The 144,179-nt window shown below is 43.4% G+C and overlaps 2 protein-coding genes across 2 annotated transcripts; both read right to left on the bottom strand.

Annotated features, from left to right (window-relative positions):
* Window positions 1-8,264: 8,264 nt before the first annotated feature.
* Window positions 8,265-38,585, bottom strand: LOC124596435 (C-type mannose receptor 2-like). The gene is made up of 4 exons (XM_047135570.1): window positions 38,561-38,585; window positions 26,733-26,984; window positions 22,643-23,032; window positions 8,265-8,572 (listed from the first exon to the last, which is right to left on the bottom strand). The coding sequence occupies exons 1-4, from the start codon at window positions 38,577-38,579 to the stop codon at window positions 8,406-8,408; spliced, it is 828 nt and encodes a 275-aa protein (XP_046991526.1). The 5' UTR covers window positions 38,580-38,585; the 3' UTR covers window positions 8,265-8,405.
* A 31,118-nt stretch (window positions 38,586-69,703) lies between these two features.
* Window positions 69,704-134,942, bottom strand: LOC124594090. The gene is made up of 7 exons (XM_047132441.1): window positions 134,832-134,942; window positions 119,463-119,591; window positions 116,562-116,598; window positions 98,767-99,042; window positions 92,917-93,123; window positions 74,920-75,123; window positions 69,704-70,250 (listed from the first exon to the last, which is right to left on the bottom strand). The coding sequence occupies exons 1-7, from the start codon at window positions 134,835-134,837 to the stop codon at window positions 70,093-70,095; spliced, it is 1,017 nt and encodes a 338-aa protein (XP_046988397.1). The 5' UTR covers window positions 134,838-134,942; the 3' UTR covers window positions 69,704-70,092.
* Window positions 134,943-144,179: the final 9,237 nt, after the last annotated feature.

Raw genomic sequence — 144,179 nt, 5'->3', positions numbered from 1 at the left:
AACTTTCCCGGAAGAGAAACATTGATTTTTCGGATGAACCTTGAGTTCACGTAATCTGACACTTAGTAAATGCTGGCATGGCGAAAAGTATTATGGTCGTTACCACAAATGCCAACTCGTTAAACATACTCCCGCTTGTTTATTCAGGCACAAGGAGCGGATTTATCATTAGAGCAAGACTTTTTTGCAGCCTGAGAAGCCTGTTGATATTTTCACAGCTATTTGAATACTACCAGTTTTGAGAAGTGGGTCCTGGAGAATTCGCTCCCCAATCCAACCAAAGTAAGTATAACAATTGGTGACTGTAGTGGAGTGCAAGAAAACAAAGCAGACTCACTATATGTTGTCAAAATCTATACTATTTATCTGCTGCAAATTAACTGATGTGTCAGCACAGTATGAAATTCAGCTTTAACACAATGACAGAAGCTCAGCACAATAGGCTGTGATGTTGTAGGACTGGACCATGTGACACATCAAGCAATCACCATCGACAGTTGCACTGAACATTTATTTGGCACATTTAAACAAGACAATAACAAATAAGACTATCAACGTATTTTTAAAATTACCATTTAGGCGAGAGAAAGTTACTTCAGAATTTAAACATTCATAAACCATGGCACTTATGGCCTCTTACACATTTAGTGAAATGAATTAAAATTTATTTACTCAAAAAGTATGCTCAACCTCAAGAACAATTTAGTAAAATTTAACGAGGATTAGTTTCAAACTATTTAAACACGCAACAACAACTGGCCTGATAGTGACTTCTAAGAATTTATGAAACTACTCGTTTAAGATTAGACACGTGTCTCTGACACACTATCACTTCATATAGAAACATAACAGTAATGTTATTGCAATTCGCAGGAAAATATATCCAGGAAAATTTTATCCATGTATATCTATAGCAATTGGCCAGTTTAACTCCGTTGTGTGATATAAATACGATAACCAGCGGCATTTAGACAAGGACCAGCCAAACTGTTATCAATGACGGTTAACTCTCATAGTATTAATCTACAAACAAAAGGTATCAGCAGTCCAGGCCCTAGTAAATATTAATCATCACATCACATACAGCTCCCCTTTTAGATGTGCTCTTCCTGCTGCCTCGCACGGCGCATGTAATGTCCACCAGACTTGGCAAACGACATTACAGCTAGGCGTCCCAAAGCAAAATCCTCGCTACTTGCTAGAACTTCCCCTTCGCTCCCTGATCGGCCTGGTAGGTGAAGCCACCGTGTGCTCTGCACACACCACTGGACCGATGACCCATACTGGCGACAGGAATATCGCTGTTCGAGCCACACGGCTCAGTAACAATTTAGCAATAAGAAAAAATTCTAACTATTTGAGTTGAGTCAAATGTTCACAGGCTTGGAAAGGTGTATCGCCACTGTAGCGGCACCACCGTTTAAGATAGGGAAGTTAGATTTGATGCAATATTTCTGACAAGAGAACCTCCCCATCGCACCCCCCTCAGATTTAGTTATAAGTTGGCACAGTGGATAGGCCTTGAAAAACTGAACTCAGATCAATCGAGAAAACAGGAAGAAGTTGTGTGAAACTATGAAAAAATAAGCAAAGTATATAAACTGAGTTGTCCATGTGCAACATAAGGAACATCCAGGAGATTATGAGATAAGGAGCGTCGTGGTCCCGTGGTTAGAATGAGCAGATGCGGAAGGAGAGGTCCTTGGTTCAAGTCTTCCCTCGAGTGAAAATTTTAACTTTTTATTTTAGTAAAGTTATGATCTGTCCGTTCGTTCATTGACGTCTCTGTTGACTGTAATAAGTTTAGTGTCTGTGTTTTGCGACCGCACCACAAAACCGTGCGATTAGTAAACGAAAGGACGTGCCTCTCCAATGGGAACCGAAAACATTTTATCGCAAGGTCATAGGTCAACCGATTCCTCCACGGGAAAACACGTCTGATATATTCTATACGACACTGGTGACGGCATGTGCGTCACATGAGAGGAATATGTTGTCGACCCACCTAACTTGTACACTTGACGAATGGGTAAAAAGAATCTTTTACCTTGGCCGATTTAGATTTTCTTGTAGATGTGATAATCACTCCCAAAAAAGTGATGAAAACATAATAGTTTGTCACATAAACTGCAACAATTGAATGCAACAGTTTCACAGTCGCACAGTTTTCCCTGTGCTCTGTCATAACATATGTTTTTAACGTTTTCAAATTTTTCCGTGTGTAGACCGTCAAATCCTGCTTATGTCCAAGCAAATCTGAACATGTCCTGGAATTTTGGAGAGCGAAGTTGATTATGTGTGAGTGCCTGAACTTTGATAATTGTCTGAAAATAAAAAATTAAAATTTTCACTCGAGGGAGGACTTGAACGGACCTCACATTCCACAGTTGCTCACGCTAACCACGGAACCACGGCGCTTCAAAGCTTAGACTCTCCTCGATGTTGCATATCTTGCCCATGGACTACTCAGTTTGTGTATTTTGCTTATTTTTTTCATAGTTCCAAACAACTTCTTACTGTTTTCTCGATTGATCTGAGTTCAGTTTTTCAAGGCCTATCCACTGTGCCAACTTATAACTAAATCTGAGGGGGATGCGATGGGGAGGTTCCCTTGTGAGAGCACAAGTTACTCAGGCGCGGACCTGTTGACAGTAAGTTCCACTTACCAGCGGTTGCGAAGTAGAAGGAGGCCACAGGGCCATAGAACCTTCTGAAAAGAGTAAACGCAGAGGTTTGCATGGCGCAAGTTACAGGCAGAAGGGCCAACTCACCCAACCTAGGTGTTATGGGTACATGAATCGGAATGGCACGTTAGCAAAACAGAGGCGCACAACTGCATATAAATAGGTGCCAGTTTTCTAACGGGGGTGGATTCAAGTGTGGCAGCTCTCCTGGACGGCGGGGCGTGTCACACCACGGGCTACAAGCAACAGCAGATGGGGCGCCAGCGTGCCAGTCCACGGTGGGTCGCTGGTTCGACCCTCAGAGGCGCTTGTTGTTGCCTACGATCTTAACCACAATGTTGAAGAAGCACGCAGCGAGCTACCCTGGGGTTCCCAGCAGAGCGGCGCTGGGGCAATGGGGATGAAGGCCACTAAGTCGGCTACCGGCGCATCCTGACATCGTCAAAACATCGTGGCTGTACACGGCCAGCATGCCACAGTACGTTGCATGGATTGCTGAGGTAGCCTTCCGTGCCAAGCTGTTTTGCAGACAGTGAAGTGGCATCCTCGGCATCGTGGGACCCTGTGACACATGCAGGGGGAATGCCGCACTGTAGCTGGGAATAATAAAATACTTGAAGATCACAGCCGAGTTTTAATACGGTGCATCCTGACACTTTCCATCCACGTCCAACATTCCTCCACCGCACGCCAACCTCTACATTTGGCAGTGACAGCTATATTTGGTGTCAGAATGGCGGGCATCGTCTGTACAGTACAACATTCGAGCCCACCGCCATCATTACAGCAACAAAAATGTGGTGAGTGTTGACCAATTTTTCTTTTCGAGTGTTGGACGTTTCCTTTCTTTGCGTTGGCAGAGTAAGTGTTAGTGTGTTTGGAGCAGTAAGATTTTTTTCGTCGCATTTAATTACTTCTGTATTGAGTTGAGTATAACGTTTTATTTATCTCATCCTATTACATCATCGCATAAATCATAAGATGAGATACTGAGCTGTAGGAAGTCAGTTTATTTTTGCAGTTAAATATTTTGTTTCTGTGGGATTTTATAGGCTGAAATGGGACTAACTGGAAATGGAAGTAATACAATGGCAGAGTGAGGGACGTAAGGTGTGTCGGAACAAGAAGCAGTATGGATTTTGATGGAAAAGGCAGCACAATGGACAGTGGACAATACACAGTTGAGAAGTGAATTAACATCCATGAGTGAACAGGTAACCGCATCTGATCTGCGTTGTTGCGTAGGGTGCCGCAGCAGGAGATTGATCTAACTGCTGCAAGTTTGATTACTCAGTTTTCTGGCAAGGAATCTGAGGATGTGCGTTCATTTGTGGAGGACTTGGAAATTTCAGCTGTGATGGTTGTTCTGATGAACAGTTGGTACACGTAGCCAAGATTAGAATAACGGTTGAGGCGATGACGTACGTAAGGTGTTCTCAGGCCTTACGGAAGGAAGGACAGTTTAAGCAATTGAAGGAGGGTCTTTTACAAGAAACAGAATAGCGCTCGGTACTTCAGGGAGAGGTTGAGTACAATGACCAAGAGACAGGGGGAAACGGTAGAGAAATTTGCTGACAGAATAAGAGAAATTAACGAATATACTTACGAGTTAGGCCAGAGCGATGACGCGAATGGTGTTCTATTGCAGGAGGCCGAGCAAAGGGCACTTGATGTATTTTTGAGGGGGTTACCGGCGCACATGGCGAGGAAAGTGTGTGAAGGGACTCCGAAAGATTTGTATTGCGCCATTCAGCTAGCAATCCAATGTGAGGAAATAGATGTGGCAATGGTGCTTTGTAGACAAATAGTGTTTATAGCGGGTATAAAATGTTATAATTGTGGCCGTACGTGACATGTGTAGAGGCAATGTACCCAGTCACCGAGGAATAGAGGAAGGGGTGGAAATCAGCAGCATGGAAGATGGAGAAGTGGAGTTAGTAGAGGTGGACAATCTTAAACGGTGGAGGGGGCCAAAGACCCATCTAAGGGAGATCGCATTTAATTTCAGTGCTACAAATACATATGCAGAGGGGTAATGTTGAGTGGTAGGATCCATAGGAACTAAAAAGTCTAAGATTTTGTCTAAGTCGGAGAGGCGACTATGTAGAGAAGTATCTGGAAAGTGTACCTAACTCTTGCAAATAAAATGTTTCTGTTTTTCACTGTGGTTTCCATTTAGCGACCGATCGTAACGTACTTTATGGACAACCCTCGTATAACAGACAACGTTCGGTTTAAGTAGCTTATATTACTGTATTGCTGTCGTATCCTGAATATATTCGTCCTTTTTTCTTTCGTCGATCAAGTATTTCTTCTAATATCCAGTGTTTCTTTGCTGCTATCTTCCTTGAATCTATATTTGTCCAACTTCGGTGACTGCCCGTTTTGGATATGTCAGCTGAACTACCTATTATGATATTCGCTACCGTAATATCTACAGCCATACAGAACGTTAGGTCATCACATCATTCTTTAGTACTTCATTGTCTCATTTCTTTCGGAACTGATTCTTCTGTACTGTTCTCTTAAACTTCACTCTATTCTTCACCACTACTAAATTCTTCTATAGGCTTGTATACCAGAACTGTTGCTGTTGAGGCTGGTTTTCTGTCCATTCTGATGAAAATAATCCGCTCACTGAAATGCTGACAGTGACTCACTGTCTTCCAAACTTCCTACTCATGTCGAATCCTGTTGCCGTTACTCCATTTGCTGCTACTGTTTTTTATTACCCCATACTCGTCTGATCAGAAATCTCTTCTATCTTCCCACCATTTCACTTCACTGGTTCGATAAAAACGGAATCCTTACCGGATCGCTCTGTTGCCCGCCCTCTGTCTGTCTGTCAGTCTGTATGTCCGACTCTTCGAAACCCTCATGCTCAGGAACGGTTTGATGTATCAAGCTCAAATTTATCTCACATATTAAAGTCCATGTTCCGTTTTTGATGTAAAAAGATCTAGCTTCTAACTCAGTGCAATCTATACGGCCATTTACGTAACATACACTACTGGCCATTAAAATTGCTACACCAAGAAGGTGACATGCTACACACGCGAAATTTAACCGACAGAAAGAAAATCCTGTGATATGCAAATGATAAGCGTTTCAGAGCATTCACAAAAAGTTGACGCCGGTGGCAACACCTACCACGTGCTGACATGAGGAAAGTTTCCAAGCGATTTCTCATACACAAACAGCAGTCGACCGGCGTTGCCTGGTAAAACGTTGTGATGCCTCGTGTAACGAGGAGAAATGAGTACCATCACGTTTCCGACTTTGATGAACAACGCATTGTAGCCTATCGCGATTGCGGTTTATCGTATCGCGACATTACTGCTCGCGTTGGTCGAGATCCAATAACTGTTAGCAGAATATGGAATCGGTGGGTTCAGGAGAGTAATACGGCACGTCATGCTGGATCCCAACAGCCTCGTATCACTAGCAATAGCGATGACAGGCATCTTATCCGCATGGCTGCAATGGATCGTGCAGCCACGTCTCGATCCCTGAGTCAACAGATGGGGACGTTTGCAAGACAACAACCATCTGCACGAACAGTTCGACGACGTTTGCAGCAGCATGGACTATCAGCTCGGAGACCATGTCTGCAGTTACCCTTGACGCTGCTTCACAGACAGGAGCGCCTGCGATGGTGTACTCAACGTTGAACTTGGGAGCACGAATGGCAAAACGTCATTTTTACAGATGAATCCAGGTTCTGTTTACAGCATCATGATGGTCGAATCCGTGTTTGGCGACATCGCGGTGAACACACACTGGAAGAGCGTATCGTCATCGCCATACTGGCGTATAACCCGGCGTGATGCTATGGGGTGCCATTGGTTACACGTCTCGGTCACCTCTTGTTCGCATTGACGGCACTCTGAACAGTGGAAGCTACATTCAGATGTGTTACGACCCCTGGCTCTACCCTTCATTCGATCCCTGTGAAACCCTACATTTCAGCAGGATAATGCACGACCGCATGTTGCAGGTCCTGTACGAGCCTTTCTGGATATGTTCGACTGCTGCCCTGGCGAGCACATTCTCCAGATCTCTCACCAATTGAAAACGTCTGGTCAATGGTGGCCGGGTAACTGGCTCGTCACAATACGCAGGTCACTACTCTTGATGAACTGTGGTATAGCGTTGAAGCTGCATGGGCAGCTGTACCTGTACACGCCATCCAAGCTCTGTTTGGCTCAATGTCCAGGCGTATCGAGGCCGTTATTACGGCCAGAGGTGGTTGTTCTGGGAACTGATTACTCAGGATCTATGCACCCAAATTGCGTGAAAATGTAATCACACGTCAGTTCTAGCATAATATATTTGTCCAGTGAATACCCGCTTATCATCTGCAATTCTTCTTCTTGTAGCAATTTTAATGGCCAGTAGCGGATTTTGTCATTCCCCAACTCAGACTTCAAAACGTGCTGGCCATTGTGGCCGAACAGTTCTAGGCGCTTCAGTCTGGAACCGCGCGACCGCTCCGCTCGTAGGCTTGAATCCTGCATCGGGCGTGGATGTGACGTCCTTAGGTTAGTTAAGTGTAAGTAGTTCTAGGTGACTGATGACCTCATATGTTAAGTCCCATAGTGCTCAGAGCCATTTGAACCATCAAAACGTGCAGGTTAATACCCGTTGACATAGAGTCATGAAATTTTCCAAGAAGCATAGTTTCACAATATAACCAAAAGGGAAAAATCCGAACTTGGCTAATTTGTAACTATATCATACGAAAAAAATTGTTTTCATTTGTTACCAGAGTGTCTTTCTGTCCCACTGTGTGTTAAGACACCATTTTTCAGGGATGGCAGACACATATCAAGTTGAAAGCTATGTCACATACTAAGGTTCACAGCCCTTGGGGGTATGACAAACGTTAGCGTGTAAGTCAGTGCAGTGGAAAGACACGGCCGTTTATGTCACATATGCTGATACTCGCAAACTCTCTCATTAAAGCCTTAGGGTCTTTCCCTTGATGTCGTATCATGAAATTTGGCAACAGTTAAATTCAAATACTGGGACTGATATCTTGCCAGTACCATTGTCTACAAAAGGCACAAATCGTCGAGATCCTCGATTCTCAGGATGGATGAACTGTCCATATACAAAATTAAGAGTGTATGGAACCCCGAGTGGGCGAGTGCTACTCGCACCTGATCAATTTTTATTTCAGTTACAGGCCCCGCGGTTTGTGGATACTCCAGATTTTTATTTAATGCAGTGGTTTCCGGTGTCTTTTCCATCCTTATGCGGTTGATCATCGCTGATTCTTCCGACAGTTTCCCTCAATTAACCGGCACCAAAGAAACGATTACCTCCCAGCCTCGAATACACACAGTCCACGCAGAGCTACTAGCGACTGCGGCAGAGCTGTTAGTGACGGGAGCAGCGCATAATGACTGTATAGTGTGTATGAGCTTCCAATGGAACGATTACGTTGCTCACCACAGTACCAAAGCACACTACGAGAGGAGCTAAAACTAAATGATACAACGACTTCGTAAAGTAGTTAAGAATAAACTGAGAGTTGCTACGCCCTACTGAGAAACATTTATTCACATTACGGCTGTACAAAAGTGTTCAGTCTTCCATTCGGCTTCATTGGTATACTGAGATCTAGGGCAGTCCATACTTTCCATTGCCTTATTTTTGATATGCGGTAAGGGTAGAGAGCTGCCCCCTCAGACACCGTTTTCCGGGAACCACAACTGATTACATGGGCGCTATCTCGCAGATGAAAGGCAGTTCCAGGTCGCAGCGCACGTCCTTGTAGAAGCCCCTGCCGGACACAGCCAGGCAGTTTTCGGGGTTCCCACCGTCGTAGTTGTTTGGCTCGCCAGGATTCCACACTCGGTACTCCATGTCTCTTAGGTGCCTGCCTGTCAAAAGAAAACGGGTGACTGAGGCAAGGAATGTGTTCGGTTACTACACAAACGTAACTGTATTATAAGTACCCTGCGAATGATGTAGAGATCATCTGACATATCATGAATATTTAATATTTTCTCTGTTAGTTGTCACACCCAGGCTACACACACATACAAACGCACGCGCAAACACACACACACACACACAAAAAAAAGCACGCAGGCACAAACACAAACACACACACACACACACACACACACACACACACACACACACAATAAGGGAAGAAGAGAGAGAGGCATCAGCAGACAAAACTTGTAGCAGAGAAGGTTGAGAAAATTATTTAACGTATTAGAATGAAAGTACGTGAAACATCAGAGAGGTCATAATAGTAAAAGAAGTATGGAAAAATAGTTTTTAGTAGTTACAAGGAATTTAACAGTTCTGAGTAGCAAACAGTACACCGATTTACAATAGCTTTAGCTGAAGTATGGGTAGCATCGGCACGCATTAGGGTTCCGTGCCTCAATCTGTGAAAACGGGACCCGTACACGATCACTTTGTTGCCCATCTGTGTGCCTGCTTGTCTGCCTGTCCTATTGTTAAGAGCCTTTTGTCTCAGGAACGGGTGGATGTATCAACTTCAAATTTGTCACATATTAAGATATGGCAATGCAATAAAAAATACAGCCATTTATGTCAGATACTTTGATACTCTAAAATTTACTCATGAAAACCTGTAGGGGGATTTCCGTTGACCTAGAATTATCAAATTTGGCAAGAAGTAGGATATCGCAGTGCAGATTAAGGAAAAATTCCAAAAATTGTTAGCTTCCAATTATACAACACGAAAAAATATTTTTTGTCATTTTTCATCCATCTGTCTCTTTGTCCGTTCGCCTATTATGGCCCGTTTTTCTCTTGAACAGACTGGCGTATCAAGTTCAAAGTTGTGTCACTTACCGAAGTCTTTGATAGCTTAGTGGTGTAAAACGTTTAATTATCAAAGTCGGTTCAGTCAAAATATTCGGCCATTTATGTCACATATATCGAAACTCGCAAACCTAATCCACAAAATCTATACGATACGTCCCGTTGACCTGGAATCACAAAATTTAGCAAGAAGTAGTGTTTCACAGTATAGATAAAGGAAAAAATTCCGACAGTTTTTGATTTGTAATTGTATATTGTGTTGTCATTTTTTATCTCTCTGTATGCTGGTCTGTCCGTCTGCTAAGACCCCTTTTTCTCGTAAAGAGTTTGGCGTATGAAATTCAAATTTATTTCGCTTACTAAGGTATATGTTCCCTTGGCGGTGTAAAATATTTACGATTCTAAGTCATCGCAATCAGAAGATTCAGCCACTTATGTCACATATTTTGATACTCGCTAACTTACTCAACAAAACCTATTGGCACTTCCCGTTGACGAAGACTCATTAAGTTTGGCAGAAAGCAAGGGTTCACATTACAACTAACGTAAAAAAACTGAAAATTATTAAATTCAAATTATATCACATAAGAAACAACTTTTTGCCATTAGAACATACGCGTGCATTCATCAACCGTCAAAAGCATAACAGACGCACTTACTGCATACAAACACGTTTTAGCAAGTAAGTAGAACACACTTTTTAATATATATATATAAAGTCATATGAAAACTGAAACAACTGTATACACAGCTATTTAGCTCATACATTTACTTGTGCCTTGTGCCACTCACAACAGAGCGCATCATTGGCACTAGCGGCGCCGTGACTCCATTGATGTGCTCTGGTGTGAATGGCATAAGACAAATGTATGTGGTGAATAACTGTGTAAAGTTTTTTTGAGCATGGCTGCTTGGTTCAGTGACCGTTTATAAATTAAAATTGAGACAAATGAGCCCTTGGTCACAATTTTTTAATCTTATTAACCAGGTTTTAAGACTTCTAAGAGTGCCTTCATCAGAATTTAGACATTTAAAGTGGTCAATGACATAATTACAAATTTATGGGCAAAAAAATTTCTTATATATAAAAAGTGGAAATACTGACCAACAATACAAGACAGAGAAAGTCATTTCCCCATAAATTTGTAATTATGTTACAGACCACTTTAAATGTCTAAATTCTGATGAAGGCACTCTTAGAAGTGTTGAAACCTGGTTAATAAGACAAAAAATTGTGACCAAAGGTTCATGTGTTTCACTTTTAACTGTGTAAAAAGTTGTTTTAGTTTTAACATTCCGATGCATCACTTGGTTGCTTGATTTGTGTGTGTGTGTGTGTGTGTGTGTGTGTGTGTGTGTGTGTGTGTGTGTGTGTCGGGGAGAGGGGGGGGGGGGGACCAAACAACGAAATCATCGGAATCGGACCCATGCGTCAATTCTTTACGCATCAGTTCTCGAATCTGTTACATACCTTCCAATTCATGAAAAAGTATACTTTTACTACTACTTCAAGATCTGAAGATGGTAACACTGATTGCCGAAACCGGTTAACGAGAAGAACGGTTATTATTAGCGATCTCGGCAAAGAAGTTCAGCTTCTCTAATCCTAGTTGTTTACTTGAATCGACTGAAGTGGTATATCTGTGGGCTACTGGCCGACTATCTGTGTACTTGTATATGGCCAGTTTGAGGGTGATCTACAATGTATGCGAAATGAAGGAAACTCCCCAAGCCATGATCTCTCACAAGGCATTTTATTGGGTGACCGGTTTCGACAAAGCTATGCTATCATCATCTGATCTTAGGCTATAAATTTTTTACAACATGTTCTCCATCAGCGTTTCAAGTAGCTTCACACTGAGTATACACTTCCCACGACCATGAAGATCACTGTACATCGGCATGTCAAATGTAAAATTAGTATGTGTCATCGTAACGTAACTATACTGCGCCGATTACAAGTGTTCATGCCCACCATCAATTGGCAACTTATACAGACATACACACTCACTCATAAAGAGTGAGTTAGGAGGAAATGTACAGTCTTTGAGATGTGATATTATTAGTGATTCTGAACAACAAACTTGATATGGACATCTGCTCTACTGCGAATGGTTTCCGAGATAGAACACGTTTAATAGCTCTTTTGTACGTTTTTCTTTAATAACTCGATAACCACACACTCCAACGAAAACGTGTCTCAGTACATAATTAAACTAAATTAAATTTGCTACAAGGAAGGTCCTGTTTGTTTTTGTCTAGGACTAACAGCTTGCGCGGAGAGATCACGAGAATATTGAAAATCTCGTGCGACGCTCGTGCGCAGTAGCTTAGGTACTTTTTGATGGGCAGTTTGAGATAGTTTCCCGACTTGATAGACAACAAGTGTACTGCATCAAAATGTGCGTCTCAACTTCATCAGTATTACTGTGGTACATTGTAAACAATGACAATAAATAACCCAGAAAATAAATAGAAATGTACATTAAAAGTGTTCTATCTCGGAAACCATTCGGAATACCAAGTGGTCATTTGTTTCACTTTTATTATACTGCACCGATTACAAGTGAATCCCAATCATTGTGGAAGCTGATTCACAGGCTGTCATGCTTTCGTATGAATCAGTTGCACATGACTGGGATTCACGATATCCAGTTTTATGGAGCTATACAATAAGCTTGTTGATTCGAAAAAAGCGTATGGTGCTTGAAGATGGCAAAACGAATTGCCGAAACTGGTTGCTTTCGAAATAAAATACAAGATCTAAAAGTGTACGGCTGTTGGTAATGTTTATTGGATTGAAAAATATTACAACTTATTTCAAACTTTTCAGTAATGCCCCTAACTTTTTCATGGATTCTGAATGGGGACATCTCACTTTCTGGTTCTTTGCACCCTGTAGCTTTCCCCATACATTTTATGACACGGGCAACTTTCTTTTCACCTATAATACGTTCGACGAGCCTGAGATGAGAAGCAACGTGGTAAACATTTGAGATGGTTCTCAATTCCTTCTGCGTTCAGAGTCGCACATTTTGCCATACGAATTTCCTGATACGTGAATAGACAAAGGCCACAAACATTAAAACCATCATCTACACAGTCTTTCAAATCGTTTTTCAAAGTCTTTCGCAATTGCAAAATTTTATTTACGAATGGCAGTAACGTTCATTTCCCGTTTATAACTGTCAACTGCCTTCCTTCAAGCCATTTTATGTAAGTGAGTGGCAGAAACATCTATTGGCTTTGTAATATGTGCTGAGCTCACTAGACGGCACACTCCACTATTGAGAAACTTTCAAAGTGAGATGAGAGACATGTCCATAAAAAATTGGTAGGAGGACCTGTTTATATGTTAGCCATGGTATCAACAGGTTTGCAGTGAATTCATTCAGACCAAGATTTACCTGCTCACCATTCGTTCAGTAGAAGATTTATTGAGTTATTTGGCAGTCTGTAATATTTAAAAATGATCAAAGGGTGAAGGATCTGCCTGTAACATTGACCGTCATTATTTTCACACAGTCCCAATTTTATAGACATCTCTTTCCGAGAAAGATGCAACCTTAGAAGAAAGCAAAAATGAATTTTCACCTGCGTTAAATATTCGTTGTGAATTAGAAAATAAAAACTCTTTTCAAATTACTGTCTTTCAAAAATTTCTCTATTTCTTTAAACTTTAAAACAGTTATTCCTTCAGTAACATTGAATTTTGATGGAGCGATTGTCTCTGAAATGTCTCTGGAATGGAAACAATGGGTTTGTTTGTGAAAAAAAAAACCTTTGTGCTGGAAGTAACGATTTACTTTTATGTATACACTGATGGTTAAAAGTCGCAACACCAAAAAATTATTAATGTAGTGCAATGAAATTTCGGTGTTACATTTTTTCAGGTAACATATTTTAATGGTTAATGTTACAAGATCAGAGGTTAATGTAAGCGCGAGATGGGCCATTGCAAATGTGAAATGCTGATAACATTAATAACCGGTGTTACCACCAGAAAGCTGAATGCAAGCATGCAAACGCGCATGCATTGTATTGTACAGACGACGGATGTCAGTTTGCGACTGGAGCTCCATGCCTGTGGCACTTAGTCGGTCAGTACAGGGATGGTTATTGTTGTTTGTGAATGACGCTGGATTTGCCGTTCGATGATGTCCCATATGTGCTTGACTGGGGATGTATCTGGTGTCAAGTAGACCACGATAACAAGTCGACCGGTTGTAGAGCGTGTTGGGTTACAACAGTTGTATCTGGACGAGCGTTATCCTATTGGAAAACATCCCCAGGAACTCTGTTCGTGAAGGGCAACACAACAGGTCAGATACAATTTTGTAGTCAAGTGGGTGCGATAACCACAAGATTGCTTCTGCATTGCTTCTGCTGTCGTACAAAACCACATCCCAGATATTAATTCCAAGTGTAAGTCCACTGTGTTTTGCACACAGTGTATTGTTTGCAGACCCTAAACTGGCCTGTTTTTGTAATCAATACACGAGCATCACTGGCACCGAGACAGAACCAGCTTTCTTCAGAAAACATAACAGACCTCCACCCTGGCCTCCAGTGTGCTCTCCTTTGACACCACTCAAGTCGCAAACGGCGATGGTTTGGCGTCCGTGGAATGCAGGTTACAGGGTGTCTGTCTTTGGGCTATCTTCGAAGTAACCGATTTGTAACATAGCTTTGAGTCACTATGCTGCCAACTGCTGCTCAAACTGCTGCTGCAGATGCAGTACGATGCACCAGATCCATACGCCCAACATGATGGTATTCCCTCTCGGTAGTGCAGTTGGCCGTCCTGAGCCCGGTCTTCTTGCGACCGTATGTTTATGTAAAAAGCGATGTCAGCAGACATGTACAGTGGTAGGAATGTAACAACGTTGCTGCCAAGTCTTTTTGCAATATCGCAGAAGGAACATACAGCTCCTCGTATTCCTATGACATGACCTCGTTCAAACTCAGTGGGGTGTTGATAAGGGCTTCTTTGTCGCTCCAAAGGCATTTTGGGTAACATCAACTCAGCACGTCCAATCTCGTAGGTAAGTAACACTCACAACTGTTAAGGCGTGTACTTAAAGGGTACCCGATTTGCTTCCTCACAGTGGTGTGAATACAGCCACTTTGAAAAGACTGGCAGAAAATTTGAGATGTAAATACACTCCTACCAACTTTGTCTCATAACTCATTCTTGGTGCTGCCACTTTTCTTCCGTCAGTGTATTTTATCACGGTCTGATGTCAACAACTGGTCTACAGAGTGCATTAGAGACCACACACACAACAGACGAAAGTCCGCAATAGCGACACACATGCACAAAACACAACACCATTTGAAAAAGTAGACCAAAATATCAGATTACTCCATTGACTAAATAAAGAGCATAATTTGGAGTTTTGGAGCGGACGAGGTTCTCTCTCGATACGGGTGGTTAGTTGAAATGGTAAAGTCTTGCATGCGAGACGAAGGCGGAGCTCACCATCCGTAGCATCGTCGACAGGACAGACTGTAAGCGTTTGCAGCTCTGGTTACTTTGCAAAAGAACAATGGTAGTTTTCAGCTACAGTACTGATTGTTGCTAGGCCTATCTTCCTGTGTCTGCCCTGCACTCTTTTAAACTGACGCCCTTTCTGTAGTTTCCCGAGAACCTCCAACCTAAGAAACTGCCCAAGACTCCCCCGCACGGCCGCCGCTACACATGTAGCCGAATCCTGTGTGTAGTGGCCGCCCGACCGAAGGGAAACTCTAAAGCCCACCTCGTTATGGCGCAAGTCAAAGAATGTGCAGCCTACACGGTCGCAGAACCGTCTGAGCCCATGGTTCATATCCTCCACTCGGAACGCTACATGATTACTAAAAGGAAAAAAAAAAGGTTCCAATATGTGAATTCCTAAGGGACCAAACTGCTGAGGTCATCAGTCCATAGTCTTAAACGCTACTTAAACTAACTTACGCCAGGAACAACACACACGCATGCCCTAGGGAGGACTCGAACCTCCGGCGGGAGGGGGCGCGCAGTCCGCGACATTGCGGCCTACTTAAAGGAATCCACAAAATTTTCGTTACAGAATAATCTCACAGATCTAAAGACTGAAAATTCGAGAAAATACTCAGGCATTACACTTACGAAAACGTTAGATTGGTGTGATCTCATACATAGTGTTATGGGGAAAGCAAACAAAATATTGGCATTTATTTGCAGAACACTTCGAAAATGCAACAGGTCTACTAACGATACTGCTTACGCTACGGTTGTCGCCCTCTTCTGGAGTACTGCTGTGCGTTGTGCAAACTGCATAAGATGGGATTGACGGAGCACATCGAGAAAGGTCAAAGAGCGGCTGCTCGTTCCATATTATAACGAAATAAAAAGAGAGTGTCGAGGATATCATACACGAATTGGGGCGACAATCACTAAAACAGCGTCTTTCATTGCGGCTGGATCTTCTCATGAAGTTTCAGTCACTTTTTTTCCCCTCGAGGTGTGAAAATATATTTTTGGCGCCTACCTTCATAGGGAGAAATGATCATCATAATAAAATTACAGAAATCAGAGCTCGCATGGAAAGGTTTGTGCGTTAGTTTGTCCCATGCGCTGTTTGACAGTGGAACGGTAGAGAAAAAGCTTGATGGTGGTTCGAGGAACCCAATGTGAGGCACTTAACTGTGTATTGCTGAGTAATCATTGACACTAGATGTATGTAGATTATAAATAAATACATACTGTACAAAAGTGTATCATACTCTGTAGAAGACCTATGGCATTATCTCTGTTGACTACATCTAAAGAATATCAGTGTAACTGTTTGTTTACGTAAGTTTGCTGTTTCGATGTACATTGTGCACAGATAATTGTGTGTGGTGTTTAATATGTGTCAATCTCTGCACAAATGGACCCAAGAAAGCTGTAAGTAAAAGCGCTTCAAGATTTCACGGTAACTAAATATAAAGATTGACAATCAGCTACAATCTGCGAGTTTTTATTCATTACAGTAAAGACAACAGAATGATGAGGATCATAACTCTTCAAAAAATTCCGGAAAATGGCATTGTACACAGACGAAACACAACTGTAAATTATTTCCTGAAATGCTTCCTGTAAAGTATTAATACTCAAGTGCCGCCGTGATTAAAGCATACCGCGCATGGAAAAATGGCGCTGTCGAAAACCAGCGCTTGGGAAATCGTGGAGCACCACGTCCCATAGACGACAGGGATGTCTAGGGGCGAATAGACACCCAACTCTTGAGCAACTGACCGCCCACACGAACCAAGGGGCTATGTCTGTTGTTCATCGCCGACGAAGGCTCGAATTTGCACGCTAACACTGCCACTGAACGTCCACTAAGTGGCGACAGGTGGCCTTTTCAGATGAATCACGTTTTATGCTCCATCGGACACATGGCCGCTGGCGAGTACGGTGTGGCGTGTTTTCGTGGCATTTCCTGGTTACCTCGGTATTCCAGAAAGCACCATGGATCAACACAAGTATGCACCCATTCTTGGGGACCATGTCCACAACTAAAAGCAGTTTACTTTTCCTCGGCACAATATTTATCAGCAGCAGAATTGCAGCGTATCATGCGTCACAGTATGTTGTGCTCCCCTGGCATCAAACTCCACGGATTTAAACCTAATCGAGAAGCTGTGGGACCACATCGATCGCGCTGTACGTGCCATGAATCCTCAGCCGAGAAACTTAGCGCTGTTGTGCGCGTCACGTGAGTGGGCATGGTTCCACATTCCTGCCAGCACCTCATGGAATATCTTCCTGCACATATCGCAGAGGCCCCCTCTACAAAACGTGGTTAATCAGACTTCTCACAGGTTGCAACATTAATGTGACTGGGCAGTGTATAAAAGAAACGCAAATCCCATTGAAACATTCAGATGACACGTTGAGTTACCCACAGAAAATGTTACCAGGTTCTACAGGATTCTCAGACTTTGGATTTAAACTACATAATCAAAAGTATCTGGACCCTTGATAGTGAACCTTAATCTGAGGTGTGTCTATCATTCGCCTTTATGGCGGGTTCGACTCTGCTGGAGACAGTTTTAATGTTGTGTCTGAACGTCTCGGAAGGAGTGGCAGGCCATTACTCGTCAAAAGCCAAAACAAGAGTAGGTAGTCATGTTCGATGCCGGAGGCTGCAACGTCGTCGACCTTCCTACACATCCGACAGGCGTTCCATTGTTGTTGGGTCTCTGGCCAGAGCAGTCCAATTCAACAGTGTTATTGTCCTCACATACGCATTCTCATTCTGACAAAAAAACCATAGTCACCGATTTGTTCCTATACTGTACACAATACAGTAAAATGTCTTTATATCTTCCCACATTTAACGCTTTCTTAAGCGCTGTAAACATCCACATACCGCCGCCTCCTCTGTAGTTCTGTAATGTCACTATACACGATGGCGGGTGAAGTTATCCAGGTATTTGTCAATTCCAAACCTTCCGTCGGAGTGCCAAAAGGTACAGCGTGTTTCATCGCTCCAAATCATTTCTTTCCAGTCTCCATTTTCCAGTGGCGTCACTTCAAGCGTCTCGTACCACTGTCTACAGGAATGGATGGCTTAAGGAGATGCTCGACCGCTGTACCACATTCCCTTTAACTCCCTGCGCACTGCTGCTGGCATTTTGAAACTCGCGAGTGATTTCACGTGATTTTTTGCAGCCATTCACTTTAATTGCTCTGTGGTCCTTACCAGTCACTACATGAGGTCTTCCTGGTATTGGTTTAGCTTTGGTTGTTCGTTCGCGTTTCCGCTGTACAGTTGCATCAACAACGGTCGACTTGGGCAGCTTCAGAGGGGCTGAAATGGCACTGATGAGACTGTTACTCAGGTGTAATCTACTGTCTAGTTCACGTTCGAAGTCAATGAGCTGTCTTGAGCTACCTGTTACTGCTTCTCTACTGCCAAGATAGTACTCCCGCCTCCTTTTATACTGGCGGTTGCGCCTCTCGTGATTTATAGTAGTCAGTTCCGCTTTACATCACATGGTGTACCCTCATACACACGTGGCGTGCTCAAGTTCCCACGGCTTCTGGAAATCGACAGACTGCTTTGATCATTTGCCAGCTCCTTGTTTCTAACTGGCCCCGTTAGACTCTGAGAGATTCCACAGTTAAGTACCTACTGATAACTTTGGTTAATGGTCCATCCCACGTTGTCCACTCTGCAGTTACGTGCCAAAACATACCGGGTGATCAAAAAGTAAGTATAAATTTGAAATCTTAATAAACCACGGAATAATGTAGATAGAGAGGTAAAAATTGACGCACGTGCTTGGAATGACATGGGGTTTTATTAGAACAAAAAAAAAGGTTATAAAATGTCCGACACATGGCGCTGGACAGCAAAACGTCAGTGACTGCGCATGACAATCGTGTGTAAAAGGAGCTGTAATGAGAGAGACAATGAGACGCGCCAGCTGTCGCAGCATTTTGACGTTACCTGAAAAGGCGCTTTTAGTGAAGCTGTATTATCACAATGGGGAATGTGCTAGTTCAGCGTTACGATCCTATCGCCATAGGAAGGGGATTCGAAGGGGTAAAGGTCCGTTGACAAATGCAGCTATGGCGAGAATGATTTCGAAGTTCGAAGCCACGGGTTGTTTAGACGATAGACCCCGTAGTGGCCGACCGAGCACAAGGCGTAGTGCTGCTGAGACAGTTCAGGAAGAAATGGAGACTGTAGCGGGTTCGTCTATGCACGGGAAAGTCAGCGCTCGTGCAGTCGCACGTCGCACCGGCATTCCATACACTACGGTTTGGTTGGCACTTAGGCGTACCCTCCGATGCTATCCGTACAAAATCCATCAGCATCATGAACTGTTACCTGGCGATTTAGTGGCGCGGAGGGCATTTGCGGTGTGGGAGTTTCAAAAGATGATAGAAGATGACGATTGGTTGAGTAACGTTTTGTGGACCGACGAAGCTCATTTCACGCTCCGAGGGTCTGTCAACGCCCACAACTGCAGAATTTGGGCTACCGAAAATCCTAGAACTGTCGTGGAAACTCCACTGCGCGACAAGAAAGTCACAGTATGGGTTGGATTTACCACATATACCGTTATCGGGCCTTTTTTCTTCAAGGAATTGCGTGATTCTGGTTTTGCAACTGCTACCGTGACGGGTGAGAGGTACGCCGATATGTTACAGAAATGCATCATTCCCAGCCTGGCTGATAAACACCTGCTGGATCGTACGATGTTTATACAGGATGGCGCTCCAGCCCATATTGCTAGACACATGAAAGATCTCTTGGGCGCGTCGTTTGGTGATGATCGTGTACTCAGCCGCCACTTTCGTCATGCTTGGCGTCCCAGGTCCCCAGACCTCAGTCCGTGCCATTATTGGCTTTGGGGTTACCTGAAGTCGCAAGTGTATCGTGATCGATCGACATCTCTAGGGATGCTGAAAGACAACATCCGACGCCAATGCCTCACCATAACTCCGGACATGCTTTACAGTGCTGTTCACAACATTGTTCCTCGACTACAGCTGTTGTTGAGGAATGATGCTGGACATATTGAGCATTTCCTGTAAAGAATGTCATCTTTGCTTTGTCTTACTTTGTTACGCTAATTATTGCTATTCGGATCAGGCGAAGCGCCATCTGTTGGACAATTTTTGAACTTTTGTCTTTTTTTGGTTCTCATAAAATCCCATGTCATTCCAAGCATGTGTGTCAATTTGTACCGCTCTATCTACATTATTCAGTGATTTATTCAGTTTTCAAATTTATACTGAGTTTTTGATCACCCGGTTGATTCGGAGGCACCTTGCTTAGTTTGATTCTCACGGCGGGACTGCTATAGATAGCTAAGAATCTCAACTACTACTGCTATGCTGATACAGGAAAAAGGAAAGAGGGAAAATCGTGTTTTTAATTCCATAAAATTGGAGCTATTTCTCGAAACTGATTGAGCTACTTCGCTTTTATTGTGTGTGGGAGCTTAATTTGCAGTGCGTTTTGGAACATGTTGTCAAGTTAACAGCCGATACTTTTCAGTACAGAAGATTGAGGCTACCACTGTACTCTGATCCACGAAATATTTCGATTCGCGCATGTCACGAGGCACGGACGTGGATTGCATTGTTGCCGATTCCAAGCGATAGTTGCGTACGCGCAAGTCGGTGCTTTGAACTTGAAGAGAGCGTGTTTCCAGCAAATTATGTCTCTCGCTATCTTACATATGAAATAGAAATTCACTAAGCAACTCGCTACGAACACGTTTAATATTAGCCTTAGCTACGGCATTCACTGCAGAGCGCTCACAACAATACTGAGTGCTCATTGGCTGTCGGAGAATGCGTGACGTAGGGCACAGAACAAGCCTAAACTCGACCGCCATCATTCGTGAGTCCAATTGTAATGATTGTTCCTCTCGCCTCGTTGTTACAGTTAAGAACTAATGTTAAACTTGAGTGGCTTCATGGAATACATGAATTTCCATTAATTTAGCCACCAACCATGTTAGTACTGTAAAATGTCCGCAGCTCGTGGTCTAGCGGCTAGCATTGCTGCCTCTGGATCACGGGGTCACAGGTTAGATTCCTGGCCGGGTCGTGGATTTTCTCCATCGGGGTCTGGGTATTTGTGCTCTCCGCATCATTCCATCATCATTCGTGAAAGTGACGAGTGTAGACTGTGTAAAGATTTGGGTTTTGTACGGGCGCTGATAGCCGCGCATTTGAGCGCCCTGCAAACCAAACATCACCAGTATTCTGGCATGACAATAATCAGTGATATGCTTAGTCCAAAAGTCCAAAAGTTCTGTAAAATCTTGCATTGTGGGCTATGCAATGATCTGTAGTCACAAGTTTTGTTTTTTCTTTTTAACTATAGAACAGATTCCTTCCATTTAAGTTGAGTCTATAGGGTATTGTTATTAAATATCTGACTGATGCATAAGAGTACAGTAAAACGTTGTTCTGAGCTAAATGAAGTCCTAGTTATTTTTCATTCCATAGCCATCTTCCGCAGCTGCTGTTAAAAACAATTGTTACTGGTGTCTCTGTCTTACGCTTACAGCAATTAAATAAACGCGTTTCACTTTTATTTGCAAAAAAGCACCTTCTGTGGTCATTCTGAAACTATGGATACATATGTTCGCAAATTTTTTGGTTTAGGTTAAAAACCGTATTTTTTTTATAGAGAGCACGTGCAATTTTCTTTCAGTGTTTCTGCCTCTTGTTCACATACTCTATAAATCAGTGTTTCATTACACATATATACAAAGTTTCTTCCGAGGTCAACCTCCGGTAACAAAGAAGGAAGATACAGTGGTTTGAAGAATATGTGTAAGTAAACTGCACGCCAGGTTTATAAATGAAATACTGTTTTTAATCTAAAACAACTGAATATGTTCAAATATGTTCCATATTTGCAGTATGACCACAGAAGATGCTTTGTAAATATAACTGAAAAGCGTCTGTGTAAAATTCTCTTTAAGTAAGTGCAGTAATCTAAAGGTGGAGAACCCAATAATAATTTAAGAACTTTTTATTTATTATGTAATCCTTGAATCTCAGAGAATATAGTTCCAGCACTAGAAATAATAACAAACTTTACTGGTTTTCTGTGCTGCATTTTGGAGTGTAGACGTCAAGGATCAATCAGAACACGTTATATGTGGGGTGTAATGGATATAAGTGCAGATATTTCTTTGATGACTAAGGAACGTGTACTGAACAACTTTACATCAGTATTTACGTCATTTACAGATTAATAATTATAACGAATAAAAGTATTTTCTTTAGGTTAGTAAGTACCTCTAAGTACAAGAGCAAACCATGAACACTTATTTTCCCTTGGGCAGCATATCGGGTGTTGAAGTGTGGATGCGTGGACGCAAAACGGTTTGTCTATACCGACAGGTATTGCCCACTTAGTAGTGGATTATGACTGTGTAGAAAACATTGTACAGGAAACCTCCGGTCCTAAAAGATTGTATTTGAAGACTGTTCGACATAGAGAACACAGTGCTAAGCGTACATATTAAGGTACTACATATAACAATATCCACGCTTACACCTCCGATATAGCTCCGATACAGCTGCAGTACTACGCTACTTTGGATGAGATGTTTCGAGTAGCCGATGGAATCACTCAGGAAGTACATAATATACGAACCTGTTTCAGTAACGAAGTCACCTTCAACAGCCTCATCCGTGAAGCCAGTTAGGTAGAACTCATATTTCGGCTCGAGGAGGCTCAGTAGAGCCTCACCACGGCGCCACGTGTCAATGACAGCGAGCGTAGCGTTCTCGGAACGGCACACCTTGGCTGCCTCTGCGTACACTCTTTTCTCCGTGTGCACCTTGTAGAAGCGGCTTGCGTCGTCCAGCCAGACATAGGTAGGTGGTACGCCCACCGAAAGCCTGCGCTCGCAGAAGAATGGCGCTGGATTCTCGCAATTCACGTCGTTCGATAAACCGACAATATTGAAGTCGACACAGTCCTCCTTATCTCCATAATTGTCGGGCTGATTAGGCTGCCATGGAAGATACGACACAGGTCGACCTGGAGTAGTACAGGAGTTTCGTTAAGAAACAGCTTTAGGTTAGCCATCGTAAACATAGGTCGCAGTAGAAGTCGTGCGGCAGCTATTACAAAAGAACAAGACAAATGATCTTGGGCGCAGTGGAGCAGCAAAATAACATTAGGAAAGCTGACGTATGCTAAAGTAGATCTGCACTTTACTTGTGTTTTTCTTGAGATTGTTTGGAGTGGAAATAAAACTACTATAATAAAAATGCTATACATTTATCAGCGGTCTCACTGAATTTGAAAAGCAGCTGTAGAAGAACTACAAATCCTGACAGTTGTAGCGGCCTGGAGTAGTGATCGCTAAGGTTGGTGGACAGGCTGGCTGTGATAAGATTTCTGCAGTTCGCCACCTTGGGCGTGGCTGCAGCAGTTTGGCCGCAGTTGACAGGCGCTGGGCCGGTTATAGGTGCCCAAGGCGGCAGCCTCCAGACCAATCACAGGCAGCGAGCGGCCTGCTGCTAATGAAGCGGCTTGCGGCTGTACAAGACTGCTGACTCACCTCGACACATGGACTGGCGTGAACTTCCTTTCGTCGCTAGCACTTGGCGATTACAGTTAACAGGTATCTGTTCCCACGTAGTATGAAATAGATTTTTAAATACGTGGCGCGCATCACCAATGATGCAACACATCTAAAAAGGCCATAGGCCGAAATTGGCCAGTAATGTCACTATACATTACTCACCAATTTCGGCCTGTGGCTATATATATATATATATATATATATATATATATATAAATGGTGTTACAAAAAGGTACGGCCAAACTTTCAGGAAACATTCCTCACACACAAAGAAAGAAAATAAGTTATATGGACATGTGTCCGGAAACGCTTACTTTCCATGTTAGAGCTCATTTTATTACTTCTCTTCAAATAACATTAATCATGGAATGGAAACACACAGCAACGGAACGCGCCACCGTGACTTCAAACACTTTCTTACAGGAAATGTTCAAAATGTCCTCCGTTAGCGAGGATACATGCATCCACCCCCCCGTCGCATGGAATCCCTGATGCGCTGATGCAGCCCTGGAGAATGGCGTATTGTATCACAGCCGTCCACAATACGAGCACGAAGAGTCTCTACATTTGGTACCGGGATTGCGTAGAGAAGAGCTTTCAAATGCCCCCATAACTGAAAGTCAAGAGGGTTGAGGTCAGGAGAGCGTGGAGGCCATGGAATTGGTCCGCCTCTACCAATCCATCGATCACCGAATCTGTTGTTGAGAAGCGTACGAACACTTCGACTGAAATGTGCAGGAGCTCCATCGTGCATGAACCACATGTTGTGTCGTACTTGTAAAGGCACATGTTCTAGCAGCACAGGTAGAGTATCCCGTATGAAATCATGATAACGTGCTCCATTGAGCGTAGGTGGAAGAACATGGGGTCCAGTCAAGAGATCTCCAACAATGCCTGCCCAAACGGTTACAGAAAATCTGTGTTGATGATTTGATTGCACAATTGCGTGCGGATTCTCGTCAGCCCACCTATGTTGATTGTGAAAATTTACAATTTGATCACGTTGGAATGAAACTAAAATGAGCTCTAACATGGAAATTAAGCGTCTCCTGACACATGTCCACATAACATCTTTTCTTTATTTGTGTGTGAGGAATGTTTCCTGCAAGTTTCTGGATCTACAAGAACAGAAGAAATCTTGACCTGTGTTAGTCCTTGGATGTGTGTCACACCAAACACATTTAACGTATTTTGTCATGTCCAATATTTATTATTTCTTAATAAAATGATGTGTGAGCAAAGTTCAATACAGATAGAGCAAACGCTCGAATGTCGGTCATTTCCTTGACGAAAAGTTCTTGGTTTTCCAAAATGGTGGCAGTAACCACGACGTTCTCATGGGCGTCATGTTTATTACACCTGCACAGTTTCTATTGCTGTACAAATAACGCGGACAGTTGGAAAATTGTAGTATGTGCCATGTTATTGTGATGTCATACAACGCAGGCCATCCTGGGAGCACCGAAAGAGAAGTCCACGTTAAAAATGGTTCAAATGGCTCTTAGCACTGTGAGACTCAAGTTCTGAGGTCATCAGTCCCCTAGAACTTAGAACTACTTAAACCTAACTAACCTAAGGACATCACACACATCCATGCCCGAGGCAGGATTCGAACATGCGACCGTAGCGGTCGCGTGGGTCCAGACTGAAGCGCCTAGAACCGCTCGGCCACTCCAGCCGGTAAGTCGACGTTAAAAGCCAGCGCAGCGTCGGCGAGAGAACTGTAGCAGAGCATAGTATGATGTGGAACGTCAGGCTCTTCGAGAGTGGTCTGTTTTAAACACACCCTGACATCAACAGCCGTGTCCATGTGACCGTTTACTGGTGCCTCCTGTCGCCCGTTACTGAAGTTCTCAGCATCGATGGCCGTACGTTATGAACCTCACTATCTCCCAGCAAAGTGTTGAGATGGTACATTTACTATCACATTTATAGTAGTTGGGTTGCTGCCCCTTTGACCAGGCTAAGGAACAACAGGGTTTTGTGTGATTAGCACGTGTGGGAGTTTGTGCTCCATTCTCTGTATGGCCGTGCCTCGCATGCTGTTCTCTCGGCGTGTAAATGTAACGTGGAATTCCATACCGAACTTAGTTGCTAACCTTCGTCCCCAGTGACAAGTTTCGCATGGATCCTTATTTTCTACATTCCTTTATTATCCTTTTCCAATAGGCGCTGGTTGAGCACATCAATTTAGTGTTCTCAAAATCTAACGTATGTGCTGAACTTAGTTTGTGCTCGGCCGCTGCTGATTTCTTTGTGTGTCCCAAGCCCTCACACTTATGACGCGGCTCGTAAACTTTCGGGATATAACCCCGAATTTGTCCGTTGCAACAGTGGCCAAGTTGAAAGGGGTTGCCTATATTTGACTGGTACGTAAAGGTTCAGTATATCCTTGGCCGAGAAAAAATACTTCTGCCTTCACTAGTGATCAGAAGATGGCTTTCACGTTGCATTTTCCAAGTATCTTCATGGTACTGACTGAGCGTAGTATCACTTAGAATGCTGTTTATTAGACTCAGAATCCGGAAGACCCTACCACATACAGCAAGATGGAGATAGTGCCTCCCCTAAGCACATAAATATAAAAGCATTCGCAAAATCTCAACACTAGACCACATGTTGGTGAGTATCAAACACATCGAAACGTCACGGTGAAAACTAAATCTCGGTGGTCGTACGAAGGTTTTAACAGCACTCCTCGCGATTATAAGTCCAGTGTCGCAACCACTGCACGATTTCGTCTGTTCTCAGTTATGTGGGAATTATTATTTCAGTAGTATAAGTAAAAGCTGACTCTACGAATATTTGATAGGTTTCCCATTAGCAACGAAATATGTTACATATACGAGTGAAAAAGTATACGGCAATCTGATGGGATCTTCAAGCATCCTATAGACATTTCTCCAGGTATTCCATGGAATATAGCACATTTTATGCATCGTTTTATGTTACCTGAATTTGAAGAAATCTTATTGTAAGAAAATGTATCTCCTCTCAATCAAAGTAAAACAACAGCAAACTTAAACCCAGTCAAGGAAAGATAAGCATACACAAAGGTAAACAATGACTGTGACCTACAGGATTTTAAACAGCATGCCTAATTAATGAACTGGAACATTGCAGAAGCCAAAACACTGTAGGCGACTTTACCATGTATATCCAGGAATACACCCTCGCTGACTTGATCTGTGACTCCAATGTTGGCGTACCATATCCCCTGCACAGTGGAGAAGATGCGCCTCAGCCCATTGAAGGCATTCTGGTCTGGCGGTACTGCCAGCTGTGCTCCCTCGTCCTCGCAGGTCTTCTTGGCCGCCGGCCACGTCATGAATATGCGGGACAGCCTGATGAGTGCGTAGCCTGGTACGTAGCGGTAGCCCCGCGGAGTGTCCAGCACCTCAGCTGAAACAGCACAGTTCAATATCGATGCATTTCACCCTAGGTCCGATACGCATCATTGTGGTGTAAGACACCGGTAAATGATAGTCGCACTGCACAGCTCACATCATTAACGAGTATTGGTACTTGAAGACGCCACGATATTATAGGAGAAGAAGGCGTACCCGCCTTACAGTTTATAAAACAGTAGACAATATTGCTATTAACATCAGTGTTGTGTGGTGGAGTTCTGAACTTTACTACTAGCAACAGTGATACCTTGCAGCTTGGTAACGGCTGGGTAACCGTAGCACTCGTCCGTGGACCTAAAGTTGACAGTTCCAGGGCTAGAAAGTTTTAACAGCCTGGACGTCATCGCTTATCGGACATTTCACATCGCAGATGTCTACAATAGAGATATGGGTAAATCATATTACCTGCCGTCCATGGCTTTCGTTCTGAGGACCAACAATCATCGTAAAATAAGGGAATCTGAAGTTCTCATAGTTCGCTTTCGTGTCCTCACCGCCCAGCAGCGAAGTATTACAGTAAGTATCCCAGGATGTATCTAGTATCAACCATGTGTTTAAGAATGCAAGTGAATTCACTGCAGAGATAAAAGAGGGCCATATCCCTGACAATCTTAGGCTCTGCTACTTAGATGAAACTATCTGTACATAAATGTTACTGTTCTGGAACGCATCGAGAAACTAAAGGAAGTCCTTTTACACCATTGAGAACTAAGGATGCTAGAGGTCACTCAACTGAATGAAATACTGTCATTTATGTTTTCTCAAAATTACTTCACATGCAACACTTCATTTGGCAAACAATATGGAACACTCAAATTGCGTCAAGAATCAATACATCGGTTCCAGCCGACTTGTCTCCAAGGGTCTATTGCTGCCTCGAACACCTATGGTCGTTCTCCTGTGAGTCTAGATTTTCGAATCCGACGCAAAATGATAGTTAATTGTAACGTTCAGGGCCTTGTAATGACGATGGAACACTCAAATTGCGTCGAGATTCAATACATCTTCCTCCAGCCGACTTGTCTCCAAGGGGATATTGCTGTCTCGGGCACCATGTGATCCTTCTCCTGTGAGTCTGGATTTTCGAATCCGACGCAAAAATGATAGTTAATTGTAACATTCAGGGCCTCCTAATGACGATGGAACACTCAAATAGCGTCGCGATCCAATACATCGTCCTCCAGCCGACTTGTCTCCAAGGGTCCTATTGCTGCCTCGGGCACCTTATGGTCGTTCTCCTGTGAGTCTAGATTTTCGAATATTACGCAAAATTGATAGTTAATTGTAACGTTCGGGGGCTTCTAATGACGATGGAACACTCAATTTGGGTGTCGAGATTCAATACATCGGCCTCCAGCCGACTTGTCTCCAAGGAGGAATGGTAGAAACGATGGGTTCGATGACGGTTTGGATGTACCGTGCACTATTCAGTGTCCCCTCGACGATCACCAGTGGTGTACGGCCAGTGTAGGAGATCGCTCCCCACACCATGATGCCGGGTGTTGGCCCTGTGTGCCTCGGTCGTATGCAGTCCTGATTGTGGCGCTCACCTGCACGGCGCCAAACACGAATATGACCATCATTGGCACCAAGGCAGAAGCGACTCTCATCGCTGAAGACGACACGTCTCCATTCGTCCCTCCATTCACGCCTGTCGCGACAGCACTGGAGGCGGGCTGCACGATGTTGGGGCGTGAGCGGAAGACGGCCTAACGGTGTGCGGGACCGTAGCCCAGCTTCATGGAGACGGTTGCGAATGGTCCTCGCCGATACCCCAGGAGCAACAGTGTCCCTAATTTGCTGGGAAGTGGCGGTGCTGTCCCCTACGGCACTGCGTAGGATCCTACGGTCTTGGCGTGCATCCGTGCGTCGCTGCGGTCCGGTCCCAGGTCGACGGGCACGTGCACCTTCCGCCGACCACTGGCGACAACATCGATGTACTGTGGAGACCTCACGCCCCACGTGTTGAGCAATTCGGCGGTACGTCCACCCGGCCTCCCACATGCCCACTATACGCCCTCGCTCAAAGTCCGTCAACTGCACATACGGTTCACGTCCACGCTGTCGCGGCATGCTACCAGTGTTAAAGACTGCGATGGAGCTCCGTATGCCACGGCAAACTGGCTGACACTGACGGCGGCGGTGCACAAATGCTGCGCAGCTACCGCCATTCGACGGCCAACACCGCGGTTCCTGGTGTGTCCGCTGTGCCGTGCGTGTGATCATTGCTTGTACAGCCCTCTCGCAGTGTCCGGAGCAAGTATGGTGGGTCTGACACACCGGTGTCAATGTGTTCTTTTTTCCATTTCCAGGAGTGTATATATGCATATGATTCAATTTTGATCGACGCTACACATTTGACGGAAATCGAGAAGAGGTTTAAGCATTGCGCCGCATGTTAAATAAACAGTATCCCTACGTGAAATTTACTATTGAAAATGATGAAGAAGGGTGGACATCCATATCAGGTTGTAATTATTATTTGCATATTTTCTGGGAGCCAACAACAACAGACGTAATCAAATATTATAAATCTTGTCTTTCAGAGAAATACTAATTTGTATGCTTCCAGTCAGTGATTCACAGACTACTTGGACCATCGAAGTCATCTGAAGACATCACAATGAACCGAAAATCCTGAGACATATTGTTCATAATTATCGGTATGGCCCTAAGTCAGAAAACAAGTGAGCACTAAGATAATTATAGTCATAGAAAATACTTGTAAGCACGAAAACACTCTCTGTTTTATTACTGTAAAGAAGAGATCCAAATATACTACCATCCGATGTCAGCTCAGAACATCAAATAGATTGAACCACCTTCTTTTAAAACAAGTAATTTTTCAATTGAATTCAAATCTTACAGTCCCCTGGGTAAGAATTTACAGTATACTATTTAAAAATAAAACAATATATGACCTACAAGATGTATACGAGATTACTTTTGCCAATTTTTTAACACTTCTGCATACAAGGAATGGACATAAATGTGGAAACATCAGTAACACAATACATTACCATGCCTAATACGGTGTAGGAAAAGAGTTGACATTCAAAAGAGGTTCCATTTGTCTGCAAATGGATAAATGCAGATCCTGCATCATTTTCAAGGGAATATTAGGATGGTCGGACAAATGAAAACCGAACAGCCGCCACAACGGGACCACAGAATGGGTCCATTCAAAAGTAGTCATACACTCTTTATGACATTTAGCCCACTGGGAGACGAGACGATCAATTCTGGTTTCGTAGGAAGCGGGATGCTCCTGATGGATCACAACTGCGCACACAGTTACACTTCCGTATCCGGCTGAAACCAACATCTACAAATATCTTTCTTCAAGTCGGCTAAGATGCGAAAATCACTCGCCGAAACATCCGTACTCTACGGGAGATGTTGCAGTGTTCCCTAACGAATTCGCAGGAGCGTAGCCTTCAACCGATCTGCTATGTTGGAGTGGATGTTATCGTGCAACAGGATGATCCATCCGGCAGCATTCCGACAGCAGGAGAGCAAACGGTAAAGCAAAAAATGGAAACATCCCATTGTCCCCTGCCAAAGAAATCCATAGCTGTTCACAGAAGTAACGGAAAAGTCATGACAACTTCTTTCTTTGACTGTAGGAGCCTTCTGCTCGTCGAGTTCCTCGAACTTGGAACATCAATAAATGCGCAGCGTTATGAATTTGCAGAAACTGCGACGCACCACAAACTCAAAACGCCCGCCCCCACAGTGCCAATCGGCTAGGCTTCAGCGATTTCGCTAGAAAACACTGCAACATCCTGTGTGCAGTCCTTAACCTTCACCTCCATATCTTTGGCGACCTGAAGAAAGACATGCAAGGACATCGGTTTCAGACGGATGCGGAAATGCAAGGGTAGGTGCGGTTGTGGATTCGTCAGCGGGCGACCGCGTTCTACGAAACAGGAACTGATCGTCTCTTCTTCCAGTGGGATAAATGTCTTTACACGTGGGGTAATTACTTCTGAATGGAAACAGTCCGTGGTCCTGTTGTGGTGGGTGTGCAGTTTTCATTTTCCTGCCCCGTTTATACCTTTCTTCCTGCAAAATAGCGCCAAGTTTAGGTAACGGTGATATAACTGGATAGCGATCACACATCCTTCTCTCCGAAGGTTCAATAATAATGAGATCTGGTGTGGTAGCGGTCCGGGGAAATGTGAAATTCATCTTCATGCTCAGAAATCCAATTTTGGACTATGCGAGCTGTGTGGACGGGGGACCTGTCGTCTGGGAACACAGTATCACTATTGGGGAACAAAGATTGTAGCATGGGATGGGCCTGATCAAGCAAAATGCGACATTACAAAGCAACGATGTCGGGGCCCAGGGAACAACTCTGTTAGAAGGTGGAAATCTTGTGAAACAAGACCTATACAGCCAAATGTCATTTCTCTGTTGCTCCATCGTCCAGGTCTTATGGCCTCGGCATTAAGTTTTCTTGTCACGGGTGTTTGAATCACTGATGAGTGGTTCTGGAATTCCAGCTTGCTCTGCAGTTCCCTGTGTTGGATCTCCCTTCGCGTTGTTTTGGCGCTGACAGAATTTTGGAGGGCGACATTCAGTTCTGCAATCACTTTTACAGCTGTCGTCCTACTTTGCGTCACAAGCTTCTTTAATTATCTTAGTGGACGGTGATTATCCGCTTTTTCTATGTGTGGTATAAATCTTCGATGCTGTACCTCTTGAAACACTGAACGTTTCGGTTACCTTGGTTATGGAAGCACCCACCATTCGAGCAACAGTAGTTTCATCACGTTAGAATTCAGTTATCTGAGACGTAATACACTCAAAACTTCACACAACACCGCTCTGACCACGAATGACACTAGCAACGGGTGCCGTTCGCGCTCAAAACAGCAGTGCAAACTACAACGGTGGCTGCCATCTGCAGTTATGTTCAAGCATGCATTTCTTGCAGTTTTACCATATTTTGTACAACTCCTGTAGTCCACGCAAGAATAAAATTGAGAACTAACTTCTAAAAGCACAGGAACCGAAATAAGACAATTGCAGTCTGGGTACATTATAAAAAATTCGGCATATTGTTGAAAATATTAATTATCATATGACTATATATCATAATGTTAACGAAGTAAAGAACGTCTGTCTCTATGAGAAATTAGAAATATTTTCTTGCCTCAAGAACCACCCTGATAAGGTCCAGAATGTGCAGGAGGACATAAAAAACACACTTTCTTAACTTTTTTCTGATTCCATTTGGAATTAATTTTATTTTTATGTCGATTGTTGTCCACTTCAGGTGAGTAACACCATGCAAGTAGAATACAAGGCATAATGCCTTGGCGTTATGTCTATCTAGTATATGATAAACAGTCTACATGACATGTGTTAGGCAGACAATGTAAGTCAGCGATGTTGAGATGTATACAGCCCACACTGCAGCACTCGGAAAATTGTCAGTGTACTTATGAGCACCCGGTATATATATATATATATATATATATATATATATATATATACTCCTGGAAATGGAAAAAAGAACACATTGACACCGGTGTGTCAGACCCACCATACTTGCTCCGGACACTGCGAGAGGGCTGTACAAGCAATGATCACACGCACGGCACAGCGGACACACCAGGAACCGCGGTGTTGGCCGTCGAATGGCGGTAGCTGCGCAGCATTTGTGCACCGCCGCCGTCAGTGTCAGCCAGTTTGCCGTGGCATACGGAGCTCCATCGCAGTCTTTAACACTGGTAGCATGCCGCGACAGCGTGGACGTGAACCGTATGTGCAATTGATGGACTTTGAGCGAGGGCGTATAGTGGGCATGCGGGAGGCCGGGTGGACGTACCGCCGAATTGCTCAACACGTGGGGCGTGAGGTCTCCACAGTACATCGATGTTGTCGCCAGTGGTCGGCGGAAGGTGCACGTGCCCGTCGACCTGGGACCGGACCGCAGCGACGCACGGATGCACGCCAAGACCGTAGGATCCTACGCAGTGCCGTAGGGGGCCGCACCGCCACTTCCCAGCAAATTAGGGACACTGTTGCTCCTGGGGTATCGGCGAGGACCATTCGCAACCGTCTCCATGAAGCTGGGCTACGGTCCCGCACACCGTTAGGCCGTCTTCCGCTCACGCCCCAACATCGTGCAGCCCACCTCCAGTGGTGTCGCGACAGGCGTGAATGGAGGGACGAATGGAGACGTGTCGTCTTCAGCGATGAGAGTCGCTTCTGCCTTGGTGCCAATGATGGTCGTATGCGTGTTTGGCGCCGTGCAGGTGAGCGCCACAATCAGGACTGCATACGACCGAGGCACACAGGGCCAACACCCGGCATCATGGTGTGGGGAGCGATCTCCTACACTGGCCGTACACCACTGGTGATCGTCGAGGGGACACTGAATAGTGCACGGTACATCCAAACCGTCATCGAACCCATCGTTCTACCATTCCTAGACCGGCAAGGGAACTTGCTGTTCCAACAGGACAATGCACGTCCGCATGTATCCCGTGCCACCCAACGTGCTCTAGAAGGTGTAAGTCAACTACCCTGGCCAGCAAGATCTCCGGATCTGTCCCCCATTGAGCATGTTTGGGACTGGATGAAGCGTCGTCTCACGCTGTCTGCACGTCCAACACGAACGCTGGTCCAACTGAGGCGCCAGGTGGAAATGGCATGGCAAGCCGTTCCACAGGACTACATCCAGCATCTCTACGATTGTCTCCATGGGAGAATAGCAGCCTGCATTGCTGCGAAAGGTGGATATACACTGTACTAGTGCCGACATTGTGCATGCTCTGTTGCCTGTGTCTATGTGCTTGTGGTTCTGTCAGTGTGATCATGTGATGTATCTGACCCCAGGAATGTGTCAATAAAGTTTCCCCTTCCTGGGACAATGAATTCACGGTGTTCTTATTTCAATTTCCAGGAGTGTATATATGTGAAAAGAGGAAATGTGGAACACATTGTTAATGTACCACACAGGGGAGACTGTGACGCCTGAGTTCAGATGATCTGCACCTGTCGCGATCCAGAAACCTTTCGAACTGAGATGAGAACGTTCAGTAGCCTGCAACGAAGACGAGCAGGCTGTAATTTTCCAGCGTCGATCATTCACCATGGGATTTGGCTAACAATTCAAAAGTGACAAGAATAAATTCTGTGATCTAAATGACAAGAAAACGGGAAGAATAACACAAGACCCGAGCACGGACATTTGAAGGGGGTTTCCATTATACATTTCGCAGTAATTTTTTCCGTAGTTTAAGTTATACTAGGTGATTCGTACACAGCAATCTGACAGCGGATCCTGAAAGTTTGTCAGTTTTCTACTTGGTTTTCATATTTTGAATCTGATTCATGTATTCGTTCCGATGTTCAATTTCATTTTATAACATCCATAGCTTCCATTCCATGTCGGATGGTTTTCCTTTCTGTCTTTGCTCATAATGTTGAACAATTTTATGTTATCGTTACCTGATCTAAATTTCCCAGTTTGACTCGGATGCCGTCTCTTCAGACTAATTACTGCAGATAAAAGACGCCGCTTGATCATCAGAATACTGCAAGAGACCACTGTGGCCAGGGCAGTAGCGCCATGCTAAACCCAGGGGAGCAGTTTTACCAGAAGTATGATTAAAGACAAGACAGTGGACAGGACGTGAATTAAGCTGCTCTGTCTGTCACTTGTGAAGCTATGGTCACACGGAGACGGAGATGTGTGGACGGAGACGAGTAGACAGGAGCTGCCAACTGTCTGTCAATAGTCGTGTGACACCACGCCACACTGCTTGCATATTGACAAGTCACGCACACACCACAACAGCTGCATACGGCTTCGTATAAAGTCCATTCCATCATTTGGTAATACAAAACAATTACCGCCCATAGTGCTCAACTGCCTATGTCCGTGGCCAGCCAGATCGACCTTGACATATTTGAATCTGTAATTATATGCAGATAATAAATGTAACAATTTTCAAACCCTATCACCTTTTCAAAAATGGTTCAAATGGCTCTGAGCACTATGGGACTTAACATCTGTGATCATCAGTCCCCTAGAACTTAGAACTACTTAAACCTAACTAACCTAAGGACATCACACACATCCATAGGTTAGTTAGGTTTAAGTAGTTCTAAGTTCTAGGGGACTGATGACCACAGATGTTAAGTCCCATAGTGCTCAGAGCCATTTGAACTATTTGGAAGTAAAAAGTATAGAAGAAATATCCTTGAAATTCTCTACGGGCATAGATATTGCGATAATGAACAGCTCAGTAGTCAGTTCAGTTGAAGACGAAAGGACATCTCTAAAAAGGGCCATAAAAACATAGTTACAAAGAAGGTAGCTGCGAAGAAACCATGGGTAACAGAAGAAATACTTCAGCTGATCGATGAAAGAATGAGGTGGAAGAATCTTCAGGAAAATTCAGGAATAGAGAAATACAGCTCAGTCACGAATGAAATAAATGGGGAAGTGCAAGGAAGCTAAACCGAAATGGCTGCATGAAAAATGTGAAGAAATCGTTTGTCGGAAGAACTGACTGAGCATATAGGAAAGTCAAAACAACCTTCTGTGAAATTAAAAGCTACAGTGATAATAATAAGCGTGCAATGGGAATTCCACTGTTAAATGCTGGGGACACACACAGCATATAGGTGGAAATAGTACAATGGAGGCCTGTATTAGGGGGAGACTTGTCTCATGACGCGCTAGAAGAAGAAACAGAAGCAAATATAGAAGAGACAGGGGATACAGTATTAGGATCAGAATTTAAAATAGCTTTGAAAGAATTAAGTTAAAATAAGACAAACGGAATAGTAACATTCCACCAGAATATCTAAAATCGTTGAGGAAATTGGCAACAAAGCAACTACTCATGTAGGTTTGTAGAGTGTATGAGTCTGGCGATATACCATCTGATGCTTGGATAAACATCATTGCCGGCGGGAGTGGCCGTGCGGTTCTAGGCGCTACAGTCTGGAGCCGAGCGACCGCTACGGTCGCAGGTTCGAATCCTGCCTCGGGCATGGATGTGTGTGATGTCCTTAGGTTAGTTAGGTTTAATTAGTTATAAGTTCTTGGCGACTGATGACCTCAGAAGTTAAGTCGCATAGTGTTCAGAGCCATTTGAACCCATTTGAACCAAATACATCATCCACACAGTTCTGAAGACGGCAATAGTTGGTAAGTGCGACAACCAGCTTAACAACTCACTCATAAAATTGCTAACAAGAATAATACGCATAAGAATGGAAAAGAAAACTGATGATCCCTTATATGGCGAACAGTTTGGCTTTAGAAAAGGTAAGGGCAACAGACAGACAGTTCTGACGCGACTGGTATTGGAAGCTCGACTAAAAGAAAAATTAAGACACGTTTAAACGATTTGTCGACCTATAGAAAGCGTTCGTCAGTGTCAAATGGCACAAAATGTTTGAAATTCTGAGAAAAACGCGGGTACGTTGCAGGGAAAGGCGGGTAATATAAATATGTACAAGAGCGAAGGTGGAACAATAAAGTGGAAGACCAAAACGAACTGCTCGGATTAAAAAGGGTGTAAGGGATGTAGTCTTTCGCCCCTACTCTTCAATCTATCGAAGAAGCAATGATGGCAATAAAAGAAATTTTCAAGAGTGGTATTAAAATCGAAGGTAAAATGACACCAATGATAAGGTTCGCTTGTGACATTGCTGGCCTGAGTGAAAGTGAACTAGAATTACAGGATCTGCTGAATGGAATCAACAGTCTAATGAGTACACAATATGGATTGAGAGTGAATCGAAGAAAGACGAAAGTAATGAGAAGTAGCAGAAACAAGAACAGCGAGAAACAACATCGGGATTGGTGATCACGAAGCAGACGAAGTTAAGTAATTCTGTTGCCTGGGCAACAAAATAACCTATGACGGACGGAGCAAGGAGGACCTAAAAAGCAGACTAGCACTAGCAAAAAGGGCATTTCTGGCCAAGAGAAATCTGCTAATGTCAAACCTAAGCTTTAATTTGAGGAAGAAATTTATGTGAATGTATGTTTGGAACACAGCATTGTAGTTATACATGGAATGTGGGAGAATAACATAAGAAATGAGCAGGTCCACCGGAGAATCAGCGAGAAGAGGGATGTATATAAAACACTGCAAGAAGCAATGACAGGTTGACAGGACACCTGTTAAGACGTCACTTCAATGGTACTATAGGGAGCTGTAGAGGGTAAGAACTGTAGAGGAAGACAGACTGAAATACTTCCAGCAAATAATTGAAGTAGGGTGAAAGTTCTGCTCTGAGACGAAGAGATTGGCAGTGGAGAGGAATTCGTGGTGGGACGCATTAAACTAGTCAGAAGACTAATAACTCTAGAAAGAAGGAAAAAACACTGGTGCGTTTCCATTATGGGCACACTGGGAATTCGTACGCTACTGAAAAGATAAAAAGAAGGGTATTCCACGAGTATAGCCCACCTGCCAAACTAAGCCCATCGCCACACCAACGTCGAGGTCGCTTTCAAGTACAGTTCAGTCATTCTTCTTTGTATACAAAGGTTCCAATCGGTCGCCTGGCTGCTAAAACTAGGAAAACAAAACGAGTTGACCATTTATGTCGGTGAGATAGCTGCAGATGAAGATCCTCCACGGATGACGATTACCGGGGCATCGAGATATCACTCGACAGCCTGTGAGGGCACTAGTCAATTCTTGGCGTCATTTTATGTGTCATGTGATGCTTATCATAACTAGCAGAAGACCATTATATTCATATATGCAAAGGGCACTCACCTGAAGTTTCAAATGGAAAATAATGCGAGAGTAATTGCCGATGACAGAACACAGGCTTTCGGATTTGACGTTTTACCAGAATGTAGTAACAAAATTTTTTTCTGGACAGGCGTTCTAACGCTCTTCACAAGCAGTCATAAACTGTGGAGCACTGTAGCGCTCAAAGGCATTCGTGTACCAACGCTTGATATGAGGCACTGTCAGCATTGACGACACACTTATAGCATCATTATAAACGAGACTACAAATTTTCGTACACACGCTTGTTCATTTGCCCTCAGAGATAAATTTAAAATTTCGGATTTAATTCCTACCTTGGCTTTTCCTTAGAGAAGAATAAAAGCTGGAGATAAGAGATACATGGATAGTAGGCATCTGTGGATTTCCGTCCATGTTCGCACGGTATTATAGGAGGCTGATTTCTTTCCCGTTTACATATTGCATACCTTTGTTGATAAAGACGTCTCACTCGGCGACTGTAACACTTTTCAGTATGCTTCAGTAACAGGATTGGTATTTGTTAGTTATGTTCCTAATAACAAAAAGTTTCACTTATAATTTGTTAAGTGACTGATAGTGCAGGCTGTAAATAAGGGAAAATATGGACCTACTGAATCACATTCTGTAATGCCAACATGTCTTTGTTTGTGACAGTTGAGAGCTTATTTGAATAATACAGAAAGTGGTTACTAAGAAATATTTCAAGGCACCTAAGATATCGACAATGAGTCTGGTTTATCTTGGCCACAGTTGTCCATCTCTACTAAATATAACTTACTTATTGATTTCAAAATGCACTAACCTTTTTGGCAGGAAACCATAGAGGTCCCATTCTGAAAAATTACAAAAGTACCGTGATTTGTAACATGCTTCATTCTACTGTAAATTTGTTTACATAGCTACAATAAGTAATTATAAGGAGTTTAAATGCGAACATTTTTTTAGGTTAGGCTTTACCTTGACTGTTACTGACATTAAATGAAACAACAAGTTCACTGTTACCAGTCACCGATTTATAGCATTAACCAATGTATTACCCCAACCTTTAGGCAGCTAATATACGCAACATGTAATCTTAAGACCACTTGGCATGTAAATGTTTGCTCTCATATAATCACTCTTTCCTCTCTCTCTCTCCCTCTCTCTCTCTCTCTCTCTCTCTCTCTCTCTCTCTCTCTCTCACACACACACACACACACACACACACACACACACACACACACACACACACTTTCTCTCTCTCCTCCTCTCCTTCTGCCTCCAGCCCCTCACATCTGTTTATTAGTCCCAATCAAAGAGTGTCATGTATGTATGATTTTACTGCTGTAGCCAATATGTAATTCAAGTCTGCAACGTTTCACCTAACTGTTATTAAAAAGTATGAAGTTTAAGCCATTTTAACATTTCACCTGTTTGTATAAACGAGTACGAATGTTTAGCTGTTTTAACTTGTCAAAGTTGGATTTATATACCACCTGAAGTACACACACATATATTCGACACCTCAAAACAAACACCTCCAAATGCTTTAAACAATTATTCTGTAATAATGTTGTTACGATGTATATTCTTTGCACTTTGCGATTATATCTTCTCTTCTGCTATACGAACCTTGAACCCAGCTGATTCCAGACGCCATATTTGTTTACAAATGTGGCAGTATACGTGTGATGTGTTACGACAGCAAAAGGAACCTGTGACCACAGGAGGTACTCTAGTTTACTTATTTAATGTTTACCATTAGATTTAAGTTTAATTTTTTGTCAAAAGTAATCCTAAACCATATTCTGTAATATTGTCTTGTTTCTCCACTAGGCAGTGCCACAAGTTCCTCCAAAAAAAAAAAAAAAAAGAAAAAAACTTAACACAACACACACACAAATGTAATACTAACTAGTGTAAATCCACCCGATGATGGAAGTTTAAATCTTCTAAACGCGTCGTGGAAATAAATAAAACGGTGACTGGTAACAGTGAACTTGTTGTTTCATTTAATATAAGGAGTTTATAAATTTGAGCCACACATTAAAAGCTCAACTAGTTTTATTCTGTATACATAGAAAACAATATCGGGATATTCGCCGATATTGTCACACTAGAAAAAAAACGTCTGATAATGAATTACATGCTTTAATCCGCTGTGTAATGCATGTATGTTAGTTCACTTACTGCCATAATCTAGGTGTAGTGATAGCAATACCGAACGGTAACCGCTGTTCTGGTAGCGGAATATACTGCTAATTGTCAGTGGAATAAAAGCATTGTGTGTACTCCACGATATACAGTGATGAGCATGGAAATGGTAAAATCAACAAGACTACATGGAATAAACATTAAATTTGCAAACTTCGACATGCAGATGATTAGTATTTCGGAGCAACTGCACAGTGTGTGTAAGAGTAACACTATCAGAACCTGAATTTATATATACTATAAAATACATCTGTGTGTATTTGTGTTCCACATATCCTAAATCAATGGATCGTTTTCAACCAAAATTGATACACATACCATTCACTGTATGGAAAGAATAACTGTAAGAACCACGTACCGTCCACAGGGGATTCGAGGCGAGGGGGGAGGGAGGGGCAACAGGGATAACACCGTAGTTCAGGAGTGTCTGGAGTAATTTCCACCATACTTCAGATACGCATGACTCGTCCATACTAATATACTAGCGAACCCGGCAATGCTTCGCAGTTGCGAAATATGTGCGTGATCTGGATATATGTTCTAATCTCCTTCTGCACGTTCTCTCTGTCCGCCTCCGCTTCCCCTTCTCACTGTCTGTACTCCCCATACTTCCCTCTCGTTGTCCATCAGCTCTTTCCCTCTCTCTATCTCCTCCTGCACCGTCTGTCTGTCCATCTCCTCCTTCACCTTCCCTATATCTCTGCATCGCTCGTCTATTTTTTGTCCATCTCCTTCCCCCCCCCCCCCCCCCCTCTCTATCGCCTCCTGCACCGTCTGTCTGTCCATCTTCTCCTTCACCTTCCCTATATCTCTGTATCGCTCGTCTCTTCGTCCATCTCCTTCCCCCCCCCCCCTCCCCCCCCCCCCCCCCCCATTGAGTACAGGAGTGAATTGGTAAATCGGTTGGAACTGGCATACAGGCTATGAGAGACCTCTCCTTCTGCTGGATCTGTGAAGGTAGTAGCTTGAGTGACAGTATTTTACATAGTTTTAATTAGCAAAAGGGTAGAATTACAAAGTTTTGGATTGAGTCAGACTCCGTAGTAATATTCTAATCATAAGCCGATAAGTCATAAACATAGCTTTGGTGTTTTCTGTTAAAACCGGGTGTGAGGAAGAAAGCAAAACTGCTCATAGTTGTGCAAGCACTTTCTGTAAATTTTATGTAGGGAGGAAGAACATATATAGAAGAAAAAACCGTCTAACAGTTTAAAAGCCATGCTACCGTAGTTAAAACTGATTGCGAGAAAGAAAACAAAATCTTACATGTGCACGTCATAGCACAGCACAGATTCCTTTTTCCCGCTGTCAGTTTTAGCAGAAAATCTGTACATTATTTTTTTAAAATATATACAGCTATGTCTATCTGAATCTTTATTAGAGTATCATGTAAAAAATTGATGTAAGTGCGTAAATTGATTTTTGCTAACAACGTATATTTATACAATATTAAAATTACATGTGGCCTGCGTCCGTCCGACTGTAATTTGAATAACGTGTAAAAATTACATATAAATCGGTCAAGAAATTTTCGAGGTTTTTGCTAACAACGTTTCTACAAGTGTTTCCCAGAAAGTAATGCACCGTAATTTTTTTTCAATCATTCTGTGTTGAACATAATGAGAATTACACACACGAAAGAATGGTGTTTTATCTACACACGTATTTTTCCACGTAAGCTCCATCCCGTTTTATGGCCTTCCTCCAGCGCGAAACAAGGGCGTGTATGCCCTGTCGGCAGCAGTCCTAGCCAGGGTGGTGGAGGACAGATGCAGCGCCAACTGCCGAGTCGTAATGTGTCTGTCCTCGCGAATGACATCAGCTCGCTGCGACATGCCAGGTGCGACAGCCGTGGATGGTCTCGACGACTGCTAGAAATCGTGGAGTTGCGCCGAACCGCCTTCTAATGACCTAACCCTGCATGCCCGGCGACTAACTGTACTTCTGTCGACAGCAGATGTTCCATAGACGTTGCACAAGCGCTTGTGAACAGTCCCCACAGTTTCTTCCTCTGCAGTGAGAAATTCAATGACGGCAGTTGCTTGTAAAATATGTCACCTACAGACGCCATTTTGAAACTGTCTTGCAGCTACGCTATCAGTTGGAAGTGACGGAAACTTGGCACACTCACTCAGGAGACTCAAATAATACGTACGTACGTAACGTTTCGCATTCGTAGCATTGTTATCGGCTGAGAAAAAAATGCGGTGTATTACATTCTGGGCAACCCTCGTATAATGTAGACTATGTCCATCTGGAAGTTTATTCTAGTACCACATAAAAATTTTAAGTAAATCGATCAAGGGCTTTTCTAGATTTTTGATAACAACCTTTTACAACGACTTGCCTTTATGTAGTGTATTGATTTTATACGTGTGTTCACATTCCACATGTATTTAAAAACGTTGCCTTTGTCCGTTGCAATTTCTATTAGAGAACACAGTAAATATTTGAAATAAAGCGGTTAAGAACTTTCCGAGATTATTGCCAACAACCTTTCCGCTTTCTATCTATCTCAGTCTGAATGGTTATTAAGGTATTGTTTAAAAATCAGAAGGTAGGCTAATTACTAAAAACTTTTCCAAATTATTGGTAGAAACGTTAAGCAACGACTTGTCGTTATACATACAGGTATAGTACAGAGAAAGGGTAAACGGTGTTAGCAAAAATCTCGAAAAGTTCTTAACCACTTTACTTCAAATTTTTATACAGTGCTCTGACAAAACATTACTTACAGTGAGGGAACATTGCTTCATATCTCAAAACAAATTAAAATCTTCTACGTGCGCCGAGTGCATGTACGTACGTTTCCTCTGGTGCAGTGCAGGCTCACTGAGGTGTCCATGAGGTGCCACATACGGCAGTCGCACGACATGTCGACAGAGGCCAGGGCGCGTGGAGCGACCGACACCGCCAGTATCGTCCACGCGGGTAGCAGCCGCATCTCAGTCGCTAAAAGGACACATCAAGCATGAGTTCTTTCTTTTAGAATTGGCGGGAGGAGACGGTGACGTACACAAAATGTTCATTCTGGTATTGCAACGTCCAAATAGGAAGGGTGTCATGCTATCCGCAAGTCAGCTCTCATGTCTCAGCAGACAACCACGTATCAATATCACACGCTGTCTTGGGTCTTTTCTCCGGTGCTCTTTCCACTAGCATTCTTAACTTAGTTCGCTCATTTGGCTAGTGACTTCTTTGATTTAGAACAGGGTTTGTAACGGCAGTGTTGATAGCGATCTCTCCAATACTTTTCTAGTGTCTCTCGTATCTGTGTCCTCACGTGGTGTAATTCCACAGTTTCTGATGGTGAATGGCAGATTTCAAATCGTATTTCTAGTTCGTTAGGTTATTTCCTTTGTTTTCCTGCTACATGTGTAGGTGCTCGAATGATCGGTGTGTTGCGGTCGAGCCGGCCGGTGTGGCCGTGCGGTTCTAAGCGCGTCAGTTTGGAACCGCGTGACCGCTACGGTCGCAGGTTCGAATCCTGCCTAGGGCATGGATGTGTGTGATGCCCTTAGGTTAGTTAGGATTAAGTAGATCTAAGTTCTAGGGGACTGATGACCTCAGTAGTTAAGTCCCATAGTGCTCAGAGCCATTTTGTTGCGGTCGATATGGTGACTTGTGATGTGGGGTCTGTGTTACAGTTCGGAAGAAATAGTAATCCTGCCTTTCTGCTTAGTTTTTGTGCTTTGTGGTATGGCTGCGGGGATGGGATGTGATATCATTGTGTCATACACGTCAGCCCTAAGGCTCCGTAATCAATTGGCGATATAGGCCTACATATCAGCGAACACCAAGAATAAGTTTCACAAAAACCACTCGTTTCGGATAATCTTGCGCTAGCACGAACTATAGTATTTTGACAGATTGCAGATGGCCCATTTCATTAGCACCTGAGCTTTACCTATGCTCCACCATGTCATATCAGTTCACCCCATTCCAGTCAACACAGAGACAGATTTCCGGCAGCCGCTGCTCGGACAATTTGGTCATACAACGTCTTCAAATTCACCCTTCCTAACCACAGTCACTGCCGTTTCCGGAGACGGTTTGGGTCTGCGCAGTCCTCTAGTGGATTTCAACGTTATTAAAGCCAGGGTTGCTTTCAGTTTCTTCTTATCTACTCGTACACTGTGCAACAGAATTAAAGGATCATTCCTACGAAACCTTGTAATTGTGTCCTGTTCCAACGCCTAAGTTTATATTTGGTTCATGGGAGCCTACTACCTTCCTCTCCAATGGTAAAAAAGTGCGGCAGCATGCAACGTCATCCTCAGGCTCGATGACGGTTCACACGGCAAGGTATCGATACGTGTGGAGAAACGGACAGAAGTTTATGTGACATGTAAATTGTGTTAATGATGTCAAATTAGCACCAAATTTCAACACACTTCTGCCCAAAACCACCGTGAACGCCTTACATAATAGAAAGATCGTCACAGCCCCTCTTACACGCAAATATCGACCTTTCTTTTAACGACTGTGCGATGGAGGTCAGAGCTGCGACGCTCGCGCGGTTTTCTCAAGAGTGGTCGAGGAAAATATTTCAGACACACCGCGGCTCAGAATCGAATCGCGGTGCGATGATCTGAAGGATGACGTTCTTGACAGCTATTTCCACTGTTGACACCTTCTGGACGACTCACTCCTTCTCAACGGATATCACGGGGCTCGAATCATTCTGAACATGATGTCACCCCTCTCGAGTGCAGTGCGACCGTATTAAGCTCTGGGGTAGAGGGTGGAGCCATTAGGGACTGTTCAGTACCACTGGACGAAAATTGAACGTGATGCAAAACAGTAAACAGTCCTAATGCTTTTTCAGTGTTTCTGTTCACACTCTCCTGTGACGTTATCGTGGAGAGGCGTGAGCTTGACACATGCTTGAATAAAATGCGAAGGGTCCGTCAAAGACCTCCCAATTCGGCAAAACACTAGGTGGCACCTGTCCATATTTACTGAGTATTTCCCAATCGTGCCTTCATAGAGGAAACTTGAAAACTATCCCTAGACGCCTACCACCAGGCGACAAGCCCTGGAGGTGTCTCAATCGGTTTGGCTAAATGCAGGCACTTTGGGCTACTGTGCACTTATCTGTAATTGTGCATTTTTAAAATCCTCAGTAAATGTAGCGAGGTGTCACCTCTTAGAGAGATCCTGTGCCGTTTCATTCTCATCTTTGTCAATTCAATACAGCTCCGTGATCACGCCACAGGAGTGCATAAAACAGGAGCACTGAAAAAGCATAAGAACCCACTGCTGCTTCGGATCACGTTAAAATTTCGTCAAATGGATTTTTTTGAATGGTCCCTTCTTTCTAATCTGTACGTGAGAGCAATAGCTGCAGTCCTGCTGCGTTCCAAAGGGACGCGGTCACGTTCAGTTTGGATGCACCCCTACAATGTCCATAGAGAGGGGTTCAATCGTCCAAGCGTATCAGCTGCATCAAAGGTTGTCAGTGTCCATAGAGAATGGTTAAATAGTATAAGGGAGCCGGCTGTGTCAAATGTTGCCAAGAAAGTTTTACTGGCGCTCATTGTGCTTCGAATTTTCGTTTTAGATTGCGAAATGTGTCGGAATCCACGCCCCACGCTGGTCGCCGCTGTTCTGATATCCGTCGCAAAGGCATCAAAACGGATGAAATGTGGGTAAGAGAGGATGTGACGACCTTCTCATAGTGTGACACGTTCACAGTGGTCTTGATGAAATTTGGTGCCCATATGACGTTCACATGAACTTCTGGGCACCGATCTTTATTTCGCTAGTGTTGACACCTTCTTGTTGTAAGGGTCGTCGAGTCAAACGGTGATGTCGCCACGCCTTTGTGCCTTTACAGACGATGGTTGCAGGCACATTTGAGCCAAACTACAAACTCTTGCGTTGGAATGGGAGACAAGTAAGGGGTTTCGAAAAAGTGATCCTTTAATTCATTTTTTATTTAAAATGAAAATCCTCTAGCTGTATTTAAGATTTAATATTTATTTGGCTACTTTAATTCTGTTGCGCAGTGTACTAGATATTCATTGTAGCAATTTACATGGCGAAGGAATGCCTCCCTCATCTTTCCACATCTTTCTTATACCAACAAGAATGTCAGCACTCGTTGGCGCACCCACTTTACAGGACTTACTCACTGGCAAACTGGGAGACCTTCATTAAAACTTACTGCCGACTGTCAAATCCGCTTGGATGAATGTCTCGAAATCTATGGGAAGATTCGAACGAGAGAGAAATTGCATAGGATCAATCTCACACAAAAATCCTCTCTGCAGTAAGCGTCAGTTACAGGATACCCTTGCACATAGATTCATTTTTTGTGATCAATTTGGCTGTGGACAAGGAAGAAATAGGCTTTAATCATCAGGACGACTCCTAACACCTTACAGTGTAATGTTATTTAGCCGAGCTGTTCTAGGCGCTTTAGTCCAGAACCACGCGACTGCTGCGGTCGCTGGTTCGAATCCTGCCTCGGGTATGGATGTGTTTGATGTCCTTAGGTTAGTTAAGTTTAGGTAGTTTTAAGTTCTAGGGGACTGATGACCTCAGATGTTAAGTCCCATAGTGCTCAGAGCCATTTGAACCATTTGTAATGTTATTTTGCAACCGGACTGGCACATGGTCCCGGGAGCCAAATACTGCTCGTATACTCGGTGCTGGCTCATTGTACTCACTTCCCGAAAGCAAAGCTACTCCCGGCATGCTGGCCTCCCAGTCTTATGTAAAACACTGGATAGTGCGACAGAGATGCGGCAGACAATACGTTCAGCGGCACCAAATGTTTTCAGTCATCTCTCTGGGTTTTCATTGACGAGGAATAAAGTTTGAATTAAATGAAAACCAACGACGCTATTAGGATGTTCTTTTTATTTTTTTTTTACTTAATCGTTTTTTTGAGTTATCCGTCTTCTGATTGGTTTGATGCAGCTCGCCACGAGTACCTCTCCAGTGCCAAACTGAAAGCAGAACTTGCACCACACGTCCTCAAATATTTGTTGGATGTATTCCAGGCTCGATCTTCCTCTAGAGTCTTTACCCTCTACAACCCCCTCTAATACTACAGAAGTTAATCCGTGATGTCTTAACTGTCCCCCTTTCTTGTCCCTGTTTTCTATATATTCTTCTCGTATCCTTTACCTCGGCGATTCTCCAGAGAACATCCTCACTACATACCTTATCAATCCACCTAAATTTTAACATTCGACTATAGCACCACATCTCACATGCTTTAATTCTCTTCTGTTCCTGTTTTCCCAAAGTCCATGTCTCACTACCATACAATGCTGTGCTCGAAACGTACGTTCCCAGAAATGTCTTCAAATTAAAGCCTATGTTTGATATTAGTAGACTGTTCTTGAGTAGGAACGCCCTTTTTTCCCAGTACGGTTCCACTTTTGACGTCCTCCTTGTTCCCTTCGTCCTGGGATATATTGCTGCTCTGGTGGAAGAATTCCTTCATCTACTTCTTGATTACCAAGTTAAGTTTCTCAATGTTCTCATTTCTGCTGCTTCTGTATTCTTTCGTTCTCCTTTGATTTACTCTCGATGTACTCTCTGGAATGTTGGTCCCATTCAGCGGAACCTGCCGTTCCTTAGTTTCACTGAAGATAGCAATGTCATGAGTCAATTTTATCACTGATATTCCTTCATCCTGACTTTTAATGCCACTCTTGGACCTACCTTTTATTTCCATAATTCCTTCTTCGATGCATAGATTGAACAGTAGGGGCGAAAGACTTCATCCTTGTACTACTGGACCAAACAGAACATACTGTTACGCCGGCCGAAGTGGCCGTGCGGTTAAAGGCGCTGCAGTCTGGAACCGCAAGACCGCTAAGGTCGCAGGTTCGAATCCTGCCTCGGCCATGGATGTTTGTGACGTCCTTAGGTTAGTTAGGTTTAACTAGTTCTGAGTTCTAGGGGACTAATGACCTCAGCAGTTGAGTCCCATAGTGCTCAGAGCCATTTGAACCATTTGCCATACTGTTCCGAAGAAGAGACATATTTTTCATTTTTAAGAGATTTAATTTCAAGAATGAAAACTAACAAAAGATAAGAGAGGAGAAAAGAGGAAATAAAAACATTGAAGATTACAGCTTGAGAATCTGGTCATACAAGCCCATTTTCAGTGCATCTGACTAGCAATGAAAATTTCTTGGGTCGAAGGTTCGAAACCGGCACTGCTTACATTTTGAATAAAAATAATCAGTTATGGCAGCCGAAGACTTCCGGTAGAAGGCCTCGCTGTCGTCCTGCCAACGGCCTTGTCAAAGAGAGCGGAGGAACGGATGGAACTTCAGGGGAATCTCTTCTCCTGCCACTAAAGGTTCGAAAAATAAGCCGTGATCAGCGATATGAGGATACAGAAGGAAATGGGAACCAGTGCATTAAAGACACAGTATGTACGTCTAGAGGACATGTGGCCTGCAATTAAAAAAGTGTCATGATGATCTCTCCATTGGCAAAAGGTTCCGGATTAGTCACCATTTCGGATCACCCAGGTGAAGGGACCACGTGAAAAGAAATGAATAACCAACGGCAGAAAGGATTGTCGAAAGTTTGAACGTGATAGGTAAGGTCAAAACACTGAAAACGGAAATGCTAAGGTTCAGTCTGGATATATTGTGGGTCAGTGAAGCAGCAGAAAGAGGTGTAACGGGGGTAAGACTGATTATGAGTACAAAGATAGGGCTGAGAGTGTGTTACTGTGAACGTTGAGTTATAGTAGAGTGAACAGCCATTCACAGAAGTGGAGGCAGAAAACCAACGTCGACAACGTGAGTTCAGATATACATTCCAACATTAAATGAAGAACAGCAAGAGACAGAAAGAATGTAGAAGGAAATTGAACTGGTAAATGAAAGAGGAGAAAGAATCATTGAATGCAGCAATGAATTTCAGCTTGTAATAGCGAAAATAGTGTTCAAAAAACACAAGAGACGGAGATGTACTTGGGAAAGGCCTGAGTACGTGACTATCCCAGCTAGATTACATTTTGGTCCTACAGACATCCCCAAATAAGGTACTGGTTGTAAAGTGTCTCTGGGGCACATACAGCCTCTGTTCACAATTCAGTGATAATGAAAAATGGGTTGAAGTTTGACAAATCCGTTCGAAAGAATCCACACTACTGGCCATTAAACTTCCTACACCACGAAGACGTGCTACAGACGCGAAATTTAACCGACAGGAAGAAGATGCTGTTATTTGCAAATGATTAGCTTTTCAGAGCATTCACACAAGGTTGGCGCCGGTGGCGACACCTACAACGTGCTGACGTCAGGAAAGTTTCCAACCGATTTCTCGTACACAAACAGCAGTTGACCGGCGTTGCCTGGTGAAACGTTGTTGTGATGCTTCGTGTAAGGAGGAGAAATGCGTACCATCACATTTCCGACTTTGATAAAGGTCGGATTGTAGCCTATCGCGATTGCGGTTTATCGTATCGCGACATTGCTGCTCGCGTTGGTCGAAATCCAATGACTGTTAGTAGAATATTGAATAGGTGGGTTCAGGAGGGTAATGCGGAACGCCGTGCTGGATCCCAACGGCCTCGTATCACTAGCAGTCGAGATGACGGGCATCTTATCCGCATGGCTGTAACGAATCGTGCAGCCACGTCTCGATCCCTGAGTCAACAGATGGGGTCGTTTGCAAGACAACAACCATCTGCACGAACAGTTCGACGACGTTTCCAGCAGCATGGTCTATCAGCTCGGAGACCATGGCTGCGGTTACCCCTGACGCAGCATCACAGGCAGCAGCGTCTGCGATATTGTACTCAACGACGAACCTGGGTACACGAATGGCAAACCGTCATCTTTTCGGATGAATCCAGGTTCTGTTTACAGCATCATGATGGCCGCATCCGTGTTTGGCGACGTCGCGGTGAACGCACATTGAAATTGTGTATTCGTCATCACCTTACTGGCGTATCACCCGACGTGATGGTATGGGGTGCCATTGGTTACACGTCTCGGTCACCTCTTGTTCGCATTGACGGCACTTCGAACACTGGACGCTACATTTCAGATATGTTACGACCAGTGGCTCTACCCTTCATTCGATTCCTGCGAAACCCTACATTTCAGCAGGATAATGCACGACCGCATGTTTCAGTTCCTGTGCGGGCCTTTCTGGATATAGAAAATGTTCGACTGCTGCCCTGGCCAGCACATTCTCCAGATCTCTCACCAATCGAAAACGTCTGGTCAATGGTGGCCGAGCAACTGGCTCGTCATAATACGCCAGTCACTGCTCTTGATGAACTGTGTTATGTGTTGAAGCTGCATTGACAGCTGTACCTGTACACGCCATCCAAGCTCTGTTTGACTCAATGCCCAGGCGTATCAAGGCCGTTATTACGGCCAGAGGTGGTTGTCTGGGTACTGATTTCTCAGGTTCTATGCACCCAAATTGCGTGAAATTGTGATCACACGTCAGTTCTACTATAATATATTTGTCCAATGAATACCCGTTTATCATCTGTATTTCTTCTTGGTGCAGCAATTTTGATGGCCAGTAGTGTATCTGCGGAGATGTAAGACAGTAAGATCCTGATGAATGGCGAGATGCGTTGGAAGTTCTACCAGGCTACACATGTCGCGACAGTGATCACCACAGTAGGCAGTTCAGATGAACAGGAAAGATTTAGTTAGAGCAATCACATAAGGCGGACAAAAGTGGTTCAAATGGCTCTGAGCACTATGCGACTTATCTTCTGAGCTCATCAGTCGCCTAGAACTTATCTTTGGTGAAGGAAAATGTCAGTTCATTCTCTGTGCTGATCAATGAACTCCATGATATTACGGAACCACATTAACTGTACCTCAAAGTGACATTCATAAACCGGAAAAAGTAACGTGTTCATTATTTCGCAGCTAACTCTCGACATAAAAACACGTGAGTGCAAACTGAGGTAAGAATTAAGAACGGAGTTCGTATTTAAGAATGACTTACATAGATCCACTCACTACCTTACAAACAAGGAGGCTCCATTAATTCTACGTAATATGTCATCTCTAACACATATATGAGAGTTATACGAAGAAGATTCTATGTAGTGTGTCGATTACTGCATAGGTCAACTCGTTGACGAACTAAATACAACGGCACTCCACAAGCCACCGCAGGTGAGTCACGTAGCGTTCACAGTGATCGAAAACTGTTCTTATACCCTTTTATGCTGGAAGGAAGACTGACAACAAAACATCCCTTAGTATGAGACTGAATTTCACTTACTCTACCACTGCAGGTAATAGGAGAGCAGTGTCTCCCAGGATGTAATTCACTCATTCACTCGTTTTGGCACTAATGCTCCAGGACTTTTAAAACTAATTATTCACACACAACGCCTTTCTTTCAGAGTGTCCTACCCGACAAGTGTTCTGGGCGCCTTCTGTTTTGTTCCACACGGACAATAACCAGTAGCTCAAAGAGGCCTCCACTCAGTTGCGTGACTGTTCGCGAAAAGGGAACACAGCTGACGATGTTTCCCGTTATGCAGTTAGCGAAGACCGCAGTGTTGACTCAGTACAGTGTGCATGCTGTAGGAGATTTAATGTGACGTAGACATTCTCTCCGAAGAAAGTGGTATCGACACATCCAGGGCAGTTGTGAAAAAAAGCAACTTGTGAAGAAGCTCATATTTACGAGAAACATGAGTGGAGAATCTGGGAATTTTTTCCAGCAGAGCATACATACAGCTAGCCATGAATGTACGACTCTTGAACAAACCACCCGTGAGTTCAAAGAAGAGACAAATGAAAATATATAGAGTGGAGCTTCATCAGGTGATTGCTCGGAATGCCAGCTGGAGATGAAAAAAATTATTGAGTCGTCTCTAGTTGTTGGTAACTAACTGAAAATTAACGTGAGTGGTTGCATCACTGACAAATATGCGTGGTGTCCGAAACAGAAAGCTCGTATGAATCCGCTGAACATCAATGACACCGGTTCAGTTTTGTTGGTAGGACATCGTATTGTGCTTTCCTAGTCTAGCGCGACTAAGAATCATTCATTGAAACCTAACCCTTCAGTTTAGTGGACTCGAGCTAGCAGGCCGCGGTGGTCTAGCGGTTCTAGGCGCTCAGTCCGGAGCCGCGCGACTGCTACGGTCGCAAGTTCGAATCCTGCCTCGGGCATGGATGTGTGTGATGTCCTTAGGTTAGTTAGGTTTAAGTAGTTCTAAGTTCTAGGGAACTGATGACCGTAGATGTTAAGTCCCATAGTGCTCAGAGCCATTTGAACCATTTGGACTCGAGCTAGCTTCTCAGAAAGACGACGAACAGCAATTTTGGTGTTGGATGGATGACCCGGCATGCCTCGGGCATGGATGTGTGTGATGTCCTTAGGTTAGTTAGGTTTAAGTAGTTCTAAGTTCTAGGGAACTGATGACCGTAGATGTTAAGTCCCATAGTGCTCAGAGCCATTTGAACCATTTGGACTTGAGCTAGCTTCTCAGAAAGACGACGAACAGCAATTTTGGTGTTGGATGGATGACCCGTGTGTCTATGCCGCAGTGATAGATTCATTGGTAAGATATTCAGCATCGATTTCTAGTCGCTACACTTCGGAATCCCTACATGTGAGACTTACATCAGTATCATGCAGGAAGAATTCATGGGCGAATTCACAGTTCGTGTTCAGGAAGCGCCGTTTGATAATCCCTTCCTCCCTCTCCCCAAACTTTGAAATATAAATTACCTCACCCCATTTAAATGTCCCAAGGTACGTAAGAATTTAATAATAATGATGGAAAAATGTGTAAAATGTCATCATACGACAATAATTTCATTACAGCATTCGTACAACAGTGTTTTACTATAACGTCCAATAAATTACAGTTTCGAGATGAACAGCATTTGAACAGCACTTCTCCAAACATTTGAGACTTACACCCTGCTACTAATTTTATAACTATAACAACGATCAACCCGCACATCACTGACAATATCGTAATTCACGCGATATACGCTAATCACCAAGAAAAAATGGTTCAAATGGCTCTGACCACTATGGGACTTAACATATGTTGTCATCAGTCCCCTAGAACTCAGAACTACTTAAACCTAACTAACCTAAGGACATCACACACATCCATGCCCGCGGCAGGATTCAAACCTGCGACCGTAGCGGTCACGTGGCATCAGAAGCGCCTAGAACCGCACGGCCACACCAGCCGGCCGCTAATCACCCACAACATTATGACCACCTACTGTAAATTTAAACGCATCCAGGTGATAGCAGCGGAAACTGACAAGGAGTGACTGCTACCCGGACACACGTACAGAACGTGCAGTATCACTGAGCTTGCTGTTCGTGTGTAGAATGGGGAAGCGCGCGATCTGTCTGAGTATGACCGAGGGCAGATTGTGATGGCCGCTCGGCACGAGCTTTTCGGAAACTGCACGACTTGTGCGGAGTTCGAGGAGCACTGTAATGTGTGTCTTCAACCCGTAGCGAAACCACGCCCAGACTTCGTGCGTTTGCGCGGCAATCCCTCGTTAGGGCAGTTGCCGGACGCCGTAGGCTGGTCAGTCTGGTAAAACAGGACAGGCGACGAACTGTGTTGGAACTAACATCAGACTTTAATGCCCGGCAGACTACAAGAATGTCTGAACACACAGTACACCGGACACTCCTATCGACGGGCCTCCGCAACCGACGACCCATGCATGTGCCAATGTCAGCAGGACAACATCGGCATCTACGACTGAAATTGGCACGTGACCAGCGCCACTGGACGTTGGCACAATGGCACAGCGTTGCATGGTTTGATGAATCCCGATACCTTGTTCATCATGTCGATGGGAGAGCGCGAATCCGTCGTCTTCCAGGGGGGAGGGGGGGACAGGTGTTCACCCAAGCGATTGATAAATACTGTGTTTCGACGAAGAATTTTCGCTTTTCAGCGGAGTGTGTGATAATTTGAAACGTCCTGGCAGATGAAACCTGTGTCCCCGACCGGCACTCGAAACTGGAGTCTTTTTCTCTTTCGCAGATGGAGCTATCGCATACGGCTCACAACCCATATTCACCGCTTTACTTTCGCCAGTACCTCATCTTCTACATTCTAAAATTCACCGAAGTTCTTCTGTATACCTTGAATGTTAGCACTCCGGTGCGAAAGGATATTGTGCAGATATGGCTTCGACATTGCCTGGGGTATGGTTTCTGGAATGAGTTTTCACTCTGAAGCGGAGTGTACGGTGATTTCAAACTTCCCGGAAGATTGAAATTGTATCAGACCGGGTCTGGAACCTGCAAGTTTTGCCTTTCGCAGGCAAGTGCTTTAGTGACTGAGTTTTCCTAGAATAACTCAGGAGTCGGCCTCACAGCTATATTTCCGCCAGTACCTCATCTTCTTCCTCCCCTCCCTGCTTGGGTAGTTCAGTCGGTAGCGCAAAAGTCCCACGTTTGAGTTCCGGTCCGACACAAAGATGTAATACATCAGGAAGTTTCAAGTGTCCTGTGTGAAAAAGAGCTTGTTGTATCTAGAATTCCAAACCATTTTCGCGGCTTTTAGTTTCGGTGCTACTTTATTCTCCGATAGTTAGCTGTGAATTTTGGGAAATGATATGTATGTGAAAATATAAAAGCGTCTACATTTTTTTTGGGGGGGGGGAGGGGGGAGGGGTGTTAGAGGTGCAATGTCTCCCATGAGTCTCCCCGCCCCCTGTCGCATTGGATTCGAGCCAGGGGCACGACAAACACGTGATTATCTTTCTTTGGTCTTAAATATTAAAAGCACTTGAGAGGAATTTATTTTATCTTGGATGTCAAATCAAATGCCTTTCAGCCGTCTACTCTCCAAACTTATTTGATTTGGCTACCAGTTTCGGTGATTTACTACGCCATCTTCCAGTCTCTGACCGACGTGTAGGAAGATTTCACGTCGGTACTGGTCAAAACAGAGACCACCACTCGAATACTGTTAGCTATGGATCTCTGCTTCAACCATCATCTTGTTTTGTGTAGTGACGTAGGTAGTTATACGAAACTCAGTGGTAAGTCCCTACGTCATGAATCACAACTTGGGCCGCGCTACTTACTATGTTCTACGTTACGGTAATGACACGACCTGTATCTGTGATGCACATGGTGGCCAGTTAACGTTTCATTTCTGAAGCTATGTGCATCCACTGTCCGAAAATTGTTTCTAACTTCTTTGCAGTAGTTTTCTGCTTCTCACTAGCAACATACATTTTTACAGTAGCATTCTTTCTGAATAATTCTTAAAAGCACGTTATTAATGCCTAGTCTCAAGACCAAACGATCACAAAATGATGATGTGATTGACTATGGAGGTCATCTGAGAAAGAGACGGTCTACAATTGTACTACCTCTGCCCCATTCTAATGCTTGTTTAATTTCGTGTGTATACAGTCTGTACGATTATCCACACATGATTTGATGAAAACATCCAAGATTATTCTGACGTCCCTACCTACTAAAACACTAGACGTTCTAAGAAGATAAAGTTTGATTAATCGTACTGCATGAAGCCCCCTACCACATTTCCTCTTCTGAAGCCAACAGCAGCGTCTGTACTCACGTGCTAATGCGGAACGCGGGCGTCGCCTTGCTACCTCCGTCTGGTCTCCAATTGCCCGTGCCTACCCGTTATGACACATTATCGTTACCTCGCTATTTCGACAGCGCTGAGTTTATCTCATCCTGTATTTGCACACCTTCCGCTACCGACAAGGAAATGCTAGCGTCTATCGGAATATTTTCTTGCAACAGGTTAGTCTTGGTACGGCAGTTAAGAAAAGACAAACTTTCCCTGATGATTGCTAATCCTATCCACATGCAAGACGGATGCAGCGTCTTCAGCTGGAGAATTATAGCTACAGATATAGCTCACATACATACCCGAGACAGCTGCCATGTTTCCTCTGTCCCCATGGAGCCTCTTAACGGCCGCTGACGCCTGCTCTGTCAACGCAGTTGTTACGGCCAAGAGCTTCTAAGGTCTAGGTTACCATCACTCGAATAAAAAACTGCTCATAAATATTTACAACATGTTCCACAGGGTTAAAGTGTTAAGATTGCAATAATATTTTATTAATGACTGCTTTCGATTTTGTGTAGAAGTATTTTCCAAAAAAATGAGAAACGTTTAGCTGCTGCTGGTGCCTCCTAGAATACTGACGTGGCAACACGATCGTAAACTGCTCTACTATAGTGTCGCCACGTGAGCATTTGAGGAGCCGCCAGCAACAGCTAAACGTTGCTCGTTTTCTGGAGGAGACTTCTACACGAAATCGCTACCGGTCGTTAATACAATATTACTGCGATCTAGACTTTTACTTTAACCCAAAACAGTCAGTGTCGCCAATTCACTGCTGTTGAAATACCATTCAGGTTGATGTTTAACTCAATACCATTTTCATAAAGAAAATAGCTAACATCAAATACAGTACCACCTGCGGAACAGGAAACAATTGTTCATCCTCCTAGGCCGAGCGGTTCTAGGCGCTACAGTCTGGAACCGCGCGACCGCTACGGTCGCAGGTTCGAATGCTGCCTCGGGCATGGATGTGTGTGATGTCCTTAGGTCAGTTAGGTTTAAGTAGTTCTAAGTTCTAGGGGACTGATGACCTGAGAAGTTAAGTCCCATAGTGCTCAGAACAATTTGAACCATTTTTTTCATCCTCCTAGCTCATAGTTCTATGACGCAACCGTGTGAACTATACATGCCACACCACTTCGCCCAGAGCAGAAAGAAGAATGGAATGGTGGGTTGCGGAATGTCCACTCCGTTAAAAGAAACCACACCCAATAGGCGGTAAGTGAATACGGCCGGCCGGTGTGGCCGTGCGGTTAAAGGCGCTTCAGTCTGGAACCGCGTGACCGCTACGGTCGCAGGTTCGAATCCTGCCTCGGGCATGGATGTGTGTGATGTCCTTAGGTTCGTTAGGTATAATTAGTTCTAAGTTCTACGCGACTGATGACCTCAGAAGTTAAGTCGCATAGTGCTCAGAGCCATTTGAACCATTTGAGCCAAGTGAATACGAATGCTCTCCTTGTCTTTCCATTACAAGCATAAACATTCGAAATTAATTTGTTGATTATGAATTCTTTAATATCAGGACTATTAGGTGTAGATGTACTGTCCGTTAGTGACGTATGAACATTTATGCAGAACTGGCACTGAGACAAGGATTTCCCGGTTATGTATTCAAGCACGCTCCCTCGGGTGACACAAATCTCCAAATGCCACGTTATGTACACACTTATTACATAGTCCAGTGTGAATGAGACTACAAGGAATCGATATAATGCACACAGTGTGATGTACGGAGGTTTGGGTCAGTTCTGGCAGCGTGTGTGGATAGCCGAAGTCGTTCGCAAGTTCGGCTCCGTGTGCCGAGGGAGAAGTTAACGTGTGTTCCGCTTCACCACAGCGTCGCGTGCACATAGAGAGCTCTACCTCAGGGCTGTTTGTACCTCCGTGTGTGTCACATTGTCGTTTGGTTCCTACCGACAATTGTTGTCTGTCTGCTGATGGCGGGGCTGCCATGGATTTCAAGAGTGTCTCGAGAAAAGGTATAGAAGTATCAGTTTTGAGAAATCCACGCCTTTCATGCAGCCCAGATCTGTGAGACGTGCCAGCTCGTATCGATTCTGTTTTCAATATGAGTCGCGCTCTTTCGTTTCCGGGTGTTCGAAGAGGCTAGGTGGCATACGGCGACGGCGGGAGAGTATTGTGGAGAGTACTTGGCGGCCAGTGAGAAAGTGGACTGCAAGTGAATAGTGCTTCTCTGTGCGGCTGGGCTGTTGGATTTAGGATTTGGTTGGCTGCAGTGTGACTTTTCCGGGCTCCTGGTGGCCCTGCCATAGCGCCTTCTTAAATGTCGCCACGTTGTAGATGATGGTTCGGTTCAACCTTCGCCTTGGTCAATGGTTTACTTTTTGGTTAGCTGGAAAGTCAAGTGTTTTATATATATATATATATATATATATATATATATATATATATATATATATATATAAATGTGTGTGTGTATGAGCTGTGATCTTGATAAGAACGAAGTTCTTGCTGTGATATTGAAATAGACTGCGTCCTAAATTTTCCTTTCCTTCTAATACTAAACCTTTAATGTATTTTAGTCGTTTTACTTCGGGCGTCCCTAAGAGAAGCGTGCTGCGGCGCGGTCCGATTACGTCGTCTGACGGTTTGGCCCTGCGTGTTTTTGTACCGGCCCTTGTATTGAGTGAAGGAAAACAGGTTGAAAACTGTAAACAATTTTGGTATTAAATGTAGCACGCCTCTATGTGACTTGGTTCACTTAAATGTCACTTATTTTAATTTCGATGTTTGAGCTTTTCTGAAGGGTAATGTTAGTCCGTGGAGCAAATATTTTTATACATGCTTGTTTCGAATACCTACCTTCTGAGTAGCAGTAGCAAGCCCGCACGGGCTGTGTAATTATCTACAATTTGGAACCGCTCTCACTGGTTTATTGCACCGCTAAGGCAACAAGTTTTTTCAGGTGCATTGATGTTATATATCTGCTGATAAGTGTTAGTAACAACTCATGCAAGTTACAGCTTGTTCTCACACCATCCGTATTCATAAATTTTCTCTTAATTCAGCCATGAAGGTTGTGATGCCCATTCTGCTTGCTATTTCGTATCGAGTCTGTTACAGAATACATATTTTATGTCAACTGATTTTTATCTGTGCTACAGGTGCGGGTGGACATAAATTTGTTATTTAACGACTTGCTAAAGGTTATATTCTTGCTGTGTTTTTACCCCTATCTCTGCATTGCACTCGAATTTTGTTTTGCATTCACGGCCGACATTCAGTGATACATGTCACTCTGGACCAGCACCTTCATGTTTGTGCACAGGCAGTATAATGTATTAGAAGTGTCAGCCACGGGCTGTGTGTATTCTGCAGATTAGTATTTTTGACTGTCCTCTTCTCAAGACCAATGAAAGAGTTACGAGCTTTCCTAATTTTAAAACTCTCGTAATTTTATGACTGTTTCAGTGGTTCTTTCATTTTTTTTTAATCTTAAAGACTGCTCTTATCCATGGATTTGTACTGGAACGGTGCGTAAGTCGTAGTGTTCTTCCATAAGTTTAATATACATAACAAAGACCTGAGTCATCAATAATACAGTGTGGGGCGGTAAATGTGCACGGGACGAGTGGATACGATTGGACGTGAGTTTGTGCATCTACATCCCCGTGACGAGCACACCACCTGTACGCCCGCCACGTGATCCACACCGGTTCAGAATGTAAGGCAGGCTGTTTCAGTGCGAGTGGAGCAGTGCAAATGGGACGATGGTACTGACAGTGGAGCAGCGGGTGGTGACAACAAAGTCGTGGAAATGGTGTGGTCAATTGTTGGTTGAGAAGTTTAATGCGGTCATAGCAAGGAGTGCCATGCAACGCTTAGCGCAAATAAGGCGTCAGACATAATCTGTTTCTAGCAAGCGAGAAAACATTCCGAAACGACCCGGCACACCAGAAAATGTGGCTGCAGTTCACCAGAAAATGCTTCAGACCCCTACCAAATCAACACGACATCTATCGCAAGAGGCCGACTTATAACGTCGATCATGCAGACGAATACCCCACCTGCGTATGAACCCCTAGTGAGTGTGTTGTTAAGACTAGCAGATGTACCTCAGCGCCTCCAGTTTTGTGAGTACCTGTATACTGATATAACAATGGATGAGTTGGAAAGTGATCTGTTCTTTGTCTGATGAAGCCTTGTTTCATCTGAGTGGTTATGTCAGCTCGCAGAATCACAGGTCCTAGGCAGCGAAGAATCCGCATAACTTCCACCAAACACCACTGCATGATCATAGGGTTGGGGTTTGGTGCGCAGTGTTTGCACGCCGCATCGTTGGTCTCCTCTTTATTGATCAGAATCTGACCTCGGCATATTACATTGCCAACATTTTCAAACCATTTGTGGCAGCATTAACGGAGGAGAGAAAAACCTACAATTACTTCCAACAGGATGGGGCAAATACTCCTGCAGTTGGCGAGCATAGGAGCACGCTTAGTCTTCACGCCTGACATAGTTGGCAGAGGTCAATGTGGTCGCAGTCCCAGCCGGCGAACCAGGTCATCTGATCTGTCAGGGTGCAGTTACTTTGTGTGGGTAGCCCTCAGTTGTAAGGTATATCGCAGTAAACCTCATAGACTTCAAGAGCTGCAATACAATATTTCGGATGAGATTGCAGCAATTCCAGAAGTCCACCCTCGATTCCACTCCAGCAGCTTGCTGACCAGGGCTCAAAAGTGCCAAGAGATGAACGGCGATCACTTTCAACATCTGCTATAGTTAGGTTACTATTGTAGTCCTTTTCCTCTGCTATGTTTCTTTTTACTCTGGAACTCTGTTCCGCGACTGTAGAAATCTCTTGATTTCGAGGTGAAGAACTCGCAAAGCCTCATTTGGAGCTCATTATTATCCGGAAAGATGGTTTGTTAAAGGTTGTTCGATAAAGAGCGGATATGGTGAACATCTGAGGGAGGTGAAAAAAGTGCGTGCGGAATGACTTTCGAACGTGTCTGCTGTATAGAGTTGTTTATTAGTCTAGCACAAAGCGGGCGGGCGTTTTCGTGGAGCAGCATCAGTTCATACGGTCTTCGTGGTAGTTGTTCCTGGACTGCGTCTGCGAGACGTCTCAGTTGTTGACACTAAATGTCAGCATTGATTGTTACACTTCGTGAACGCAAGTCGTTGTCACCACATCGGCGCTGTTCCACCAGATGTATAAGATTATCTTTTTAGGATACGCACAAGTCTTTGTACAGGGAGCTGCTGCTTTGTTTGGCCTCACTGTTAGCGTTTCAGGTCACCAGTAACGATAATGGATAGGAATAGTCGGTGTTGTTCACGAGCTAATTGATGACGAGCAAGCAAAGATGCACATACCGCCACTCGCTTATTTTTGTGATTTTGACTTACAGCAATCGGTTCCCGTACACCCGATTTTTGAACCCTCCCCATTGCATGTTAATGTCGCACGATGGTGGAATGTTCCCAGTTCGAGCAAACTGCTGTGGATCATTGTGGACTAAACGATCTTCAAACCCGAACATCTTCCTAAACATGGAGAGTGACTTACGTCAAAACGATCCTCTTTAAAACGGAAAACCATTATCTTGCCATGCTGTGTCCAACGGCGTTATGCCCATACATGGCCGGCCGGTGTGGCCAAGCGGTTCTAGGCGCTACAGTCTGGAGCCGCGCGACCGCTACGGTCGCAGGTTCGAATCCTGCCTCGGCCATGGATGTGTGTGATGTCTTAGGTTAATTAGGTTTAAGTAGTTCTAAGTTCTAGGGGACTGGTTACCTCCGCAGTTAAGAGCCCTTTGAACCCATACACGGCGTAAATATTCCGGGCTGCCTCCGCTGCTGTCAACCCTCTCCTGAACTTAAGCAGAAGAATGAGTCTGAAATGTTCCAATTCCTCCGCTTGCTACTTCATTTTTTAGTTTCCACAGCCACACTCACTATCTCCAAATGACAATACGACGATATGTAAAATCAGATAGCAACAATTAACCACTAACAAAAAATGACAATCTATAAAGAAGCCCAAAGCAATCGGAAAACGCTGCTAAATATTTTGACTTTTTAGTACTAGTAACTTATTTTACTGCGGCTTCGCCTTGGGCGCAGTTATTGTTTTATGTAATTTCGAGTTGTTGTAAATATGAGGCCATCTATTGTTTACTGGGACAGTAAAAAGTTTGCCACGTAATTTGAAGCTGCTGAAATTTGAGTCCCCTCACTGTTTTTTTGGATAGTAAAGTAAAAAGAAAATTTTTAACTTTTCAAGGTCCGAAACGTTTGTCAATCCTTTTAATGTCTGAGTATGGAATAAAGATGTTGCTCCTTTTAATGGTGAATGATGTTTTGAGTTTCCTAGGGGCCAGTCTTTTCATTCAACAGCATTTTCTAGCGCCAACTTAGGCACAGTTACCAGGCTCAGGATCTTTGGAGATTCATCACTGACTCGTTAATACCATTCATGGAAAGTCTGATCAGGTTCATACTGTCTATTTTAACACTGATAAATATGTCTTTTCGTTACATACTTGGATACTCTACAAGTGGACAGGTTTCTTTTGCGTTATGGTTCTCAACTTCCATTTAAGTATTAGGATGGTTCCATAAGTATGGTACTTCTTGCTGATTCAAAACTGGATTACATAAACGTCCAAATGTTCAGTCCCCTGCCGCAGGATAACGACAGTTTTGTTAAGCGTAATGATGACTGGGTGCTGTATGATGTCCTTAGGTTAGTTAGGTTTAAGTAGTTCTAAGTTCTAGGGGACTGATGACCATATATGTTAAGTCCCATAGTGCTCAGAGCTATTTGAACCATTTTGTTAAGCAGATTTTGGTCCCTTGTGATAATGTGAGGGGTATATTAGACGAACGCTGGTCCACCCAACACCGGGTGCAATGTTTCAACGGAATCTGTTCAGCACAGATGGGGTCAAACGTAACATTCTTTCCCATCAACAGGTGTGTGGTTACTGCATTCACGTAGCGTATAGCGACCAATTGGGGACGTGCTTTCTCTGTAATGAAAGTGGACACCTTAGATCAAATTTCCTGCGGCGGGTATTTGTATTGTAGTCCTGATTTGAGCACCGTTCGAAAATTCACGAAAGACGTGCCTCGCCTTCCCCGCATGAAATGGAACAACAGAGGGACTCACATCTTACTGCTCCTAAATTTCCGCCATGTCCCTCGCAGCATGGCCATGAAATTGTTGTTCCCAAGACGACAGTGTCCGCGGTGTAACATAAGAGTCTTCTGTCGTAAGCAGGATGGCGAAGAGTCAGATGTGTCCTTTCACCCACCACTCCCTGAAATAATTTTTTCAGTATATGTGTCTTGTAGTACTAAGTTCTGCACTCGTGATGGAGTCGATGGTTTGTAAACAGCTGCTGAGATCTCTAATATTTCTCCTTGAGTTCCTGCTGCAGTTGAGGTAAGCTCTCTGGAATCAGCCAGGGGTGAGGAATCGATGGACCTTCTTGTGTATAAGTGATTCAACAGCAGCTATCTGTGGCGCTCCTCAGCCCACCTATTCTCATGATGTTACTCATTTAGGAGGATCGGAGAAGCCTGCTGTTGTTACCCAAGTGGAGGCGATTGATAACCAAGAAGCACTAACTGCCGACCCAGATGATGTATTGCCTGACGCCTCTCTTGTCCATCGATCTGAACTCCAGCGGTTAAGGCAGTTGAGGCTCCTTTTTTGTCACCTATTTAGGATAACGTTCAAAAGCCACCTACGTCTCCGACTGCAGATGCTCTACTGCCAAGTTGTCGCTGTGACGCGTAAAAAGTAGGAACACTGATATTTCTGGGGCGGGGGTGAGAGGCCCTCCCTCCCCAACCCTCGGATTCCTCAGCAGACACGGTAATGGACCTCGACATACACTGGTGAGGTAATTCAGTAGGACGGCAGCTCGATTTTTGTTTCTTGTTGTTAAAGTATGTGGGCATATACATTCCATTCTTCGTCTATTTGGTTGGAATCGGAACTGCGGCTCGCTTCGTTGTGCCAATTTACCTATGACTACTTGCCTACGTGGATGTCGTATTTTTACAAGAAGTTCAGTTCACTTGTTTTATGTCTCTTGTTTCTTTACTGTGTTTGATGTGGCTACCGAATTTTTCATTGTTTTTTAGGAACGGCTTTCCTGTTGAAGACGTTGAAGTTCTTGATAAGGGTCAAGGAATTGGGTGTTATTTTCTTCCTCAGACCTTGATGCTTCTTTCTGCAACGTCTGGCCACCGACTCCCTTCGGACCGTTCCCGGTTTTGTAAGGAAGGAGTGGTTTACTTCTTACAAGAAGTCCGCAGAGTGACGATTTTAATTGTGTGTTGCTTCCTGTGGATCAGTCTCCCAATTTTAATATGTGTCAAGAATTGCAAGATTTAGTTCGTTCCTGGAGACTGCTAGACGTTTGGGTCCGTAAATATCCGATTCTTGTGAAATCTACACTTTGAGGATCCCTCACTAGATGAGTTGATCCTGGAAAGTGTGGAATCGTAGTCTTCCTTCAACTGCGCGATACGCCTCCATTTTGGAATGAGGGCTTCAACTGGAAAAGCCGAGTCTCCAACAAAACGTTGATACGTACGATATTGCGGCGCCTATGTTATTCAGATTAGGATGCAAAGTACTTTTGGACATGCATGCGTGTCCAAAGGAACAGGCACTGCCGCGATCACAGCTGTAGAATGGAATGACGACAGCGAAATTTTACGCCTGTCCGGTAGACGAAACCGGACTTCCCGCTTATCGCGAGTGGTTAATTTACCATTTGCCTATCCGTGCACGACTCACGGCTACACCCAAACTGGCATGTCCAAAGGAACTTTGCATCGCAATCAGAGTAAGACAGGCATTGCAGTATCGCATTTATCTGCCGATAACGGGCAAGCGACTTTCAAGTACAACGTCTAACCTGTACGGGAGTATAGGTCGTAGACGTATGGTTCACGACATATGGAAGTTTGGGTCTGCCTATGAGTCGTGCAGGGATAGCCAAATAGTAAAATAGTAAAGTACGCTCGCAGTAAGTGGCAAATCCGTGTTTGAGTCCCGACCCTGCACGAATTTTCATTGCCGTCATTCCATTCTACAGCTGATGGTAGTCCTTATTCGCGATTGAGAGTTTGTTTGAACGCTGATATGATTCTTCGCTGATAGCTGGAATTTTGGAGGACGCCAGAGTTTTACTAACTTCTCTTACGTGATCTTTCAGATAGTGCTCACAGGCTACCCTGCGCACTGCGGGCGTCAGGGGTGCAATTATAGTTCAAGCAGCGTCAACTGGAATAGTTAGGGATGCGATCCAAACCAACTTCCTTGGTAGCGAATAAACTGATTTCTGTATATCATCTAATTCGACACCAGACTCGTCTTAGTGGTGCATGCAATACGTCTCTCAATACGGAGGACACCAATGTTGTGACAGCACAGGAGGACATATTACATGCCTCCCATCCATTCCATGACCACTATGTAAGGTACCAGTTCCTGTCGATACGTCATCCGATTTGCTTGCTCGGACAATGGATGGAAGAATTATACCTGCTCACGATGCTGCGTTTTTAGTGTTTTTCAATGTGACGTTGTTTATGACCTTATTGTCAGACCGCCGCCTCGTAAATCGCAGGGCTTGGGTGGTCTGTGATTTGTGGTGATTCGAACTGACGCACTGCCATTCATGAACAGCATTCCAGGGCCTACTTTGCAGCACGACAATTCCCACCCACACATTTAATATGCCATTTGTGAATTAAATTAGGAAGTTGAGTTAGACCCATTCAGGATACAGTGCTCAGGGTCCCATAAAAGACTGCCTTTTTTTATTTCGTGGCGTATCTTCATTAATCACCTTTGGCTCCTGCGAAGTGATCTGTTGCCATAACTTTACTGGAAAGATCAACAAAGTGAAGAGCCTTAAAGAGGGGGTCCCGCAACTGTACCAGTTCTCCCGATATATGGTGCAAATCTCATCGAACTATGTTACTTGACAATAACACCCAGTGTGAAAGTTACTTTTGTCTTTATGTTTAACAAAGTAATGTAGTATCAACTTTATGAATTCTGGTTTTCTGCAATGATGATATACATAGATGCTCTGTGAGTTATAGGTATAGTGATATCGAGAACTTCTACGGCTTTAGCTATTCTCAATTAGGTTGTTTGCAATTTTGCTTCATCCTGAAACGAAGTTACATGTCTGTATCTCAGAACTTTTCAGAGATTACTGTCACGAGTCTGCATCTCTTATAATGTATATTCAAAAGATGAAAGAGAAAATGAAATAAAGGCTAGAGGTGGAGATGAAAATTTAAAAGATAAAGCATGTTCATATGCTTCATTTATTGTGGCAGTGCTTGAACTAAATAATTCTACCAAAATTTCAAACATTTCTTTGTAAGTTATTGATTCGCACACATAGCACTGGTAAGCACTGAATTAAGTTCCACTTAGTTCAACACTAGCAGTGCATTGATGTTCTCTGTGAAGTGTGAGCCGGAAGGCTAGAGTTGGAAATAGAACTGTAAGAAATTTTGGACTTAAGCGCTCTGTCCAGCATTCTTTCAATGACCAAATTTTGTGCAGTCGAAACTTGGTCTTATCAGTTCACTTCCATCGTTCAAGCTTGTGTTGTACACACTTTTGTACAGAGAAATTGTAATACATGATGATGGGATAAAAGTGTTAGATTGGCGATAATAAATTGGAGTTGACGAAATATGTATGTAGTGGTGAAGAAAACATTAAACTTGCTTCTAGTACTGGAAACGTGTTGCGTGTACTTTCTTGCCATAGCGGACATTCTTACCCGAATTTAGCGTTTTATGTACATTCCATAATGGACCCAGTAACGAAGAAACACACTGCTTTGTATGAGGTGAGAGATTCCAGTGGAAGAGCGAGACTATTTGCACGAAAAATGTTAATCGCAAGTCTGTAGTAGGAACTCACGATGTTTAGTCAATTTTTTGACGGCAGGCATTTCAAACCTCGATTCAAAAGTTTAATATGTTCTTCGGATTGAACTTCATAAATGTAGGAAGGTAAGTAGTAACTTGTACAACAGTAAAAGTTTACCTTGTTATTCGTACAAAAATGTGGTGACAGTTGTTACAACAGTCATCAGATCGGCGTATTTGCGTAGACGCGTTCATGTATTTTATGTGCTTAGGAAGGAACATAGCTTTCAATCAAACTGTAAACAAATTCATATCATGTTTTATGATACAGTGTCAGAATATTTAAGATCTTATAGATACCAGTAATGCACATACTTGGATTACGATTGTTACCATTACGTAATTTATGACTTTTGTGTGTGTGTAGATTTCCCACTACATCAAAAAATCAGTACAATACCAAGTTCTAACATAATTATGTAATTATTAAATTCATCAGCGAGTTTTACAAATTCTTTTGATATAATTTTATATATGCAATTTCAGCATACACTGAAGTGATTCGTTTTGTACTGTCTTGGAAAAACTCTGTTTTAAGACTGAAGTACTTTCAAGAGGGAGTTTCAGTGGTGAATCGTACATAGATATCCAAAAAATTTCAACAGGCATCTACAGTATCAGATCGTGGAAATTACAAAAGGTAAGGCAGTTAATGATCACACAAAATCTGCCCTATTCCTACGTCAGCTTGTCGAGACGTTACAACCTCCTCAGAAACTTGTTCCTTCTTTTACTGATGCTAAAACTTATCATGTAATTCACTTGCTTGTGTGGAATGTTGAGTTTGTGACCTTTTTCCTTTAGGCCATTTTTAAGTTTGACTTATCCTTCCTCAATCAATGCATCATTTGCTGAATCATTTTTATTCTAAAACGGAGTCACGGGAATAAATAGGCTACGTATTTAAACTGCTGTTGATTTTCGAAGGAAGAGGAATATGAACACATCAATATTTACCTAGTATGCTTCTAAAAATTTTATATTAATCGTTTTATATTAATCGTTTCCAACAACAGAGGAAATCACTCATGACAGAGCAGAAAGCAGTGATGCTTCTAGTCCTTTGACAAATCTATGTGTTGTACTACTCGCAATCTACGTGTCATAACCAGTCTTGACGAACCTAGAAAAAAACTATGTAAGTAATACAGAGTACGAATGTCTTTATTCCACAGAAGTGTATTTCTTACGAAGACATAATTTTAGAAATGTAGATACGATAGTCCGCGATTGATAAATCTGTGTTCTTCTGCGACACTGAATGCTCACATGCAGACGATACACACTGAATCGCCAAAGAAACTGGTATGGGTATGCGTATTCAAATACAGATATATGTAAACAGGCAGAATAAGACGCTGCGGCCGGCAACGCCTACATAAGACAACAAGTGTCAGGCGCAGTTGTTAGATCGGTTAATGCTGCACAATGGTAAGTTATCAAGATTTAGCTGAGTTTCAGCGTGGAGTTTTAATAGGCGAACGAACGATGGGACACAACCTCTCCGAGGTAGCGATGAAGTCGTGATTTTCCTGTACGACCATGTACGTGTGTACCGCATACCGTGAATATCAGGAATCCGGTAAAACATAAAATCTCCGATATCACTGCGGCCGGAGAAAGATTCTGGAAGAACGGGACTAATGATGACTGAAGAGAATCGTTCAGCGTGACAGAAGTGCAAATTGCTGCAGATTTCAATGTTGAACCATCAACAAGTGCCAGCGTGCGAACCATTCAAAGATACATCGTCGATATGGGCTTTCGGAGCCGAAGGGCCACTCGTGTACCTTTGATGACTGCACGACACAAAGCCTTACTCCTCGCCTCGTCCCGTCAGCATCGGCATTGGCCTGTTGATGGCTGGAACAATATTTCCTGGTGGGACAAGGTTCGTTTCAGATTGTATCGAGCGGATTGATGGGTACGGCTATGGAGACAACCTCATGAATCCACGGGCCTTCATGTCAGTAGGGGACTGTTAAAAATGGTGGAGGCTCTGTAATGGTGCAGGGCGTGTGCAGTTTGTGATATGGGACCGCTGGTACGTCCAGATAAGACTCTCAAAGGTGACGCGTGCGTATACATCCTGCCTGATCATCTGCATCCATTCATGTCCATTGTGAATTGCAGCACACTTCGGCAATTCCATAAGGACAGTGCGACACCCCATACGTCCAGAATTGCTAGAGATTGGCTCCAGCAACACGCTTCTAAGTTCAAACACTATAGCTGTCCACCAAATTCACCAAGCATGAACATTATCGAGCATATCTGGAATGCTTTGCAACGTGCTGTTCAGAAGAGATTTCCAGCCCCTCGTGCTCTTACCCCTGCAGGATTCATGGTATCAATTCCCTTCAGCGCTACTTTAAACGGTAGTCGAGTCCATGCCACGTCGTGTTTCGGCACTTCTGCGTGCTTGTGGGGACCCTAAACGATGTTATACAGGTGTAACATTTTCTTGGGTTCTTCAGTGTTTGTTTGCAGTATTCCTACAGAAAAGTTTCTTTCCAAGTTCAGGTTGCTTAATAGTAATGTATCGCCTAAAATAGAATTTATCTTTGGGGAAAGGTCAGTACAGAACGTTTGTTGCGTTATCAACAGGTCCATCAGGAGGAAAGGTTATGCAACCAGTCGGCAGTGTAGTGAAACTGAGACAAAATTAGTCTTTCGGCATCGACATAGTAGATGATAAAACCAACTTAAACTCATCATGAATCACTGTATCGTAGTTACACAGCAGGCAGTTAATCGAAGTCCCTTTTTAAATTACCATCTTTGTGAAATGTTGTCTTTTATCACATTACCTACTCGAAATTTCCAGTGTTCTTACTAAGTGTTCCACTGACTCTTCCACACCGTTAGAATTTTTCAGAGTCTTTTGGGTCCATCTGTGTTTTCTAGTAGATTTCGTTCCTTTCTTTTTTGTCGATGTAATTTTTAACCCCTCTGCAACATAAAATTTCAAACCTTTACGTTTCTACATTTCCGGTTTTCCTACGGTTGACTTTCTTCTTATTTTAAAGTATGGTTCTACACAGATAGATACCAGTAACGTACTCCAATAATTGATATTGGTATAGCGATTTCCCTTGGCCATCTGGCTTGGCAGACGGCAAAGTTAGTTCTGCCAATATGTGATACCTAGTTTTGATGCGTACTTCAACCACTGTTCTCCTTGCATCTTCAATTTGTCATTTTCACTTTGCATTACCCGTTGTATAACTGTCTGTTGACTCGACTCAGTTTTATTCAGAAATTTTTCGTAATGTCTGTGTACATTCGTTATCAACCATTTCCGGTTCTCACAATGTTTCTATGTTTTCTTGAATCTTATTGCCCATCCTTTACTGCCTCATCACCTGAGTGAAGAGAAAATCTCAAAGAGGATGTCTCTTTTGATTCATTCCTACTGTTTGTAACAACGGTAGACCAAATAATTGCTTGTATATTCGTAAGGATGCGGAAGGTAATTTGGATACTGTGAACACTGGTTTACATGCTATTGACAAGTTATCACACAGCTATATTGAAGCTGTGCAAGAATGTCGTTAGAGGCTGCCACGATCATAAAATCAGGAAACCTCATAGGCGAGGGTCGTGTATGAAGGGCGTTATCAGAGTTTCCACTCGCAGATGGTGGGCAGCGGCGTGTCGCAGTGCACTAGTTGGTAGTTGCCGCTGGCCGTGAAGGTCACGCAGTGGATGTCGGCGCTGCGAGTCTCCAGAGCACCTGGCGCCCAGTTCTGGAAGTCCAGCCACTCCAGCAGGCCACCTGGAAAAACACGGAGCCTGTGAGGTTCAGTTGTAGATTCTGATTTTGAGAAGCTTAGATTCACGACTGAGGTGCTACGTCCACGAGGTGGAACGATAAGACACTTCTGTCACTGGTTCCATATTTGCCACAACAGTTAGTGTAATCGATGCGTAAGTACTTCATCGCTTTTTGTTAGTGCAGTTTCTTCGTTTCTTTCCTACGACCGCAGGCGATAACAGGAACTAAATTGGAGCGCCTCTTTTTACTGTGTTGCAAACAGTCATTGGTGGGTGCGTGGTAGATGATTCACATACGAAACGCGACGATTGAAGTAGTCCAGCGCATCAACTGGTACTAGATCAGAGGATTCGAAAGCCAGAGCAGTACATTAAAATCTATATCGTATTCTTCCAACTTTTAGGGGTCGCTTTTCGTTGCGTACCAAGCCAAAAAATCTTACTAAAAGTCGTCATGAAGATAACGTGTAATAAAGTACTACCCAGGATGATTTGTTAATGAAATAGGTAGTGTTGCACTTGTCATTCATAAATGAACCCGAAATGTGGTCTAGAAACATGCTCCAGGTCAGTGGAGCAGAATCCAGTTCGTATGCAAGAACTAGAATAATTATTGTAACAGTAACATTTCAAGCATACTTTTGGTCACGCTGTCATTACGTGACAGAGTAGTATACTAGGAGCAGTCAGAAAAACTACAAAGACCTTCCCAGGCGACACAAGAGGCCGTGAAAAATGGGTTCAAATGGCTCTGAGCACTATGGGACTTAACATATGTGGTCATCAGTCCCCTAGAACTTAGAAATACTTAAACCTAACTAACCTAAGGACATCACACACATCCATGCCCGAGGCAGGATTCGAACCTGCGACCGTAGCAGTCGCGCGGTTCCGGACTGAGCGCCTAGAACCGCGAGACCACCGCGGCCGGCGTGAAAAATGGGTCAGTAGCCAAATGGAATTTCAGTGAGAGAGGACTCGTGATGATGCAGTAGCAAACACAGAAGCTGTTGTGACACAATGAAGGGGCTAGGCACTTATGCTACCTATGTAGCAGTGACATCGCGCCAACAGGAATATATCACAATGCTGACTGCAAGGTGTCACAAGAAAGCCTAGGTTGGATGCAACAACTGTTCAAGGTACTGACTCTGCATAATACACCTCCTACCATTCCCGAAGGGCAGACACAGCTCGCTTTTGAGCTCCTGGGCTAACAAGAAAAGCTGGGCTAATGATGTCCTTAGCACCTTTCGGTAGCAGAGCCCAAGACCCCATCGTAAATAAATGGTACTTCAGTTTGGATGGAGTTGTACACAGTTTGCAGCCGTCCAGCCAGGAGGGAGGACCTGAACCAGTCAATCCTCTGCTCGTGTAGTCAGCTTTGATTTTCTGTGATGTGGCACGTCTTGTGTAGAGGGATTTAAGACACTGTGAGCTGCAGCACTGGCTACCAAAGAAAAACATATAGATTGATGGGGACGTACGTTACCACCACCTTGGAGGCCGTCTGGGGGCTTAACTAACAGGGCCTGGAACCAAATCGTCATCTTCCACCATGGAGGTGTGTCAATGCTACTGCTGTGCCACTTCTCCTATTTCTGGCCGTCTCTCTCCTATTGGAAGGCCACAGCCTTGTCTGCTTGATTTCACTTACACTGAGTGGCTCTGATAGACGACCTCTCGATGTGTAGTCTAAGAAGGCACCATCAAAGCCGTGGCCATCATCTCCCCTGAAGCTGTGCGTAGCCTCACTTGCCACACGCATGGCTGTATGGTAATGCAGGGGAGGTTGCCAGCCTTTTGTCATCGCTGACTTCGTGTTTTAATAACACTTTAGTGTGTCACCCAGTCATTTATCTTTCGAGTTGCCATGATCCACGTTCTTTGAGTGTCAACTGTCGACCTAGACTTGCCCTTGAAACACCACCATAGCATCCTAGCCCCAGGGCGCTACAGTTACCAACTGCTTCAAAGGACATTCTCATGATTACATATGTGATTCACAGATTAGTTTGGACACTTGTCTATCTTAGAATTCGTCTGGAAAACATTGTGGCATTACATATAAGGTGGATGCTGAATACATTGGCGTCAGTGATTTCATATAGGACGCCATCCTCTTTGAAGTGCAATTGTCTTCTAAGTGCGCGTGAAGAGCACATCTTTCGTAGTGAATGTGGAACTGAATTTCACATGCTAAATGGTGATGAACAACCAACACATGAATAACTTGGTTTAAGTGCACATGCCTCTTACATCCTGTTAAACGAACATGGGGCACTAAGGACGAAAAACTGAACTCTTTAAATGACAACCATATACGTTGCTATTTTCCGGATGACGGTTTTCCAGAATTCTATAGTGATCGAAAATTCGCCCTCGTACCAAATTTTTCAGTTGGTTGGTTTTTACCATTTCAGGAGGACCAGACACTATGATTTCTCTGACGGTGTTCATCTCTAGCACACTGCGCAATGTAATCAACATCTCAGTCCTCTGAAGCAACCTTTCTGATACCATTACTCCTGAGTGCATTCAGACATTTAGCTAGTACCCGCGCTCTGCCCCCGCCCCCCTTCCCTGCCGTCGGTCGGTTGTTCCCCCTGCCCCCCTCTCCCACATTGTCACCAACTTTAGTAGCTAACTAAATTGTTAATGAAAGTCTTTTCTCGGAACATTTTTATTTTTATAGTGATGAAAGATCAATGATATCTATTTTCTGTGTGTGTGTGTGTGTGTGTGTGTGTATGTATGTATGTGTGTGTGTGTGTGTGTGTGTGTGTGTGTGTGTGTGTGTGCATGTGTGTGTTTCAGAATGAATGACGAAGGAGTGAAGGAGTTTGTGCTGCATCGGAAATGCTACTCACAACTCCTTCTCAGTTAAGAAAGCTAACTATCTACAGAGAGAGTAGACACTTGTTACAAAACATACTTTCCCTGGATTACTCCTCTCCGTTGTGGCCCTTGCTTGTCCTGCACACTGCACCCCCCCCCCCCCTTTAAAATCAACCAAATTAAAATGTGTGCACTATACCAACCGTTCATAAATCACTCGATTGCTGCACTCCCTACTTTTCAACTGGCAGAAATTGGAAGAATACAGGCCGTTAATGCTTTGAGTCTGACCACAGCCACTAATACTAATATAATAATAATAATACCATTTACATCACTATAATAGCCCGTATGTAGTTACTGCTGTGTCGTGCTGTAATTAATTTACTTATCTGTTTCGAAGCGAGTAATTAAGTAATTAATGGGCTACTGCAGGTACTGTATACAACTTAGAGAAAACGTTTTCTTGAGATATTTATCATTTGTTATTCATACGAGTATGTCTCACTTTTATCATCAGCGATGGACGGGCCAAAGCATAACATATGACTAGTGGATGGACTATGTGAGGTATCTGTAACTTCGCCGCGAGGAGTGGCCGCGCGGTTAGAGGCGCCATGTCACTGATCGTGCAGCCTCTCCCGCAGGAGGTTCGCGTCCTCCCACGGGCATGGATGTGTGTGTTGTCCGTAGCGTAAGTTCGCTTAAGTAGTGTGTAAGTCTAGGGACCGATGCCCTCAGCAGTTTGGTCCCTTAGGAATTCACACACATTTGAACATTTCTGTAACCTCTATTGGATTAATAGTAAAGTTGAGAAAATGTATTTATTAATAACTTATATAATCAGTAGTAGAGTCTTACAAAATTGTGATAATAGTAATGATGTTCCGAAAATTCGTGACTGAAACAGAATCCCTCAGAAAATTTCATTTTACCGCTCAGGGGGTAATTACTCCCAGATTGGGAGCCACTGCTCTATACGCTTGCTCCGTGATGACAGGCTGCAGCTCAACCCAGACACCTGTCTACGGGGTGTAATACCTGCTTATATGATCTCTGTATTCTAGTTGTGAGGACGAGGGAAATAATGACTTAGCTCAGTAATAATCAGCTTCTGAGACAGGTACAATTCATACACATGAACATTTGTGAAAATTTAAAAGAACGATACCTATGACTATAGCGAGCTAGATGCCACAGATTAGGCAAACAAAAATACGTATATCATTAGTATTACATAGCTGAATATGATCTTCGAGCGAAAACAGCATTCTGCAACCAGAGACTTCCGCTAACGGGAAAATAAAGAGAGACCTACCTTGTTCCTAGGAAGTGTTCCCCTATACAGAATGAGATTTTCACTCTGCAGCGGAATGTGCGCTGATATGAAACTTCCTGGCAGATTAAAACTGTGTGCCCGACCGAGACTCGAACTCGGAACCTTTGGCAAAGGTCCCGAGTTCGAGTCTCGGTCGGGCACACAGTTTTAATCTGCCAGGAAGTTTCGTTCCCCTATACAGTTTGAATGTGAATGCACCAAACATTAACAGTCGTTGCAGGAGTATAGTGATGAACTCGTTACGGTCTCACCAATTCAGAGACGTCTTTGATGGGTGACTTGACAGGCGAACATGAGAGCTAAGGAAGGAGTGCTTTATTTGTTTCTGGAGAAGATCTTCACACGGCTCAACACTCGTGGCCGGGGAACACATCGCCCGCAATGAATCGAAGTTGCTTTTATCTACAAGCAGTATCATAATTATAGCCTATCACTGAAATAAGGTGGCTAGCTTTATTGTGTAATTTGTCAACCACGTATTTGTTCTGCTCACCATGTACAGTTTCGAAGACACCAGCTTGCCGGCGGTCATCGATGCCGACGTAGATCTGCTCCACCTGTGGGTACATGTCGAAGGCTTGCACCAGCGCGTCCGCCTCCTGCTGCGTGTCGGGCACCACGACGTGGCCCCCCGACGCCTGGCACTGCTGCTCCGCTCCGGGGTACGGCAGGAGCTGTGCCAGCGGCATGTAGAAACCTGGAAACACACATGCGCATGCAAGCCACCAATGTTGAGCTGATGATTAGTTTTTGCGTTTCATCCAGAAAGAAAAAGGCCAAAGGCGTCGCCGGCCGCTGTGGCCCAGCGGTTCTTGGCGCTTCAGCCCTGAACCGCGCTGCTGCTGCGGTCACAGGTTCGAATCCTGTCTCGGGCATGGATGTGTGTGATGTCCTGAGATTAGTTAGTTACTAGTTCTAAGTTCAAATTGGTTCAAATGGCTCTGAGCACTATGGGACTCAACTGCTGAGTTCATTAGTCCCCTAGAACTTAGAACTAGTTAAACCTAACTAACCTAAGGACATCACAAACATCCATGCCCGAGGCAGGATTCGAACCTGCGACCTTAGCGGTCGTGCGGTTCCAGACTGAAGCGCCTTTAACCGCACGGCCAGTTCTAAGTCAAGGGGACTGATGACCTCAGATGTTAAGTCCCATAGTGCTTAGAGCATTTGAACCATTTGAGCCTAAGGCGTCCTCTCTGTACAGTTCACATGACTGTAAGAAGCTGTATATGTAATTAGTCCCGTAAACAGGGAATGAGTGTCGGGGGAACAAATGCAGGAGTCCTGCACCACCGCTCATGGAAAGGTCCGAGTGGATGTGTTTTGCCTATGTCTTCCACCGGCATATTATGAAATAACAAGTGGGTAATGTGTCGTGTGGGTCGCTGCGACGAATGCCTGTAAAGCGTACTTTTGAGTTTGTGTTCTTATGGGTGAAGGCAAGGTAGAGAGTGAAACCTGGCGCTGGCGCATAGCCCACTCCCCTAGACAGGTATGAAGTTGGCCGCCTACCTTAACCCCTCTATCTGATGGATGTATCACCATCGACAGTATCACATGCCCTCACTTCAGGAGACATTGCAGAGTGGTGATCAGAAACTTTAGACCACTGTCACTGTTCCACCGGCTGGTCGAATACTGGCAATGAAAATTTCATCCACCACCATGATTCGAACAGGCTTACCTCTAAGTCAAGTGCCAGCGCACAGATCTGCATTAGCGGGATCGGCTGTGGAGACGAGTACAGGAAGCTATACTACTGGCCATTAAAATTGCTACACCATGAAGAAATGCAGATGATAAACGGGTATTCATTGTACAAATATATTATACTAGAACTGACATGTGATTACATTTTCACGCAATTTGGGTGCACAGATCCTGAGAAATCAGTACCCAGAACAACCACCTCTGGCCGTAATAACGGCCTTGATACCCCTGGGCATTGAGTCAAACAGAGCTGTGATTGCGTGTACAGGTACAGCTGCCCATGCAGCTTCAACACGATACCACAGTTCATCAAGAATAGTTACTGGTGTATTGTCACGAGCCAGTTGCTCGGCTACCATTGACCAGGCGTTTCCAGTTGGTGAGAGATCCGGAGAATGTGCTGACCAGGGCAGCAGTCGAACAGTTTCTGTATCCAGAAAGACCCGTACATGCGGTCGTGGATTATCCTGCTCAGATGTACTGTTTCGCAGGAATCGAATGAAGAGTAGAGCCACGAGTCGTAACACATCTGAAATGTAACGTCCACTATTCAAAGTACCGACAATGTGAACAAGAGGTGACAGAAACGTGTAACCAATGGCAACCCATAGCATCACGCCGGGTGAAACACCAGTATGGCGATGACGAATACACGCTTCCAATGTGCGTTCACCGCGATTTCGCCAAACACGGATTCGACCATCATGATGGTGTACACAGAACCTGGATTCATCCAAAAAGAATGACGTTTTGCCATTCGTGCATCCAGGTTCGTCGTTGACTACACCATCGCAGGCGCCCCTGTTTGTGATGCAGCGTCAAGGGTAACCGCAGCCATGGTGTCCGAGCTGATAGTCCATGCTGCTGCAAACGTCGTCGAACTGTTCGTGCAGATGGTTGTTGTCTTGCAAACGTCCCCATCTGTTGACACAGGGATCGAGACGTGGCTGCACGATCCGTTACAGCCATGCGGATAAGATGCCTGTCGTCTCGACTGCTATTGATACGAGGCCGTTGGGATCCAGCACGGCGTTCCGTATTACCCTCCTGAACCCACGGATTCCATATTCTGCTAACAGTCATTGGATCTCGACCAACGCGAGCAGCAACGTCGTGTTACGATAAACCGCTATCGCGATAGGTTACAATCCGACCTTTATCAAAGTCGGGAACGTGATGGTACGCATTTCTCCTCCTTACACGAGGAATCACAACAACGTTTGACCAGGCGAAGCCGGTGAACTGCAGTTTGTGTATGAGAAATCGGTTGGAAAATTTCCAAATGTCAGCGCGTTGTAGGTGTCGCCACCGGCGCCAACCTTGTGCGAATGCTCCGAAACGCTAATCATCTGCATATCACAGCATCTTCTACCTGTCGGTTAAATTTCGCATCTTTTGGACGTCATCTTCGTGGTGTAGCAATTTTAATGGCCAGTAGTGTATATATCAAGCAAAAATATTTTTTTCGTATCGCTTAGAAGATTTATGACGTCACAGCAGCTATGGGATGTCAGTAGTCCAGCAACACTCGTTATCTATTATCGGAGTTGTAGACTGCCTATTCTAAAGCTACTCATTTGCTACTGATAAAATAAGCCTATATTGTGAGACACGTGTAAGATACATTTTACACTTTGTGGGTTGGAAAGGCACTCCTCAACGAGAATATCACAACAGTGTGCAAGTCCACATTACACTGGTTTTTTACAAACAGGTTCCAAGTTCTTACTCGAGATAGTACTGCTTGAAACTGGATACATAGTCCCATAAACATTAGTTTGGGTACGTATCTCTTTGTTTCCTGATTGCAATCCGTCTGTTAATATTTATATGTGGATATCCCACACTCTTATACATCCTTGAGCCCTCGTTCTCAATGAACCACGCAATTTTGTGCACACACGTGGCTTCTCTCGGATATAGTAACGTGGCATGGGACGCATGTTCGAATAACGTGTGGACGAAGTCGATGGGTGTAGAACATAGTAGTTCGTTTAAATGTCTGCGTAACAATAAATGAAAGAGAGTGAGGCCAGATGAACCGAGACGCCATCTACTGGATCTCATCGACCAACCCATTACTCAATGAAAGTATGTCTTTCATCCACAGGTCAACCCCGACGCTGATAAGCAAACATGTATCTAGTTCCCGAGACATCTTGAAGGTTTTCGTATGTCCACTCATAGCTACAGTGATACTTCATTTTTCTCGCCTTATCCGTAAATAAAATTCGAGCTATGGACTGTGATTCCTTAGCACTTCGTCTTAGAATGCATTGGAAGAATTTTAATCTGTCCTCAGAGCAGGCGTGTGCTGTAATGGATGTGGATAAAGTAACCATAGTAACCACTCGACTTACATAAGGGCACCTTCAGCAAAATCATTTACTTGGAAACTTGGGCCGTGAACATGACCTACGCATCACAACACTCATTTTTCCATATCGGGCATGGGGACGATGCTAGGTCCTAGTCTTTGTTGCGCATGGTCCTATGTCTGGAAGCCGCTTGAACTGCATGCTGTATCAACCAGAGATCGCGGTGCCTCATCAAAGTCACATTAGCAAGGGCTCGCCGCAGTCCGGAACGACGTGTGGAAGACGGACCTGAAGAGCATGCCTTTACCCTCAGCGCGACAGTGCCCTCGCGCTAAGATCAGTATAGAGTCGAGCAAGCAACAGTTGACCCGGTGTTCGTAGCCTCTGCTCCAGTAGCCAACAACATATTGAAGGAACAGTGACTGAAGTTTCAGATGAACATGTAGACTACTTTAGTTAAAGACGAACATTATACTTCAAGAGAACAGTTTGTGATCGTGTGCATCAAGTGATGCTTTCGTGGTCAATGACAGTTATAAATATTCCACGCCATCCTGTTTCAAAGAACAGTCTCCGGTTAAGTAAATCTTCTTATTCATTCATGTAATGAGGTGAACTAAGATTTCATCCCCTTAAAACGAACAAAGATCGAGCAGCAAGAAGGAAAGCTACACCACGGAAAACTGACCGTTCTGAACACAAATAAAATTGGCTACATTTGAGTGAGTTTTTTTGCACATGTAGTCATAAGACTCTTCTTATAGTTTCCACCAGTGACAGCTCCAGTAGGATTATCTGACACTTTTCTTAAGAACGCCGTATATATAAAGACGTACTATTAATAGAGTTGAAATGCATTTATTTAATGACAGTACGGTTAAAGAGGTGTCCCTGTTTTCTTCCTCAATCTAAGATTATTATTGAAAATGCGAACTTTCGGCAGTTGCAGTTACGCGGTAGGGATTTTTGACTTTTCCAGCATGGAAATAATAATGAATACTATCAGCAATATTTAGCACATTCCAAAATCAATTCATGGCTTTTGGAGATCAATGAACTGAAAATAAGTCAGCGTACATATTTTCTTGCACTGACAATAATGATGAGCACCAGAGATAAGGTAGAAAATATTAATAAAAAATGGAAGGTATCCTCTACAATCTGGAAATGTTCAATTACGTCTGAGAGGTAACCGGTCTCAGCTTGTGATACTGTGTGTGCACTGTACCCTTCTTTGGGAAAATGTAACCGTACAATATGCGAGTAATTAATGTGGAAAATAGCAGCGTTCCTGTTGCGTACAAACATATACGTACTATAACATTCTTTGTCTGGGTGTGACAAGGAGTTCTGTGCATTCCGACAATAGCTCTGTACTCCACGCGTGCCCGTCATGTTTCTCCAGATATGCGAGTTGATGTTTAATTCTTTTAAAAGCTTTTGGTTTACTTGAGTACTAATCAACAGTTCCTAAATAGCTGCATTGTTATTTCTCCACCTTCGGGTGCCACGCGGACTTTAGATTACTATTCAGTTCAGAGTCGTAAGTTCAATTAAATAACGAGAGATGACGAAATGCAGTTCATAATAATTCTGTAAAATCCAGTGTTATCATTGTGCTTACTATGTGACCTAAAACTAAATATTACAGCAAATCTCTCACACAATCATACTATGAACCTATAAGTTGTTTTCTACGGAGTTAAGGAAAAGAGCATCAATCATTTGGTGCACATACTTTAAAACTGTCATCTTATGAAACCACGTTTTCTCATTTAGTATCTAAGAGTTAGACAGATTATTTGCTTCATTTAGTACACAGTTTACTACTTACAAACGCTAGAAGCAATATTGTTTGACATTCATCATCCCCAATATTGGATTTAATTCAAGGGATAAGATGAGGTATTTTACTTGATTGACAAGTAGCGGCTCCGGTCTCGTATACTGACATACGGCCGGGAAAGCTGTGTGCTGACCACATGCCCCTCCGTATCTACATCCAGTGACGCCTGTGGGCTGAGGATGACACGGCGGCCAGTCTGTACCTTTCGGCCTTCAGGGCCTGTGCGGGAGGAGTTTAGATTTTTTATGATGAGGTATTTATGATTTGTTTGCTCCATTATGCAGCCCGCAGCACATTTATTGAGTATGAACACAGACTCGTTTGTGCTGACGCCGTGTGACAGATCAACAGCCCGAATATTCCAGAAACCACCTCGGCATCTGTTACTGATGATTTCAGAAAACTGTGAAGCAACTGAGTGACTGCACTCGTATGGAGTTTTCATTTTCCTCATCCAGTCAGAAGGAATTATTGTTTCTAAAGCGAAAATGACTTAACGCCAAGTTTGATTGAATATTTGTTAATACCAAATCTCCAGATGTATGCTAGGCTTAATGTTCAACTCCGTCTTTTATGCCTCTGACACATTTTCATTGGACAGTTGTAACAGGAAATTTCTTTCGCTTTTCGACAGTTGTGCGATTACGACTTATCCAGCTCTCATTTTGTGACGTGCGTCGCAGCTTCAGGCAGCCTTACTGCCACTAGGCTTGAAAAGCGTAACGAGAAACAGAATGCGTGGAATCTGAGCAACCGCCGTCCATATGGAGGTGAACTGTACATGTAATTACAGAAGAGACTGTGATTTTGCAGGTTAAAACTGGGGATATAGTAAGAGCCACCCTTAGTATAATATCGGTATGATGGTGATTAAATAGTTCAGTCAATTTATGTAGAATGTACGATTCAAGGGTGCAAACTCGGATAAATCTTGTCCCGGAAACACACTGAACCGTGCACTGAATAAGCTGCGTCCGACTGTTAATTTGTGAGTTCCATTATGTACGAATATATCAGATCAACTTTCTTTCTGTATGAAATGACTACAAGAACAGAGTGAATCCGTGTTATTATGGTTGGGGTCTCTGAAATTGGGTACTCCGTCTGCAACACCCCACAGGAGCTATATTAACCAGCGGCGTAACTATACTACGGCAGTTGGGGCGCGTTTCCTGAATTCCATGTCCCTGATGTCGCATTCATGTTGCAGGCGAAACAAGTGAACAATTCCAAATGAAAAGTGTAGAGTGAGAGGGACAAAGGAAGAGAACAATAAGAAAAAGAAAGCAAAAGAAGGAGAAGACAAAGGACTGAAACGGACTAAAACGGGAAGGGACGGATGTATATGAGGAGATTCGGAATAGACTACGTTAAAAGTCATTTCTATGAGACATACCTGTCCCTGACACAGAGAGGGTTGATTGCTGTTTTCGTCTACTTGACGGATACGCTCTCGTTTTGCGAAGTCAGCGAAAGCAGCAGAAGTGAAAACACTACATTTCAACTTCTTTTTCTCTTGGACTGATAGACAAGGAAACAATGAAAGAGGATTCACGTTACATATTTTTGCAGAGAGTAATGTAGCGTTGGATTATGTGCTGTTTTGCGTACTGAATTTTATTGTGCAGAAACAATTATTGCATTGTGTCTCTGTTACTTCATATTGATCTCAATATGGTTATAAACATATTACAGTTGTTGCGGTCTTCAGTCCTCAGACATGTTTGGTGCAGTTCTAGATGCTATTCTATCCTGTGCAACTTCCTACACTTAAATCCACATTCAGTGTTAACAAATTTCTCTTGTTTGGAAACGCTTTTCTTGCCATTGTCTGTCTACATTTTATATCCTCCCTTCTTCGGGCATCATCAGTTATTTTACTACCCAAATAGCAAAACTTATCTACTTCTTTGTCTTGTTTCCTAATCTAATTCTCTCAACACCACAGAATTAAATTCCACTACATTCTGTTATCCTTATTTTGCTTTTATTGTTATTGATATTACATCCTCGACACTAAATCGAAGACAGACGAAAGTAATCAGAAGTAGCAAAAATGGGAACCACGACCATTTTAAGAACTGGTTGGAATTCTACTCTCTAGGAAGCAAAATAACGAGTGACGGACGGAGCAAGGAGGACATCAAAAGCAGGCTAGCACTGTCAAAATGGGCATTACTGGCCAAGAGAAGTCTATTATTATCAAAATTAGGTCCTAATATGAGGAAGAAAATTCTGAGACTGTACGTCTGGAGTACTGCATTGCGTGGTAGTGAAAAATGGACTCTGGGAAATCCGCAACAGAAGAGAATCGAAGCATTTGGAATGTGCTGCTATAGGCGAATGTTGAAAATTATGTGGACGAATAAGGTGAGGAATGAGGAGGTTCTGCGCGGAATCTGAGAGGAAAGGAATATGTTGAAAACTCTGACAAGGCACAGGATGATAGTACGTCTGTTAAGACATCAGGGAAAAACTTCCATGGTAGTAGATGGACCTGTAGAGGGTAAAAACTGTAGAGGAACACAGAGATTGGAATACATCCAGAAAATAATTGAGGACGTAGTTTTAAGTGCTACTCTGTGATGAAGAGTTTGGCATAGGAGAAGAATTCACGGCTGGCCGCATCATACCAGTCAGCAGACTGATGGCTTGAAAAATTAAAAAATAAAAAAAAATCCTCGTTTCAAGACATTATCCACACCGCTGACCTGCTCCTCAAGGTCATTTGCTGCCTCTGACAGGAGCACAATTTCATCGGCAAACTTTCCTTTAGTTTCCTTTACTGCTTGCTCAAAGTACAGATTGAATAACATTGGGCTACGGTCGCAGGTTCGAATCCTGCCTCGGGCATGGATGTATGTGAAGTCCTTAGGTTAGTTAGGTTTAAGTAGTTCTAAGTTCTAGGGGACTGATGACCACAGATGTTAAGTCCCATAGCGTTCAGAGCCATTTGAACCATTTGAATAACATTGGGGATAGGATAAAACCCTATCTCAGTCCCTTCTCAACCACTGCGTCCTTTCATACCCCTCGACTCTTTACAATTGCTGTCTGGTTTCTGTACAGGTGGTTAATAGGCCTTCGTCCCCTGTCTATTACCTTTAGAATTTCGAAGAGTGTATACAGGTTAACACTGTCAAAAGCTTTCTCCAAGTCTACGAATAGTTCCCCAGTTCGGATCTCCGGGCGGGGATTACTCAGGAGGACGTTGTTATTAGGAGAAAGAAAACTGGCGTTCTACGGATCGGAGTGTGGAATGTCGGATCCCGTAATCGGGCAGGTAGATTAGAAAATTTAAAAAGGGAAATGGATAGGTTAAAGTTAGATATAGTGGGAATTATTGAAGTTCGGTGGCAGGAGGAACAAGACTTCTGGTCACGTGAATACAGGGCTATAAATACCAAATCAAATATGGGTAATGCGGGAGTAGGTTTAATAATGAATAGGAAAATAGGAATGCGGGTAAACTACTACAAACAGCATAGTGAATGCATTATTGTGGCCGAGATAGATACGAAACCCATGCCAACCACAATAGTACAAGTTTATATGCCAACTAGCTCCGCAGATGACGAAGAGACTGATGAAATGTATGATGAGATAAAAGAAATTATTCAGATAGTGAAGGGAGACGAAAATTTAATAGTCATGGGTGACAGGAACTCGATAGTAGGAAACGGAAGAGAAGGAAACGTAGTACGTGAATATGGAATGGGGTTAAGGAATGAAAGAGGAAGCCGCCTGGTAGAATTTTGCACAGAGCATAACTTAATCATAGCAAGAATCATAAAAGGAGGCTGTATACATGGAAGAAGACTGGAGATACTGGAAGGTCTCTGAGAGATTATATAATGGTAAGACAGAGATTCAGGAACCAGGTTTTAATTGTATGGCATTTCCAGGGGCAGATGTGGACACTGACCACAATGTAACGGAACTGAAATGATGGTGGGCTGACAGTAATTTGGAGCCCGCGCGTCGGAAACGGGCGCGCTGGTGTGAGACTGCCAGGGAGTGCACCCTGATGCCATCTATTGGCGAAACTGGGAATTAGCGCTGTCTCAGACAATGCAATAAGATATCGGAGTCAAATGTATTCTTTTTCTTGGTATTTATAAGCTATTACTGTATGATTTAATGTTATAAAGCGCTAGTAGTAAATTATTATGACTGGTATGAACTCCAGGGTAATAAATATAAATATTCTTAAATACTAAATGATTTCGGTGAAAAGGTGGTAGGGGAACGCCCCCACTCTTGGTGATACGAGCATAGCTAGAGGTAGCTGGAGACACAGGGACTGAACAATGGAATGGCCTGGGGAGTGTTGACGTGAGCGGACGTGCGTAACTGTGCTCACGCAAAAGTGGTTGTGCAACAGCGAAGAGGCGAATATCGTCGCCGTTTGTGGAGTGGAACGCGACGAATGGTTGTCGAAGCCGTCTCTATGCCACTGGGGCTGAGTGTAAGAGTTCCTGCGCCCAGATTTTATGGCGGACGCGCAGTAGCTTATACGAGTGCTACAGCTCGTAGTTCCAGCCGCCATTAAGGGCACGAGGCGTGAAGAGGAAGAGCTGCGTTAGCCACATGCATATCACCACCAGCACCGACACGCCTACCCAAGGCAAGACTGCTTGAAATTGTTAAGTCGAACTTTGTATACATGTAAAAGGAGAATACCAGTTTTCTTTTGTGCAAGTGCAGAAGACAGAATATAGTAATGAGCAAAATTACGACGCATGTTGTTCCTTGTAAAGTGTAGTAACCTGAAACATAGTGTAGTGAAATCAGACTGAGGCCACCATCGCCTCTTTCATTTACAATTCTTTTGGTTGTAGAATACTTTAGCGTTTAAGAATGTAGAAAAGAGCAATGGTCACACCAGAATGAGTCGCCTATTTATAGTTACTTAAATTTTTCTGAATGACCTTTCAAGTAAAGTCACTTAACTAATTCTATAGCAATTGTCCAAGAGTAATATCCCAAAATCCTTAAATAAGTTGAAGGGTAGAAGTTTGTTAACCTAAGTTGCTTAAATTGTCTTGGTGGTAATTACCAAGCCAACTCACAGAAATTGAGAGAGTATTTGCTTTGTAGAATCACCTAGAATGATCAGAAATAGTAATATTCAGAATTAAGTTTAAAATTCAACTCAAGCCGTTTCACTTTGAAACGAGCCAAAAAATTGATTTATTCTTTTGCTCCTTCAGAGCTGGCGACCGTAGTTATAAGTATTTTCAGGAGGATTCGACGGTAAGTCTGCTGCTCTCGTCGTGCTGATAGGATTATCTACTGCTGCTAGCAGTGGTGATTGGATACATAAGCTCACTACCAAGTTAAGTGGGTCAGGTAGGCAGTGTTACCGTGTGAACTGTAGGGCACTGTAGGCCGTGGATCGAACCCGTTCAATCATCACAGCTCTTTGAGAAATAGTCCGGTTAGGAGTGTACTAATCCAATAGGTAAATACTGGCGAGTAACGGTCAGAAATGTATACGCAAGTGAATTTAGCAAGGTCTATGTAGCACCTAGTTAATGTGGTGTAATGGCGAGGGTAGGAGTGGAGTAAAAGTGAGCTGAGCTTGTGGCAGCTGTGCTGTCTTCAAAGATTAATAACGCCAGAATTCACTACTAACTCTTACCATTAGGGCTGAGCTATTTACGGTTAAAATACGTAGCAGTAAGCGCAAAGGCGTGACAGCTACAAGTCTGTATTGGCTTTATACATACGGAAGTAGGAAGCGGGTCATTCTGTCAGTGGAGGGGTTAAAACAACGGAGTCACTTGAGAACATACCCCATTTACTGATGGAAAGATTCGGCGGTTCGGTCGCAACAAACTATTGATTATGAACTGTAAAGTAAAACTGAAGGAACTGCAAAAAGGTGGGAATTTGAGGAGATGGGACCTGGATAAATTGAAAGAGCCAGAGGTTGTAGAGAGCTTCAGGGAGGGCATTAGGGAACGATTAACAAGAATAGGGGAATGAAATACAGTAGAAGTAGAATGGGTAGCTTTGAGAGCTGAAATAGTGAAGGTAGAACAGGCTCAAGTAGGTAGAAAGACGAGGGCTAATAGAAATCCTTGGTAACAGAAGAGATACTGAATGTAATTGATGAAAGGAGAAAATATAAAAATGCAGTAAATGAAGCAGGTAAAAAGGCGTACAAATGTCTGAAAAATCAAATCGACAGGAAGTGCAAAATGGCTAAGCAGGGATGGCTAGAGGACAAATGTAAGGATGTAGAGGTGCATATCACTAGGGGTAAGATAGATCCTGCCTACAGGAAAATTAGAGAGACCCTTGGAGAAAAAAGAACCACTTGCATGAATATAAAGACCTCAGATGGAAGCCCAGTTCTATGCAAAGAAAGGAAAGCAGAAAGGTGGAAGGAGTAAATAGAGGGTCTATACAAGGGCGATGTTCTTGAGGACAATACTATAGAAATGGAAGAGAATGTAGACGAAGATGAAATAGGAGATATGATACTGCGTGAAGAGTTTGACAGAGCACTGAAAGACCTAAGTCGAAACAAGGCCCCGGGAGTAGACAACATTCCATTAGAACTACTGACAGCCTTGGGAGAGCCAGGCCTAACAAAACTCTACCATCTAGTGAGCAAGATGTATGAGACAGGCGAAATACCATCAGACTCCAAGAAGAATAGAATAATCCCTATCCCAAAGGAAGCAGGTGTTGACAGATGTGAAAATTACCGAACTATCAGTTTAATAAACCACGGCTGCAAAATACTAACACGAATTCTTTACAGACGAATGGAAAAACTGATAGCAGCCGACCTCGGGGAAGATCAGTTTGAATTCCGTAGAAATGTTGGAACACGTGAGGCAGTAGTGACCTTACGACCAATATTAGAAAATAGATTAAGGATGAGGAGGTATTGAATAGAATTGGAGAGAAGAGAAATTTGTGGCACAACTTGACTAGAAGAAGGGATAGGTTGTTAGGGCACATTCTGAGGCATCAAGGGACCACCAGTTTAGTTTTGGAGGGCAGCGTGGAGGGTAAAAATCATAGAGTGAGACCAAGAGATGAATACACTAAACAGATTAAGAAGGATGTAGGTTGTAATAGGTACTGGGAGATGAAGAAGCTTGCACAGGATAGAGTAGCGTGGAGAGCTGCATCAAACCAGTCTCTGGACTGAAGAACACAACAACAACAAGTCGAATGGTATAAAAGTAGGTTTGCCCTTCCTTAACCTATCTTCAGAGATGAATCGTAGGGTCAGTATTGTCTCGGGCGTGTTTTTGAGTTTCACTCAAATTCAAACTGATCCCCTGTAAGCCGGCTTCTACCGGGTTTCCATTCTTCTCTAAGGAATTCGTGTTAGTATTTTGCAAGCACGGTTTGTTAAACTGATAGTTTGGTAATATTCGCACGTACAAGCACCTGCTTTCTTTGAAAGTGGAATGATTACATTCTTCTTGCAGTCTGAGGGTACTTCGTCTGTCTCATACATCTTGTTAACCAAGTGGCATGATATAGTCAGTAATGGCTCTCCCAAGGCTGTTAAAAAAAGAAAGATAATTGGGAAAGAAGTAAGGTGCCAGCTGGACCACACGTCACCCTAGTTATATCACTGAATCTAACTACATCTACTGATAATTATTTTCCTTGTTCTCGTTTCATAAATTTTAATTCCCTGAGATAATATTTGTTCTTTAGCCGTACGAAACGGTGTAAACAAATTACTTCTTTTATTTTGTAAGGAGAGTTTGCAAAACATGAAGTTAAATCGATTGTGAAAGTTACACGTGGAACTGGTATTTTTTGCGATTCACAGTGGATTTAGTAGGATCTGCCAGTGAGAGTGGAAGGGGGGGAGGGGGGAGGTGGTGTAGTTACGCAGCGCTGTGTTAGTACATGGATAGGGGTTGTGACATCTCAGGTGACCAGCACACGCTCATCACTCGCCTGTCCGAACAGATACCTGCGAACCGCCGGCACACGCCACCCAATCTCCTGCGTAGGACACATGTCGTCACTAGGAGCAGACGTGTACCCAAGAGAGATAACTACTTTTGTGAGCCAGTATTCCGTCAAGGGGCTCCGGAACGCCCTATACTTGCAATGTTAAAATAACGCTTATAAATTACATCTTTCCTCACAAAGTATTTGAGGTATGAAGTTGAACTTTTTACATATTATTTATTGGAATATGGGCTACAACTTAACATAGAGATTTTACAAAATTTTGGTTCAGTTATTAAAGATGATTTTTTTTCAATTGTAATGAAAATTCACAACATATTTTGCAATTTTTTATTTATATATTCAAAAATATACAGTTTTTTGGAAAAAGGCTGTGTTAAATTATGCAGAAGGTACTGTGTAACATTTACTGAAAGTTTGAAACAAATATGTTTGGAAGATCCTTAGAAAACATGTAATTAGTATGAGAAAATAGAAGTTTTGGGAATCGAGCGACAAAGATTGGATTAACTTTTTAGTGCATTCCAGGTCCATAGGATGGATTATCTTCATCCTCTGCAAACTCCTCCTCCAGCCTCCTCTTGTTTCTCCTCCTGTTTACTCTTGCTTGTATTTCTAGACTCTTTACAGCCCTGTCTGCAGCCCGAAGGCGTTCCTTGTCTAAAGCAAGCATCGCTCGTTGTTGTGTTCGTAGATTTTGCTACCATTTTCTTCAGTTGCAGTTACTGCAACACTGTTCCAAAAGGTGGTCATGTATGAACACTTATCACATTTCAGTTGTATTTCACTAGCAAGTCCTACGTGCTTTATTATGGAGAGTTCCAGACCAACTTCACTACAATGAATACATCTTACACAGTTTGAAAAAATTCCTTTGAGAACCGACATATCAAATATTTCATTCACATCCGATTCGCCCATAAAACATTCATAGTTTTCACTCATTGAACCAAGCTTCTTCTGTGAAATATTTTCTTTCCCACTTTGACTGCTATGGGCAGGTGTACTTGAGAGGTTAGGTTCACTCACTTGGTTATCGTCTTTATTGTTTACAGTAATAACACATACCTTTGGCTTTCCAACATTTCTCCTTTTCTTAAAAGCTTTCAGAGGATTTCTAATAACTTTACTTTTACTCAGTATTATACTTCAACAAAACAGAGACTCAAGAAACAGAATTAATTACGAATATTTTCGAGATAACGACAGAGTGAATAAACATACAACAATCGACAATCACACCAGCGATATATATTGAACCATCACAGGTTAGCCACAACACATACTTTATCTCACATCACTAAAATGTACCTGATGAACACGGACGTTAATAATAACACCATTTGACAGCAGTTTAACAGCGCCACAGTGGGTCACGCCCATGTAGAACACGTTTCAAAAAAATTTTGAAAATAGTTGTAGTCTTCGGAATTGAATAAATTATATATCTATTAAAAGGTCTGCAGACTCAGAAAACGCAAAAAAGTAAAAATTGAACTTTTCATGATTTTGAGCCTTTTCGGAGCCCCTTAAGCCTTCCCTAACGTTTCTAATAAATTTGAAGTTATTGTCTGCAGCCTGTTGTTTCATTTACAGAAACAAATTTCATCACCATGATCGACAGTTTTCTAATTCGAAAAACCAATTACCCAGGAAGATTTTGAGTATATTTCCGCCGATTTTCGACCTATGTTGTGACAAAACTCTTTAAAAATGGAATTTGCCTCAGCAAAATCACTTCAAATAGTACCTCAGTGTTGAAAAGGAGAGTGACCACATGCCCTCCGCATTATTTGGAACTGTGACTATTGCGCATATTGTATTGTGTATGTTAGTGCTGTGTCAGTCGTCTTGTTGTATATGATCTGCGTTTTAGTCCGTCCGTGGTCCTGCAAACACCGTAAGCTTTGCTATACTAGTGTAATGTTACTTACATGTATGTTGCATGAAGTATTACCTAAAATTTAAAACAAGATGGTGGTTCTACGACCAGGTAGAGCAAGGAATTGCTACGAGAGTAGGCATGTCCTGTATATTGTCATGTGTACCCGAGAACTTAACTACATCAGCTGCAAAAGTACACATTTGTCTGCGTCTCAGAATAATTCGTCTACATTTCTTTTACGACATAGTGTAAAACTATTTCATTTTTATTTATATAGTACTTATTCTACAGTTTGGAACGGATTTATCGTACAACGAGGTTAGTTCAGTAGTACACGGTGTAGACACACAAATGTGGCCAACGCCTTTGTTAGACGTCAACGCGCAATAATACATACGGCAGCACTGGCAGTGGAGGATACATAAGGTGTATCTGGGGAACGCGGAAAGCAGTGCAGTCAAAACGGAGCGATTTATCTCACATTCAGAATGACATAACCATTGGCTTCCGGGTCAAGGATGGAAGTATTTCCAAAACGGTTAAGTTTGTAAACTGTTCACGTACCACCGTGGTTGAAGTATACGCTGCATAGCCAAATGGCACTTCTCAAAACTGGTGCTGAGGCAACTGTGGTGCACGGCAGCCCATAAATGGCAAACATGAAACGTATTCGTAGTTGCGAACATGAACTAGCATCTGCTGTATGCCGGACCAGGACTCGGACCCGGGTTTTCCCGTTTTACATGAGCGGTCGCCTTACTATTTCGCTATCCGAGGACGACTCATGGCCAGACCCTAACTTCCGTATGTGGTCAACAGACCGAACGGGATAATCGGTAAATCTGGTTTCGAGTCCCAGTCTGCACAAATTTTCGTTGTCTGCAGTCTATTATGCAGCTGATGGTAGCCCATATTCGCAACTGCGAACACATTTCATGCCTTTGATAACGGCTGTATTCGCCGCAGCCCTTCTGACATGCATGCATGTTCGAAAAATTTTGCATCTTAATTCGGAATTACACAGGCACTGCAATATCGAATGAATGACAGAGGTGAACGACAGCTGCAGTAATGTGTACGGGCGAAAGGACGTTCAACTGTTCAGCAACTAACCCCCCAGATGAACCAAGTGCCTCCTCAAGGACGTTCAGCGAACGTTGCTGCTTACGGACTTCCGCAGCAGGTGCCTGGTTCATGGACCCATGCTGACTGCTGCTCATCGGCGACGAAGGCTGGGTCTGCACACCAGTCCCGCAACTGGACGTCCACGTAATGCCGACGGAGGACCTCATCAGATGATTCAAGTTTTATTTTCCATCGGACAAATGGCTAGTGGCGTGTACGGCATGAAACGTCTGTAAACAAACACCCTGCACAGTCGTCGGAAGGGTCCAGACAGGAGGGTAGTCCCTCGTCATTTTGGAAGGCACAAAGATTCAACACTGCTATGCACCCATGTTTGAGGGCCCTCTCCAGCTCTACATGTAATTTATTTTTCCTCAGCAAGATGGCATCTAACAGCAGGACAATGCAACGTGTCCCACTGCTACGGAAGTTTAAAACATATCAGGATGAGTTTACCATATTTCCATCGTTACTAAACTCTGCAGATTTTTATCCAATCGAGAATCTGTGGAACCACATTCATTGTGCTATTCGGACGGTGGATTCTCAACTGAGAAACCTAGCGCAGCTGTCTATGGCACTGGAGTCGACATGGATCCACACTGCTGTCGGTACATTCCACAATCTCACTCACGCTCTTTCTGCACGTTTTGCAGTTTTCAGTGCTGCGAAAGGTCTTGACAGGTGGTCACACTAATGGTACTGGACAATGTAGCTTTGTGTTCTTACTTTGCTGTGACTCATAGGGTGTCTAATTATGCTGATGCTGTAACCCACAACAGTAAGTAAATACTTTTACATACTGTATACGTTCTGGTCATCAAACACTAATATAACTTAAATCGATGGAACATTTCTCCACAGGAAATAAATGGGCACAAGAAAACAAAATAGACTGACCTGCGCCCTGAAGTTCGGCGCCAACTACAGGATACAATTCGTGACACTGGATAATAATAGGTGCAAGTTCCATTAGTGTTCCGCACGATATAGTCCACGGCAGCATAGGTATCCAGAGGTAAGGTTTCGGCCTCTATCATCTGTGGCCGGGCATGCCCCAAAGTCTCGCGGCAGGAAAGCAGAGCAACAATACGATATCGGCAGAGTTCAAGGAATGTCGTTCTTATAATTGTGTGACAGTGGTGGTGAGAGGGCGGCGGCTGGGCGTAGCTGGCGATATTCTGTGAGAATAATTTGTTGGCGCCCACCTACATAGGGAGAAATGATCATCGCATCAAAATATCAGAAATCAGAGCTCGCACGGAAAGGTGTACGCTTTCGTCTTTCCAGCGATACAGAAAACAAAAGGAGAAAAGACCGACTGAAGGTCTTCTTCAGCCAGTAACAATAATAACAGTAATAGTAAAATACAATGGATTAAGCAGATGCTGACGAGGTGATGATGATGATGGTGATAATGATGATGATATGTTGAGTGGTGGTGGCTATCGGAAAATGAAAACGAGCGTGTAATACTTATTCTACAACTTGTCTTATCAGATGTCTGTTGCAAAAATCACTTCTTTGATTATTTCTGGTGTTCTGCGTCAACAAAGCATAAAATCAGACGTCCTATAAAGATACACACGTTCAGCAGCAAACAAAGTGCAGACAGCGAGAGTGAAAAAAGACTCGACTGCTTACCGAGACCGGCGACGAAACTGTATTTGGAGTTGACGGGCGCGCTAAGGGGTCGTTCGCAGAAGTAGGCGGCAGGTTGCCCGCAGTCGCGGCTCCGGAGAGCGGCCGCCTGTGGTCCCTTGATCTGCAGCTCCAGACACTGCTGGCGTGGCACCGACTGTGGCGTCCCAGGCGGCCAGTTCCCGGACAACACCGTTTCAACATCTTCCCCTGCCAAGACACACATTTATCAAACTGTTGAAAGGTAGTCTCCTTACAACTGGACTAAATAATTTCTGAGCTGTTACAAAATCTAGCATATTGCTGGTAAAGCGAGAAACTTTAAAGATGATCTGCTCCTACATTTGGTGCCAAGTGAGGAAAAAGTCTTTTGCTAATACTTTTTACTGTCAATGACAGCAATTTCCTCAGCTCAGCGTCTCCCACAGTATATATATTGTTTATCAGAATCTGCTCCTCATGGATACAGGCAACACAAGTTGTGAAGTTGCTGGTGATCAGATGGTAACTGTTCCAAAATTAAGGTGTTTCAAGGAAACTGAACGCTCTGGTTGTGTCCCAAACTGCTGAAGGTACTAAAATAACAAGTATTTCTTTAAGTTTAAGTCTTCTTTTCTTAGGTCATGTCTGTCTGAACAAAATAAGAGAATGGATCCGTCTTCGGCTAGTACTTCTAGGTTGCGATCACCAAAACTAGTTGCAGCGAGATACCGCGATCTCCAGCGGGCTTCTTTATTGTAAAATACGAAAATTAATACCTGTAGGATTTCATTAAGAAAAACGTTATTATTTTTGTTCTGTTGGTTTCCAGATATATATATGTAAGTACATTCGTAATGGCAGAGCACAGTCTGTTAAATAAACATAAGATTTTGTTTGAACAAACGAGAATACTTGCTAACGCATCCACCTAAAGGGGTTTGTAATCAGAGAAGCAGTTGAAATCTGACTCTGTGAAAATAACTTAAATAGAGACACCGGCTATGCACATAGCAAAGCATGCAAGCTTGCAGACTAATAAAATTGTACATCGGAAGATCATTTCATATAGGCCTGGCTGGATTTTTAAGTATTGGCTACGTTACAATCCAGGAGGCCAACCGACGCGTATGATACATTACCCCTATACAAACCAAGTTAGAAAGTTCGGATGAATGAAACCAGGAATTTCTGGTGAAAATAATGTTCAGAACTCAGATAGTTTTAAATTTTAAGAGAAGTGAATTTATTTCAATTGAAATAACAATTATCACAGTTAATAACTTTTCATCGATAAAATAATAATTCTTTGAGTGAGAACTGAAATGAAACGGAACTTTATCTCACATTCGAGTAAACTTTCGAATAAATCATGCGGAAATAATAGAATTTCGTGCAGTGCATGTCTTAATTCAAAGATCTCCGATTGCGAACTATTTAATTCTAAGTGCAGATCACTCTTAAAAATAGCGGTAGTAACGTTTTTAGACTCAGATAAGATCGCCTAATGCTATATATTCATAGTCCACATGTTGAAACTATTTCAGACTATTCGCTAGCGACACATGCGAACATCACAAGTCCATGACTCAATCCCTGAAGTAATTTCAACGCCCTGAAGAAGCGACCTACTGCCGCACATACTCACACTGCAAGATCTCAAGCATGACTGCAAAATGAACGTTACAACCTCCTCAGAAACTTGTTCCTTCTTTTAATGATCCTAAAACTTAGCATGTTATTCACTTGCTTGTGTGGAATGTCGAGTTTGTGACCTTTTGCCATTAGGCCATTTTAAGTGTGACTTAGCCTTTCTCAATCAATGCATCATTTGCTGAATCATTTTTATTCGAAAATAGAGTCACGGGAATAAATAGGCTACGTATTTAAACAGGTGTTGATTTTCGACGGAAGAGAAATGGGAACACATCAATATTTACCTAAGACGCTTCTAAAACTTTCCTAATAATAGTTCTAAATTATAGTTAAGTGTTTTGCAACAACAGAGGAAACTTCTCATGAGGTTTAACATTTAAATTACTGCTAAAGTGAATGTTCTTATCTCTACTTTGATTTTCGGTGCAACTGATGTCAATCAGATAATGCGAGTATGAGAAATCATATGTTCTAACATAGAACATATCATAATTATCTGATAATGAAGCCACAAATTTAATTTTCATAATACACATGTATTTTAGTTCATATTGTCATATCTGTTAACGACACTTGCTCATACTTTGGAGACGTTATGTTGCTTGTCGAAAAACCACAACATCAATTTAAAAAAACCAATGACTTTTAAGTAAAAGGTACTCTAAGATCATTTGCATGTGTATGTGAAACCAAACAGTACAATACATAGTGACATTTTTCGTAATGTAATGTAACGATGTTAAGTTTTAGAATAGGAAGGCTGGCTTAAATTGGCGGTATTTTGCTGCAACAAGTTTGGAAGTTAAAAAGTATTTGCATCAGGATACACCAACATTCTTATATTACCACGCTGAGATGAAGGTATTTATTGGTTGGTTAAGACTGCAACACTATATACATGTTATACTAAGCAACAAAGCCTTTTTAAATAAATTTTTCCTAAAGCATTTGATAGCTTTTGAAACTGAGGGAAGAGCGGTATAAAATTGTCAGTGCCTACACTTAAACTGCCAACGGGCTTACCGCAGTGGTAACACCGGTTCCCGTCAAATCTCCGAAGTTGTCGGGCTGGGCTAGCACTTGTATGGGTGACCATCCGGTCTGCCGAGTGCTGTTGGCAAGCGGGGGGCGCTCATCCCTTGTGAGGCAAACTAAGGAGCCACTTGACTGATAAGTAGCGACTCCGATCTTGGAAACCGACATATGGCCGGGAGAGCGGTGTGCTGACCACATGCCCCTCCAAATCCGCATCCAGTGACGTCTATGGGCTGAGGATGACACGACACGGCGGCCGGTAGGTACCGTTGGGCCGTTATTGCCTGTTAGTACACTTAAACTGTTGTAAAATACATCGGAAAATACGGTAAAGTTGAAGGGTAGCACTAGAACGGCACTAGAATTATTGTAACATTGCAACGAAGTTATCGAATACTGTCAATTGGCGAAAATATTGATCCGATATCTTGAACTGTTTGTGAAATAGTACTGGTGTTGAAGATACATGGCTCAAACTGTATTAAGTCTGATGTCCAGGAGTCTCGAACCACACTAGTAGGAGACGAGGTGCTGGCAGAACTGAAGCTGTGAGGACAGATTGCGAGTCGTGCTTGGGTAGCTCAGATGGTAGAGCACTTGCCCGCGAAAGGCAAAGGTTCCGAGTTCGAGTCTCGGTCCGGCACACAGTTTTAATCTGCCACGAAGTTTCATATCAGCGCACACTACGCTGCAGAGTGAAAATCTCATTCTGCACACTAGTAAATAGTCCTTCACGTCTGACTACTGTTTGATCAGTTTTCAAAAAATATTATCTGATCAATAACTGAGCTGTCAAATGTAAGACAAAATTAGTACATTTTGTATGACAGAAAACATATTACATCTTTTAAATTTAACATAAGGCTTATCTTCCTAAGAATCACAACAGTTTTCTGGCCAGTCTAATATTCTATACGTGGCTTTCTAGTAACCTGTGCTAACCTCTTCATCTTTGAATAGCATTTTAGACTCAGTGTTGTCAAACATTTGTTACATATATTCCGAACTATGGACTCCTCTACAGTTTTTGCCCTTTTGGGTCCCTCTAGTACCATGGAGTGGCATGGTATCCTTTGATCATCTTCCTTTCTTCGCAGATTCTGCAGGGAACCTCTTTGTCATCGTATCAGGGGCTTTTAGTTTAAATACTGTTGTGTAATTCCTAATTATAAAGGCATGATTTCTCTTTCTTTTTGTTTGAGGTGTCTATAGTTTTACCATCGTTTGCACAAAGAACAGAAATGTCACTTACAACGTAGACCAACTGGCGTAAGTCCGCCCCCGGTAGCTGAGTGATCAGCGCGACAGAATGTCACTCCTAAGGGCCCAGGTCCGATTCTCGGATGGGTCGGAGATTTTCTCCGGTCAGGGACTGGGTGTTGCGTTGTCCTAATCATCAAAAATGGTTCAAATGGCTCTGAGCACTATGGGACTTAACATCTATGGTCATCAGTCCCCTAGAACTTAGAGCTACTTAAACCTAACTAACCTAAGGACAGCACACAACACCCAGCCATCACGAGGCAGAGAAAATCCCTGACCCCGCCGGGAATCGAACGCGGGGACCCGGGCGTGGGAAGCGAGAACGCTACCGCACGACCACGAGATGCGGGCATCCTAATCATCATCACTTCATCCCCATCGCCGCGCAAGTCACCGAAGTGGCGTGAAATCGAAAGACTTGCGCCCGGCGAACGGTCTCCCTGAAGGGAGGCCCTAGTCACACGACAATTATATTTAACTGTCGTGAAATTTAAAGACGATAACACCAGACAAGAGCAATAGTGCCGACTACCAGCAGCGTGAATCAGATCTTTAAACTGCGTGAGCCGTGCTATTATTGAAAACATATTTAGATATCATTGTTCTGTGAAGGCTTATTTGTATTATTGAGAAATGCGACTCCTGACTACTGTAAAAGTTCCCATCACCTCATACCGTTAAACTATTTTTATTTCAATGCTTCTAAGGCTGTTTGTCCATTACGATCCTGTTGTATTAGTTCATCTCTTATTATGCATCATTTTCAGCTTGAATCCTGTTTCCAATCGAGAGTTTCTCATTAGCTGTGTGCGATAGATTACTTTTACTCTGCGTCACCATTATTGTAAATTCATCGTTTCATTTACTCCAATGAGTTATTTAGTCTCCCTTTACGCAATAATTTCAGCATTCACCAGCAAGACAAATTTCGAGTATAGCAATGTTTCTCCTGAAGTAAGTTGTAAGTGCCAAGATAGTTTAGGAAGTTGCTTTTCAAAAGTGAACTTCACTGTACCTGAGTATGTGATGATGATATCTCGGTATGGCGCAGAAACATCGATCCCTCTCGACACTTAACTGGTGAGATATCTTATACATCTATATCTACATCCATACCCCGCAAGCCACCTGACCGTGTGTGGCGGAGGGTACCTTGAGTACCTCTATCGGTTCTCCCTTCTATTCCAGTCTCGTACTGTTCGTGGAAAGAAGGATTGTCGGTATGCCTCTGTGTGGGCTCTATTCTCTCTGATTTTATCTTCATGGCCTCTTCGCGAGATATACGTAGGAGGGAGCATTATAGTGCTTGACTCCTCGGTGAAGATATGTTCTCGAAACTTCAACAAAAGCCCGTACCGAGCTACTGAGCGTCTCTCCTGCAGAGTCTTCCACTGGAGTTTATCTATCATCTCCGTAACGCTTTCGTGATTACTAAATGATCCTGTAAACGAAGCGCGCTGCTCTCCACTGGATCTTCTCTATCTCTTCTATCAACCCTATCTGGTACGGATCCCACACTGCTGAGCAGTATTCAAGCAGTGGGCGAACAAGCGTACTGTAACCTGCTTCCTTTGCTTTCGGATTGCATTTCTTTAGGATTCTTCCAATAAATCTCAGTCTGGCATCTGCTTTATCGACGATCAACTTTATATGATCATTCCATTTTAAATCACTCCTAATGCGTACTTCCAGGTAGTTAATGGAATTAACTGCTTCCAGTTGCTGACCTGCTATATTGTAGCTAAATGATAAGGGATCTTCCTTCTTCAAGATATCGACCGGGACGCAGGGCAATATGAAACTTTCCTCGTGCTAGATTTCGTACGAACTGCAGTCTACAACCGTGTGTTGCCACGGTAACAATTTGTGAAGGTGCTGTTTGTACGGTGTTTCTCTTGGTTTGTGGGACGTAGTGCAGACCTGTGACGGAGAGGAAGGGCTCCTCGTCGGCAGCTCTGCGCACCCCCAGCATTGCGCCGGTGGTGCGGCCGCCGCCGTGTCGCCTCAGCTGGTCCGCCATGAAGTCCAGCTCGGCCTGGGTGCCCGGCACGGCCAGGTGGCCGCCGTCCCTCGAGCAGGACTGTGCGGCGTCCAGCCAGTGGCGGCTGGTGCGGTACAGCCGGTACAGCGACCTGTAGCCGCTCTTCTTCTCGCCGGGGTTCACGACGTACCCGGCCTCCACAGAGCCGTACCGCGCTGTTGACAGACAGAGCCCTCGTCACTTGCTGTAGTATCTAAAAGAGCCGCTGGCATTTTTGATCTGAATGAGCACTTACCGCAAGAGAACTAGTGAACCATTGCCCATTGAGTGAGTCGTCCGACCGACTTATTTTCGACTACATATAAATAAATATTTAGCGAACATGATTGGAAGTGGGATTCACTGCAGCGCAGTGTAGCTTCATTTCGACAAAATTTGAAGGGTAATGTCAATAAGGTTGGAGAACGGAAAGTGCTTTGGACTCGCGTTTCTATTAGTTTAATTATTCAGGTCATGCAGACATAAGTACACTACTGGCCATTAAAATCCGTTCGAAAGAATCTGCACTACTGGCCATTAAACTTCCTACACCACGAAGATGACGTGCTACAGACGCGAAATTTAACCGACAGGAAGAAGATTCTGTGATATGCAAATGATTAGCTTTTCAGAACATTCACACAAGGTTGGCGCCGGTGGCAACACCTACAACGTGCTGTCGTGAGGAAAGTTTCCAACCGATTTCCCATACACAAACAGCAGTTGACCGGCGTTGCCTGGTCAAACGTTGTTTTGATGCCTCGTGTAAGGAGGGAAATGCGTACCATCACGTTTCCGACTTTGATAAAGGTCGAATTGTAGCCTATTGCGATTGCTGTTTATCGTATCGCGACGTTGCTGCTCGCGTAGGTCGAGATACAATGGCCGTTAGCAGAATATGGAATCGGTGGGTTCAGGAGGGTAATACAGAACGCCCTGACGGATCCCAACGGCCTCGTATCACTAGCAGTCGAGACGACAGGCATCTTATCCGCATGGCTGTAACGGATCGTGCAGCCACGTCTCGGTCCCTGAGTCAACAGATTGGGACGTTTGCAAGACAACAACCATCTGCACGAACAGTTCGACGACGTTTGCAACAGCATAGACTATCAGCTCGGAGACCATGGCTGCGGTTACCCTTGACGCTGTATGACACACAGGAGCGCCTGCGATGATGTACTCAACGACGAACCTGGGTGCACGAATGGCAAAAAGGAATTTTTTCGGATGAATCGAGGTTCTGTTTACATCATCATGATGTTCGCAACCGTGTTTGGTGACATCGCAGTGAACGCAAATTGGAAGCGTGTATTCGTCATCGCCATACTGGCGTATCACCTGTCGTGATGGTATGGGGTGCCATTGGTTACACGTCCCGGTCACCTCTTGCTCGCATCGACGGCACTTTGAACAGTGGACGTTACATTTCAGATGTGTTACGACCCGTGTCTCTACCCTTCATTCGATCCCTGCGAAACCATACATTTCTGCAGGACAATGAACGACCGCATGTTGCAGGTCCTGTACGGGAATTTCTGAATACAGAAAATGTTCGACTGCTGCCCTGGCCAGCACATTCTCCAGATCTCTCACCAATTGAAAACGTCTGGTCAATGGTGGCCGAGCAACTGGCTCGTGACAATACGCCAGTCACTACTCTTGATGAACTGTGGTATCGTGTTGAAGCTGCATGTGCAGCTGTACCTGTACATGCCATCCAAGCTCTGTTTTTCTCAATGCCCAGGAGTATCAAGCCCGTTATTACGGCCAGAGGTGGTTGTTCTGGGTACTGATTTCCCAGGATCTATGCACCCGAATTGCGTGAAAATGTAATCACATGTCATAGTATAATACATTTGTCCAATGAATACCTGTTTATCATCTGCATTTCTTCTTGGTGTAGCAATTTTAATAGCCAGTAGTGTAATTTTGACATTTATATTAGTTACAAAGTCACTGTGACAAATCTCATGTTCATGAAAGAGGGTTGACAGTGATTGAGTACTGAATTCATTGCTATCTAATTGCAGAGGGTACTTTTTAAATGACGGCACTGTGTTTGTGTTTGATAGAAGGTTTTGTTGGACAGATACAACTGCACCTGTGAAATGAGAAGTTAACCAGCTGGACTTAGCAAAAGACCACTGTATTGCTGTCAGTTCAGAGAACCAGGAAGCGGCACGGGCGGTTATGTCGGGCAGGCCTGGGAGACTCGATCGCTGCTTTTACGCAGAGGATGGTAGACTGGCGGATATGCCTCTAAGCACTATGGGACTTAACATCTCAGGTCATCAGTCCCCTAGACTTAGAACTACTTAAACCTAATTAACGTAAGGGCATCACACACATCCATGCCCGAGGCAGGATCCGAACCTGCGACCGTAGCAGCACCGCGGTTACGGGCTGAAGCGCCTAGAACCGCTCGGCCACAGCGGCCGGCCAAATAGCCATTGGGTGTTTTAGACGCCACGCAGAGTTGTTTTCCACCCGAGCGAGCACAGTGACGTACTGGACGGCGTTTGTTTCTGTCGCAGAAAATGGTAGGATTGTAGGACAGGTAATTGCCCATTTTGTGCAGGAAGGCAGTACTGAGAGAGAAGAAATCTGCGATTGGCGCACAGAAGTGCTGCCGCATTTCGATTGGTAGTTCTGGCTTCTCGAGAGTATCCTAAGTGTAGTGATTTTTGTAAATGATTGTGAAGTGATAGAGAAAAACATCGGTGCTTCGGGAGCAAGGTGTGTCAGATCATATATTCGGTCGAGATCCTGGATTTCTTTTACATCACGGCTTTGAGTTTGATCTGGAGACACGGTCGCAGATCCTGGGAAGAGGAAAGGAGACTGAGGCCCACCGTTGGAGTCAACGTGCAGGTCCGCTGGGCGCAGCGTTGCAGACTCCTTCAGGTGTATGGTAGCTTTTTGCAGCTCTGGCGCATTAGGAACCTTTGAAATACCAGCAGTCGCTGTTCACTGTTTGCGCATCGTGCTACCTTGCGGCATTGTAGTTAACAGCCATTATCAACTGAAATAGATTAAGTAGGATACCAGTATCCATATTTAAAGTAGCAGGCATAGTAAATTACTCCACCCTCTCCCCAACTTGGTCGAATGTACATCAGTATCTACAGTACTTTATTTCATAAAGTACTTGAACTGAATGTTTTTTACTTCTGTTTATGTATGACGTCACTCTTGATATTTCGTTTAGCTTCATCTCTTATTCCAGAAGATACCGTCCAGTGATCGTCTACTAATTTGGTTCATTTATGTGGGAGATAAAAGGAGTTCCTTGGGAGTGTAATATATAGTGTCACCTTCAGTTTCACTGCCATGGCGCCAAATCATATTCTTACAACTCTTCCGTTACGTTGAGTTTCGCAGTGGTGTACCTGAAGGGTGGTTCTGTGCAGTAGAATATTCCGGGGCAGAAGTCTATTATAGCTGTTCCCACATGATCCTCCCACCAGACACGTTGCAGGGTAGACGAACATAATCAAAAACAAGATTGTGCGAACTGTGTAAACGGTTTACTGAATACGGTTACAATTAATTTGCGTAAGAATGCACAATTTTATTACACCGTGGACCGCGGAGTGCATTCCAAACCAAATTCTTTCAGAATCTTTGAGAGCGCATCATGAAGCTGTAGGTTGATCGTTAAATCAAGAGGTGATTGAGGAGGCATTTTCATACTGAATGGCGTCACTGTTGGAAACAGATACGTGAACAGCATGATCCACCAGTAAATTTAAAAAAAACTGATCACAAGAAGATGGGTTTTGGTAAAGAAATTACGCCCTGTCGGGCATCAGAATACAAAGAAAAACTAAGGTACGTTTTACCCACCTAATATAGCAAAATATCTGACAAAATGTCACGCTTGTTCTACAATGCGAGGGTGGATATTAGTTTCCAGTCGAGCAACTCTTTAGGTGAGATAATCCCGTACGCCGCACACAAGCATAAACTGTTTACCCTATCGGAATTTACAGAATCAAGTGTGGCACATGTGAGACTTTCTAAATGGTTCAAATGGCTCTGAGCACTATGGGACTCAACTGCTGAGGTCATTAGTCCCCTAGAACTTAGAACTAGTTAAACCTAACTAACCTAAGGACATCACAAACATCCATGCCCGAGGCAGGATTCGAACCTGCGACCGTAGCGGTCTTGCGGTTCCAGACTGCAGCGCCTTTAACCGCACGGCCACTTCGGCCGGCTGAGAGAGACTTTCTACATTCGACAGACGGACTGATCACTTAACACAAATTTAAGGAAACGCATTACTCCTAGCAAGAGCTGTGTTTCTACATTTTTCACCTGCATGGTGACAAATTAGTTCAAATGGCTCTGAGCACTATGGGACTTAACATCTGAGGTCAACAGTCCCCGAGAACACTGAACCACTTAAACCTAACTAACCTAAGGACATCACATACATCCAGGCCCGAGGCAGGAGTCGAACCTGTGACCGTAGCGGTCACGCGATTCCAGACTGAAGCGCCTAGAACCACTCGTTCACAGCTGCCGGCTGCATGGGGACAACCAAGTCGCTGATGAAATATTGCACATATTACGCAGAGCTGATACGGTGCGTCTCATGAATATTTTGAAAGGGATCCAGATTTATGATGACCTCAACAAATACCCGAAATTGACTTTAAATGAACAGACAGTGTTCAAAAATAAACTTCACTCTCGCTCTTTCTTTATCTTGGTGTGGACCTTCCGGCCAAAAGTAATATATCACTCTTGAAGAGTTATTTAGGAACATGAAGTCCATTTTAATGTCATCATTATGTTTAATACTTGCATTTTTGCTTCAATATTGAGCTTGTAAATAAGTACTAATGTTTTAACAGATTTTAATGACCAGGAAACACTGAAGCGTCCATATGAAATGTTCTCACTGGCTGTGAGATTATGACGTGCACTTCCTCGTAGAGCCTACAGAACACTTTGAAGAAGCGGACCTCTGTTCCATTAACGTAGTGTAACAGCACTGTAACCGAGCCTTCGTCTAGTACTTACTATACGATAGTCGTTATTCTGACTTAGTTAGCTCCAGCCACGCGTAAGGTAAAAGCGTTGTACACTATCCATTTTGCTGCATTTTTAAATCGGCTGGGTGCTCTGTCACGAACATGACCGGCCACTAACAAGGAACATCTCTCGGTTCGAACAGGAATTAGTGTTCACATAACTGTAGAGAGACCAACTCACATTTCTAACCACGCCTGTGATGGCGTGTGATTGTGTTCCCCTTGGTTTGTACGTAACAGTGCTTGCAGTCTTAGAGGAGAGGTTAACACGTCAGTGAGTCAGTTACCTTAGCAAGTAGCTGACATGTTTACAGTGTTGTCGTTTATGTGAAGCAAAACTGAACGAAGCCATAAATGCTTGGAACAATTTAAATATTGTGGCATCCAAGTTTAGACACATCCGAGAAGGCTAACATACTCTACAAGAACTTTCGCCAGTGACTTTGGTAATGAGAATGCATTCTATATTTATAAACAGCTGTCTTGATCCCGCAGCACAAGAATGTGTTTTTGAGGATTTTCCAGATATTGCTTTCCCCGAATGCACCTTTTGTGAGCCTGCAGTTTGTTTCATGCACTTTGTTGATGACTCTCAAGTACGTTTTAAAGTACAATAATGGGCAAAGTAAGAGTAACAAAATCGAATGCTTTCACCATCCTCATCACGGTGGTACTTAAAGCTTCTTAATACAACTGTTACGCCAAATTTCTCTTCGAGGCGAGAGATTTCCCTCGTCAGTATGTATTGTGCTTGTGTCGTAGCAACGTTTAGTGTGGTTTACTCATTCCACTTGCTGGTAAGCTGGATCTACTCCGGATTTCTTGTCCATTTCTTTGGATTCGTTACTTACCATCATTTTATTTTAAGGGTTTCGTCTTGCCTTGCGTCCTCTGCTATTTTATGGATGACGGGTGCGTTTTTATACGCCAGTTTCAACCTGGGAGATAGGGAACTTTTCTTATCTACCCTCATGAGATCTAATCATGATTTAAGATCCGTAGTCCTCATCTGGTAAAGAAACTGCTCCACTTTGATTCAGTAAAGGTAATTGTAAACTTCATATCTTCTTTAGGTTCACTCGTTTTTCACCTGAAGATATTGGTTTATGGTCACGAAACTACTTGTGACTGAGTAATAAGAAATAAATTTTTGGCAACTGTTTCTGTTTTATTATTTGAAATAATAAATAATCTAATTTTTTCCATGAAATACCCTCATGGAAATTCCCTTACTGGAAATTTATTTGCAGTCCAAAGATTTCGTTTGCCTGCCTCATTTGCAGTGTACATACCGTCAAATGGAAATAAAAATGTTTCCGCATAGAGACTCGAACCAACGGCCCTTGGACTATGGTTCTGTATTGTTACCATTGCTACAGCCACTGACTGGAAACTGCGCGATCCTAAATGGTTCATACCTCGTTCTATGTGCGCCAAAAAAACTATATTTTTGCCAAACATTTGGCCACCTGACGCTCCCACTTCAGTCACCTTCGTTTCTGGTCATGCACTGCAAATAGCATTACCTTGGACGAAATCAGTGATGAACAGACACGTTTCCCCTGTGAGCGCCCCTTTGCGAGGTTCTCTCAACACTAACCAACCAACGAGTCGGCTATTCTACCGTTCGTAATGACTGTTTTCACACACCCGGAAAGTCCAGACGACGAGTTAAAATACACCAACTGTCATTACTGCCGAGATTGTACTTCAAAAAATTATGGATTTTCTTCTGTGGTGGCTAATGACCTGCTTCATCATATGAGAAATATGTTTCATTCTCATTGATACCGTGCTTACAAAATCCGTGTCAGAAATGAAAGCCGAAATTTTTGATTTGTTGCAATCATGTGTAAAAGATCATGAAACCCTTATCATAACGAAAGTTTAAAAACGGGCATGTCCACGATTCGAACTTAAATTCACTTTGTGTACTTTATTCATTTGTAGTCACAAATATCTCTCATTATTGTTGATTAATCGTCACAAACTGCCTGTCACATTACTTGCAAGCTTTGCGCTTCTAATGCATGTTATTTGTTTCATTTCACCTCAATGAAGGAACTCACTGTTCAGCTTTGATATGATGGCCTGTGAGGAACATCGGTACTGGTATGTCTTCGAATATAAACTCATGTACCTCGTCCTGATTGCAGAAAATAGCGTTAAGTAAACTCTCATTTTTTTCTGAGTGGCACATATAAAAAGGCAGTGGGTTCCAGTTCACGTGATACGGCAGACTTACGTGCCAAACGACAGGACTGTAGCCTCTCCAATGTGGTACGCATTCTTAAAAGAATGCTCAATATTGTACGGGTAACAGGAGATGATTTTATGACTTAGGTCTTCTCGTTGTATTTCTCCTTTTACCGGCAGTCACCAACAATTATATACAGATCTGTGATATTTCTTTGGATAGTAATAAATCAACAACAGTCGATAAATGCAAGTGGTTGTTCATAAGTGCTATGTATTATTACATAATATTAACTCTGCCTTTTCATTAACATCCGTAGAACTTTATGGTGGCCACAATCGATTAATGCTGCAGTTTTTCGTGTGAATAAAAGTATTCTGTATACTCTAACTTACGACGAATGTTATTTGGGATGTAATTACTCACAATGCTTTAGTGTTTCCCGAAGCTCTTATGAGCTATTCGTTATTACGAAGTTTCCTGGCAGGTCAGAACTGAGTGTCACACCGTGACTTGAGCTTGGCACTTCCGGGGGCAAGCGCTGTACGACTGAGCTACCCAAACATGAATCACGTCCCACCCCCAGCGCTTCACTTCCGCCAGTGCTTCTCTCCCACCTTCCAAATAGAAGTTCTTGTGCACAACTTGCAGGACTACCACTCTTGGAAGAAACGATACATAGGAGAAATTGTGTAGTCACCATCTAGGGCATTGATTGCGGAACGAATTTTCAATGTGCACCGGAGTGTGCGCTGATGTGAAGTTTCGGCTTAACAGAAGTTTCCAACCAGTGCACACGTCGCTGTGAAGTGGAAACCATTCCATAATTCACTTGAAAACGAGATGCTTTTTAAATATTATAGATAAGTTATTAACTAAGTTTTGCCAACAAAATATACAGTATAAAACTCTATAAAATAATGATGGCGAACGTGTATCTCTATTTTCAGTCCCAAAACGTCACTGCCTTTGGCGAAAATGGGGAAACGGCATTCTACATACACTTTTACACCTACATAGATACTCCGCAAGCCACCGTAAGGTGCTTGGCGAAGGATACACTATACCGCTACTTGTCAGTTTCTTTCCTGTTTCACTAGCAAAGAGAGCGAGGGGAAAAATGACTGTTTATATGCCTCCGAATGAGCCCTGATTTCTCGTATCGTATGTCTGTGGTCCTCACACACAGTTTAATTTGGCGGAAGTAGAATCGTTCGGAAGCCAGCTTCCAATGTCGATTCTCTAAATTTTCTCAGTATTGTTTCTCGAAAAGAACGTCGCCTTCGCTCCAGGGTTTCCCGTTCGAGTTCCCGAAGCTTCTCCGTAACATGGCCGTTGTTCGAGCCTACAGGTAACAGATCTAGGGTAACAAATCTAGCAGCCCGCTTCTGAAATGCATCGATGTCTTCCTTGAATCCGACCTGGTGCGGATACCAAACACTCGAGCAGTACTCAAGAACGGATGACACCTGCGCCCTATCTACACGACAGTCAGTTCAGCGTCGTGGATCGGCGTAACATGCTCCATGGAAGTCCACCTGCCGTTCTGGAGTCTGAAGACAATCCTTAAAAGACTGAAACCAGCCACTCCGATTAAAAGAAATTTGTGATCACGTCAGTTTTTTAATTATCAGAACTTGGTTTCATCTACACCGGTTGGCCAGATGACTTCACTGTCACGCTCAACTTCGATCTCAATAGAGACAATTTTTTTTGTCAACTGCAATGAACACTCTCCCTCCTATGGCCTCTAATCGGACATTCTGATATACGCTCCACAGCTCGCTAAATATATCAGAGCCTCCCACGACGGGTTTCAGCAAATTATTGGTCGCAAGAATAACTTCGCTGAGATAAGTTTCCTTGAAAACAGTGAATTCGGGAACTTTATTACGAATAGTTCGACAGTTTACTAATAAAATTGTGACAGCCGAAGTGCCTTTATTCCGAACGCTGTTTGACTTCCCTTGCTGCATATCGACCAGCAAGTGTTCATCAGAGCACCTCAAACTACTGCCTAGCCTAAAAAACCCTCATTAGCACTCCACAAGTACTCTGCTAACCGAGTAGCTGTTTCTTTTGCATAGTGCACCCCTGACCTATCAATGGGAGTCCTACAAATACCCACACGATAACGCAGGTCTAGGAATCTGCAGCCTAGACCGTTGCAGAATCGATGAAGCCTTTGTTTTAGACCCTCGACTCTGCGCCAAACCAAAGGGCCCCCAATAAAGTATGCGATCAATGCTGCAAATTGCGAGCTCTTTTTGCACCCCCCACCTGAGGCGAGCAGTACTCACCACCTCCGCCAGCCGCCTGTGAGAACTGAGGATCGCCTTAGAACCCATGTGACAGACGTCGCTGGTGCCGACAAGAGCCACAATACGCGAGAGATTGAACCCTGTACGCTCGATAGCCACAGGCCAGGCCCCCCCACGTCTCGGATGAGACCTCTGGCAGATTTACTGAGTGCACATTGGCTTTCTTTCCAATCCTGAATGCTATCTGCTTAAGTGGCTCATAGCGCGCCTAACATTGGAGCTCCCAATAATTAGCAAACCCCTGCCCCCTTTGCCTGCCCGGATCCCGCTGAAGGAGCGGCCACCTGTCCCCTCATAGGGTGAATGGGCGAAACCAGGCGGCCAGTCTCCACGTTAGCTTTCCGCCTCGAGCGCCGCGAACGTGTTACCATCCGCCACCCACCTTGCTGTGATGGCGGATCCACCGCGTTGGGTGCACTAGGAGGTGCCCCTGAAGCATAGCCCGCGGGTAACACAAGCGGCATCTGAGATGTCCCATGCGACGCACCCGAGTTTCCGCCACCGCTACACCCCCGAGCAGCAGCCTGGAGGTGATTGACAGTGGCCAACAGCACGTTTAGCTGCTCGCGAACTGCGGCCAGCTCCTCCTGCGTCCGCACACAGCGTGCACACATCCTAGCTATCCTAGCAAGACTAACCGAAGAAGTGAAAGCAGGTAATCCTAGATATGCAACTTGTTACCCTCCTACTGCGTCACCTATGGACGTTCTTGCGTTAATGAGCTATCTAGCTAGCTGTTCAGTGAGCGAAAAGTGCGATAGATACTGAATGAATTTACACTTTCAAAAAGGCGAGATTAAACCTCTTAAATTGAGAAACACGCACGAAATTTAGTAAATATACTACGAGTAAAACACAGAATAAGATATACACTTAAGCCGACCGCGGTGGCCGAGCGGTTCTAGGTGCTTTAGTCCGGAACCGCGCGACTACTAGGGTCGCAGGTTCGAATCCTGCCTCGGGCATGGATGTGTGTGATGTCCTTACGTTAGTTAGGTTTAAGTAGTTCAAAGTTCTAGGGGACTGATGACCTCAGATGTTAAGTCCCACAGTACTCAGAACAATTTGAACCATATACATATAACTTGACGCTCTATAGTTGTATATTAGACGAGAGCTGGAGCCTGACAGACTGGCTTACTACCCGTACGGACGGTTGCTTTCAAAACAAAACGAAATAGCAACTACTGCTCTACAAACTGAATGAATTTACACTTACAAGAACGCGAGATTAAATCTGCTAAACAGAGGAAAACGTGTTGCTGTTAAAGTGCCAGCACCTGTATACGAACTTGTAACATAACAAAATTAAGTCTATATAAGTAACGTGTAGTGCAGAACTGACGTGCTTATTTAGGAATTATTGTGTAAAGTACGTAATCATACAGAAGAAGGTAGCCATTGGGCATAAGATATGTCAAGCTTACGTACTTGTTCATTCTGATTGTTGGACACTTTTTCTACCTGGTGGTTACAATTAAAGTGCACCTAATCATGGTGGTCCAGTGTGGGTTGTAATTATCGTATGGCAGCAAAACTTGGTAGATATGCTAACTCGTTAATCATGAACTAATCTGTGCTGAAAAAAATGTAGTTCCAGTTGCGGACATCAAGTGCAAATCTGTCGCTTTACACTGTTTGTAAGGCGGCATGACGTCCTCGTGGTCATTTAATAACCCATAACTTTAGTGAATAGTATAGCTATAGAGAAGACAGACCGTGCGCAGTTATTGAAACTGTTTAACGTGAACGACAGCAATTACAGTGGTGCATTGAAAGAGTATCGCAACTGAAAGGTCTGAGAAGGGGCCGGATGTTATTAATTGGTTTAAGGAAAATTATAATGGATTTTGAAAACATGGGTGAGCTTCCTGGAAGAGGAAGGCGTCCAATCCTGGTGGAAGTTATTGACGAGATTACTGTTGCTGTTACTGATTATGCTGTACTTGCCCCAGGTATTGCTGGTGCTCATCTAGTGCCACGAGAATTGTTTCTCCCATGGTAAACAGTACGGAACGTTTTGCGGTCTATTTTACACTGGTACTCATACAAGATCCAGCCGGGCAGAAACTGTGAAACATCATGATCCTCAGCAACATTCTGGATTTCCTTTCCATTTCTAGTACGGGTCGAAATTGATGACATGTGGCCAGGCAATATACTACGTAGTGACGACGCACGTTTTACAGTACAGGGTACAGTCAATAGACAGAACTCCCGAATTCTGGATGTGTTAAACAGCGTGTGGTGCACGAAGAGCCATTGCACTTACCGTATGTGACTGTTTGGCGTGGATTCACAAGCATCGTTATTCTCGGTCCGTTCTTCTTTAGGGAGAATTTATTCATAGGGTCTGTAGGTGCACCGCAATGTCTGCACGTTATCGATACCACCCTTGTACAGCATGTGACTCCTGCTTTGGAAGAGCGCATCTGTCTAGAAACCACTGTTTTCATGCGATACGAGGCAACACCTCATGTAGCTCGCTAAGTGAAACATCTGCTTCATGCAATCTTTTACAAACGTGTTATCTATATGCGTTTCTCGGATCCATGGCCTGCAAGGTCACCTGATCTGAATTCAACAACTGTGTGTGAAATCTTATGGGACTTAACTGCTAAGTCATCAGTCCCTAAGCTTACACACTACTTAACCTAAATTATCCTAAGGACAAACACACACACACCCATGCCCGAGGGAGGACTCGAAACTCCGCCGGGACCAGCCGCACAGTCCATGACTGTAGCGCCTAAGACCGCTCGGCTAATCCCGCGCGGCTGATCTGAATTCATGTGACTTTTGGCTCTGGAGACATCTAAAAGAACTCGTTTATCAAGGACACGTTTGGTTGCTACCTGATCTGAAGGAACACAATTCTCAGATTCACCGAAATTGCAGTAAGCAGCTGCTGATCACGTAATTTAACGGTGCAGCTTCTCGTCAACCTCACCGGTTTTCATATTGGATAAATATTGTAAGCGGCGGTTAATAATAAAATAAAAATCATGCCTTTCTGACTTGTTTGATTTTTCTGCCCACGTCCCGCTTCTAATCCATTACATATGGAAACATTTCTATACGTCTTTCTTGAATTGATCGCGCCAGATTCGCACCTGGTGGCTAAAATTGGAACCAGTTTCTTTGTACCAGCGTAAATTGGTTCCGCTTTAACGCCTTAGAGTATCAGATAAATTTCGCTGTCGTGCGATAATTACAGTCCACACTGGATCTCTGTCAGCAGCTGTAATTTAATTATAACGACCCGGCAAAAGCGAACAGCCGTAGAATACAGAGGCAGCGGGCAGTGTTGAGATAGGGTAAGAGGTGACCTTGCAGCATTAATGTGAAAAAAAAAGTTAACTGTAGAGAGACTGAGCAGTGACGGTAGCCTATCAGCAGTGATAATGAGACGGCGTTTCTTGAGCACTCGGCAGAACATTACTATGTGTGCTAACTAATATATGCACATATTATTGGAAGAATACGTTTATTAACTTTTCTGCGTTTAGTAGTCTCAGACAGTTATCAGCTGTTCAAAAAGATTTCGGGCTTGCAACCGGTCGTCGTAAACTTCATTGCACGATATTTCGGCTGGACAACTGCCAGCCATCTTCAGGCGAGCCGAACGAGGACTGACGAAGACTTTTTTTTTCTTTTTTTTTCTTTATTGTACTTTGATTCCCTATTGGAGCTGCTCTTCAGCCGAAAGACACAGAACATACAATAGAAGACATTTACAAATAACATAAAGGAGAAAACATGGTGTACGTAGATTTAAAAAATGGGGAACATTGTGGAAGACAAAAAAATGTTCAAATGTGTGTGAAACCTTATGGGACTTAACTGCTAATCTAAATTATCCTAGGGACAAACACACACACCCATGCCTGAGGGAGGACTCGAATCTCCGCCAGGACCAGCTACACGGTTGTGGAAGACAATAGACAAAAAGGGGCGACTGTAAAATGCAGATAAAAACCGTAAAAAAGTAGCGCACACAAAAAACCACAGACTGGGACAATTAAAAGAACACAAGCTGCAGTATGACCGGAGCATAAAAGTATCGACGGATGGCGTAGCGCATAACAATCACTAACAGTAAAACTAAGTACAAGGCCCGCACACAATTAAAACCACACCTCTCAACGCGCAGGAGAACAACACCAAACACGACACTGACGTGGTGCACTGATGATGAATCAAAACGGAGGATCTACCAGGCTCAAGGAGACGACTGAGAAGGGGTGGGAGGGAGGGGAAGAGAGGGCGGAGATGGGAGGGGGACGCGCCAAAGAGGGCCAGGAAGGGAGGAACGTGGGAGGGAGAGAGGCGAGGATGGGGTTCAGGGTCTCAGGGGGGGGGGGGAGGAGGAATATCCGCTCTGGGAGAAGGAGGGGAATGGAGAAACGGGGCCCTGGATAGAGGGGCAACAAGGCCAGGTAATAGTTGATAAAAAGGGTATATGTCACAGCGAAGTTTATTATCTGGGAGGGGGAGGCGCTGTAAATTGCCCTGATGACGGATATGGAGTGTGTGGAGGTAGAGAGAGGGAGACATACAGCGATAGAGGCACGGCAACGGGCGGGGAGTGGAGAGGAAGGAGGAAACCAGGGGGTGGGAGGGGGATCAAGCCTGTGGACAGTGTGAAGCATGTGGAGATGTTGGAGGAAAAGGAAGAGGTGGAGGACGGGGATGAGTTCATAAAAGAGCCCTCTGGTGGGAGGAAGGCGGATACGGAAGGCAAGGCAGAGCACATGACGTTTGAGGATTTTGAGGGCCTTGTAAAAGTGGGTGGGTGCGGAGATCCAGACAACACTGGCAGAACAGAGGATAGGATGGATGAGGGATTTGTAGGTGTGGAGGATGGTGGAAGGATGCAATCCCCACGTCCAGCCAGACAGGGTTTTCAGGAGGCGGAGGTGGGAATGGACTTTCTGCTGGATGGTCTGGAGGTGAAAGGTCCAGGTGAGGTGATGGTCGAGGGTGAGGCCAAGCTATCTCACGGTGGAGGTGAGCTGGATGGGACGACCATAAAGGGTGAGGTAGAAATCATGGAGACGGAAGGAACGGGTGGTGCAGCCTATGATGATTGCCTGGATTTTGGAGGGGTTGAGATGGAGGAACCACAGGTTACACCAAGTGGTGAACTGGTAAAGGTGGGTTTGGAGGGTGTGTTGGGACCGTTGGAGGGTAGGATAGAGAGCCAGGAAGGTGGTGTCACCACCATATCACCATACTGGAGAAGGTGGACAGGTGGGGGTGGCTTGGGCATATCAGCCATATACAAAAGGAGAGGGGATCGGACAGAGCCCTGGGGGACGCCAGCAGTGGGACAAAATCGATAGGCAGGGCGTAGGTTTGGATTCAAAGAGGAAACCAGGATGCCATACATGGCCATAGGCATTTTGGAGGTCGAGGGAAACAAAAATGACGGAGCGACGGGAGTTAAGCTGGAGGGAGAGAAGGTGAACGCGGTTGAGGAGTTGGTCTTCAGCGGAGAAGGAAGGTCGGAGGCCACACTTGTTAAGGGGGAGAAGGTGGTGCTGATTAATGTGCTGATGGATACGGTGGGAGAGGATTCATTCGAAGGCCTTACTGAAGACTGTGGTGAGGCAGATGACGAAGACGTTTTCCGCTCCGTCTAATATAGTGCGCTGATAGTACTGCCGCGCATGCGTTGCAGTCGTGGAGACTGAAGGGCCACATCGCCCAGAAACAGCGCCCTCTCTGGTGGAACTGCAATACTCAGCTGCCATCGTTATCGTCCCTGGCCGCAGCTATCGAAGTCTTCTGGCATCTTCGTCTCGAGCAAATTTCGGAGATGACGGGATTCCATGCGTTATTCAATTGGTAACCACTATCACGGTTCATTAGATTTCCCACAATGCGTATTTCAACGGATTATTTGATAATGGAGTTCCAAAAAGTTGTTGCTGTGGCCAAAATCGAAGTTTTGCCGTACTCCATTGAATGTCCGTTAGAAATACAATGTTCCGCAGCTGCAGACTTACTGGGTTGCAGTAGGCAAGTGCAACGTTGATATTCTGTACAACGCTCTTCCACTGTACGCATTGTCTGTCTTATATAGGCAGCTGTCTATAAGCCTCATGTTGTTGGATGAGTTACAAGCCAACTATGTTCATTCTTTGCAATCTGTCAATAAACAAAACCCGCTGATAATGACACATGAGATGCCAAAACATAATTGGGTAACAAGGGAAATCAGTGTTTTGTATAAAAGTCGGAAACTATAGCCTATAATTTTAACTTCAAGCCCGAGCGGTTGTAGGTGCTACAGCCTGGAACCGCGCGACCGCTACGGTCACACGTTCGAATCCTGCCTCGGGCATGGATGTGTGTGATGTCCTTAGGTTAGTTAGGTTTAAGTAGTTCTAAGTTCTAGGGGACTGATGACCTTAGAAGTTAAGTCCCATAGTGCTCAGAGCCAATTGAACCATTTGGTTATAACTTCAAACACGGAACAAAAAAAAAAGAGCTACGAAACCAAAACATGGATATTAGCTTACCAGGCTAACTTACAGCGTTGCAACGATTGCACCACTTTGCTTCAAGCAGACGTCATAAGGGCAGTTATATCATTTTAATTAGAGACGTGAAGAATTTGCAGAAGTGTTTTTAGCACCGCATCCTCAACTGCACTGTTCATAAGAAGGCAAGCTACAGACTATTTATATGGTATTCCTCCAAAAGGAGAACCAGAGTAAATTCAACACATACTGTGATAAAATGTGTCTTTCGTCAATAAATTGACATTTATATGCAAAGCTTGTGATGTTTAATTATATGTAAAATTGAATGACTACTTCCTGCATTCAAATCTGCAGTTCCAATATTGCAGCGAATTTAAGGAGAATGAATATTACACATTTTTGATTCATCGCTTTGTTGCAGTACTGGAGCAAAAGTAATTTGCTCCTGAAGTCAGTTCTTTAAAGTTTCAAGAATATATTAACTTTACTGAAATGACAAATATTAACTTTAAATGTTTTTTTGAAAATTAAGGAAAGGAAGTCAATGAATATCTTGCCAGATTCATTCTGCTTCGTAGAAGCAAGTTTTAACTTCATTCAAACATATCTTAAATAACTGTTCCTAGTTGAATGAACAGGTCTAAATTCCTAATTTCGCTCGTTAACAAGTGCGACCGTAAGTAGCTAATAGTAGAGTTTATTTTCAGGAGGAATTTCTCAGTGATTTCAGTCAAGGTTCCTGTTACAGTGATGAGTGCAGTCACTACGTTTCGTGGAAAACATAAATTATCAAAACGATAATTCAAGGTAAGCCATGAAGAGCGGTAAATACCTTGTTGCTAAATCTGACGAGCCAATAGTTGTATACTAAACGCTTAAGAAGAGTTCGATAGCCAGATTAAAACTCATTCAGGTAAATTAGCTAGTTCAAAATGAATCAACTGTAAATATTGTTGTTGGGATTTGCTTTCAAACTGTAGATGTCGTTGCTGGGTTCGCGAGTCCTAATTTGGACGTTACGGAGGACAGACAAACCCATACCGAGGTCACTCTGATTCACCGACGTGATCAGACTTTCGTAAAAACACACGTCAAGAGAACGCAATACTTGGGAACAGGGAAGAGGGTGACTGGATCGTTATAAACCTTTGTGAAGTATCAGTTGTGTACCTGTGTAGTGTGGGTTAGCAACGCATTGAGTTGTATTTGTAGTCTTATGATGAGCATGAAAGGCAGACCGGAGAAGGAGAGACAGAGTTCTGTCATCTCACAGCTCCTTCCTCTCGAACAGTAACAAGAGTACTGACATAAATTACATACACTTCTGCCAGATTGATGGAAAACGAAGACTGTCTCATGGCCGCACTGAGTATGGCATTGTTGGGTTTTTCGATCTATTTTAAACCAGAAGCAAGTATTGGGGCGACCAACATATGCCTCTCTCTCTCCTTTTCCTAACTGCAAAATACTCTAGAACGATAGCTTCATGCAGCGTTAGCATTTGGATCCTCTGCACGTTTTAAACGACTACAAGTGCCATATCTGCATATTAACACCATTACTTGTAAATTCCCGCTGGACAATGTTTACATGACGATACTATATACGAATAAGACTGAAGCAATCGACGCAATGAATTACCTTTCTCACACTGCACTGCTTTATTATCGCTCTCGGTCTGAAAAGAGTAAACAAACATGGTTAGTCGACTTGTGGAACGTCAATTTACCTACACTAGATGAACAGTGCACTGAAGGCACTCTTACAACAATGGGAAATTGATAGGTTGAGAAGTACCAATAATTTGCTATCGTCAACACATTCTCATTCCTGACAAACAAACATATACAGTAAATGGTTGAGACTATCACCTCTGAACGTCTGTATATTTCGCTCTGAAAAGTATGAATCTCTATCGAGCTCACGGCTTGGTTTGAGAAACCCTACAACTATAATAGGTTTTTCTTTCCTTTGTGGAGAACAATGCATTTACCGTACCTACGATGGGTCCAGAGGTTTTCAGATATTGAACAACCAGTTTAGAAAGACCGTCATGTACAAATTTAATCGGTAGACATACCGATTAAATTTAAACATCAGAGATAAATCGATTTAATTTCTATGTCGAAGGCCATGCTCTACTGGACGAGAAACGAACTGGTACTCTCCGGACCCTCTTAAGCTATAATAATTACATTGACCTTCACATAAATTTGAATAATATCATCACTAGAAAACGTCTTACAGTAGTGATAGTTACAAATATATTTTATTGTGATTTTTTTCGTGCATGCTCCTAAACCGTCGAGCTGTTGTAGCCAACATTAGTTGTTTCAGTCTGTTATTATCAAAAAACGTAGATGTCCACAAACTAAGGAAGCTACGAACCCCGCAAAAATATGACTGACTCTATAACACACATTGTGGTATATGACCAAATGTATTTCATGCGCTATTTATCATTAGCCCCCTCTCAAGGTTCTTTTGCTAGTGGTTCACGGAATTAGTGACCGTGCGCACCCTGAGTATGAACTTGAAAACATCTGTCACGCATTCGCCCATGCATCGCTCGGCAAACCGTTGCTCTCCTGCAACAGTTTCAGTGGAACGTAACCACCCACCCACCCTGAAGTCCTGACTTGGAGCATAGTGACTATCTTCTGTTCCCTTTGTTAACAGAATATTTGGCCGGAAAGCGATTCAGCTCCGACGATGAGGTGAAGGTAGAGGTTAATAACTTTCTGAACAGGATGGGCGCTAGCTAGTATGACAAGGGCATACAAAAACTGAAACAGCGTCTACAAAAATGGATCGACAGAAACGGTGATTATGTCGAAAAATAGCTAAATGTTCAAGCTGTAAACTGATGTAAACCATTGTAGAAATAAACAGGTCTATGTACATATAAAAAAAGTAGGAGACCTTAATTTTGGGATTACCCTCGTAGTTAGTGGGAGATCTAGGGCGTTTTCCTCACGAGCCACTTCTCTCTCTGTTAGAATTAATTTCAGATTTGATAGTATTCCATTCCATAGCTGATAAAAGAGCTACCATGGCTCCTATGACAGATAGTCTATAAAAACAATCGATTTGATTCACCTTTACTGCTTATCTTTACCGAGGTTATTGACATTTATATTATGTGATAATCACATTAACTATTTTTTTACGGCAGTGAAAACACCATCACCGTTGGCGTCTAGCCGATTTTTGTGATACGCAGGGTTAAACGGTCAATGTTTACAACGTACAACTGTGGAGGCGAACTATTTGATACAGGGTACTTGTGGCCTGTCAAGCCGAGGAAACACCCTCAATTTCGCCTACGAAAGTCACCTAAGCTACTGCGAGATTCTGATTAGTCTCTCGCTATCTTACGGCTCCGAATTAGTCGGCTATTTCGATAGCAACGTTAATTTAAACTTTCCCATGAGTACAATGAAAGAAAAACGGCCTTTTTTAAACGCTATGTAAAAGCTAATTACTGTTATAATTCGATCTAAACTTAAGAAAATAGTTTTGCAGTAAGAAGGCCAGAGAAACAAAGCAAGTTAAGTTTTGATATTATGCTGTTAAAAGTCAGAATAGCTTGACGTAAAATTTACATAAACGTCAAATTTATAGTTTGTAAGTGCAAGAACAAGTAATATTCAAGGACAATTTTAGCAACAATGTAGCTCAGCACTCATATGTTATGGCTTAGGTGGTCAATTTTTCTGTTTTCCGGCTTGATGGACCACACGTGTTCTTTCTCAATCTATTTCTCTCGATTTTACAAACACCAGTTTCTTACGTTGTAAGCACTTATCGTTTAAACTCTGTATATTCCAGTCGATAGTTGGGACTTCGTTCATATTCACTTCAGTTTTCTGTTCCTACTACTTAGTGTACATTATTATATTCACTTCAAGAACGGAAGTTCTCCAGGGGTAGCTTGTTTAGTCTTTGTTCCGCCACAGCAGACAATTAAACACCTTTGTATTTAGGGTGTTCGTACCTAAAACAGAGCCATATTCAAGCCGCAAGTTATCCGAATAGCCGCTTCCTCTGCCTTGTCAAAGACGTTTGATGCGCCCATCGTAGAGTCTACATTTCACACGAAAAGTCTTAATTAGCCTTCAAAGCTGCCTGTCTACGCGTTTGGGAAGACTTTCGCGGACAGCTGTGAAGCCCAAACGGTGGTGATACTGTCGTCGAAACATTAGGACGAAACAGGTCCCCCTATACTGACTCAAAAAATGTGCAGTGGTTGTTACGTGAAAATGCAATTTAAGGATTGTGTAAGATGCATATTAAATGAAAGGATTTATGAACTTAACAATTATTTCTATTCTTTACGTCTTTAGGTTTCGGAGAGCTCAAATTGAAATCTCATGAAATTATTTGTACCACTGTTATTCATACGGCTGGTTGACAAGCCTGAATTTATTTTATCCAGTGATGTTTGTAATAGGAAGTAACATACAAAAATTGTATCATTTTCTATTGCCCCTATATAGTGAGAGCAACTACAGTTACTGAAAGAAACGAAACGAAACTCACCGTGTTAGGTCTGGCACAGTTGATACCTACGAGGCTGTATGTGACACCATTTATGGAGCAGTCGCATCTGATGCCCGCATCAGCCAGGGATGCCACTACGAACAGCGTCCATAGTACGTAGCAGATCGCCTGCAGACAAAATATGCTTACAGGTATATACTTTACAGCTAATACGAAAGTGGCGTGATATAGCAGCTTAGACCTCAGATAAATACCGTCCACATTCTGGACAACTGTTGCTGAGGAAACGTTTTTTGACACAAGTCTGAAGTATGCATTGTTCAGGAAATAAGTTACCTGTGTACTCTGGTCAGCCAGAACATTATGACCACCTACCAAATAGCCGGCATGTCCACCTTCTGCATGTATACAGCGGCGACGCGTCATTGCATGGAAGCAATGAGGTTTGGTAGGTCCCTGCACCACATCTGCACATACAAGTCATCTAGGTCCCGTTAATTGCGGGGAGTGGGGCGACGAGCTCTGGCGCCACGTTCAATCCCATCCCAGATGTGGGCGTTCCGGTTCAGATCTGGCGAGTTGGGGGAAACATGATCGTCACGAAGGGGTGTACGTAGTCCTCAGTCACTGTACGATGCGCCTTGGCCATCATGATGCCTTGCACGAGCTACAATGGACTCATGGATGCCAACGTAAAATATCCTCAGAGCGTAATGGAGCCACCGCCAGCTTGTCTCCGTCCTACAGTACAGATGTCAAACAGATTTTCCCCGTGAAGACGACGGATTCGCGCCCTCCCATCAGTATGATGAAGAAAGTATGAGGATTCGTTAGACTATGCAAAGCTATGTCACGTCCAGTGCCGATGGTCACGTGCCCATTTCAGTCGTAGTTGCCGATGTCGTGGTGTTAACATTGGCAAATGCAAGCGTCGTCATAGGAGTGTTCGGTGCACTATTCAGACACACTTGTACTCTGCCCAGCATTAAATACTGATGTTAGTTCCGTCTGTCCAGTTTTGCCAGTCTACCCAGCCTACTACGTCCAAGGTCTCATGTGCTAAACACACTCAGTACGGCACTCCTCGAACACCCGACAAGTGTGTGCTGTCTCCGAAATGCTGGAGCTGAGCCTCCGGGCCACCGAAGTCTGCCGTCGGTCAAACTCAGATACACTCCTGGAAATTGAAATAAGAACACCGTGAATTCATTGTCCCAGGAAGGGGAAACTTTATTGACACATTCCTGGGGTCAGATACATCACATGATCACACTGACAGAACCACAGGCACATAGACACAGGCAACAGAGCATGCACAATGTCGGCACTAGTACAGTGTATATCCACCTTTCGCAGCAATGCAGGCTGCTATTCTCCCATGGAGACGATCGTAGAGATGCTGGATGTAGTCCTGTGGAACGGCTTGCCATGCCATTTCCACCTGGCGCCTCAGTTGGACCAGCGTTCGTGCTGGACGTGCAGACACCGTGAGACGACGCTTCATCCAGTCCCAAACATGCTCAATGGGGGACAGATCCGGAGATCTTGCTGGCCAGGGTAGTTGACTTACACCTTCTAGAGCACGTTGGGTGGCACGGGATACATGCGGACGTGCACTGTCCTGTTGGAACATCAAGTTCCCTTGCCGGTCTAGGAATGGTAGAAAGATGGGTTCGATGACGGTTTGGATGTACCGTGCACTATTCAGTGTCCCCTCGACGATCACCAGTGGTGTACGGCAAGTGTAGGAGATCGCTCCCCACACCATGATGCCGGGTGTTGGCCCTGTGTGCCTCGGTCGTATGCAGTCCTGATTGTGGCGCTCACATGCACGGCGCCAAAAACGCATACGACCATCATTGGCACCAAGGCAGAAGCGACTCTCGTCGCTGAAGACGACACGTCTCCATTCGTCCCTCCATTCACGCCTGTCGCGACACCACTGGAGGCGGGCTGCACGATGTTGGGGCGTGAGCGGAAGACGGCCTAACGGTGTGCGGGACCGTAGCCCAGCTTCATGGAGACGGTTGCGAATGGTCCTCGCCGATACCCCAGGAGCAACAGTGTCCCTAATTTGCTGGGATATGGCGGTGCGGTCCCCTACGGCACTGCGTAGGATCCTACGGTCTTGGCGTGCATCCGTGCGTCGCTGCTGTCCGGTCCCAGGTCGACGGGCACGTGCACCTTCCGCCGACCACTGGCGACAACATCGATGTACTGTGGAGACCTCACGCCCCACGTGTTGAGCAATTCGGCGGTACGTCCACCCGGCCTCCCGCATGCTCACTATACGCCCTCGCTCAAAGTCCGTCAACTGCACATACGGTTCACGTCCACGCTGTCGCGGCATGCTACCAGTGTTAAAGACTGCGATGGAGCTCCGTATGCCACGGCAAACTGGCTGACACTGACGGCGGCGGTGCACAAATGCTGCGCAGCTAGCGCCATTCGACGGCCAACACCGCGGTTCCTGGTGTGTCCGCTGTGCCGTGCGTGTGATCATTGCTTGTACAGCCCTCTCGCAGTGTCCGGAGCAAGTATGGTGGGTGTCAATGTGTTTTTTTTCCATTTCCAGGAGTGTAGATAGCGCGTCTTCCCCATTCTGCACACGGACAGCACGCTCATTGATACTATATGCATCGTGCGTGTTTCTGAGCAGCAGTCATTCCTCGCCAAGAGACGCTGCTGTCGACACCCTGTCACCTGGACAGGTTTATACCGATAGTAGGTCGGTGGTCATAATGTTGTGGCTGAACAGCGTATCTATGCAGTGCAAAAAGTTTTTATAGAAAAAATAAATAAAATGACTTGCAAGTTCGGTTTTCAAGTCGTTAAGTTTGCAAACAAAACTCCTTCTCCCCTTGCGTTAATGCTCAACGCTACACGCTCATCTAGGCACATGTTACATAAGCAATTTGTTCTTTAGGAAAATGGTTCAAAATGGCTCTGAGCACTATGGGACTTAACATCTCAGGTCATCAGTCCCCTAGAACTTAGAACTACTTAAACCTAACTAACCTAAGGACATCACACACATCCATGCCCGAGGTAGGATTCGAACCTGCGACCGTAGCTGTCACGCGGTTCCAGACTGAAGCGCCTAGAAGCGCTCGGCCACCTGCAGCCGGCTTAGGAAAATGAATTACACGTTCATGAATTCAATTACTTCGACTAGCGGCCTAGTGAAGGCAACGTCACAAAAAGTTTCTAATCGGCAACGATGACCTTGAACTGCTACCCCCCTAACCCAATGGAGCATTGGGCAGGCGGATCACGTAGGTCTGAAAGATGTACATCGACGGGGAGTGGAGAAAATGGTGGTCTTCTTGCTGTCTTCCATTTCGTCCTCCGCTTATGCCACTCCCAGGTGATATTTACGTCCCATTTTTTCGGGATCGTGAAATGTTGACAAAGGATAGCGGAACATGTTGTGCGAAAACACGACTCAAGACGTCTTTGACTCTGTAAAAACGTGAACGATGAAGACGTGAACCGGGAAAGAATTTCCAACATTGCTCTAACTAGACAGAAGACATAACGGAAAGGCAGACTGATGCTCACACTGACCTTACACCACCAGGTCTACCAACACTAGCCTTTTATATTTTTGAGTCGGGCATGTCCGATTAAATCACCCATTTTTGTAAATGCGTGGTGGCTCTTAGACGTTTATTTTGGTGTGGATGCATTAATACTGTCCGAACTCCTACGGGAATCAATAACTTGCGTGTAGGGGCTTAATGGATGCGGGACGCCGCATTGCAGCGTGCGATGATTTGGAAATTTATGTCGGTTATGGACTGTGACCGAATGGCCGAAGCGGTTGAGGTAACTCTCACGAGAAGTGGTGAGTCCGGGTTCCAATTCAGGGCCGGCACAAATTTTTAAGTTTCGCCACTGCGATACTACAATGCCCTGCGCGGCTGGAAGTAATGCATTCCATTTCTTTCGGCATCCTCTGTTTCAGCCCAAACACACAATGCAAGACGCATGCAATTGGTCCGTAGACTCTCCCCCGGGAAGGCGGATGCGGTACATAATTATAACACTTCGTATATGAAGGTGAAGAACAGGGTATTCGCTGGGACATTGTTTCCAGATGATACTGTTACTGTGAAGAAAACGTCTTAAGATCCCGTCAGTAAAATTAACGAAGAAAGCCCACATTACCAAACGAAGCATCAACCTGAAAGGCAACACTTTATGATCACGGGGTATGTAATCTTGTTTCGTCCACTTTGAACTCTTAATTGAACTTCCGCTGCTGTTTATAGTGCAGAATAATATTTCCGTCATGTGTCACTCAAAACTGTATTCCAATATCTACATCGCGTCTCGAGGATTTCCAGCGTAATCTTCATGGTAATTTAGTCGTATTTTTCATCATAAGCCGTTGTCTGCGTTAGTTTTGGCTTTGAGGGGCTTTTAGTAAATATACTACACACAGTCACCAGACATACGCGATACTGAACTACATACTGTAACACTGACAGTCCCGAGATCGTACACAACAACGCAAATCTCCACTTCCACAATTCGGATCACCTCTCTCATCTCTCTCGGCCATGTGTTACAAGATCAGCAAGCCAAATATGCTTATATCACCCATTAAAATTCGGTGCACACATGCAGGAGTCGTTCGCTGTTTGTTTCTTTTGGAAGATAAGCGGTAAGTAATTTTTGATTCTCTACATTGTTTCTCGTTCCTCATCATACCGTGTTCTCGAAGGGGTCATTTACAATTTGTACTTTACGCCTCAAAGTGTCCACGTTTAACACATTAACCCTGGGTTCATTTTTTACCGACTATTTATGCACAGGTTTTAGAATACACACCACAAAAGATCATTACGGTACTATCATACAGCATTACTTCACGGGAAAAATGTTTTTGGATAGATACCATGATGGATTTAATTATTCCGTTCTCAATGAAGTGAAGCAGTTCGACGTGACAGTAACTCACAGTAACAGTGTCCAAAGGAAATATTATCTGAATACTCATTTACTATTCCCCAGAATAATAGTTACAAAGTCTTCGGCACAAATGCATATCTACACGGTTCCCATTCTCGATTGATAGGATAGTCATCAAATGAGTTTATGACCACACGTTTGCTTAAAATTAGTAACTGTAGTCAACAAAGCTTGGCTTTATAGTCTCACTGTAACCTACATATTATAATGCAGTAAGTTGTGTCTCAAATTCTTAAGTATACTTGAATTTTACGAAAATTATCGTGTGGCTTTCAAATGGGCTTTGGTACCAGTCGCCAATAATTCTAAGTGGATATCGTTGGAAAATATCCTCCTCCATATCAAATGGTTTTACCTTATCAAACAAGATCCACACGTTTTGAATCGTTAAAACTTCGGCTTTCTACAATATCACCGTTTCTAATCTATGACAGATTTAAAGGATCAGTCAAGCAAAAGTATTATCAAACGGTTTAGTCTTCCTCACCACGGTGATAAATATTGTGGAACGTAAGAGTACTTGGAATCTATTTCTCACTTTCTCGCTTTAAATCGATATTTCGTTAATGCCGATCACGTTAACGATAATGGAAAAAACAAAACAAAAATGTGGACTGACTTCTAACCTCTTTAGTCTCCGCGTAGACGACAGGATGGAAGTTCCAGTCACCAAGTGGTGTGGAGGTAACCACAAAATCCTTATGTAACAGTGGAAGTTGTGGCTTCCTGTCCCTGCGTGTACACCAAAAAACTGGCTACAGGAGATTATGAAATGCAAGGGAAACGAGCACACTTAGTCTTCGCTAGGCTCGTGAGTCGAATTTTTACGATTGGTAGTCTCGTTGCTTCCATGGCGCTGGAAATTGGCGGCTATAAGGTTAACTATATGCCACGCTATAGGCTGCCGCGATAAGTTAACATGCTATACCTGCGGTGGTAAATCATGTCGATCAAGTTATTCAAGATAAGGTCATATAAAGCAATAAACAATGCTGGATGAAAGAAACCTAGTAAGAGAATAACCATTGGTCCCCATAACACACCATTGCGCTGATATCCTTTATTACGCCTATTTTAGTTTCAAGCTAGAAGTAAGAATAAACAAGAAACTTACAGGCCCAACAACAATTTTCATAACTGCCACCAGATCAGGCACATACTTTTGCGCTTTGTACAACTAGTGTCTTTCCTGTTATCCTGAAAACACAAAGCTAGATGATGCTATGAGAAATAGACTTTTCTTTCGAGGAAAAGTTAAAATCAATCATCAAGCCTTCACTCCTCCAAATTAGTTAAGTAGAATTCTATGAAGTTTTTTGAACGAGTGCCCCTTTGACATTTTTCACTGTCTTATTTCAACTAGCTAGCACTCCTTCTTGGTATCGTAACCGAGTTTCACATGAGTATAGGTTAGAAAATAGGACACTAAAAGCCACATACGCGTTAGACTACTTTTGGCAGCAAGATAACTGACAGTGGCAGACGTAAAATCCATAAAATTATGACTTGCAATAGTAATAAAAGCGCGTCTGAATAAGAGAAATACAATAACATCTATACTGCTATTTAAACACAAGTCATTGGCTACGATTTTTACCAAAAATCTCGAAATTTTGTTGAACAGTTTATTTCAGATTCTTGCATATATATAGCTTGGTCTCAACATCATAACCATAGACTCACTCCTCATCACTGTCATGATTCTCTTAAGGAATTTCTCGTTCTCATTTGCGCGATCCAAAAGCTCTTGCGAGGCGATGGTCTTTCTAGTCTTGACTCTTGAACCGTGGAACAAACTTGGCGGTAACGCGATGCATTTTTCTGCAATCTCTCGGAGAGTCAGTCTTCGATTGGCACACACAGTTTCGTTGACGTTCCCGACATGAGCGTCGTCGTTAGAGGTCGAAGGGCGTCTTGAACGAGGGTCATCTTTAAATTCCGTCAGACCATTTTTAAGCGAACTATTCGTAATACCGCGTACGGCTTAAGCACTATCACAGTAGGCTTTCTGAATCAGTTGATGTGTCTCTGTAAAACTACCTGATGTTTTTCTTTCTTTCTTGCAGCCGTTTTTACAAGAACACAGGAAGGTTGTCTTCATGTCTTATAGGCTTAAGATTTGAGTAATACGCAATTTGAATCGTCCGAAACTACCCATTTGCAGCTTAAAAGTATGCAAAATCTCGTCACAGATCCAGCGGCAAGAGAGGTCTCTTCATTCAAGCTACTTTGATTCCCAATCAAGGGTCCGTTGGCAATAACAATGAAGAAGGCTCCAGATCAGAGAGAGAGGGAAAGAATGATGGACAGGAAAGAGTGGTGGGAGGGGGGGGGGGCAAAGAAGAGATGGACCGAGGTTGGAGGAATAAGTGGAGGGAAATAGGAGGAGGGGGAGGTGGACATAGAGAGGGGAGACGAGGTAATAGTCAGAGAGTGGAGAAGAGAAAGGACATGGACAAGGGGAAGGGGGAAGAGGAGCTGGACAGAAGGGAAGGGAGATTAGGACATACACTACTGGCCATTAAAATTGCTACACCACGAAGATGACGTCCTACAGACTTGAAATTTAACCGACAGGAAGAAGATTCTGTGATATGCAAATGATTAGCTTTTCAGAGCATTCACACAAGGTTGGCGCCGGTGGCGACACCTACAACGTGCTGACATGAGGAAAGTTTCCAACCGATTTCTCATACACAAACAGCAGTTGACCGGCGTTCCCTGGTGAAATGTTGTTGTGATGCCTCGTGTAAGGAGGAGAAATGCGTACCGTCACGTTTCCGACTTTGATAAAGGTCGGATTGTAGCCTATCGCGACTGCGGTTTATCGTATCGCGACATTGCTGCTCGCGTTGGTCGAGATCCAATGACTGTTAGCAGAATATGGAATCAGTCGGTTCAGGAGGATAATACGGAACGCCGCGCTGGATCCCAACGGCCTCGTATCAATAGCAGTCGAGATGACAGGCATCTTATCCGCATGGCTGTAACGGATCGTGCATCCACGTCTCGATCCCTCGAGTAAACAGATGGGGACGTTAGCAAGACATCAACCATCTGCTCGAACAGTTCAACGACGTTTGCAGCAGCATGGACTATCAGCTAGAAGGCCATGGCTGCGGATACCCTTGACGCTGCATCACAGACAGGAGCGCCTGCGATTGTGTACTCAACGACGAACCTGGGTGCACGAATGGCAAAACGTAATTTTTTCGGATGAATCCAGGTTCTGTTTACAGTATCATGATGGTCGCATCCGTGTTTGGCGACATCGCGGTGACCGCACATTGGAAGCGTGTATTCGTCATCGCCATACTGGCGTATCACCCGGCGTGATGGTATGGGGTACCATTGGTTTCACGTCTCGGTCACCTCTTTTTCACATTGACGGCACTTTGAACAGTGGACGTTCCGTTTCAGATGTGCTACGACCCGTGGCTCTACCCTTCATTCGATCCCTGCGAAACCCTACATTTCAGCACTACCGCATATTTCAGGTCGGGCCTTTCTGGATACAGAAAATGTTCGACCGCTGCCCTGTCCAGCACATTCTCCAGATCTCTCACCAACTGAAAACGTCTGGTCAATGGTGGCCGAGCAACTGGCTCGACACAATACGCCAGTCATTAGTCTTGATGAACTGTGGTATCGTGTTGAAGTTGCATGTGCAACTGTACCTGTACACGCCATCCAAGATCTGTTTGACTCAATGCCCAGGCGTATCATGGCCGTTATTACGGCCAGAGGTGGTTGTTCTGGGTACTGATATCTCTATCTATGCACCCAAATTGCGTGAAAATGTAATCACATTTCCGTTCTAGTGTAATATATCTGTCCAATGAATATCCGTTTATCATCTGCATTTCTTCTCGGAGTAGCAATTTTAATGCCAGTAGTGTATATCCACTTGCCATACATATTTAGCAATTACGAAGCATTGTTTGGTTCGTTAGTGGTATATCAAATAAGAGTCAGTAAGTCTTTTCTGAACATACGTGTGTGGAGTGTATGGACGTAGCAGTGAAATGGGAACGATAACAGAGACATGAATAGAACTGCATCTGAAATGTGGCGGTACAGAGGACATCATAAGCTAGGGAATCCAAGACTTAGCTATACCAGCGTGTTAAAATGCACGTTGGCTGCCGTGATTACTATGAGTATAGAGAGGTGTGCAGAACTTCATCAAATCAACCTACGGATATACGTTAGCAACAAGGACGTCGCTAACTGCAGCCAAGCTATTAGTCGCCCACAGTATTACTGCTCGTGAAAGTGAGGACGCTTCGTTGGGCTTATCTTGAGTTCGCGCATAACCGGGTTTTTGGAGGGAAGGGAAGACGACAAAGCTACAATAAGAAGATGAAAACGACTCTAACCACGGTGTTTACAGTTACCAAGTAGATGGTCAGTCACACTAGGCGCGGACGCCAAATTACTCATCTGCAGTATTTGTTTCACTGGAATCCTCTCCAGTTTCATCCACCATGTCTGTTTCAATATCACTCTCGTCGTCATGTGCTGCATATTCATATACAGTCTCTAGACCAATCTTGAATATTATATTCTCTATTTCGTTTCCAATTAAACTACCTCTGCGTAAATATTCATTCTCAATTCCGTTTGTATCTTGTATTCAAGATTAGCTCTGTATCGTTCAAATCTAAGTGGTATAGCGGGAGTCTCAGAACAGTACATCCTGTCTGCTTTAAAATGTCATCTGCCTTGGAAGTAAGCTTTGCATTATTGTAAAATACAACCTCTAAAAGCTCGTGTCCTGCCAAACTCGGTTCAGAACCGATTTTTAACGAAGGAAGGATACACAGCGATCAGACGAAGTCCCATTGGTTTCTTATTGTTCTTGCATATCCAGATGTCAGCCACAAATAGATGTCTTCAGTGCTGAAATACAAGAAAATTACAACACCAGATTTGATTTACATAAAACAAAAATTAAACCGCCTCGTTATCCATAAGCAATGCCCCATTCTAGTCAACATACCATTTGCGTGAGTTACCATCCAACAAAGTTGCTACAGTACACGTCACCATATAAGTTTACTGACGTACGAGTAGAAAGAAACTGAGATGTTGTTTACAACAAGTACAGCAGTAGGTTAGATTAGATTAGATTAGTTTTTCGTTCCATAGATCCGTGCTGAGGAGATCCTCGTGGATGTGGAACATGTCAATTTTTTTTTAAAGCTGAAATAACAATACCAGTAATATGAATATATACAATATATCATTTGTTTCTATTAAAAAATTCGTCAATGGAGTAGAAGGAGTTGGCCATTAGTAAGTCTTTCAGGCTCCTTTTAAACTGATCTTTATTTGTAACTAAATTTTTTATGTTCACTGGCAAATTATTGAAGATGAGTATTCCTGAGTAGTGGACCCCTTTTTGAACTAAAGTAAGTGCTTTTAAGTCCTTGTGCAGATCATTTTGGTACCTGGTGTTGTATGTATGAACTGAGCTGTTTGTTGGAAAAAGAGATATATTATTTAGGACAAATTTCATTAAGGAGTAAATATGCTGAGAGGCAGTAGTTAGTATACCCAGTTCTTTGAAGAGGTTTCTCAGGACGTCCGTGAATTTACTCCACAAATAATACGTATTACACGCTTTTGGGCTCTGAAAACTTTTGACTTGAAGAGTTACCCCAAAATATTATACCAAATGACATTATGGAATGAAAGTAGGCAAAGTATGCAACCTTTTTCATTTTTATGTCGCCTATGTCTGCTAACACTCGAATTGCAGATACAGATTTGTTAAGGCGTTTCTGCAGGTCTGTGGTGTGCTCCTCCCAACTGAATTTATTATCAAGTTGTAATCCCAGGAATTTAAGACTGTCAACCTCTTCTATCTGCTCTTCTTCGTTCTGAATTGCATACAGTGAGTCTTTTCGAAGTTTAATGTCAGTGAGCTGGCTTTAAACCCGTTTATTAATATTCATGAAAATATAATTAGCAGATCTTTCTAGAACTACACTCGACATACTATTTATTACAGTACTTGTGTCATCTGCAAACAAAACGAACTCTGCTTCTGGCAGTGTAACTGATGAGAGATCATTAAGGTACACAAGAAAAAGGAATGGCCCTAAGATGGATCCTTGTGGGACACCACATGTAATTTCTTCCCATTCTGATGATGACTGACGACTTAATTCACTAGTCCCGTGCACTGACACCCTTTGTTTCCAGTTAGCGAGGTATGACTTGAACCATTTTGCAGCACTGCCTATGACACCATAGAATTCTAATTTATTTGAAAGGACATTGTGGTTCATACAATCAAATGCCTATGACAAATCACGGAAAATAGCTGCTGCTTGTAATTTGTTATTTAATGAATTAAGTACATTTTCACTATAGGTGTAAATGGCCTTCTCGATATCAGAACCCTTCAGAAATCCAAACTGTGTTCTTGATAATATGTTATTTGCGGTCAGATGGTTGAGCAGCTGCCTGTACATTACTTTTTCTAAAATTTTTGAGAATGCTGGCAAAAGTGAAATCGGTCTGTAGTTTGATGGTATCTCTTTATCCCCTTTCTTGAATAGAGGCTTAACATCTGCATATTTTAGCCAGTCAGCAAATGTCCCAGTTATAATTGACTGGTTACACAAGTAACTTAGAACTGTACTAAACTCACAAGAACATGCCTTAATTAACTTTGCTGATATTTCATCGTAACCAGTAGAATGCTTTGTTTTTAAAGATTTTATTATGGAAGTTATTTCTTTTGGTGAAGCGAGTGACATATTCATGTACCTGAAGCTATTTGTAAAGGCTAGTTTAAGATATTCAAGGGCATTATTTACTGATCCTGACAGTCCCATTCTATCAGTAACGGATATAAAGTACTTGTTATATAGATTTGCCACACTATGCGCGTCGGTTACTAATGTGTCTTCTACCCTTAGTGCTATTTGCTCCCGTTCCTTTCTGGTTCTACCAGTCTCCTCTTTCACTATATCCCATATTGTTTTTATTTTGTTCCCTGAGATTGCTATCTTCTTCTCGTAGTGCATTTGTTTAAATGTCTGAATTACTTTTTTAATATTTTACAGAATTCTTTGTATTTAGCTAAATCATCAGCATTGGAGCAATTCATGATCGACAGATACATTTTCCTTTTTGCCTTACAGTAAATCTTTATTCCTTGTGGAATCCATGGTTTTATTAGAGACTTCTGTTTAATTTGAGTAACTTTTAGAGGAAAACAGTTTTCAAACATGGTGTTGACATTGTTCATTAATGTGTTATATTTTTCATTCATGTCATGAGCACTGTAAACATCTTTCCAGTCCACTGCCACCCTTCATTACACAAGTAAAATATCGGAATGTGAAAGAACCTGTAGGTAACAATAGAAAGGAAGATACAAATATGAAATACATTTGCCTGCCGCACTACGACACATTTAGCACAAAAACAGCATCGGTTTTCAAAAACAAAACTGAAAGGTTTCCTTTTCAGCTACAAACAACCTTATGCATATTTTGGCTAATAATGTTGATCAAAGAAATGTGCACTACAAATCAGGCGTGTACAGGATGAAATGTCCAGAATGTGATACCTGTTACTTGGGACAGACAGATAGAAGACTTGAGTTCAAGTTTGGTGAGAATGTAGCTTTGGACAGGCGGGCTGCAAATGAGTGATCCAGATTCGGTGCCCGAGTGTTTGAGAGTCGACACACCGCTTCTTCTCTGAGGTCTGGTGTAATGTTGTTTCATAAAGCTCAGGGCAGATTCATGGACCTTCTCGAGGAGATGGAAATACACTTCCGACTGAGGTAATCTAACGTTCATCCCCACAATGAGCAAGCTTTGGTGTAAAGATGCTAGTTTGTTTAGCTCTTCGATGGTCTTCTACTTTGAGGCAGCAGACGCTACGCCCCACCAGGTAATTAACTTTCCGTTAAGATGAGAACACTAGACATGATACTGTGTGAGAACACATTATTATCAGTGGATCGCTTTATCTTCCATTTTGTTGCTAATATACTGCGTTTTACCGATTTTACTATAAAAAGTGAAACTATTCAATCATTAGCCTTAAGTGACAATTTGGTATACTGCCCTCTGCAAGCAGCGTACCGCGTTTGTAGCTCCATCATTCGTTACGCAAGAAATTTACGTCAGTAGAGGACGTTTGTATATGTTTGTTAAATGATGTTAACAGATCTTCATAAAAACGGTTTGTAGAAACTTGTGGTCTAGGGGTAACCTCTTTGATCCTTAATCAAACTGTCTCTGGTCCAGGGTTCGAGTCCCGCTGTTGTTTAAATTTTGATTAATAATCAGCATTAGCGGCCGAAGACTTCCGGCATAACAAGTCACCCTCATCTACCATCGTTCTTGTCAAATATGGCGGTGGATCGGATAGAGGTTCAGGGCACTCTCTTGTCCAAGGGGCGGGAAACTGCCCCTAAAGGTTGAAAAATCGGTAATTATCAACGGCATGAGGATGTAGAAGGCAATGGAAATCACTGCGTTAAAGATACGTAACGTGTATCCATAGGACATGTGGCCTGTAATCGAAGAAGTGTCATGCTCTCATGCTCTCTCTATTGGCAAAAGATTCCGTAATGATCCCCCATTCGGATCTCCGGGAGGGGACTCCCAAAGGGGACGTCACCATGAGAAAAAGATCGAATAATCAACGAAAGGATAACGCTCTAGGAGTCGGGGCGTGCAATGTCAGAAGCTTGAAGCTGGTAGGGAAACTAGAAAATCTGAAAAGGGAAATGCAAAGGATCAATTTAGATATAGTAGGGGTCAGTGAAGTGAAGTGGAAAGAAGACAAGTATTTCTGGTCAGATGAGTATAGGGTAATATCAAGAGCAACAGAAAATGATGTAACAGAAATACGATTCGTTATAAATAGGAGGGTAGGGCGGAGAGTGTGCTACTGTGAACGGTTCATTGACAGGGTTGTACTTATCGGAATCGACAGCAAACCAATACCGACAACGATAGTTCTGGTACACATGCCGTCGCCGCAAGCTGATGATGAGGAAATAGAGAAAGTGTCTGAGTATATTGAAAGGGGGATGGAAATCTAATAGTCTTGGGGGACTGTAATACAGTTGTAGAGAGGAGAAAGACTAATTGAGTTTTGTAACAAGCTTCAGCTAATAATAGCGAATACCCTGTTTAAGAATCACTAGAGGAGGAGGTATTCTTGGCAAAGGCCGGGCGATACGTGAAGATTTCAGTTATATTACATCATGGTCAGACAAAGATTACGCAATCAGATACTGGATTGTAAGGTGTATCCAGGAGCAGATATAGACACAGGTCACAATATAGTAGTGATTAAGAGTAGGCTGAAGTTTAAGAGATTAGTCATGAAGAATCAATAGGCAAAGAAGTGGGATACGGAACTAAGGAATCACGAGATACGTCTGAAGTTCTCTAAGGCTATAGATACAGCAATAAGGAATAGCGCAGTAGGCAGTACAGTTGAAGAGGAATGGACATCTCTAAACGGGGCAATCACTGAAGCTGGAAAAAAAACATAGGTTCAAAGAAAGTAACTTCGAAGGAAACCATGGATAAGTGAAGATACACTTCAATTGATCGATGAAAGGAGGAAGTACAAAAATGTTCCGGGAAACTCAGGAATACAAAATTACCAGTCGCTGAGGAATGAAGTAAACAGCAAGTGCAGAGATGCTAGGACAATATGACTGCAGGAAAAATATGAAGACATCGAAGAAGAAATGATTATCGGAAGGACAGACTCAGCATACAGGAAAGTCAAAACAACTTTCGGTGACATCAAAAGAAAGGGTGATAACATTAAGAGTGCAACGAGAATTCCATTCTGATCGGGTGGCCGGTGTGACCGAGCGGCTCTAGGCGCTTTAGTCTGGAACCGCGCGACCGCTACGGTCGCAGGTTCGAATCCTGCCTCGGGCATGGATGTGTGTGCTGTCCTTAGGTGAGTTAGGTTTAAGTAGTTCTAAGTTCTAGGGGACTGATGACCTTAGATGTTAAGTCCCATAGTGCTCACAGCCATTTGAATCATTTTCTGAACCATTCTGATCTTTTTTAGTCCTAGCAAAATAGTACTGCTTTGAATATCAGCTCTCTTTCAGGTGAATGCGACCAGTTTGGTGACATTTTCCCAGTTCTCCACTTTCAGGGATTTTCATGGTTATGGATATCACCAGGCTGCACTACTGACGGCATTTTACGAGTACATGTTAAGCCACTCGGTAGTATATGCACAGCTGCCCTGAAAGCGTTGTCAGTGCGATCCGTTTTCCTTAGTCACCGCAGTACCTGTTTAGTCTGAAGTCACCACGTGTTGCCGTTAACGGTTACGTGTGGCCTAGTGAGTGTGTAGGATATGAACAGCTGTTGCAATATACGGTTATACGTAATTGCTGAAGAAGGTGCCGCTACTCACCGACATGATGGCAGCAGGCGCACCCACGGCAGCTGTGTTCGGAGATTTCGAGGCCGGGCCTTGCCGCTCCTTAGCCGGCCGTGGCGACGGCACGTGCACTGAGATGCCGCAATCCTGCGCCCGCAGCGAGCCGCGAGGCCACGTGACTTCCCTCCCCACCTGCCTCCAGCTCCTCAGACTGTGTCGTTCCAGAGCTGGCCGACAGCGTGCTGTCGAAGGAAGACAGGAAGGAAGGAAAATCGGGTTTAACGTCTCATCGATGTCGAGGTCATTGGAACGCAAGCTCTGGTTGTGTCAAGGATGGGGAAGGAAATCGGCCGTGTCCTTTCAAAGGAACCATCCCGACATTAGCCTGGAGCGATGTAAGGAAATCTCGGAAAAGTTAAATCTGAATTGCCGGACGCGGGTCTGAACCGTCATTCTCCCGAATGTGAGTCTAGTGTGGTATTCACTGCGCCACCTCGCTGGGTTGTACTTTTGAAGTATGGCACAACATTTCTTATTATGCGGTAAAGGAAATACATCTCTTATACAGCTATTACGAGCTACTATCCAGGGCATGTGTGGCTCGACCGTTCAGTCTTCCGAGGAAGGCACACGACTCCAATGGAAGTATTGTCTTCTGTCATTTGGTGGCCAACATTTCTCACAGAAGACAAGCACTGTGCCAGAATCGTGAACCGACTGAGAAACAAATGTTACGTGACCACAAAAGAAACGACTAATCGTACAGAACAAAAAATGGTTCAAATGGCTCTGAGCACTATGGGACTCAACTGCTGAGGTCATTAGTCCCCTAGAACTTAGAACTAGTTAAACCTAACTAACCTAAGGACATCACAGACATCCATGCCCGAGGCAGGATTCGAACCTGCGACCGTAGTACAGAACACATATGAACTCTTAACAGTAACTTTCTGCCATAAAGACGAACCTGTGACTCCGACATAAGAGTATATTTCGTTGATTAAGAATTACCGAACATTAACTTGACAGACATTACATGCTATAAATCATCATCTACTATCTTTATTCCTCAGTATGTAAGAGGTAATAAAAAATGACGCCATGGTGAAGTGTTGCGAGATTTTCAAATGTCGTACACCAGTTTTACCCAGAATATTGATACGTATGGGAAGAGGAATTCCACCTTATGCAAGACACCTTTCTTCTGTTTTATTTCACCTAGACATGTTTCAGCAGTTTTTGTGCTAAAAGCCGTATATTCAACTACATACCTAGGTACTACAATTACGAACAACTTAAATTGGAAGGAACACATAGAAAATGTTGTGGGGAAGGCTAACCAGGGACTGCGTTTTATTGGCAGGACACTTATAAAATGTAACAGACCTACGAAGGAGACTGCCTGCACTACGATTGTCTGTCCTTTTTTAAAAATACTGCTGCGCCGTGTGGCATCCTTACCAGGTAGGATTGACGGAGTACATCGACAAAGTTCAAAGAAAGGCAGCAGGTTTTGTATTATCGCGAAATATGGGAGAGAGTGTCACAGAAATGATAAAAGATTTGGGCTGGAAATCATTTAAAGAAAGGCGTTTTTCGTTGCGACGGAATCTTCTCACGAAATTCCAATCATCAACCTTCTCCGAATGCGAAAATATTTTGTTGACACCGACCCACATAGGGAGGAACGATCACCACGATAAAACAAGGGAAATCAGAGCTCGTACAGAAAGATATGGGTGTTCATTCTTTCCACGCGCTGTACGAGACTGGAATAATAGAGAATTATGAAGGTGGTTCGATGAACCCTCTGCCAGGCACTTGAATGTGATTTGCAGAGTATCCATGTAGATGTAGATGTAGATCTGCAGTGGGCTACTTTTTATTTTCTAACTTACATGATACTACTGGACATTTATTTTGGTACCTATTCTGCTACAAATCTACAACTTCTCATAGTTTTCATTTTGTGGTGCTTTCTCATATGTTGTTGGCAAAGTGAATAGCCAGATTTCGTGCCCTATAGTCCCTTGACACTGCTCTTTCTCCGATTTTTCAAAATGTTTTTTAAATCATTCAAAATAGTCACATAATGCTTGGCAGTAATGCGACCTTGCAGGTGCTCATGGGACCCATAGAATATCACGATATGACTGTCCGGATCATCACCGAACCGCCACCATGTTCCACCCTTTGGACGTAAACTCGGCCAGAAGTTGAAAACAGGGTGAAACGAGTATCGGCCGACCAAATGACTCTCTTTCATTGCTCCTTTGTCCAGGTTCTATGGCCGTGGCACCACGTTTTCCTGTTACGCGCGTTTGCATCACTGATGATTAGTTTTGGAACTCCAAACCACCCCGCAATGCTTCTAGACATCCCGTCGTGTATAAGCATTGCAGCGCGTCAGCAATCGTAAGTATCGAAATAATTATGAAAAAATCCGCCTCGATTGCACAAACTACCTAGTGTTTACCTAGGTTTCAGCGTGGGTAACCACGCCTTCTTCAGAACAAATACAAAAGAGCTTGCCTAAATAGGCATTGTCAAAGGCTAAAATCAACAGCTAGAGCGGCAAGACCCCATAATTATTTTTCAAATACACGGTACAAATGTACCAAGTCAAACATATTACTTATCTCAACCCTGTGTGTGCTGCCTCGCCCCAGCCAACGTACGATGGTCGTAGGCTCTCCTCCGAACTGTGGAGAGCCGGCGACCATCGTACGGTGGCTGGGTTCGAGGCACCACACACAGGGTTGAGATAAGTAATATGTTTGACTTGGTACATTTGTACCGCGTATTTGTAAAAAAAAATTATGGGGTCTTGCCGCTGTGGTTGTTGATTTTAGCCTTTGACTGTGCCTATTTATGCAATCTGTTATATGTGTTCTGAAGAAGGCGTGGTTATCCACGCTGAAACCTAGGTAAACACCAAGTAGTTTGTGCAATCGAGGCGGATTTTTCATAATTATCCCGTTTTGGTGCCGACAGGGTTCTCGAGTGCGACATTAAGCTCTGCAGTGACATTTGCATCTGTCGTCTTCTTCTCCTTCGTTACAATCCTCTTCAATGGCCGTCCGTAACGATAACTCAACACACACTTTCGTTTGCTTAGCGGATGAAATCTTCGATAATGTGCCTCTTAAAACAAGACGAACACTTCGGCTGTCCTGGTTACTGAAGCACCCCTCGTACGAGCACCAACGGTTTGCCCGCGTTCGAGTTCACTTAACTCCACATAACACACTCACAACTACGCAGAACACTGATCTCGCCACGACCGACACTTGCAACGTATTAAGGCCATTGCATAGGTGCCTTTTGTGGTCAAGACAGCAGCGCAACTTGCAGGCTCGGCTAGCATCTGCATTTAAGGTCAATCATGCTTTTATCTCAGTGTTTCCATATAGTTGTCCAATAGCTTTATGTTGTGTGGACATTTTATTTCGGGCTGATATCAGATATCGCCCGTCGATGTTAAGTACTAGTCCTCATAGACATTCTGTTTTTTTTCCTTTGATGTGTGTTACTGCCAGCTTATAATAGGACAGTTTTTCGACAAACATTGTAGAAAGTTTGTGCCTGAGAGGTGATTACGCATCTCTCTGTTTATCACCCTCTCGCCATCTTGGCAGTAGAATCGTTATATGTTTCCTAAGTTTCATAGAAACTAATGATAACTGTAAAACAGGGCAGCATTTTCAAATACAACTAATGAAATAGAAAAGTTATAGGGACAAATTCGAACGAGAAGTTAGGCAATTAAAAAGTTTTCAGGAAGCAGAAAAACAACTGGAGCAAATGGTTATATGATAGTAAAAGAGCTCATCCTGAGAAAATGAAAGAGCTTTTGAGGAAGATGAAGGCAAAGAGTAGTCTATAATTATCTTCACGTCATCCTTAGCTGTCCTGTAGCGATATAAGAAAAGTACAAAAGTACGATAGTTAAGTAATTGAAGATGACAAGGGTTAATTTTAAAACGGAACAACGTTTATTTTATTAAATAAAATTTAATTCACTTACGAATGGTGACCTGACAATAAAAGAAATAAAATAAACAGCTCTGGCGTGAACAACTCGTGAATAAGATTGATATACCCTTGCAGTAAAGCAAGAGTACTTTATGTAGCAACACAGTGGACTCCTGTACCTGGAGCAACCATAGCACGTGCCACTCAATTTCGAAGTCAGAAAGCGTCCTAACTTCATGAAAATCGGAAACAGTAGTTCATTTAATGACTCTGTTGTCATTGAAAAGCGACAGAAAAACTGTCCAATAATATCTATTTAGTTTCTAAGTAGCGCTACTGATTCGTATGAAATCAATTTAAACAGGGTGAAATTCCCTGCCGAACATTGCGACACAATGTGGAAGCTATGTTAACATTATGTTCCAGAGCGATTCACTGTCTAACAGCCATAAAAAGTTAATGTTTCAGCAGTCTCCAAACAGCTATCAAATGCGAATGATAAATTAAGAGAGAGTTCAACACACAGCAAAAAATTTGAAACACTTCAGTCATGGCGCGATACACCCCACAAAAACCTTTGTCCAAAGCAACAGACGCAAGTAAATTTTGCAATTTGTCTTTTGTATCACAGACACTCGCAGTTTACGCGTACAGGTCGTTCTCATCCGTTGACTGACAGACACCGCCGACAGTTGAAGAGGGTCGTAATGTTTAATAGGCAGACATCTATCCAGACCATCACAAAGGAATTCCAAACTGCATCAGAATCCACTGCAAGTACTATGACAGCTAGGCGGGTGGTGACAAAACTTGGATTTCATGGTCGAGCGGCTGCTCATAAGCCACACATCACGCCGGTAAATGACAAACGACGCCTCCCTTGGTGTAATAAGCGTAAACATTGGACGGTTGAACAGTGGAAAAACGTTGTGTGCAGTGACGAATCACGGTGCACAATGCGGCTTTCCGATGGCAGGATGTGGGTATAGCGAATGCCTGGTGAACGTCATCTGCCAGCGTGTTGAGAGCCAACACTAAAATTCGGAGGCGGTTGTGTTATCGTGTGGTCGTGTTACTCATGGAGGGGACTTGCACTCCTTGTTGTTTTGCGTTGCGCTATCACAGCACAGGCCTACATTGATGTTTTAAGCACCATCTGGCTCGCCACTGTTGAAGAGCAATTCATGGATGGCGATTGCATCTTCCACACGATCGAGCACCTGTTCATAATGCACGGCGTGTGGCGGAGTGGTTAGACGACAATAACATCCCTGTTATGCACTGGACTGCACAGAGTCCTGACCTGAATCTTGCAGAACACGTTTGGGATGTTTTGGAACGCCGACTTGGTGCCAGGTCTCACCGACCGACATCGATACCTCTCCTCAGTGCAGCACGCCGTGAAGAAAGGGCTGCCATTCCCCAAAAAACCCGCCAGCACCTGACTGAACGTATGTCTGCGAGGGTGGAAGCTGATATCAAGGCTAAGGGTGGACCAACACCAATTTAAATCCAGAATTACCGATGGAGGGCGCTACGAACTTTTATGTCATTTTCAGCCAAATGTCCGGATACATTTGATCACATAGTGTATGTGTCCACCAGCAGTAGCACGAATTACATCTGGGCGACAGCTAAATTCGTCATAAACTTTAAACAATGTATCTGCCTTTACAGAAGTTATGGCAGCTGTTATGCTGTTCTTCACGCCTTCTGTGTCACAAGGCAAAGGGAAGATGAATACACTTTCCTTTACATATCCCCGCAAGAGAATCTACATGGTGTCATGTCTGGCGATCTTGGAGACCAAGAATGCAGGGCAGTGTCTCGGGGTCCTGTGCGCCCTGTCCAAAGTTGAGGCAGAGTGGCACCGAGAAACAGACATAGGTTGTTGTGCCAGTGTGGTGAAGCTCCATCCTGCTGGAAAACTAAGTCATTGGAGTCCTCCTCAAGTTGTGGAAAAAGCCAATTTGCAGCACTTGAAGATGGCTCATTCTAGCCACTGTGTTTTCTGCAAAATGGCAAAAAACACGTTCACTTTAGGTGAGTGCCTTTCGGGCAGTCCTAAAGCATCGAGTGCACACCGACCAGTGCAGAACCGCGAAACGGCGTCAATAAGGCGCTGACCAACCCGCCAGTAAAAGGAGAGGGGGTAGCCATGCCCTACTAGAAGAAGTGGCACTAGTGACACAAAGGGTTACGTGGTTGCTTCATGAGGGTGCTCCAGCCCACATCGCCGTTTTTGTTCAGTGTCCCCTCATGGATCAATCTCGAAAGTTTGTACGCGGTTGAAAAAATCTCCCTGTATACATATGTTTTTTGGGTTGTAGGAAGAGTTACATTATTCTCTAACATACAAAGTTGACATTAATTTAGGTAAACATTAGCAAAAAGTAACTACAGACATACCGTGTTACACAGAGGAATGCGCTTGAACAGAATAAGCTACAACACCAAAGGAGTTCTGCAGCATATGACCAGGTAGCAAGATGGCCCACATTTAACCATTAAAATGGGATAACGACTCCGCGACAATCATGGAATTTGTAAGCCTAAGTCAAGATTAAAGACCGTACTTCTACAGAAAGTAGTAAAACAATTAGTAAAGAAATCAGAATACATTATTCTATTTGTATGAGGCAACAGTGATTTAATGTAATCTACTTGTTATTACATACTATCTACACTTGTGAGACGTCACTAAAAGAGGAGCTCAGTATGGTATCAAGTCATACTAAGGCTTTCGTCTGTCTCTGAAAAACTCCAGGTTGGTCAGGATGCGATGGGAGCAACTGTGTTTGAACATCATTAATGGGCATTGCATACACTACAGATTTCATGTGTCCCCATGGGTGAACGAGCTAGTCAGCGTACAAGACTCCTCCGTCTAATCCGTTGGCCGTTAAGTATCTGTGTGAGGCGTTGTTGGACATTTCGGAGCAGGTGGGCTGGTGCTGTGTCACGTGAACCACATCTCCGGCCATTGTACGAAGGGTATCTCCTCTAGCAGGACAGGCAACTCGTTTGATAGCAGCTGGCGATACCTTATACTACTCAATCTACTTCGTAATAGCAAAGAGCTGGCATTAGAAGATATGTGTTTCACAATAACGAAGATGATGAAGTACTCATAGCCCTGAAGGTAATGATTTAAGAGCCTCTTTTATTAGCCCATACTATCATCCATGAAAATATGGAATATTTTTTTAACACACTGTATAAACATAAAACAAATAACGAACAGTCTTTCACCTTTTGGCTGATACACGTAGCTGGTTCCTACCGCTTTCTAGCTTCACTTTATTTGTCTGGTGGCTGTTTGACTATCTATTTCGGTTGTAGTTCGAGTCCCTCGTCTTGATATTGTATGATTTTCACTCCTTTCTAGTTTGACCAACAAATACTTTTTATTCTTCTTCCTCTACTTCTTTCTTTACAAATAACTATCTCAGTTCACACAAAAAGTCTAAATTAATCTGCCGTGTATCAACAAAATTGTATATTCCCTGATTTACGCAATTTTCACTCAAAGCTGTGGCTGTTATTAATGCTGTTTTATCAGTAACTGACACAGCGAGGGCTCCGTGGATGCATTATGCGATATGTTATAAAAACAGCTAGCAACCACTAATTTAAAGACGATTTTGTTTAACACATTTTGTCATTCCTTGCCATTACCGGTTTCGAACATTGTTTTCCATCATCAGGTATCTCTTGTAACAAAACATTTCATTTCCAGCAGCCGACTTGACTGAACTTGACGTTTCAGTGTTAGGGATAAGTTCACTTCTCAGGAAATCAATTTCATCTTCGTATATGAATTACCATGGAAGATAATTTTGATCCAATTTTGTTAACAAGACTGATATTGTTTCTCGTTCTTCGAGCATCGATGATATAAAGCTAAATCATTCCTGTAACTTGCATTCTGTGTTGGAATCATTTGCTCCTTATTTTGGTAGCATAGTACGAAACCCAGTGTTCCTGTACTAATGAAGTTTATTTTGTGTAATTTTTGGACAGTAAATTAGTTGTATGAAGTCAGTTTGGTGACGCGACGATCACGTGCCATAAGCGCTCAATCGTTTTCCCATTTCAAAATAGTAAGTCGAACCTGCAGCCTATGGTTTAACGAAGTCCGATTGTGATGATGGTTATTATGCAAAATTAACTCATTGCATGAACGATTAACGATACCATCGTTTCTCCATCACCAAGCTTGCTTCTTTCCAACGACGACTGCTTGGTCTGACGGTAATTGTTGTAATAATAAAAGTAAACGGATACGAGTAAATACCATTTTATGCTGTAAGAAAAGACTAAAAAAGCTAGTACCTTCTTGCCAATTTTATGATTAAATGTTTTCTTTTCCAATCGGCATCCTTCCTTCGACAACATTTAACTTCCATGAATCAGTTTAAAATAACAAAATTCATACAGGTGAAGAAAGAACTGCTAGTAAGATGTCGGTTGATCTGGGTGCCATGGTGCCGTTTCGTGAAAGTATACTAACTGAGAAATGTTCACGCAGGAAATGAAGATAAACAAAACTTGGAAACTGCATAATAGCTATTCGGCACAAGTACATACAGTGAGTGTCGTGATACCTTTGAAGACTTGAGTTTTTTGTCATTTTCCGTGTAACAGACAATAGTATCGTGATAAACGAGTAACAGTGATATAAGCACAACCACGAAAACTCATAGTAATTGTGGGTCTCCAGTAGCACACTATCTGGTTTCACATATATTTCACGTTTCCTCCATGCACTGATAGCTTACAGACACTACAAAGCAAAGGTATACATTAGGTGTCAGAGATGAGTAGAAAGACATGGCATTAAAATCTCTATATTTTCAGAAATAACAGATAATAGTTGACATGCAGCGGGAAATAATTTAAAAATACTTGTTCTTTAAAATACATATGACTTTTCTTAAATAAAAATGTCTCTTATACTCAACGCACGTTGACAAATAATTTATTACAAACATACGAGGCATAGATTAGTGTTAGCAACTAGTAGAGTTGTGTCCTATTAGAGACTAGCTTTTGGAACAGTTTTTAAATAAAAGCATTCTTAACTAGTTCAGTCTGTTCATAGAGTAAGTTGTGTGGTGGCATGCTTCATGCTTATATTTGTAAATATTTCTATTTCTTCAAGGATATTCACAATATTGAACTTTTCAGCTGTGTGAATCACCTGTAGGTTGTTTTTAATGCTTTTTACCGACTATTTTTCTTCAGCGATGTGAACAGCAAAGGTGAACTTACCGAACGAGGTGGCGCCATGGTTAGCACGCTGGACTTGCATTCGGGAGAACGACGGTTCAAACCCGCACCCGGCTATCCTGATTTAGATTTTCCGTGATTTCCCTAAATCGCTCCAGGCAAATGCCGGGACGG

This window comes from Schistocerca americana, chromosome 2 (assembly GCF_021461395.2).
Source record: "Schistocerca americana isolate TAMUIC-IGC-003095 chromosome 2, iqSchAmer2.1, whole genome shotgun sequence".
NCBI classification, from domain to species: domain Eukaryota; kingdom Metazoa; phylum Arthropoda; class Insecta; order Orthoptera; family Acrididae; genus Schistocerca; species Schistocerca americana.
This window is presented reverse-complemented; position numbering and strand designations above follow the sequence as displayed.

Bases quoted from the DNA above. Each gene is read 5' to 3' on its own strand.
- LOC124594090 (XM_047132441.1), bottom strand. The intron at 116,599-119,462 runs GTGAGTTTCGTT...TACTCTTTTCAG, and splicing joins ACTGTGCCAGACCTAACACG to ACCGAGAGCGATAATAAAGC. The intron at 70,251-74,919 runs GTGAGCAGAACA...GTGTTTTTCCAG, and splicing joins TGTCTTCGAAACTGTACATG to GTGGCCTGCTGGAGTGGCTG.
- LOC124596435 (XM_047135570.1), bottom strand. The intron at 23,033-26,732 runs GTAAAGTCGCCT...GTACTACTCCAG, and splicing joins TGTATTCCTGGATATACATG to GTCGACCTGTGTCGTATCTT. The intron at 8,573-22,642 runs GTTCGTATATTA...TTCTTTTGACAG, and splicing joins TGACTTCGTTACTGAAACAG to GCAGGCACCTAAGAGACATG.